At 38.2% G+C, this 112,529-nt stretch overlaps 1 protein-coding gene and 1 long non-coding RNA gene across 2 annotated transcripts; both read right to left on the bottom strand.

Annotated features, from left to right (window-relative positions):
• Positions 1-2,805: 2,805 nt before the first annotated feature.
• LOC143371064 (uncharacterized) lies at positions 2,806-9,932 on the bottom strand. The gene is made up of 2 exons (XR_013085963.1): positions 8,049-9,932; positions 2,806-7,514 (listed from the first exon to the last, which is right to left on the bottom strand). It is a non-coding gene; the product is annotated as an uncharacterized LOC143371064 (long non-coding RNA).
• Positions 9,933-10,003: 71 nt separating this feature from the next.
• Zfh1 (Zn finger homeodomain 1) lies at positions 10,004-102,746 on the bottom strand. The gene is made up of 9 exons (XM_076817020.1): positions 100,449-102,746; positions 26,272-26,621; positions 22,730-22,870; positions 21,654-21,954; positions 17,577-17,932; positions 17,114-17,467; positions 16,688-17,023; positions 16,411-16,570; positions 10,004-10,328 (listed from the first exon to the last, which is right to left on the bottom strand). The coding sequence occupies exons 1-9, from the start codon at positions 100,480-100,482 to the stop codon at positions 10,135-10,137; spliced, it is 2,226 nt and encodes a 741-aa protein (XP_076673135.1). The 5' UTR covers positions 100,483-102,746; the 3' UTR covers positions 10,004-10,134.
• Between the last annotated feature and the right edge of the window lie 9,783 nt (positions 102,747-112,529).

Raw genomic sequence — 112,529 nt, 5'->3', positions numbered from 1 at the left:
TTGGAATGTGAACTAAAATACCCTGAAAGTTTGGAAAAGATCCGCTTAACAGTTTCTCAGAAAAAAATTCCCAAGAATCACCTTATTCCTAGCGTCCTAAATAGGGCTCCCCCCTTAAGTCGTACGACAGTCGTGTCGTTTATGCCAGGGCCTACATAACATATAGAGACGCGCACACTGAGACGACAGGACAACAAGCTTTTTAAGTCGGCCGATTGTCGGTTGTCAATGCATTGTATATGGGTGTGGACACACAAACGACAAAAGTGTCATTCTGTCGTTCTGAAAATCAGTAGGTCTGTGACGTTGAAGAGAAGTAGACGTGGATTACGTTTCTCTAGCCGCATTTTTGTGCGCTTGCTATTCGACTTAAAATCATAAGGAAGAAGAAACAAAACGGAGATACTGGATTCATCCATTATACAGTGAAAGACTTCAAAAAGGAAAACTTTATACTATGTTCGAAACATTAAAAAAAATATTCAGGCAAATTCTTTACTTACTTTAGAATCAGCGTACAAAGTTAGGACAAACGTTTTAGTTTGTTAAGACCCTATATATCTTGTCAAAACACAGATATCAAACTCGCAATCCCTCCAGAAGAAAGATTAGCAACGATAGAATGTCGTCTGTCTGCGCGCACCCAGCTACAAAACAGTTGAGTCGTAATGTCGAGCCGACTGTTACAGGATTTGCGCACGACTGTCGTACGACTTACAGTCGTATGTGTAGCCTAGTCCTAAAGGTCGATTTACACTATACAGCACGGACCGACACGTACCGGCAACGGCGCGGTCCGTCACCGGCACGACAAAACATTGTAACATGCGTTTTAAATGGGACTGTTTACATTTTCCGGCACCGACCTGCAACGTTCCGTCTACGGCACGAACCGATGCCGGTTCACATGGTCGCGGAGAATGTTTTGCCGGTTCGTGACGGTCCGTGTCGAGACGTGTCGTCGCTGGCCTGCCAGTATGAATCAGTAAACGGTAGTTAAGTTATGTGTGCCGTTGTATGCAATGGACCATCCTAAATACTGCGATAGGGGGTTCAATCTGTTCTAGCAATTCAAAAAATTTGCATTGCTGCATTCTAAAGTATTGGTAAAACTTATCGTCGTATTTTAGTAACTCTTTGAATAAAGTCCAATACTCCCCTCCGACTTTTCTCTTTTTTAATATTGGGTGTACCCAAATTCTATCTCGCTTTTTTGCTCTTTTTGCTGCGGCATCCTCTTCGTCTAAAAGTAAGGCTAGAAGAATCAATTCCTCGTCACTGTCTGATCCGCTCATTTCGACTACTAAACGTGAACTGTCGGACTGTTGCCGGAGCATAACATTACGTGCCGGTGATGGACTGCGCCGTTGCCGTTATAGTGTCTATCCGAGATATAGTGACTTAGGTGTGAAGTCTCTCAGCGGGGTCTTACCCGACACCCTGCTGGGTACTGGCCGCTAAACATGCCCCCCTACTACCTCTTGCAGGACTGTATTTAGAGAAGACCAGGACAAAACCGGGGCCCTAACAGAAAATAAAACAGAAATTGAAGATACGGTTTATCATTATTAAAAGACATCAATTAAGCTTTGCTACTGGCTATTAAAAATTGTCTCATATTAAATACAAATACATTTTAGTAAGGTATATGTACTGCATTAGAACAGTAGTGGAGAATTTATGAATCAACATAATAATTAATCAAAGCTTAATTGATGTCTTTTAATAATGATAAACCGTATCTTGAATTTCTGTTTTATTTTCTGTTAGGGCCCCGGTTTTGTCCTGATCTTCTCTAAATACAGTCCTGCAAGAGGTAGTAGGGGGGCACGTTTAGCGGCCAGTACTGAGCAGGGTGTTGGGTAAGACCCCGCTGAGGGACTTCACACCTAAGGGCGGCATTCTCAGTCGCTACTTATTCTTAAGCAAATGCTTAAGCATTCGGCATCCTTTACTAGCTACTAGGTTAGTAGAGGATGCCGCATGCTCAAGCATTTGCTTAAGAATAAGTAGCGACTGAGAATACCGCCCTAAGTCACTATATCTCGGGTAGGCACTATACGCGTCGGTCCGTGCTGTATAGTGTAAATCGACCTTAATATCGACGAAGGACGCGTACTTGCTGGTTACGGACTACAGAATTTCTGACAACCACGAGAACATATGTTCGATACTTCGATGCAACGATCGTATTTGAACATTCGGAGTATCGTAGCTCCACTTATGTATAGGATGAAACTACCATCCGAGATTTTGGCAATTCGTTGGCTGTGTATTCGTGTGAACTCGATGCGTAAATGATCGGTGACAATGAGGTCGTTATCTTACCTTACATGCGAGGGAGGGGGTGGAGGGGGGGGGGGTGTCGCAGGTTATTTGAATATTATAAAAGGGGGTCGCGATCCAAAAAAAGGTTGGAAAACACTGCAATAGGTGCTCGAAGTGATGCCCGTTGACTTTCATACATCTGTGCAATCTGTTAATTAATGATAACACTACAGATTTAATTGTCTCTGTAGTAAATGCTGCACGGGTTTCAACAATTCGGTTTCTCGTGTCGAATTTTTAATTGCTTCTATCTCGAATACAAAGCCTCAGATTGCGAAACGATTAAAGACTTGTCGATGTGTATATGATTGAGTTTAACATAGGTGGTTCCTATAACTTTTTTTATGAACACAAAATTGGACAAAAATAGATCGCGGTAATTGTTAATATAGGGGGCAAAGTCTAGTACCTACAGTTACATAGTCACGAAATAAATGGGAAACTCCAATTTCTGTACATCTTCCATAACAACCAAAATACCAGATTAAACAAAATTTATATTTCTACGTAAATACAATATAATATCGATCGTACAAAGTTAAATCAAAATTAAATCCGTGCCAAAGGTTAACATATCGGTGACCGCAGTCGTGCCATCTTGTTATTGCACAGAAACATAAAAGACAATACAGACTCGCAGTTTTCTTCTCATCTCGAGTTTCCGAGGAGTCAACGTGCAGAGCAAGTAATTCAACATCGATGTCAAAGTAAAATAGCCTTTATTACATCGTGAAACGAGGACAATTTAATGAACGTTCAACAATTGCTAGAATTTTCTCTTTCTCTCTTCCTTCCATTCACGCTTTCGCTCATGCACACATCCGTGTATCTTTTTATCCCTCTCTCTCCCTTTCACGCGCACATATTTTCCTTTCCTCTCATTCTCCCCTTCATTCGCGTCACTCAGCTGATGTCTTTACAGTTCACCGCGCACATCTTTTATTCCTGCTGTTTCATTGCCTCTGCTACTTGTTACTTTCATTATCTAAAAGAATCGGGGTGCTCGCGATATTCCTTAAGAATATGCATTACACGACGGACTCTTGGTTATTTTTTCATCAAATTTAACCTTCTCGATCTATCCAGGTTAATTAATTATCATCCTTTCCTTCTGCCTGTTCATTTCCCGTTACTACTTATTGAAGTTACTCAACTTCGTTCTATCTTCTTTCTGTCTTTCCTTCGGTTCTCCACCCTATTAATAGACGGGTACATCATAGCATGCATTCAGATCGATTCCAAAATTGCTCTCTCTCTCTCCCCCCTCTCTTTCTCCTCGCTCTCTCACTTTCGCTCTCTCTCTCTCTCTCTCTCCCTCCCTGCTGAAAAAGGCACGAACTGGCGGAAAAGTCGGCCTAACTGTATAATATTTTCATTTATTTATTATGGATGGAACTTCGTCACAATACATTGTTTTAATTTCTTTCCCTTTCTTCTGCTTCTTTCCGCAGTGTAACAGGCTCGGCTCGATACCATTTAAACCAAATCCAAATGATTCGTGCCGCGAAATTTAGCCGCGCCGTGCATGCAGTGTTCACTCATCCTTTACACTATACTTTTAATTTCTCTCCTTTCCCTTGTTTCTACATCGAATGCCCATTATCAACGATCGAACCTTCAAAAGGGTCGTTATTTACTAGAATAATACGTTTTTATAACATTAATCGGTTGTCCCATTACAAAAAGACGCTCCTCCCCCCAAAAGCGATTGGTAGCTTGAAATATGTTATATATTAACGAAACCACGTTCACAAACATTGCAGGTACTAAAATAATGAATGTACGAATTCTCGCGCGTTATTAATAAAGAAACAAGTAGTGGAAGTTGTATTCGCTGGGGGTTAAACAATCGTCCAGTTGTAAACAGGGTTATAAAGAAATCAACGTGTACCCGTATTTAAGTCGCGAATTATAAAAAGCCTGCGATCGTAATGTGATCTAGTAATTTATTTCCCGCAATGTTTGCAACCGCTCGCATCAGCCATGGGGTCTCACTTCACTCGGAGGAGACACACTGCATCCACCACGCGGCTGGTAACCAACTTCCGCTTTTCATTTTTGTTCCTCAGTTCTTCCAAACATCTACCGCATATTACGCTTCGCCGTTACAATAACATCCGCATCGCTATTCCTGGTGACTAAATGTAACCTTACAAGAGTATTTTTTTTTTTTATCTATTTACATACATGCTGCGCCGTGTATACACACGCGCATACGTGTGCACCGTGCAGGCTGCGCATTTAGCAAATTTATTCCTTCACACTTATGACGTATATATACTGTATAATGCTTACGATCCTATAACTTCTAAATGAAACGGTATTATTTATTGTCCTGCCGTATTTCTCCGAGTATTTCCCTTGTGCACATACACGCATACGTTTCTTTTTTTACACGCACACACGCACGACTCTGGTGATCATGCAACGTATAGTCATGGAAAGCTCAATGGCATAACCACCAGTGTTCGTCGAGTACAGTTTAACGCGAACATAATTACTTCCGCGTGCTTCTCTCTGGATAAAATCACAATTCTGTCGTCCTTGTGGAATTGGTGCTTTCGCAACACTACATGCGGTATATTAAATTCTGTACCATTTCAGAGACTCTCTATTAGTTTATGGGGCAGCGTTTGACTCGTGCTATTATGTGTATACTCCGTGGTAGAGGAAGCAAATGTCCATTATACATATGAGAGAAGCAGCGCGGGGTAAGAATTTACTTTCGACGAGGCTTCACATCGAGATCGAGTCGTCAAACTTGTATTTTTTTTATCTCGGTAACTAGGCAAGCTCGGTCGTTCACGGAAGGCATCGTACGGTGCTCATTTTTAAATCGTTGCATTAACAATCATTAACAATTTTTTTCTTCCCTTTTCTTCTTTCGTATTTCTCTCCTCGCTTTCTCGTGCTTTACGAGTATTTATCTATTTATTTATGTATTTATTTATTCCCTTTAGCTTTCGTGTAATAGTTTAGGAAGTAACGGAGGCATAACCGATGCCGATGCGCGAAAGCTGGCAAAATTACGCTGTAATTTGGGTTATTTAATAATACGTACATACATACATCGAGGCGAGCAGGTTGCAAATACTCCCGAATCAGAGCAAATATTTCTTTCTATCATTATATATATCTATATTTATATTTATTTATTTATATATATATTCTTTTATTCTTTATTTAGTCACTTATACGTATGTAATATTGTCTTCGTAAGTTTCCTGCTTTTCCTTCCTGATGTCCTAAACCCGTTGGTCGTCAAAGTATTCGAGAGTACAGAATCGAGGCTTTTTCGAGAACGAAAATAAGGATCGTGAAATTATTGAAAGCTAACACGAGACGGTTCTTATTGTAACAGTGTTGAGAAAAACGGAGAAAAAAAAATCGAAACTACCCACGAATTAAACGATTTGGAAAGCATGTATGTAAACAAAGCAATAACGTTAAAAAGAATGGAGAAACGACGAGAACACAGTGTGGAGAAATAACGGAGGAAAATAACGAAACGATTGCACAGGAACGTTGTTGCGATAGAGTTTCGAAACTAGAAAACAAAAATAGAAGATTCTCGCACGTCTGTACCAGCCGAGGAACAGATTCATCGCGGGTTCGCGGATCCGCGGCAATCGATTAGTACTATATCGTCTTGTAATATTATAATAATATAAAAATATATTTCTTAACTATTAACACTATAATAAATGAGTATTATAAGCATCATATCTGGATTTCCCTTTTTCGTAGTACGAACACGATGCCTGTCGCGGATAACCGGAGCTTTAAGACGTGGAGGAAATGCAACGGTGTCGCCCCGCTCGGTCGAATACGACACTACTTTTGGCGCGACTTTTTAAACGTACACTTTTTTTCCGTGTATCCCCGTATAAGTTGTCGTTTCTTTTCCTCGATCTTTATCAATAACAATATATATAATATAATATAATATAATATATATGTATATCACTTGTCACTCGTGGTACGTGTAAATAAAAAGAGGCATAAACCGTTATAAAATACATTCTCGAGTATTATCGATTTGTAGATTATATATATATATATATATATATAATATTATATATATACCGCTTATCTACGCGTCCGAACAAATAAAATCATAAAAATGTCGTAATAATAATTTTTAATAGTACATTATTGGAAGCATTTAATATTATACTTAGAGTTTACGAGCGGAGCCTGGATCTCGGTGAAGGGATTTCTTTTCTTTTTTTTGTTTTGTTATTGCGAGGTTCTCGATGCCATTTTCTTTCGCGCGTCGGAAAATTGACGAGCTCGCCGTTTCCGTCGTCTTTCAGCGATACGAAGGATCCGACGAGCTTGACGGAAAGTACGAGAGGCCGTGGTGACTCTTTGCGAGTTACGAATAAATAAAAAAAAAAGGGGGCACGGATACCGTCGATGCGAATCGATTCTCACGGAATGTCTAAGGCATACTTTCTTTTTCTAAGACGAGTCACTTTCTCTCCCAATCTCTCTCTCTCTTTCTCACTTTCTCTCTCTCTCTCTCTCACTCTCTCTCTCCCTCTCTCTCTCTCTCTCTCTCTCTCTCTCTCTCTCGTTGAAACGATGATCCGTGGAGATTCAATTGCAACATAAAACTCATATACGACTTCTGTTATATTAAAAATAATTATTAATGTAAGAAATTCATTTTAAAATTGATAATAAATTATATAGCACATTTACCTTATTATTATCTTAAATCTTTTGGTATGAATATTGCAGAAAAAAGATACGGGGAGAGATTTTATTCTCAACATATACCAGATCTTTCTTATCAGATCTATTTTCGAAATAGTGAAACCTTAAATATTATCATGTCATGTGTCGACGAATTCATTACGTTCATAAAACATTGAGAAACGGTAGCCGTTCGTTGAAACAAGTGGAGAATATATTGTAAATGTTCAGACTGATTTAAGCACATAAAATAAGTATTTATAAAAAATAGAGAACCTTTTCCCATTTCAACTTCTTCCTGATATCATTTGCTTGCTAGAAACGTGGTCAGTTGTTAACACGAACATTTTACACACTGCTCAAAACGAGTGGAGAGATCGTCTTCTCAATAATTTAAAAGAATCAACTGTTCTGGGAGATAAAGAATTGTCTTATCAGATATTGCGAGATCGGAAAACCTAATTTTTTCGTTTGCAAGATGGTTGCTCTTCTAATTGAGTTATTTATATAGACCGCCAATAGATTGATGACTTGGATTGGTTGTTTTTGATAGAGACGAAGATAGCTCTATAAGAATCAACCGATCCAAGTCATTTTCTGGAACCAGCGCAGATACTGAATTCGCTATTAACCCTTCGTGGTCACACAGGGTGTATTGCACCCCAAAAATTATTTTCGAGTTAAAATGGCGTGTCTTTACGACTTCCAAAGGGGATTTATCGCAAGGAAATTTTTTTTAAAAAATGAAAAAATCGCTTTTTTCCCACAACCGTGGAAAATCGCTCATTTTCAACTACAAATTTTATCATATCAAAATTTACATTTCTAGAAAAAGACTATTAGACCATGATTGTACAAGTATTGCGAACGTACAATTATCACTGAAAAGTTAAAAGATTCAAAAATACGAAAATGGTAACTCAAAAAATGACGCTGGGGTGCAGCGAACCCCGTGTGACCAACTTGTGATTATAAGAAGGTGTGACCACGAATGGTTAATCTTGGTATTTGATAATGACTACTGCTCACAGTGCGTCCAGAGTCCAGCCTCACAAATGCGATCTGGTCAATCATGTATAAACCCCAACATTGGAAATAATAAGCGACTTCAATGTAACGTCAGGAATGAAATTTACAGCGACTCTCTTTGTCATATTCCCAAAACTTGCAGAGGAAAGTGGGATATATTATTTCAGTTGTGTTATCGACCGATTCTTTTTTCCCCAAGCTTAATACAGAAGAACTCACAAGTGTTATTTATATTTTCCATTTATATAACAATATTTTTACTGTATATCAAAATCGTATACCACGTTGGAATAAGTCACTTTGTCAAGTGATAAGGATTTAATACTCCACTTATTTTGAGTAGTGCAAACGGTTGTATGCAAAGGACCTTTTGAACTCTAATTGTGCAAGTATGCTGAGGTTTTCAGTGCCAAGAAAAATTCTAACTCAAATTTGAATCTCTCACGTACAACGTGTCACACAGTGCGGGCATGCCGGCGTTGGCGTCGGCACGGAATTCAAAGTAAGTACACAATGATCGAAAGATAGTTGTATGGCATCGATCACCGACACGTAAGGCCCAGAACATACATTGGCGCTATGTATAATCGTAACTCGGCCGGTTCCCGTTGCGAGTTAAAAGCGACTCAACCACGAGATCACCCGGCAACTAGAGACTCTAGTTCCCGTTCTCAGCGGTTCATCGGAATTTGCATTTAAGCTCTCAAGCGATTTAAATTCAGACACATTCCCCTGAATCTCTCGGTCTTGATCTTGTCCAATCTTCATCGTGGTATTTGTTTTTACTTAATTGCACACGCGCTCTATCCATTCTTTTTTTTCCTTTTTCTCTCTTTTTTTTTTTGATTTTTCTTCGATTACAATTAGTAGCGTGTCACGATTCTGTATTCATAAGTAACGAAATTCAGAACACTAACACGTAATTAATCGAAAATTTCAATTCAAAGATCTTAGACGAACGGAAGGTTACTTTTAATCGCCATTTAAAAGTTGTTTTCCTTCCTCTTGTAAACTGGTTATTTCATTGAGACCAAAGTTGTTAAAAATATTTCAGAAGTTTCGTTATCTCGTAACACGAGTTTCCCTGTGCAGTATATATATATATATATATGTATGTATATATATATATATTCGTAATTTTGCTTCGTTTTTTTTAATCGAATATCCGATTGCACGCCTCGCCTCTTCAAATGAACTCCATTATCGCGTTACATCTCCGTCGCCTGCTGCGCGTTGCGACTGAATTATCGCGTGCCCCGTGCGAACGAGGCTAACAAATTTGTACGTTAATTAGTTTCCTTATTATTGTCATGGTATATATAATTCTTGTTAATAAAAATACTAAAATATTATGTATATTATATATAATATATAATAGATTATTGCATTATGCATTTTTGGTACCGTTGCGTATTGTTTGGTTTATACTCGTCGACCCGACCGTCGCCGCTGATTCCTTCCTTCGTTCTTTTCCTTTTCTCTTCAGCGCGAGAACGAACTTGGGTCGAAACTTGCGAGACGCTTGGATGACGCTTCTCGTTCGACAGCTTCGTGTCGTCGAGCCTTTCTGTTTGCGATCTTTTAATCGATCCTGAACGTCTTTCCTGCCCATCACTTTCTGCGCGTTCAAGTAGTACCGTCTACCTGCTCGCGTTTCCGTTTCCGCGGCTTTGACCATCCAGCTAAACGCTACGTTAGATATTAAACTCTTCGCTAAGTTTCACGCAGTGCCATCTATGATCCGAACATGCGATAGGATTTGCCCTTCTGCGTGTTCGTGATCATTGCCAGATTTATGCTTTCCTCCCTAGTGTTCCCGCGCGAGACCGCAAGCATACATTTATATATATATATAAATATATATATATAAATATATATATATAAATATATATATATAAATATATATAAATATATATAAGTATATATAAATATATATAAATATAAATATATATATATATATATATATATATATATATATCTTCGAATTTAAATGCTGGGTCCTGTATGGAAGTGAAAAGGACCGTGCGTACTTAACTAAGCCCACGACGAGTCTTCGTTTCAACTAGCGGAATACTTCTATTCTCTATATGGCTTGCAGTAAGAGGAACGGTGATTCATGTGCTGGCTGTAGGAGCCGGAGTGAGAGAAGCGCTTGAGGCACTTGGAGCACTGGAAGGGCTTTTCGCCGCTGTGTAGTCGCTTGTGTTCGGTCAGATGATGCTTGTGCTTGAACGCCCTTGGACACTCCCCGCATTTGTACGGCCTTTGCCCTGCGAAAATTCAAACAATTTCTGTAATTTGTGCACAGGGTACTTACTACCAGGGCCGGCGGAACCCATTATGCAAGTTATGCGCCGCATAAGGCCGCCAGCCGAAGGGGGCGTTAAAAAACTATTACGCACACTTAATAATAAAGGAATTTCAACTCCCACGTAAACAAAATGTAAACGTATTTTTTTTTATTGTACCTCGTAAAGACAGAATATATTAAATTAAAAACAGGTGCAAAAATTTGGGGGCGCCAAGAATCTTCTTGCATAAGGGCGCCAACCATCCTCGCGCCGGCCCTGCTTACAAATTGGCCCTTCAACTACCGCGCTTACAAAAGAAATGAACATTCCCAAAGTCAACTTCGAGATGTTCTCACAATGGAAGTTTGGAGACTCGAGAAATAAATAAAATCTGATACTCTTCAGAAGGACCTCCTGACACATCAATTTTTGTTTTAGCATTAAAACGAGTCTAGATGTAGAGACGCAAGAAAAAATGGTCAGCTTTCGTATTGTAAACAAATATTAGATACATAGGCTTCTGCTTCTGAATAACCTACAACGGGGTTGACTGGTGGGTGGCTCGCGAGCCACCGGCGGCATCTCCGCCTTGCTGCCACGCTGAACGGCCCCCCTCCATACCGACCAAACTCTGAAGATCGCAGTCGATTCCTCCTTCTTTCCTTCTCTTTTTGACTGCGATCAGTGCGATCGTCAGAGTCTGGGAGGTATGGAGGGGGCCGTTCAGCGTGGCAGCAAGGCGGAAGGGTCCCCGGTGGCTCGCGAGCCACCAGTTAGTCAACCCTGACCTACGACATGGTGGTATAGAATTTGTGAAAAACAAATGAATTTTTTCAGAATTAACACCATCATAAATCTCTTCGCAAAGCTTTTACCACCGTACTGTAGGTATACCCCCCCCCCCCCATAAACATGACTCATGTATAAAACAAGCTAATTCCCCTTAATTCTCGAAAAAATTTAAAAGGTTGAGATGCAAAGATTGTGAAATCAACTTTACTAATTCCAATTGTATTCAAATAAATTCAGTGCTCAGATTTTCAGCTTCGGTTTTAAGTAATTAACGGGCCGTTGTATAAGAAAAAAATCCGCATCTCTCTTAATCCACTACTGACTTTGATTCGTTGAAATTAGTCTCTACCAAGTTTTTATTATCTTCGATCGTAAAATGATCTTTATACGGCCCGCTAATTACCTAAAACCGAAGCTGAAAATCTGAGCACTGTATTGATTTGTATACAATTGGAATTAGTAAAGTTGATTTCACAATCTTTGCATCTGAACTTTTTTATTTTTTTCGAGAATGAAAGGGAATTAGCTTCTTTCATACATGAGTCATGTTTATGGGGGGTGGAGGGAATTTCATCACTTTTTTCTTACTGACAGCTAAATCTAACGTAAAAGTACAAATAATACTCCTTTTTGTCCTTGACTTTTTCATGCATTTGAGGGGGGTAGAGCAGAGGAGCGACATTATAAGATTTCTGGAAAAAGGTTTACGTCTGTTCATTCTGCTTTCGAAAAGCGACATCTACTGGTGTCAAGTGGAGAAGTAAAACGAGAATGGCGACATCTACTGGCGTCAAGTACTAGCGCTACGTGACGTCGACTGTCTCGTAAAAAAAGTATCATTTTGATAACTATTAATTCAGAATAATTCTTTTATCTTTTAGAAAAACAGCTTGAAACATTAAGTAAAACGACAAATGGGTTAAAAAAAATTATTATTTGCTGGATCATATTAAAACACCGGAACTATGTCTAAGATAAGATAATGAGGCCAAAATAGCTGCGGGGTCGTACCCATTTCGCTAGCATTCGTGTATAGAGATATGCTCGCTCAGTGTGACTATGGTAGAGGGGGAAGGGGAATTAGCTTCCAGACGCGACCGGGTCTGTTGATTATTGAGAATCGTAAAACTTTGTTCCTAACTTTACTACAATTTCTTCTGCAGTTTAGCAGATATGCATGATAATATGAAAATGCACAATTTCGACTGGTTTTATTGCCGAAACAAAAAATAAGTTATGTCACAGGGATCACCTGAACCGTTTTTCTGTGAAGTATCAGATCATTTTTAAGTTTCGCGTTATCAAACTGCCTTATCGATAATTACATGCATATATACAGTTCTATTTACAATAATTGAAAATAAATTATAAGCAATGATAATGAAGACAATTGGTTTTCTTGAGGTTCGAGATGTGGAGAATAAATGTCTGGATCGTGTTCAGAACCCCTTAGAAGAGATGTGTGTATTCCTCTGCAACTTCTGAACTTTTGTCTATTCTGTAGGCAGTGCATGAACAAGAAATCTGGTGGGACAGTTATTCTGTCCCGTAATAGTTTCCAATGAAGAAAAAGAACTACAAAAATTTACTCGAAGTAGTAACGTTCTTTTTACTTCCAAACCTGCTTTAAAACTGATCCATCCCTAATAGATTAAAATATGAGATATACCGTTCAATCGTATCTGATGTATGTTTAAACTAACAATTGAAAAAGCTCAAGAAACATAGCTTTTTCGGAACGAATATTGTCGTTAAATAGAACTATCCATTTTTTAATTTTCCCATGAAAATCAGCAGTAAGTTCAAGTATTTGACACTTAAAATATGATCGATAATGCACTAAAATGTGATGTATGTTATGTTCAAACTATTTGTATTTTTTGTTTTCCTGTGTGTTTCTAACACACAGGATGGCGTTTCAAGCATTTCGCTTATATTGCCCAACGAACGATAGTCATTTTTCCTTCTTCGCTCCTCTCTCCTTCGGGTACCAGCAGCAGCGACGCACCGGGAGACAGGTGATGGTCACCCATCTTTCCCCAGTACGCCGCCCCGTGATGTTTAACTTCGGTGATCTTACGGGAACCGGTGTTTCCATCACGGCCATGGCCGCTGGTCATGTTCAAACTAAATTACACCACTTAGGATTATCCTTTAGTTCTGAGAAGCCTGAGCTTTTCATCTCACGAAAATGAAGAAAAATACATAAAAAGTATTGCCCACTGAGTCCAACGTTATTTACAATATATGTAGCACATCTGGACGAAACCATAAGGAAAAACCAAGCGGGAGAGGTTAGAATAGGAAAAGAAAAAATCTGGACTCTAGCATATGCGGACGATATAGCGTTACTAGCAAATGAGCCAAAGGATCTTAAGGACCTGATAAGAAGATTCAGAAAATACCTTGAAAGGAAAGGGTTGCAACTGAACGCAGAGAAATCAAAGGTGCTGATTTTCCATAAAGGAAGAGGAAAGAAAAGAGAGAGAAGAATGGGGCTGGCAGGGGAACAGTCTGGAAGAAGTAAAGGAGTTCAAATACTTGGGGTATAATTTCCAGAAAAGTGAGCAAGAATAGCAATGGCGCAGATATGGGGAATAGGACAAAGAATGTTCAAGAACAATGTTGAGAGAAGAACAAGAATATTCAGAAGCATAGTGAAAAGTATCTTGCTGTACGCGTCCGAAATTTAGGGATGGATGGATGCAGAAAAAGTAGAGAAAATACAGGAGAAGTACATAAGGTGGACTTTTAGGTTTGGACTTCAGTACACCAGCATATTTAATTTTGGAGGAAACAAAAATGGACAAAGTAAGGAAAGAAGCGGGGAAAAGAGCAATAACATATGAGGAGAAAACGAAACGTCTGAATAAGAATAGAATAGTACAAGAATGCTGGAGGGAAGTAGACGCGAAGCAAGAAGAGAAAAAGTCGAAATGGGAGGAAATGAGAGACGCATACTATAGGCAAAAAATGATGGATATCTAAGAAATGGAAATAGAAAGAAGGAGAGGAAGAGGGTTTGCTGAGGAACTAGTGCAAAGAGACAGGGCAGGTTCAATGGCAATACGACAGAATACTAGGAGGCAGATACAACACACATTATACAGAATTTAGGGATATCCAGAGAGCAAATTACCTAGGTGGAAACTACAGAGGCAGAGATCAAAGCATGATCGTAAGGTTCAGATGTGGGAACGAAGAGCTGGGAAGCAAGTACTGGAAGGAAGAAAACGAGACAGTATGCAGATTATGTAAAGAGGCTAGAGAGACGCTGGGTGACATGCTAAAAGACTGTACGGAATTGAAAAGAGAAAATTCGACGATAAGAGGGATAGTAAAGGGAGAAGGAGAAGGAACGGAGTGGATGCGTATGGTTCTGAAAAAAAAGGAGAAGAAAGGAAGCCCAAGATGAAGGAAGAGGTCAAAACGAAAGCACAATCTTGAGTTAACAGTCACAGAAACACTTACACACACAATACATATAACCAGTGGCGGATTTAAGAAAAAAGGCCCAGGTGGCAAACGTGGAGGGGACCCCATTTTTTCCGGAAAATGAAGAGGTAGTTTACTAAAAGGAGCTAAATGTACAGAAAAGTATATAAAAAAAATGCTTGGATAAAAATTAATTTATTTTTTAAGACAGGGCGCTATGGGGGGCCCTCTGAGCAGGGGCCCATTTTTCGGTAAACTACAGCGGTAGTTTACTGAAAGCGGGCTCAGTGTAATAATACAGAAAAAAATATGGTTTGGATAAAATCATATTTTTTTTTAAGGATGGGGCCTTGGTGGGGCCTTTCGAGCAGGGGCCCAGGTGGCAACTGCTCATAGGCCGCCCTGTTAAATCCGCCACTGCAGATAACCCCATTTTGAGGCCGAAAGGCAAAGAATAAACCTGTTTACTACTACATAAAAAGTATTTATAAAATACAATTCACAAAGAGTCTCCAAAAGTCCAAAAGCATGCGTGGAAATAGAAAACTGAATATAGGTATATAGGTCCTTTGTACTCCAAATATGCTTCCCAGACACACATAGGTTTAAATTAATGTTATACGCTGATTTCGTTAAACTTTTCCACAATAGAAGAATTCATGATTTGTAGCATTCAAGGGAGCCTCCGGTCAAAACACTTAAAAAATAGGTGATCTTTATGAATTTTTTACAAGAAGAAGTTATAACGTATCCTAAAAAATATTTTTGGCATTTATTCATACACTCGTTAGGGTACCAAAAAATTTTTGTTTCGTGTTTTCGGTCTTGATGCATTTTCTAGGTGGTGCTTAGTGCAGGCGCTGCCAAAACGAGATGCCAAAACGGTAACCATGAAATTTACTCACAGGATCGTCCAAAATAAAAAATTCAAACAATTTCTTAAAATTTATTTCAACGGCTGTCGCAGCATCCCTTGTTGGTGTCAAAAATGACCAAAACTACGATGTTGCTGTATATTTGAACGAAGTAGTGGGGAAACGCGGGTAAATTGCCGCACAAATATGGAGATAATAAAAAACGGTGTTTCGAAAAATAAAATTGTTATAGAGTGCTGCGAAATCGAGTCCCAATACGAACCAAATTCCCCAAGTTTTTTTTTTTAATCGGTTCATTAGGTCTTCTGAAATCGTGGTTACCGTTCCGAAATATCGTGTTTCGAGAAAACGTGATAAAGTTTTTTCCATTGGTTGAAAAATAACAAAATAGCTACACCATGAAGCAAAAAGCTCATTTTCGTGCGTAACAAAATGGACTTTATTTACGAATAAGCCAGGTAAAAATTAAAATATCGAAAAAATTGACGCTCGGATATTTATTTAATATTCTATTGTTAAAATTTTGTTTCCGAAACCTGTTCATGAGAAATAGCGTGCACAGTTTAACCATACACGCCATGCTATACTCTAGACCGCCATATTTTTAAAAAAATCTTGAAAAAAATTGTATATATTATTCAGAGATCTCTACCTTTATTGAAAAATTTTTAACGAAAAGAGTGTTTTTGTCACTTAGAAATAAATTTCCAAAGATGCGGTATTTCTTGAACTGGCCAAGGTGGACTAATCCCTTAAATGACGCACTGGTCTTGTATTTACTCCGTTATATTATTTTTCGTTTCAGATTTCAAAGTGCAACATTAAACGAGAATATGTATCTCTGGTCGATCAACGAACATTTGGAGCGAAAAAAGGATGAAGAAGAAGACGAAGATTTAATTATCGACTGCTACCAATATGCACCAGTCAAATGAATAATCATGTAGACGTGTACATACCGGAATGTTCGTATTTGTGTCTTGCTAGGGAGCTGTGCTTGGAGAATGTCTTATCACACCGATCACAGAAGTAAACACCCTGCTCGATTTCTCCTGCTGACGGAGCCTCTGATTGATTCGCGTTTTCGTTTTCGTTCTTCACATTAGCCGGAGGTTGATTCTGCAGAAACCCAACAGAATACATCGTATTTGTCATTAAAACGCGATAGACAAAGACGAAAGGAGCATAAAAGTTCTCCGCAAAATTTCTGCATTTTCCTGCCTTCCTGCATCGTACCTTTGGAAGAGTTTCTCCCGGTGTAGGAGGTGTGCGTTTCGTTTCCACGGAATCGGTGGTTTCTTCGTCTATAACGAGGGGCGAATCCTCCAGGTCATCCGTGTCAGGATTATGTACCGACGAGGTGTCAGTGCTCTTCTGGTCAGCGGGTGGCGACGAGACGATTTTCACCAAACTGGTGTCGCTGTCCTTGCAGACCGATTGCGTGAGCGCTTCCTTCTTCGACAAGTCGAGCGGTTGCTCGATCGCGGTTTGGCTGATCGGATTGTTCAACGGTAGTAAAGCCGGTATCTTCGACTCCCGTCGATCTCTCGCCCGCGAATTTTGGAACCAGACCTAACGTGGATCGATTTCTCTTAGTACAATCACCTGCTCAAAACTTCCTACGAGCTACGTGACGATCAACAACAACCGGCAATGACGTACCTGTACAACACGAGTGGGAAAGTTGATGTAATTGGCGATCATGATGATCTCCTCTTTCTTGGGCCGGGGATTTATGGCGTAGTACCCTTTTAGAACAGCCAATTGTTCGTCGTCTATCAGTGACCTGGCCCTCACTCTTCTCCCGTTATCACTGTGAGTCTGGGTGCCATCCTCCTCGTCCTCGGAGTCCGCTTCAGAGCTGTCTTCGGCTTTTCTCTTGCAGCCTGATTTCACGGTGGGTTGATTTACGTCCTCGAGCTTTGCCGCTAAACCTTCGCTCTGGGAATCGTACTGGTCTGTCGCCGACCAGTCAGGATAGTGTGTCATCTCGCTAGACATTTCGCTGTCTTGATCCTGCACGATTTTAATACACTTATGTTAAATAGAACGCCTACCACACTGTTCTCCTTTCTCGAACGAAACGGATCGGATCGACTGCGCGATAAACTCAATGGTATCTTACTTGGCAATCCTCTTCGAGCTCTTGTTTCATCGTGGCTGGTGACGTGGATAGTTTCCGTACGTTCGCCTCCAGTAGCTGTTTTGTGACCGAGGTATTGACAGTTTCTAAAATTCGTCGAACCGCGTCCAGACCCTGAGATTCGGTTGGGGCAGGTGACTCCTTGCCCTCTGTGCCCTCCGTGCCCTCAGAATCCGCCGTCGATGGACTCATTAGCTCCCGATGGGACTCGAATTGCTCGGCTACTTCGTCCAATCTCTTGGAATGTAGCTGGTTTAGGATTTTGCCCAGGGACGTTTGGAGGAAGTAACTACCAAAACCCATCATTTGAGGCAAAAGAGTCGGCATGTCGTAAATACCTGGAACAGGATGATTGTCTTTTATGTCGCGGGCTTGTCTGATTCGCGCAACAACTGGTTAAGAATGAGACTACGGCGTTAGCCTGCAGATCTTTAATCTCGGGCTCTGTGTTAGCTTACCACACACGAAAGGACGTTCTTTTTAATCAAACTTCAAAAGTATATAATCGTCTTATAAAAGTTGTACATACAGTGGCGTGCAAAAGTATTCGGCCACCCTTTAAAATCGCATTACTTTTTTAAAATTAATCCAAACGACTTGAGTTTTTTTTTAGAAGCTAGAAGGATTAGTTTGCTAAGTGACGTGATTCGTCATTTTGAAAAAATGCACTTGGTCGGAATAGGAAAAAAAATTTTAGGCACGTATATAACTTACTTAAGGGGACCTTCCGGTCCAGAGCCCCCAAAAATAGGTGATATTTAGGAATTAATTAAAGGAAAACTACTATATACAATTTAATGGGACTTCTTGTATTGTATTAAGGATGTCTTAAGCTACAGAAATATATTTTTCGTTTTATAATTAATCATTGCAGACGGCACTGGGGAGTCGTTAAAGTCAAGGCGTCAACAAATTGATCCAAATCGGTGGGACCTGCATCTCCAAAAGTTATTATCCGATTCGACTGAAACTTTTTTTATTTTAAAGAATATACTTCTGGCTAGGGGGGAAACCAGAATAAAAATACAAAAATGACATTTCTTAGAAAATAACGATACTTGAAGTTTGAAATCACTTTCCCCCTATATTTTTCGTCCTTTCAACGCCTTTGAAAATTATAAATTTTCAATTTTTTGTATTTTTATCTGGTATCCTCCTAGCCAGAAGTATATTGTTCAAAATAAAAAAAGTTTCATTCGAATCGGATAATAACTTTTGGAGATACAGGTCCCACCGATTTTGAGAACACTGTTTCGAGAAAAACGCGTTTAAAGTTTTACGTGAGTGCCGAGTGACCGGTTGTTTCCCATGCATTTGCCGCTACTCAAATGCCTATAGCTTCGGGAATTTTACGAATTTCAATAAATCCTTTTAAACATGTATTCCTAACAGGTTGAACATTCGAAAAATTAAATAAAAAAACAAATCGACTTTTGGACCGGAACCTCCCCTTAAATCTACAAACGGGTTTTTTGAATTTTCGCTAGAAGGATTAGTTAATCTTTCTACATTCTAAACAAAACTCAAGTTGTTTCAATTAATTTTAAAAAAAGTTATGCGATTTTAAAGGGTGGCCGAATACTTTTGCACGCCACTGTAAATGATATTATACGCGTTTACTCGACGTTCAGTTAACTTCGTTATTCCAGTTTGATGGAAATCAGCAGTTACAGAAGTAAACACTGTTCACAGGATGTCTTTACAGATTCTTTATCTCAGAGTAACTTGTTTCTAAAAAAAGTGATGCGAATACTCGTATATATGAAAATCCACGATGACATGTTGAGAAACCAGAAAAGGGGTGACAAGATTTCACATTCTAACGCGTTATTTTAACAGTTTATCGCTTTGTATGCAAGAATATCCTACCTATTGCAGAAATGTATTTACCGATGCAACCCCTATTTTCATAGAAGAATGCGGAAACTAAACGTCCTCGCATCAACACAATTTTTTACAAGTGCTTAATTGTGATTCTTTAATCAGTAAAGGAAATGCTGTTGAAGATCCCTCAATTTTTCATAACATGAAATACGTATTGTTGAGCAACAAACTGATACTGCTTTGTGCATACAAAGGCATATGCACAAAATGAATGGGTAGGGTGGGTAGACCGGGGGCGGTAGTAACACTTTGACTTTGGAATACGCTTACGCAAAAACTATTATAGATACAACAACAGTTTTTTTACGAAAATGTTACTCACTTAAAATGTCCTAATACCTGGACACGTCCCAGTACCTGGACACTAGTGTAAATAATACTGATTATTACATTTAATATTCGCTTTATCCATAAAAGAACTATTTCATTCAATTATTCAGATATTTAATAAAATATATTCATGTGCATATTTTTTTTAGCAAACTCGTAACACTCGTAATAAAAATAAATTTTCTTGAACTCTCCAGTTTACACCATTTTAGTATTGCTCTTATCTGATTTGCTAAACAGCCTCTACTTTTTCTTAAGCGAATATTATTAATAATGTTTAGTATATTGGTGCAACTAATACATTTTTAGAAAAATGGTACCTCGTAGTATTATTTTTTGATTGGAAGATTAAAATTAAAGTTCTTATTAGTTTTTTATTCTCGTGTCTATCTACTGGTACAGTGAAATCTCGGAACGGCCCTAAACCTGACCATGTGTGCAAACTGTGAAATAAGCACGAGTTATTCTTGACACAATATTAAAATCATTATTTAACACCTTAGCAATTATTACTCTGTATTTTTGTTATCTTGTTTTAATGATAATATACAATTCAATATTCATGTGTAAAATTCGCGTGTCACACACGAATACAAATAGCCTTTTTACTCAAGTTTGTTTACTGATTGGAATAAATTATTTATACAGAAAAAATATGCGAGTAGGAAAAACAATTGTGTTGTTCTTTTTTATTTAATTTCTCGATAAAATATCCAAATTGCTGTTTCATTATGTGTCCAGGTAATGGGACAGTAAAATCGAGACACCGGGGCATACTAGTCAAGCTGTCCAGGTATTGGGCCATTGTAATGACTATGAATTTTCAGTATTTTACAAAATTATTCAATTCAATAACATGTTGGTTTTTTTTAATCATAAAGTACACACAGTGCTGCATGTAATTGCAAAATCGTTTGTATAGAAATCGACTTGTATAACTGCAAAATTCTCAATCGCGTTTCCGCTGTACCTTAAATGTCCAGGTATTGGGACATTTACCTTATCTGACATTATTTGAGCCACAACAGTTTTGATGTATGTCAAGTAATACTCCGGTTATTAATAAAAAATGAGAAGCGGGTAAAATGTTACAACCGTCCCTGACCCCGGGTCGGTTGTAACACTGCATGGAGTCGATAGTACCACAAATTTAACTTTACAAAATCAAAATATTTATTGATTTTAATTATAATGATAAATGAAAAAAGTAAAACTTATAACCAATTATGCGGTGTTGCCATTGTCGCAGAAATAGAAAACATTTTGGCTGGTGCATTCTTCATGCGATCAATCCTTACATTCAGTACGTTGCACCCATTTTTTATTTGGTTTGCTTGTGCCGTGCTAAGACAATATTATTAATCTTCTTTGTCACTATTCAGTTCTGTCTCGGTACAACCGACCCCGACTGCCAATGTTACAATCGCCCCCGATCAGGTTTTTGAACTTAAATTATAAATTTTTATTAACAAGACACTTAAAAGTGATAAATAACGATCAGTATTATTTTAAAAATAGCCAGATTAAATATTAAAAAATAGAGAACAGACGTACTTGCAAAGGGAGTATTTATATTACAATTTTAAATCAGTAAGGAAAAGCTACTTTAGGGTATCGAAAATTTATTTTTTAGTATCTATACTGCTAGCATATGAATGTGTGTATTCGACATGTCATTCTTCATCATATATCCAAAATTTGTGTTAATATCTATCATATGTTTTGAGATATTTAACGTGTTACAATCATCCCCTGTTGCTACCGCCCCCGGTCTACCCTACACAATTGTTTTTTAACTGATTTCCCAAGGAACTGGCGAAAGGAATGCCTTGTCGACTCTCTCACCTGCTCCTTCTCGTTGTATCTCCTGATAATCCGAGGGCGAAAGCTTCGGCAGAATAGGGAGGAAAGTGTTATTATTCGCCGTGAGCAGGTCGACCTCGCGTCGCCCCGGCGGCAGGGCTTGTTGCGCCTTCTTCGGCCCGCGATCGACGTTGTTGACGCTCGTGTGTCTGGATTTCTTTAAGTTCACTATCAAGCACTTCTTGGACGTCATGTGACTCGAGTACGAGCCCGAGTGGGAGAAACGTTTGCCGCAGTTGTTGCATTGGAATGGCTTTTCACCGCTGTGTATGCGGAGGTGCTCCTGCACAAACGGGGAAAAATTGGCTACGATTAAGAGATGGACGAAATATAACTGTCTGGTGCGTGATGGTGTCTACGAATTAAAACAGAACAGATATCAGTTTCCAGGAATAATCCATTCGATGCAAGTAGGTACGTACATGTAATTTAGGATTTAGGTATATCGATCGATGCATTCTATGTTCGTTTCTCAACTGAACAGTAGAGAGGAAAAATATAAAAGGAAAACACTAATTTTATTCGAGACAAGTCGAACGGTCAAGGGACAAACTACATACCCGTGAACTGGGGTGACTTTGCCCGCGCCGGGGTGATATTGCCCAAGTGGAAAAACTTTATTTTACTTTATTGCGAAGTAATTGGAACATATGGTGTTTTGTAATTGACAGCGATAAAAAAGCAATAGCCAATTCAATCACATGGTAATTTTTCAGTCAGAGTAAAGAAAGTGGGCGAAGTCACCCCGGCGGGCAAAGTCAGCCCAGTTTACGGTACAGTACTGGGAATATTTATTGCATCACTCTTCAAAACGTTAATAAAACCATTCGTATCCACCGTAGTTTGGCCGAGACAGGTAGTGGGTTTTTTTTTTGCAATTTTTGTAATAATGCTTTTCTACCTGCTAAGTAATAATAATAGCGATGCAATGGATTTTCCCAGTACCTACTCTGTATCGAGTCAGGCGGTGCTGTGCGGGAGACCGTAAAACGGAAAAGAGAAAACCGAAATAACGATGTAGAAATGAGAAATGAAAAATAAGGGTGCACTCGTAGTACCTTGAGGTGATGCTTAAACTTGAAGGCTTTCTCGCAATGGGGACACTTAAACTTACGAAGCACGGCACTCTCATCATGGCTGATCATGTGCCTCTGGAGTCGGTAGACGTTAGCAAAAGTCTTGCTGCACACCTTGCAGGACTGCAAAAATCGATTGTTAATTAGTGTGGAGTTTGTCGAGTGTTATTGGCTGATCTTAACCCTTTAACCGTGTAGCTATTTCTAGGGGCAAACGTGCTGTGCTCGGTGCTCTGTTAATACACGCAAAGTCAGGAGGGATTGTCACTTTAATATTCGACTGAAAAACAAAGAGATTGGAATACTTTTATCAAAAATGAAAATTTTCTGCTGTAAGTAGTTACTAATTCTTTACTTCTACTCGATTAAAGGATTAAATTTTGTCAAGAAGTGAACTATGGGGACTTTTTATTCAATTCATGGACTTGTATGTATAAGGCTTACATCTACATTAGGACGGAGCGATACTATATAGGCGAAAATTTAAATTTTCAGTTGGCCTGGGTGGGGGATAGTTGTCTTTTGATTAGCCAAACACAACTGTAAAAAAAGGATAAATATTCATGTCTGCAGGTTGCTTTTTCTCCTAAAAATGATGAAATAACAAGACCACGTTTACCATTCTCGATCCAATTCTTCTTAATCACATTAATATTCTTAATTTTCGGTATTGAAATTATCCTAATTATTCCAATTCTTCCGCTAATTAAATACAAAATTATAATATCTACAAAGTCACACTATATAGGCGAAAATTTAAAATTGAATTTTCAGTTGGCTTGGGTGCGGGATAGTTGTCTTTTGATTAACCAAACACAACTGTAAAAAAGTTTTGGAAAAATATTCCTGTCTGCAGGTTCCTTTTTTCTCCTAAAAATGATTATATGATTACATGATTATATGATCGTTATATGATTATATGATTATGTGATCATTTTTAGGAGAAAAAGGTACCTGCAGACATGAATATTTTTCCAAATTTTTTTACAGTTGTATTTGGTTAATCAAAAGACAACTATCCCGCACCCAGGAAAACTGAAAATTCAAAGAGTGACCCAAAAATAGCCTCTTTTTGGTCCCACGATTTTGCAACTGAATTTTGTGCCAAATGATACCTTATGAGTACCTTACGACCCAACTTCTATGTCAGTCCGATAATTTAAACAATTATTTCTAGGGGTTTTGCTGCCTGATAACAACGAGTTTGAACTTAGATTTTCAAAATTCACGAAAAAAAATTAAAAATCATGAAATATTAATGACTGTGTAGTGGGTGTTTTTTTTAATATCGTCCACCATATTGAATCGGCCAGTGTGAGTTTTGCTGACTGCTAACAATGAATTTGAACTTAGATTTTGAACTTGATATATTAAAAAAAGCACCTACTACACAGACATTTATATTTCTTGATTTTATTTATTTTTTCGTGAATTTTGAAAATCTAAGTTCAAATTCGTTGTTAGCAGTCAGTAAAACTCACAATGGGCGATTCAATATGCTGGACGATATATTTAAAAAAAAACACCCACTATAAACACATTTATATTTCTTTATTTTTATTTTTTTTTTCGTGAATTTTGAAAATCTAAGTTCAAATTCGTTGTTAGCAATCAGTAAAACTCACAACGGCCGATTCAATATGGTGGACGATATTAAAAAAAACACTCACTATACACACATTTATATTTTTTTTTTTTTTTTTTTTCGTGAATTTTGAAAATCTAAGTTCAATTTCGTTGTTAGCAGTCAGTAAAACTCACAACGGCCGATTCAATATGGTGGACGATATTAAAAAAAAACACCCACTACACACACATATATATTTCTTGATTTTATTTTTTTTCATGAATTTTGAAAATATAAATTCAAATTCGTTGTTAGCAGTCAGCAAAACCCCTGGAAATAATTGTTTAAATTATCTTACTGACACAGAAGTTCGTACATCGTATGGGTTGACGCGTTAACGAATTTTCACTTCTTTCACCTCCCATATCTCAGAAACTAATTGTCACCTCAACTCGAAAATCTGTGGTGATTAATGTTTCATCATAAGCTAGCATTTGGCACAAAATTCAGTTGCAAAATCATGGGACCAAACAGAGGCTAAAAAAGGCCTCATTTTTGGGTCGCTCTTTAAATTTTCGCCTATACAGTACGATTATATAATCATTTTCAGGAGAAAAAGGAACCTGCAGACATGAATATTTTTCCAAATTTTTTACAGTTGTATTTGGTTAATCAAAAGACAACTATCGCGCACCCAGGCCAACTGAAAATTCAAATTTAAATTTTCCGCTCCGCCCTATCTACATTTGACAATCAGAATAACAAGAATACTTAATAGGTATTTCTTTTATGCACATGCACATAATGGGTAAATATGGAATTATAATCATGAATAATTATACGATGATTTTTCAACTGCGATTAAAATAATGCGCAAAGTGTCTTTGTTCTCGAGGCGTGCTGTCCAAAAAGGCACACTTTACATTAGAGAACAGCAGCAAGTAGAGCCTATTTTGTTCAAGGTGTACCTACACAGCCACGTCCTTTTGCTTCAATGTAGCCGTGAACTACATAAAGTGACAAAGGGAGCTGGTATTTCAAAGTAAAACTGAAGAACGAACGTGTACTTTGAAACGAGAACGGAATGTTCCATAACTTGCAACTGTGCACGCGCAACGATTAATATTTCGCCGTGTAAATATATTACGTAAATAAATCAGTTTTATAACGCACACGGTATTTCCTAAAATTAGTAGCAATTTATAAAAATCCATATCAACAGTTCCGTGCAACCAACGTTGAGCATAAATAGCAATGTAATTCTCCAAATACATAATTTATCTTTCTTCTATTACAATAATTCCATTACTTCCATTCCGAATAATGCACTCGCAAGAATCTAAAAATGCATCCAATAACGCTACATCGCAAAACTTAATATTGGACCAATCTGAAAATCCAAGTAACCAAACTCCTGTTCTCATCAGCCACATTTATTCCATAATCGCGTTTGGAAAGTTAGAAGCACAATGTCGTTCCTGATTTCGGTAGGCATCCCCGATGGAGACCATGTGTCTGGAATCGATCTCAACAGAACGAGGAACGAGATGGCAACTGTATTCCTCGGCTAAATAACCCTGCAAGCGTTGCATTTGTAAAGGAAACTGAGCACGAGGATTGCATAATTTAAGAAGGCTTTCCTAGAAGCAGAAACCCGGAGCAATTCCGAAATGAGACATTAAAGTATCCAAACCCTGTCTTCACCGATCTGAAGACCTACGCGCGTACATTACCGTCGATCACGTTCCAAAAAGCCTGAGTACAGTTTGAAGTTCAAGTGTTGGAGATGCGCGGACCCCGATCGAGGGCACAATAGCCAAAATCAATTTGAAAACAGTCGAGGGGTATGAAGGGGGTAGGTGAGGAGGAAGAGGGAGTCCGCAGGTGGACCGCGCATGATCAATAATACAGAAGGAACAATGGAGTCCCTCTCGTCCTTGACGTTAGTTTCACTCACCACTTGGGGGAATTGAGCGTTGAGATCGTTCTTGTCGATGGGGTACGTGGTCTTGTGCGTGTCCTCGAGATGGAGCTGAAGGACGTGAACGTCCCGATAGAGGATACCACACTGGGGACACCTCTCGCCACCCTGTTTTGTCGATCCGCCCTCACCGCCGCCAGCGTGGCCACCACTACCTCCTGTTCCTGCTCCTCCGCCGCCACCCTCGCCCCCACCACCGCCGCTGATTTCGCTACCTGGCCCGCTACCACCACCTCCAGCAGGACTTCCTGTGGTTGGCGCCCCGGCCGCGCAACCTCCGCCCACCTCAGCGTTCACGACACCTGCTGCCTCGTCCTCGCTGCAACCTGAAACACGAACACACCACACGGTGCACCGTTATTTCACGCTTCTGTCTCCTTTCTTCCCGCGCCCCTCTCTGTCCAGTTGTTCGCCAAGCGATAACAGCCCACGGCCCGTGTCCACGCGTACCTACGTATGTATCGTCGCGGGGGACAGTTGCGTTTTAGCGCCTCAGCGTGCAACGGACGAAGAGGGAGGACCGACGGGGGTGGGGCTAGGTCTGGCAAGGGGCTGCCGCTGCCGTCGCCGCCGCGACCTAGACGAACGAAGCCATGGACGCCACCCAGGTCGAGATATACGTAGACGATAATGGGTGTAAAAAGATCCGCGGATTTTAGGGGTTTCTAATCGATTCAATAGAAAATAACTTCATGTTCACCGCTCTCAGGTATGCACAAGGCGTTTACGATTTCGGAATATTGTCGCGGGTCTATTTAGACGTTGCCGGGAAGCCGCCGGGATGCTAAGCTATGCTATGCGATCAAATCTACGTTTTAAAAAAATTAGCTTGAATATATTCTTATGGAACCGTTTCCACCAAAAGCTACGTTAAAAGATAGCATCGCATAGCATAGCTCGCAAGGGAACATCCTGAACCCGGAAATTCAAAAAATTCTGAAATTTCGTGAATGTGTAGGGAATTTCACCCTGATTACAACGCAAATTTTGTTTACTGCACAAATTCACTCTAAGGGGGTGTAATTGACCCCTGAAAATCGGGTTATCTTCCGATTTTTTGTTATAACTCGTGAATTGAATAATATTTTTTTTACCAAATGATAGATCTAATTAAAAGAAGTAACTTTCGTCTCGAAACTTTTTTTCTATCTCTTATATTTCGCGAGTTATAACACAAAATCGGAAAATAGCCGAATTTTCGGGGGTTGATTTCACCCCCTCCGAGTGAATTTGGGCAGCTAACAAAAATTGCGCTGTAATCAGGAGGAAGTCCCCTGCATATGTACAAAGTTTCAGAATTTTTTGAATTTTCGGGTTCGGGATCTTCCCTTGTTAGAAGTTTCAAAGAAATCGATGGCAACTGCAAGGAGTGCTCCAATACGCGTGGGCGATAGCGTTGTCATTTTTCCATTAAATTGTAGGTGTTAGCAGAGGAAAGGGGTGAAATACTTCCACGCATCGTCGATCTAATTGTAAGATAATTAATTTCTATCTCTATTGGCATTTTCTTATTTCCGCTGCGCCATCTGGTGGCGAAAATTAAAGCAGCCTAATCGGGTTATCTGTCACATGTAATTGACAGTATTGGAAATTTCGACTGTTTGATGATCGATTTTGTAAAATTTAACAGATTATTTAATGACAAAAACATTATTCGACTGTTTCAACACTTGTGTGACATCAGTCCTGTAACGCGATTCACCCGATTACAGAGCTTACTTTAGTAGATGGCGCTCTCATAGTATTTCCCAATAGTCTTACCAAAATTAAAATATTTTTCGACAATAACAGGCACTGAAGATGGATGCTTGTCCATCCTTTTTTTTTTTAATTTCATGTCACACCGTGTTTTACACTAAAGCAGATTTCATGTCTACCAATAAAACATTTCGATATACAAAAGGAATTGATAGAGTATAACTTGCATAAAGCTACTTAACCGTTTAGCTACACTCGCCATACATACACAATCTGGAATATCAACCGGCGATTAACGCGAATTGTCGCCAGGGCCGTACCTGGCGGGGGTGCAGAAGGTGCCCCCGCACCTGGGCGGCCAAACTTAAGGGCGGCCGCAGGCCGTTTATTATATTAAAGTTTTAATTAATAACAATAATAACCGAAACTCTTTTGCACGATACTGTTTAAAATTATGTATATATAGATATAAAAGTCAACACTGCATATCAAATTCTTAAATAAAAAATATTAAGTTAATAAGAGCGGCAATATTGTTTTTCCATTTGGGCATGGCGGCCAAACCCAGGAACGGCCTTGATTGTCGCCATGTTTTATTTGGAGCGCTAAAGGGTTGAAATATATTTATGTTCATTTAGGGCACGTACTCATTGCGATAGATAAAATGAGGCATCACAGCGGGTGCAAAAATCACGCGAAATATATCAGGAATTCAAGTTTAAATATCCGCCATTTTGTTTTATATTAATATTTAGGAAAATTTTCTCCGTCGATCGGAAGATACAATAATATACTAACGAAATCAGTTTTGTTTTTTTGATTTTAGATAATCTCACCGCAAAACCAAATTTTTTAAAAAGGCTTCTTGGATGTGGGTTGTTACTTTATTATAAACGTAAATATTTTTCTACGAAAAAATTGCCAAATGTTTTTTAAATGTTGCTCTTTTAAGTGCAAAATGTTCTGTAGGAATATATACTTCCACTTTTTCAAAAAAAAATCACAAACATTTGCCTCTATCCGGCCGTCTGACTAGGTATAATAACCCCTTAAATCGTATATGATATATATATATATATCATATAACTGAATCGATTTAAACGATTAAAGAAAAAAAGGGCACATAAGCCTATATATATAACGAAAAATGGGGAAGAAAAAGGGCACATAAGCCTATATATATGCCGAATGCACAGGTGAATTACGCGGCTTAACAAAAAAGCATTCAGCTAATCTAAACGCGAGAGAAGTAATGTCCTTAGTATATTATATATATAATATATATATTATATTATATATTATATGTATATATATATATGTGTGTGTGTGTATGTATATGTTTTATATATATATATACACACACACACATATAATATATAATATAATATATATATTATATATATAATATACTAAGGACATTATACATTCGGGGCGAATGCACAGGTGAATACGCGGCTTTACGTAGCGTGATCGACACGCAGCGACATAGTCGCCGAGCGGTCGCGCTGCCGCACTGTCGTGCAATAAGTACTTTTTTTTTTCAACACCTGCATGAAAATGGGTGTTTTTTTACGCCTGCTGAGCGGGAGCAAAATGACCAATTTCAGACGTATTCGCGTCTTCTACTTTTCTCCCGAGGGAAACAGACTTCACGCGCATGCGTATGCGCAATTTTTTACTCTGCTCCCAAGGAAACTGGAGTTTGGCGATACCCTCCCTGTGGTTTGAAGATGCATTTGTTCGACTAATCGTTATCGATCATGCGCATTTTTTTGCGAATCGCTCAGCAGGCTATCAAAAACACCTTTCGCGCAGGTGTTGAAAAAAAGTATTGTGCGCGACAAGGGAAAGAAGAAAGCGATTTCGACGAGCGTCATGTTTGCGGCCCGAGCGCAGCGAATGCACCTTTGTTTCATAGAGGATTAATTCTGTGTAAGCGAGGAAATACGGAAAGTGAGGCGAGTATCGGATCCTCAAGGAAAGAAGCTAATTTACGAAAGAAAAAAATAGATTTGTAAGACAGTTTGCTGTAAAGAATCGAAGAAACTAATATTTACTAAAGACATTACATTTTTTGTTTATTTTTATGCTTCATTTTGTATTTTTTTTGATGCATGAAAAATGTGTAACTAAGTATGTAAACAAAATTATATTTAAATAATTACCGTAAACTGGGGTGACATTGCCCACTTTTCGGAAAAATTGTATTTTATTTTATTGTGAAGTAATTAGAGCATATGGTGTTTTGTAATCGATAGTAATAATTTCTCCAAGGTCAAACGAAAAAAAAACAATAGCGAATTTAATCATATGGTAATTTTTCAGTCAGAGTAAAAACTTACACAAACAAATTTTTTTTCCCAAAAAAAATAAACCTTGAAAGAAAATAAACCTTAAAATCTCATACAAAATTCTTATATAATGCTAAATATTTTATATGATCCACATATTTTATCTTTTTTTTGTAGGAGATGCCGAGAGTTTACAAAACCTAAGTTTGGAAGTCGGTCATACCGAAATGATTCCGACGAAAAATTAGAGCTGGCGTTAAAGGCAATGGCGGGAGAAAAGCCGCCGAACTTTATAAGGTTCCCCAGAAAACCCTCGACAATAAGTTCAGGGGTTTATTCGTCAAAAAAACGGGGGCACAGACATGTCTTTCGGCGTCGGAGGAAGCCGAAATTTTTCATACATTCAGCGACGACATTTCGGGTTTTTTTAAAAATAATTTTTTTTTTAAACATGTTTTGATAATACTAGTCTTATGTATCCATTAGAATAAGAACGATTGCTCAATCATAATTAAATAATGAGTTTTAGGCATGTTTTCACTGAAAAATTTCGCGTGGGCAAACACACCCCAACTGAGAGGGTAACTTTGCCCACCATGTTTTTGGCATTTTAAAAGCGTACATTTAAGTAAAGAATTTTTTTTTAAAAAAAGCTTATTTAAATCTACATGCCATCTACCGTATAATAGTATTTTTCAAAAAAAAAATTAATGCACTAGGAGTGCCAAAAAAGTCATTTGAAGTTCAAAAGTGGGCAAAGTCAGCCCAGTTTACGGTAAACAAAGAAGCAATTTTGTTACGAATTTACCACATTTACAGAAAGAGGGCACGTAAACCACTTGCTTTAAACTTATAAATAAAGACACATATCATTTTCAAATCGTGATTTCTGCTTTCAAAACGTTTGAAGGACACGGTAACTACATCATCCTTAAGGGGTCATGCTCAGTCAGGAGGCCGGAAAAAGGGTGGTCTTTGGAAATTTTTTACTCAAAAGCTATAACACATTTCTCAAAAAATCTTTTTTCCTTTCAAGGATTGCATCTAGTACCGTGCATCGTAATTTTTTTTATTTAAAAATATTTATCAATAACTAAGTTATTGTCCATCACTCGAAGGTTCTCTAAAAAAGAAGGCTTCTGCGGTGACCACGGTTGCTCGAAAGTCGATCATCTGAAATAAAAAATTCAAAAGAATTTACTTATTATATTATATTATCTAGTATTTGAACGAAGGATTTTTTTATCCAATGCTTAGTTTTCTTTTAATTCACGAAAATCAGGCACAATTTATGATAAAAATTGAAACTTTTACTTTAAACATTAGCCATTTTTTCCCAAATCAATATTTCGAAAAATCCTTCGTTTAAATACTAGATAATATAATATAATAAGTAAATTCTTTTGAATTTTTTATTTTAGATGATCGACCTTCGAGCAGCAGTGGTCACCGCAGAAGCCTTTTTTTTAGAGAACCTTCGAGTGATGGACAATAACTTAGTTATTGATAAATATTTTTAAATAAAAAAATTACGATGCACGGTACTAGATGCAATCCTTAAAAGGAAAAAAGATTTTTTCAGAAATGTGTTATAGCTTTTGAGTAAAAAATTTCCAAAGACCACCGTTTTTCGGCCTCCAGACTGAGCACGACCCCTTAAATAATTATTGATGATGAATGTTAAAAATAAATTATCGAAACCGGATTTTCCCATTATCTCAATGCAATTTCGGGCAATAGTAATCGAGAATAGCCAATAAAAATCCCTTCGTTTGCTTTTGGAAATTGTTTATAATTGTTATCTGACACAAAACATAAGACTAGAACATATTTTTCAAGGACGTTGAAGGATCGTTGCCTCCTTATTGTTATTATATATAAGAAGGGAGTAATCCAAGACAAATTATTTCAGTTGTGTTTTTGAAAATATAACATTTTATAAAGCTGCATCCTAATTAGCTGAATTAGAAAGGAAATCAAGATCGTTTCTTAACACACGTGTCTTCGCCGATTTCTGAAACAAATTATTTTTATAAAAAAAGTGCGCTTTAGAAGAAAAGTTTCGAAAATTCGTGAATAAGATGGACAGTTTTTCAAGCGTATTTCCAAAAATTTGTTTTCGATCAAAGAATCCGTACGTACAACAGAAGCTACACTCATATAGTTTATAAAAAAAAAATTAAATTTGATTTCGGACCTGCTGTTCCATAGTTACACCTTCGATCAGCGCGGGTGGGGGGGTCTAGGAGATTAATTATTATAAAAAAATTTATGCATGTTTTTCTATTATTTTTTTTTGTATAGTCTCTTAAGATATTGTACTAAAGGTAAGTAATAAAAATTTTCTATGAAAACTGTAAATTAATCCAGAAAAAAATCTTAAAAATCGACATTTTTCAAAATTGTCAAAAATCCTTCGAGATATGTTTATATGTCCCTGAAGACTACAACGTATTCAAATTTCTGCCACATCCGAAATGTTAGTCCAAAAAGTGTCCGATTTCGCGTGGAATGACCCAGGTACATAATTGCAAACAATAGAAAGTGACTATAATTATACTGTACGATTCGTGTAAAGCCATCTACGGGATTAGTTCCGCAACTTGCCGTCATATGCAAAAATTATTCCGCCGAAGAATGTTCGGTTACAAAAAAAAAACGCGTAGGTGCAATCTTAACCAACCCTCGAGCGGGCACGCTTTGTGAACTCCGTTCACCGATCTGCGTATTTCCTTCACTAGGTCTCGGTAATACAAACATTCTCTCCGCTCGATCGCGGTGTGTTTCAAGAACCCTATGATGCTTGTGCCAGTTGATTTTCATTTTTGATGTTAAAAATGTTTTACATATATTATTTTAGCGTTTTTAAATACATTTACTGAATTTTTGGATAGATTGCTCATATCTTCTTGTGCCAGTTGGTTTTTCATTTTTGATGTTAAAAATATTTTACATATACTATTTTTGAGTTTTTAAATACATTTACTGAATTTTTGGATACATTGCTAATATCTTCTTGTGCCAGTTGATTTTCATTTTTGATGTTAAAAATATTTTACATATACTATTTTTGTGTTTTTAAATACATTTACTGAATTTTTGGATACATTGCTAATATCTTCTTGTGCCAGTTGATTTTCATTTTTGATGTTATAAATATTTTACATATACCATTTTTATGTTTTTAAATACATTTACTGAATTTTTGGATACATTGCTAATATCTTCCCATCACAATTAATTTAAGTTACCACTGTCAACAGAGAAACCGTTTCTGAAGTGTAATATATAAGGGGGCTAAAATGATTATTCTCAACCGATGAACGTTGAAGCCTCAGAATAAATTCACCTATTTCTTTTTACACCCCATACTGTTTCAACCCAACCAGAAGGGTGTGTGCTATTGAATTTTATTATACCCCTCGTATGTATTCCTCTAGAACCCTGGATATTTTGAACACCTTCAGGTACATTTTCCCAGAAAATTTTCCCAGTCACACATGTGCTGGCCAGAAGGAAGCGAGGTTAAGCGACGAGGCCTTGGGGCTTACCCGTCGTAAAATCATTTCGTTTCACCCTCTGGAAGGTCAGCACACCACTGCAAAATTTCACTTTTATACCACTCTCCGGTCATTCGAAAAGGAGAGAGCAAGATTCCAGATACGACCAAGGACTCCTTAACAGCACACGGGGGAAAGAACACTTGTTCTTCTCACAGGACGACGCCGGAGTAGCAGTAAGACAACGAGGGGAGGCTACGATCGGGACGAGCGATTTTTCAACGAAACCAGACTAAAAAGTTTGGCAACGATGTGCATAAGCAAATCCTACAATCTAAATTAGCCACCAACTGCGTTTACAAGTTTACAACATCGTATATGGAGTAAGTTTATACAGCTTCGAGTTTTTATTCTTTCCGGGTGGAGTGCGTAGAATTTCGTTCACGTTACAGAATTTCAGATTTTCGCACAGGGAAAGTGTCAATTTTGATGTAGGCATATGTACAACAAATATTGAATTATTCTCTTAAAAAAGTCCATTATTTAATTTCAGTTTTATTGTCACACACGGGCAAGTGCTCTTTCTTAAGGGGAGGTTCTGGTCTAAATGTCGATTTTTTTTTTATTTCGTTTTTCGATTGTTCAAGCTTTCAGGAATACGTGTTTAAAAGGATTTGTTGAAATTCGTAAAATTCCCGAAGTTATAGGCATTTGAGTAGCGGCAAATGCATGGGAAACACCCGGCCACTAGGCGCGGCGCCCACGTAAAACTTTAAACGCGTTTTTCTCGAAACAGTGTTCTCAAAACGGTGGACCTGTATTTCCAGAAGTTATTATCCGATTCGACTGAAACTTTTTTTATTTTGAAGAATATACTTCTGGCTAGGAGGGGGGGGGGATACCAGAAAGAAATACAAAAAATTGAAAAATTATAATTTTCAAAGGCGTTGAAAGGGTGAGAAATACAGGAAAAAGTGATTTCGAACTTCAAGTGTCGTTATTTTCTAAAAAATGTCATTTTTTAATTTTTTTCTGGTTTCCCCCCTAGCCAGAAGTATATTCTTCAAAATAAAAAAAAGTCTAACTTAAACTTAAACAAAGTATAACTTTTGGGGATACAGGTCCCACCGATTTGGATCAATTTTCAAAACGCCTTGACTTTAACGACTCCCTAGTGCCGACTGCAATGATTAATTATAAAACAAAAAATATATTTCTATAATTTAAGACATCCTTAATACAATGCAAAAACTCCCATTATATTATATATAGTAGTTTTCCTTTAATTAATTCCTAAATATCACCTATTTTTTTGGGCTCTAGACCGGAACCTACCCTTAAGGGGACTAGACAGTCGAAAAATCGATTTTTTTTATCGCATTTTCCGAAAATACTATCTTTTCTCAATAAAATGCCGCTTGCTTTATAGTAAAATTTACAAAATTGTAGATTTGACAGCTAAAAACGTTAAGCGGCAACATATAACGCCACCTTTGCCCAGAAACTTTAAACACGTTTTTCTCGAATATTTTGTTCTCTTCATTTTTTCCTGATTGCGAGCGAATTGAGGTTCAAATCGACTTGGAAAAAATTACAGGATGCGTAGAACATGTGTCATTTCGACGCAAACCTCTGATATGATCTGTAAAAATTCAAGATTTTCATAAAAAAATCCGGTGACTTCTTAATTTTTTTTATGAAAATCTCGAATTTTTACAGACCATATCAGAGGTTTTCGTCGAAATGACACATGTTCTACGCATCCTGTAATTTTTTCCAAGTCGATTTGAACCTCAATTCGCTCGCAATCAGGAAAAAATGAAGAGAAAATATCTTTTTAAACATATATTCCTAAAAGGTTGAACATTCGAAAAATGAAATAAAAAAAAATCGATTTTTAGACCGGAACCTCCCCTTAAGGCTGCCCATGAGCCGCCTCGTATAAAAAACTGCCGAACCGCGGCAGATCCGCTGCCGCCGCGAATATTCGCGTTGGTCTGTGGGAGCTTATAACGAATTCGTCGCGGAACAGGCTACAACATCCATCTGAATAAAAACACATAGTTCGGTACAAAAAAACCAAGGTTACCTTGAAATCTCAGACACATCCACCTAGATAAGATTTGTCACGATCACAAGATGTCCCCTTCGGAGTAAAATACCTAAGTTTTACTTGAAACAATTTTGTCAGCAACGAATTGTTTAAGAGACAATTGCATGCGAAACTTCAAATGGGACACCCCGTATATTACATTATCACAACTATATGTACGCGAGAGGCACTATTGTTATTCCCTGCGAGGTCGATACCCCGGGCTTCTACACAGATCGTAAAAAAACAATTTTACTCCATCAATTCCCTGCCTGCAAAATCCAGCAAGTTCAGCAAAACCTATTTCAAAATTGATGTTAAAATTTGCACAGATTTACCCTCAGAAAACACAAAATTCGAGCCTTCTAATTGTATATATTTTAATTTCAAGTGTTGCAAGACGAAATAACGTTTTGCGTTAAAAAAAAGAATGCATAAATAAGTTTTATTCAAGGAAGCTTAGGGGGGTGCTCTGCAACTCGGGTCGAAAATTAGGCATTTGTGTCGAATTTTTTCCAGGTAAAGAAGTTAATAAAACTCTGCGGTTTTTCCCCCTTTTGATTAATACATACTTACACTACAAGAAAAAAAATTAGTCTCGTGTGTGTGTTGTATATTTACTGCAATACACGCAGGCAAAGTGGACCGTGTAAAAATTTCGTACAACTGGGGCGGGGTGGTAAAGTTTCTAGTAAGTAGGCACTGAAACATGCTAGATCGGAGAACAAAGGCTTATTTTACTCTACCATGTGGCCTTAATAGCATGGCGTAACGAGAAATTGAAAAAATTTCATAATTACAACAGTGGCAGCGTTCTAAAGAAAAGAAAGTTTCCTAAGAAAAATTCAATTTCTCTCAAGCACCAGAGGAAAAGTAATATCATCACCATTGTAATTCACGCTGCGGACAAACAATATACATATACACCTTCCCAGCGGATTAGATTAGTTTATGATTTTTTAACATGGCGGTGTTGAAAAATAGATTTACTAATGTGGTTCTGAGAAAAACCCCTTTGAAGTTAGACCTGCAGAGTCGTGGACTGTTACGTCGCACTCTTCAAAAGTGTATGGATTTTTTAATTTTTGGAATTTCCGAAAAACATTTCACTGATTTATTCTAGACACTCTGCTATTGATTACTGAGAAACAATCGATTTTTTTAACCCGAGATACCGAGCGGCCCTCTTAAGGGGTTAGGCCACCTTGGACGGAGCATAATTGCAGTCATTTTCGGGATTTTTTTTTAGGAAGGTAATGAAATAAACAGAGAATTTAATATAAAGCCTGTTATTGTACAACTCTCGCCGGAAAAAATCGTATTTTTTTTTCCTACAAAATCGCGACGGTAGAGCCGTGATACGCAAGATCTTGAGGGGCGACGTTTTCCACGGTGTTCAATCTCACGGCTGTACCGTTCGACATGACTAAATCTAGAGAAGTGCGTAGCGGTTTTGCGATGTCTTGAATATATTCTTTGCAATTGACAGTTTTATAAAAAAAAATCTGCAATTTTTCACCCCATGGTCACCATTTCGAGACAAATTAATATTTCTGGATTTCCCTACGTACTTCGCTAGATTTAGGCATGTAGAAAATAGAACTTTTTGGTTTTTTGTTCTAGTAATTTAATTTCATCGTATTCAATTACATTGTACTTCGTAATTCAGATCTCGCATTCAATTAAAATACATCGCGATTCGTAATTGCAATGTACTTGCAATTGTAATTACATAGTGCAATAATTGAATTATAATTACGAATTAAGAGGTAAGCAAATTGAGAGGTAATAAGAGGTGGGAAAGAAATATGTAGGTAAAGGTTTGGAATAGAAAAAAAAATATTATGAGTGCTGAGTATGGTATTATTCATAAATTTATAATGTATAAAGAGAAATATACTCCTTTGGTACATTTGTGCCACTTTTTTTCTCACTTCTTCAGTGTTTTGAGCTGTAATTTAATTACATTGTATTTCAATTACATTGTATTTCAATTACATTGCATTTCAATTACGTTGTATTTCAATTACGTTGTATTTCAATTACGTTGTATTTCAATTACGTTGTATTTCAATTACATTGTATCTCAATTACACGCACAATTACAGTAATTAGGAATTGAATTAATTGAAAAGTTTGAATTATGTAATTGAGTTACAACATAATTGAATTACTACTATGTAATTGAAATACAATGTAATTAAATTACGTAATTAAATTACAGTGTAATTCAATTAGCACAGCTGTGATAACAACATAGTTGGGCATGCTAAGCAAGTTTTTAATGTTTACAGGTGCACGCATGTGACCTACATGACCTATCCGACCTATCGATGACGAATTATTCTCGAATAAAGTACATATATCTAATATAAATCTAACGACAAACCAAATGAATTGATTAGAAATAAAGTAAGAAAATTCCTAAACGAGTAGGTACGTACGTGCGTTTCTCTGAGCCGCATATAAGAGACAGAGATGACAAGTTTCGTCAAATTCAGAGGATATCGAACGACGTTGCTTGCATCGGATTTTAAGATACAGGAGAATCGCCAGACAGACAGTCTACGTCGTTCAGCCAACGTTCATAAATATACAATTGTGAGAAGCACGGGAATCTCGTTGGAACAGCAAACAACGAGGCAAAAGTTCATCAAAAATAGAAAAAAGCAGAAATAAAATTGCCCCCCCCCCCCTTCGCCGTTAAGAAATCAAATAATGTAAAAGAGGTGACTCTACTCCGAAATAAATATTATATATTATATTCCATTTCGGATATACTTCCGAATGGCCCCAGTGGCCGATCGACACGAGGCTTGAGGGGATGAGTGGGGAGGGGGTGTGGACCCTAAATGTAAAATTGTAGCTTCGGGTATTTATTAGTTTCTAAAATATTAATAAAAAATCATTGTTAATTTTTTTTCTTTTTTTTAAATTTTTTTTTAAACATAGGTGCAGGCATCCCTACCCGGCGACCCTCCCGTCCCCCCAAACTGTTTTACGAACTGCTGGAAGCGTTCCCCTTACCTCCGCGTGCTCCTCAGAGTAGATGATTTCTTCAATGGGGTCTTATCTTAGGAAGTGAATTTGGATATACTTCCGAATGACCCCAGTGGCCGATCGACACGAGGCTTGAGGGGATGGGGGGGGAGGGGGTGTGGACCCTAAATCTAAAATTGTAGTTTCGGGAATTTATTAGTTTCCGAAATATAAATAAAAAATTATTGTTAATTTTTTTTACAAATTATTTTTTTGAACTGCATATACGTAGCCCTAACGGGGTTTCATCCTGCCCTCCCACCAATTTGTCTTACGGACAGCTGGACGACGCGTTCCCCTTACCTCCGCGTGCCCCTGCGGCACTTAAATGGCATGCATATTGAGTTGAAATTCAAAGCCAATTTTCTCGAAAACGAAGCGCAATATTAAAAAATTGTATTCTATATTTTCGTCTTATTTTGGCCTGTAGAATCACCCCCTAGAGTATTGCCTATCAATAAAGTAATAGGTATCCACCCAGTACAATAGGATGAATCGCATCTCCAAGTTTCTGGTTCAAATCTCCAAACTTACATCGCCCCCCCCCTCCCGCACTAATCTAGCCCCAACCAATACTAATATCCAGAACAAGTTGGGAAGTGGAATGCATAATGTCGAAATATGTCAACAGAAATACTAAAAGTTTTTTATTAATATCTCGTAAACTAATAAATTCTCGAAGCAACAATTTTAGATTTAGGGTCCAAACACCCGCCCCACCCCTCCCCGCAAATCTCGTGTCGATCGGCCACTGGGGCCATTCGGAAGTACAGCTTCCATTTCAACTGAATAGCAATTGTGCGAGGTTGCCAGATGACTTTCCCTTACCAAAATTAGCAACAATGATATGGTCAACTACAGAGAGAAACGTCCGTGGGACCACCAAGAAATACATAATGCGACATATACTGAATTCGTTGGAAATTCAATTTTACCTCTATGCGAGTTGTGACTAACAATAAAACATTATGGCCACGGTAAAGCCACTGACGCTAGTGAGCAATCGATACAAATCTATGGCACGTAGCTTCTTAAGATACGTGTCTGATGGTTAGTCGTTAGGGCGGAGCGGAAAATTTAAATTTGAATTTTCAGTTGGCCTGGGTGCGGGATAGTTGTCTTTCGATTAACCAAACGCAACTGTAAAAAATTTTTTGGAAAATATTCGTATCTGCAGGTTTATAATCATATAATCATTTTTAGGAGACAAAGAAACCTGCAGACATGAATATTTTTCCAAAATTTTTTTACAGTTGTGTTTGGTTAATCAAAAGACAACTACCCCACACCCAGGCCAACTGAAAATTCAAATTTAAATTTTCGCCTATATAGTATCGCTCCGCCCTATCAGTCGTAGCTAAACGAATTTTCCGTGCAAATGGCGCCGTCCAATCAAGTAGAGCCACAATCATGGTAAATTGAACGACGGAAGCAACATTCGACATGGGAGAGAACAGCTATGAAAACGGTGATTGGGCGCTTGGCAAATCGCCTGCCTGCCAAGATAACATGAGTCACACTTGCCTAAGGCCGCGTCCAGATCTGAACCGAACGCCACTTGAGACTCCCTAATGCCGCGCTCCTACGTGCGGAACCTATACTTCCAGCGATTTTCGCCAGTTTAGACAGAGTCTCGTGGCTCGCGACAGCTAAAGATTGCAGGACAGAGAGTGTTTAGAGTAGCGCAGACCAAAAGGTTTGCCTGCCATATGAAACCGAGGAAGGAACCTCGGGACTCTCGACCAAAGGAAAGTCAGGCTCGCGGAGATGTTAGGGCTGTTCCCAGCCGATGTCGGTAAAGCCCCGAACCATCAAAGGAATGGCTCACCCACATGGGGTAAACAACTGTAGCGGTGCATCCCTGACCCTCACACCAACATGACTTGGTGTCGTCCTTGCCATTGAGGGTGTCAAGTGGTCTGAAGAAGCAAGACACGTTGGTGATAAACGAAGAGTGTCCCACAGATCATCCCAAGCGTACCTACGCCTACGGTTCTAAATGTCTACGGGACTCTCAGAATCAAGCAGCCGCTGCGTATATCTGCGTGTATTACATTTATAAAAAAAAGCAGACAGCAACAGACCTTTCGTCTGCACTACCCTAAACACTCACTGTCCTTCAATCTTAGCTGTCGTGAGCCACGAGACTCTGTCTAACCTGACGAAGTCGCTAGAAGTATACGTTCCACACGTAGGAACGCGGCATTAGGGGGGCCTCAAGTGGCGTTCGGTTCAGACCTGGACGGGGCCTTATTAAGATTTTTGCCACGCTGTGCACGGAGATCCACCGGTGGTCAGCAAACGATCTGAATGTTTGTTTCTACTGTCCCCTGACAATTAATACATACGGTGTTTTTCAACACATATAGGAAAACGTTGACAGATTTATTGGGAGGTTCTATGCATTAGATACCCTATTCCTAAGACTTACGTAGTTACAACAGTTAACTGATGTCATAGTAAAACCACAAGCTTGATACGAAGAGACTTTTAAGAATTTGAAACAAAAGAATACGAAATATCAGTTGTTTACAGTTCTGTTTGATTATAGTAAATCCTCCAAATTTGCGCCTTCAGCTAGAATACCAACGAAAGCAAAACTTTCGTTTTGCTTTATACAACGTCATCTGCCAGGAATAAACTACTTTCTGAATTACAGTGGTGTTCGATTAAATTTGACTAAAATCTATTCGGTTAAATTGGAACGAACTATCTCCACCGCCATTTTTGTGCGGCAGCCTTCACCCTCATCCTTATCACCTCGAGCTGAGCATATCATGGCAAATGGATAAGGAACGTAAAGAGATATGTAAAAATCTCACTCTCCATTCTTTTCAGCCTATCTTTACGAACATAGTACGAATTGGATGGTGTGGTTCTCTCAATGAAAATGAGTGCAAACGCGACATAAATCAGACCATGTTTATGATTATTGATAGTTAAAGAGGAACGTACTCTACGATCAGTCGTACGCACTATTGGCATTTTCTTATTTCCGCTACGCCATCTGGTGGCGAAAATTAAAGCAGCCTAATCGGGTTAGCTGTCACATGTGATTGGCAGTATTGGAAATTTCGGCTGTTTGATGATCGATTTTGTAAAATTTAACAGACTATTTAATGACAAAAACATTATTGCACTGTTCCAATACTTGTGTGACACCAGTTCTGTAACGCGATTGACCCGATTGCAGAGCTTACTTTAGTAGATGGCGCTCTCACAGTATTTCCCAATTGGGAGTAGAACATTAGTATGCGACACTAGCGGTCGATACGCGAACTAGTAGTAATGGCCGACGCAAATATACAACTTACTGCGGTCTACATTGGTAATTTTCACAGTATCGACCAGTATCGACGAACTGTATGCAGAAATAAATGTTGTGTAACAAATTGTAACGCTACAATGAACAATGATCTCAATTTCAGTTTTCATTAAAGTGCCAAAAAGTGGAGCAACTAAAATTGTTCACATTACACACTTTTACATATTCCAAAATTGTGCCTGAATGTATTGTCAACATTTTTACTGTAAGAAATAACTTTGAAATAAACTTTTATACTACTGGATCCATATAAACATATAGGGCAGTATTCTCAGTCGCTACTTATTCTTAAGCAAATGCTTAAGCATGCGGAATCTTCTACTAACCTAGTAGCTAGTAAAGGATACCGAATGCTTAAGCATTTGCTTAAGAATAAGTAGCGACTGAGAATACCGCCCATAGTAAAAGGTATACTTGCGTCGTCCATATTTGTTACGCTACACTAGCGCCACCGTTCCCGCGGTGGTAGATTCCTTTGCCAATTAAAAAATAGTCCGATTTATGTCGTGTTTGGATTTATTTTCATCGGCAGAACCTCACCAATTAATTTGTGCTGTTTTCATAAAGATGGGGCGAAAGTTATAGGAAGTAAAATTTTTGCCACTGCATGTTGCATATACATAGTATTGTAATCAGAGAACCGAACCCTAACCCGTACCCGGTTCGGTACGCCGTATCGTCGACAAACCCGCCTAACCGGGTAACAGAATTTATCTATAAACCGGTTAACCGGGTTAATGCGGTTACAGTAATACGGTGAAAAACATAGTTGTAACCATGTTTCCAAATAGTAATGAATTTTGTTTCAATATCGGAGACTCTTTGTTAGGGTGATGTATGCACGTGAGAGTAATAAATATACGAGGTCAAAGATTGTAAGTTCGCTTACTGTCACTATATATATTCACTGTCCTTGTCAATCTGTTATGTGGATCATTTCTTCGAATGAAAATGGTATCCTGCTCGCGAGAATTTTCATATGTAGACGCGACTGATTCAAGTTTAACCCAACACTACCTAATTTTTTTTTATTAGGAATAGGGTTAAATGTATTAGGAATGATACGCAGTACAGTGGTTCACGGTTAAGTTGATAATCTCAGGGTCCCAAAAATATTTTTTATTCAAGGCGTTAGGCGAATTTCGCACCTGCGATTCCACGCTTCACCGAGTTTCGTGGCTTTCGGATAAGCTCGAGAGTAGGGGACGGACCATTAAGAAGTGAAACTGTCAAGTTCCGCATTTTTCATCGGATCTTCACAAACGCAACACCAATCGATTCCTTGCGTTCTCCTGATTAAGAGACACCAAATACCATGCAAATCTAACAATAATTAACGAAATTACATTGTTGAAAATACTCCAGTTTGCACTGTATTTTGTCTTCTAATCGGGAGAATGCCAGGAATCCATTGACGTCACTTTTATATCGATACGATGAAAAATAAATAATTTTATGTTGAGAAATAAATGCCTGAGCGACTTCAGGCGTGACGCAGCGTCGAGTCGCACGTGTGTCTAGCGTCGCTCGGGCAGTGTGCCATCAATTTTACAAAAAGTCAAGTTCTTTATTTTTCGTCATATCGATACGGAAGTTACACCAACGGGTTCCTGGCAGTTTCCGGATTAAAAGACACCAAAATTCTATGTAAATCAGATTATTTTTAACACAGATAGCTTCAAATTGTGTACATTAATTGTATATGTACTATTGTTAATTATGGTCCGATTTACATAGTATTTTGGGTCTTTTAATCGGGAAAACACAGAGATCAATTGGTATCACTTTCGTGAAGATCCGATGAGAAATGCAAAATTTGACATTTTCGCTTGGTAATGGCTAGCCTTATCTTTGTTTTTTCCCATCTATTCTTGAGTGCTGAGCGCTTGGTTGGGAACGTTCCCAGGCAAAAAATGATAGTGAGGATGATTTTGTATGAACCTAACCGAAGGGAACAGCTGTGTGTGTGTGTGTATTCGATTAGGTATACAAAACAGTATGTATTAATCTTACTACAATGACAGTCAAATGTGTGACTGACTGCATTTGGCACGCACTTATTAGTTCATTCGCTCTTGCTTTATTTGTAGATGATTTCTTCAATGGGATATTATCTTAGGAAGTAAATTTTCTGAAATATATATATATATATATATATATATATATATATATATATATATATATTTATATATATAGAAAAGTATGTATAATTACATATAAAAGAGGGCGCACCTCACCGATTTTGATGACCTTGAAATATGTTGTAAAGGTCATCATTCCGATCAATTTTTTCGTATACACACGCGTTACCGCCGCTAGGCTTTAGTCTTCGAGATATTCATAAAAATATTTTGGTATTTATTAAATGTATTAAATGACACTTTTTAAACCTCATTGAAAAATTCTCGGATCGCATCAACTCCAATAGTCATCGAGTACCCGAGAATGACAGTAATACACGCAAACTGTACCTAATGCCGGAAAAGACTTCATACTTCAAATCAAAATATTAAACGTAAAGCAAACACACACATGGAATAACACAAGATCACAATTCTCCAACATATGTATATCGATGGCTTAGTGCAGAAATATTGTACGTCCAGTTTTTGTGAAATTTGAGTTTTTATATGCAACAAATAGTCCATGACTGTTTCTTCACACGCTGTACAAAAATCACATTTATATCTACTTCATAAATTTGTAAAAAAAATATTTTTCTTCATTGTGTGCCCCTGAATCTTATGTACCATTGCATGTTTCAATCTGTTTTCCTCGAAAATGCTAAAAGTGGACATACAATATCTGGGTATTAACAATAAGCCATCGATATGTACCACGTATCTTTTTCACTTGCATCGCACATTTTCAGATTTTTTCCGCACTTGTTCACCATTCGCTTCATTTTTCCTCATTTACTCCATGTAATCATCGGTCTCATACTCGCGGAGAACTCACGGAGGTGTGAAGCGTGCTCAGTAGAGCGGAGCGGAAAATTTAAATTCTAATTTTTAGTTGGCCTGGGTGCGGAATAGTTGTCTTTTTATTAACCAAACATAACTGTAAAAAATTTTTGGAAAAAGATTCATGTCTGCAGGTTTCTTTTTCTCCTAAAAATGCTCATGTAATCATATATTCATATAATCATTTTCAGGAGAAAAAGGAACATGCAAACCTGAATATTTTTCCAATTTTTTTTTACAGTTGTATTTGGTTAATCAAAAGACAACTATCCCGCACCCAGGCCAACTGAAAACTAAAATTTAAATTTTCGCCTATATAGTATGATTATATAATCATTTTCAGGAGAAAAAGGAACCTGCAGATATGAATATTTTTCCAAATTTTTTTTACAGTTGTATTTGGTTAATCAAAAGACCACTATCCCGCACCCAGGAAAACTGAAAATTCAAATTTAAATATTCGCCTATATAGTATCGCTCCGCCTTAGTGCTCAGACATCCAACGTTGGACCAATAAGCAAAAGTATCAAAGCTAATTAGTTAAACAATCAGACAGATACCTACTACCAGTTTATAGATTTGAAAATTGTCACTGATTCCCCAAATATCGAAGACACATGAAAGGTGAATGTCCCAATTTCTGCTGATTTAAGAGGTTACTCGTCAGAGAAGGTGTAAGAAATTTGTTTGTGATAAAAATTTGCAGAGTAATTGATTAATTCTTTAATAATAAATCAACCAGTCGAAAACTATTTAAGAAAGATATTTCAAGATGTTGAACTGCTAGTAATTTGTAATTAAATAATAAATGTCCGTATTTCTACTCACCATTTCTACCAATTTCTGCTCACATAATATGTTGTCTTTTCAGGTTACAATAAATTTCATCTTTTATGGAGATGTTTTATAACACACCAGTAAAGCATAAAATAATGATAAACAAAAAATAAAGTGTCTTCGAATAGAAATAGAGGTTAGAGCATATATTTAATTGTGAGCTTATGTTGCTAAAATTTTGGTGAGTAGAAATGCGGACATGCCAGTGATTCACTTGATCCTAAACCTAATCACCTGTTTTCTACTTAAAAAAAATTAAAAATAGTAAAAAAATCCAGAGCACAATACGGTATCTGTTTTTGTTATTAAATAAGAACTTTTACTGCAAAAACTATTTTCCGCCCAATTATCGAATACCAATAGCGACGCTATTCCTTAGCACAACCAGCTAAAACACGGTCGAAAAATCATGAGCCTCTCATTTTAAAAGTTGTTCGTTGCTTATGCTGCACTTTGATTAGCCCCAAGCTCGTGCAACACTCGCGTAAATGTTCAAATAATTTAGAATTATTTTGTTGCAACTATAGTGCGAACCTAACGCTTATAATAATAAGAAAAATACGAAATAAGCAGAAATGGGGATACGAGCAGAAATTGGGACATTCACCTTAAGCATACACGAGGCATATAGCTTTAACCCTGCCACATTGCTACACAATTGTATACATACTTACATTACTTACTAATATCAATCGACACCATCTCGATGGGATTTCAATACCAACATTAACTTTCCTTCCATCTAAAAATTGTTGAACAATTTTTGCTGTGTGCTTTGGATCGTCATCACCGTGATACATAAATCCAATTTGCGCGTCATTCTTCTTCAGCAAACGACAAAAGAACGTTTTTAATACATAAATAATATTGTGTGTTCGCCACTGTAGGTATGCAGCTCCATCGCAGTTGGCATAAAAATCTTGTGATCGATAGGAAAAGAGACCGAAAAAGAACGGAAGTTACTAGCTAGGATCGCTCGTGTATGTAGGTACAGCTAGGCGAACTTTGTCCGCGTGGTAGGCCGATAAAACGTCGAAATGGGTCAAAGCCGTGACCTTTCTTGCCTTCCTCTGCGTACTCTGCGAGGATGTACATAGCAGCTATGCCGCGGACTTATGTTGCTTATGTTGCTTTCGCGTTTAAACGGTTTAAACAGGCGCCTATCGAATCCTGTGAACTGTTGCGACGATAATAACACGTACGATCTCGCCACGTGAATTATTACGAAACCCCAGATCGATTTTTATCGGGTGGCTCGCTCGCCGAGCAGAAAATACGCTTTATCCGCGTGGTTAACATACTTTTAATCATTCACCATGGCTATTAGAGCCTCGTTCTGCCTTTACGTCGATATTTGTCCGGAATTGCGTCGTACGAGTACGAAGCCTTTAATGACCAACGTCGTTCTCGTCTAACTGGAGAAAATTCTGATCCGTAATTAATGCCCCCTTCGCTTTAGACTGTTTCCTGGAAGTTCTAGAATCTAGATCACACGCCACAATCAGAAGAAGGAAGGTATTAGCAATCGAAAACTATCCCCACGGTTACCTTCCTCTTAGTAGTTCTTTAGTTCTTTAATCCTTTAGTATCGATAGCGGTGAGGAGATAATAACGGCACGTGCCGCGGGTTTCTTCTTAAGGGGGTATACCCGTTTGAACCCTCGGAAAATGTATACATTTTGTGGATTTTTTTACAAGTCAACGGTTTGATGCAGATTTTCCGTTTTTTAACTATGTTTACATAGTATTATGAACTACTTATAAAAAAAGTTTCAGTTAAAAAACTATTGTTTTTCGGAAGTTACGGTTACATGTCCGAAAGTCTCTCGATTTTAGACGGCTAAACGGTGGCCCTAAAAACTCGCGCTACGTTCAACCAATTTACTTCAAATTTTGCATGCAGAATCTTAATAAGATTCCACATCGTCCAACGAAGGCGATTTTGAAAATTTTGAAAAATAAAGAAATGGTGAGAGATCAAAGGTAAAGTTAAATTTTTCTAAGAGAAAAATCCACCTTTTTCCTTTATAAATAATAAACGGGGAATCGAAATAAAAAAAGCCTTCGTTGGACGATGCGGAATCTTATTATGATTCTGCATGCAAAATTTGAAGTAAATTGGTTGAACGTAGCGCGAGTTTTTAGGGCCACCGTTTAGCCGTCTAAAATCGAGAGACTTTCGGACATGTATCCGTAACTTCCGAAAAACAATAGTTTTTTAACTGAAACTTTTTTTATAAGTAGTTCATAATACTATGTAAACATAGTTAAAAAACGGGAAATCTGCATCAAACCGTTGACTTGTAAAAAAATCCACAAAATGTATACATTTTCCGAGGGTTCAAACGGGTATACCCCCTTAAGGTGAAATCTGACGGCACGTGGATCGGCGAGCCGCGCCGGCTCGCCAGGCTCGCGAGGCGGCGAGCCATGAGCATTCTGACGGCGCGTGGGTTCGGCGAGTCTCGTGTCAAGCTCGCCCAGGCTCGCGAATCCGCGATCCATGAACCTGGACGAGCCTGGCCTGGGCGAGCCTGGACGAGCCTGAGCGAGCCTGGCCTGGGCGAGCCTGGACGAGCCTGAGCGAGCCTGGACGAGCCTGGCCTGGGCGAGCCTGGACGAGCCTGAGCGAGCCTGGACGAGCCTGGCCTGGGCGAGCCTGGACGAGCCTGAGCGAGCCTGGACGAGCCTGGAGGAGCCTGGACGAGCCTGCACGAGCCTGGGCGAGCCTGGACGAGTCTGGGCGAGCCTGGACGAGTCTGGGCGAGCCTGGACGAGCCTGAGCGAGCCTGGACGAGCCTGGACGAGCCTGGAGGAGCCTGGACGAGCCTGGACGAGCCTGGAGGAGCCTGGACGAGCCTGGAGGAGCCTGGACGAGCCTGGAGGAGCCTGGACGAGCCTGAGCGAGCCTGGACGAGCCTGAGCGAGCCTGGACGAGCCTGGACGAGCCTGAGCGAGCCTGGACGAGCCTGGACGAGCCTGGAGGAGCCTGGACGAGCCTGGACGAGCCTGGAGGAGCCTGGACGAGCCTGGAGGAGCCTGGACGAGCCTGGAGGAGCCTGGACGAGCCTGAGCGAGCCTGGACGAGCCTGGAGGAGCCTGGACGAGCCTGAGCGAGCCTGGACGAGCCTGAGCGAGCCTGGACGAGCCTGGACGAGCCTGGACGAGCCTGGACGAGCCTGGAGGAGCCTGGACGAGCCTGGAGGAGCCTGGACGAGCCTGAGCGAGCCTGGACGAGCCTGGAGGAGCCTGGACGAGCCTGAGCGAGCCTGGACGAGCCTGAGCGAGCCTGGACGAGCCTGAGCGAGCCTGGACGAGCCTGGGTGATCCGAGCCATCTCGCCGAGTCCCACGCCGTGAGAATGCTCATGGCTCGCCAACTTGCGAGCCCAGGCTCGCCCAAGCTCGCGAGTCGACGAGCGATGAGCATTCTGACGGCGCGTGGGATCAACGAGCCTCGTGTCAAGCTCGTCCAGGCTCGCGAATACGGTGATCCATGAGCCTGGACGAGCCTGTTACAAAGTTATACTCGAAAAACGAAAAATCGCTGAAAATTTGGGGGCTGATTTCACCCACTCAGAGTGTTTTTCCGCAGAAAAAAAATCGTTTCTTACATACTCCGACATGCTCTACAATCGTACGGAGTTTCATTACAATCAGAATTTTCGGGTTCGATATGTTTCCTTGTTAGATATAAGAGTTGGGTTTTAGCCCCGGTCTCCCCTAGTAATATTTATGACCGTGACATCAGTGAATGCGTTAACTGTAATTTCATTTGCCATCGCATTGCCAGGAAAACACGTGGATATTTTTGAATGCACGCAAGTAAAATTTTACAGTCGTTTTCTAACAAGGGGACATCCCGAACCCGGAAATTCAAAAAATTCTGAAACTTCGTGAATATGTAGGGAATTTCCCCCTGATTACAACGCAATTTTTGTTTGCCGCCCAAATTCACTCAAAGGGGGTGAAATTAACCCCTGAAAATCGGCTATTTTCCGATTTTCTGTCATAACTCGTGAACTGTAAAATAATTTTTTTTACCAAATGATAGATCTAATTAAAAGAAGTAACTTTTGTCTTGAAACTTTTTTTCTATCTCTTATATTTCGCGAGTTATAACACAAAATCGAAAAACAGCCGAATTTTCGGGGGTTAATTTCACCCCCTTCGAGTGAATTTCGACAGCAAACAAAAATTGCGTTGTAATCAGGAGGAAATCCCCTACATATTCACAAAGTTTCAGAATTTTTTGAATTTTCGGGTTCGGTCGTAGGTCATAAAGGATTTTCGTAATTTATAACACCTTCAGGTAAACTAAATATAGTTCCGTAAAAACAGATGTTTCAGTCTGCCCTACAGTAACAGCATTTATGGTATCTATATATATAAAAGAAGAAGTTCTGTCTGACTGACTCATCAACGTCCAGCTCAAACCACCGTTTGAGCTAGTTCCTAACCAACTATGTTAGTTAAATTAGAGTTGGGTAATAAACGATAAGTATAAAGTAGCGTGATACTATAGAAATAATAATAATAATAATAATTTTTAACCCCATGTATATATTTTTTAAAAAGTTCAACGTTAATAAAAATATTTGTAATACGAAAATAAAATATTAAATTGGTTAGCATAGTGAATTGGAGCAGCAGATCTGGCAACGTCGCATTCATTCGGAGCGTCTTTTATAACCAAAATGTCGGGAAAAATGTTCATATGAATTTGAATCGTCGTTCGCTATTTAAATGTCTAAGCATATCGATTGTGCGACGTTGCCACGTTGACTGCTCCACGTAGATTCTAAAAAATTTGCACGTTAACCTACATTTTATGGGCATTTACGAAGAAACCATGTGGACAGTTTTGCAGAAATTAATAAATTCATTTCCTGACATATCGATGTACTTTTGTGCCAATTTTGGTACACTTCTTGAGCATAGTTTTCCTGATTCAGAAGAAAAGCTGAAACTATAACCCTCTTTTTTCGACTCTGCCATATGCCACTGTGTTAAAATGCGCCAACCTTAATTAACAATTTCTCGATAACTATGTGGTAAATCGATTTCAAACTTTGTACAAGGGATTCTTGTATTCCAAACTAGTTTTGAACGAGATTTGAAAGAATTCTTGAATTTAGTGGATTATCCAGGCACCACCTTAACACGGATATAGGCCTCTAATCTGCATTCTACTTAAGGAGGTTCGATACCGGAGCAAAAATAATGAGAAATCTTTGAAAAGTGTTTTGATCTAATGTCCAAAGTGTAGTGCGCATTGCGTTAAAATTTCAAGTCGATTGACAGCACGGTTTATGAAAAAATTGAAATCAAAGTTGCGCTCTTATACACAGGCTGTTATGGGAGAAGCGTTAAAATTTCTATAAAATGTTACACAGAGTCCTTAAAAATAGTGAGAAAGTCCTAAAAAATGTTGCAATTAAAAGCTTAAGTATTCCTATGAAATTCTAAAGAAAAAATTGGACATTTACCTTACGGTTTATTAGATAATTGAATAAATAGACAGCAATGTGCTCGTACTTTTGGAACTGCCTAAAGGAACTGCTTGAAACGTGGCAACGCTGTACGCCAGGTAGTCATCTATACAGCGTATACTTGTACAAAGGATACAGTAAAAATTTGTAAAAACACTACCAAGCTGTAAACATGTACTTAGTAATTTATATAGAAATAAACATGTACTTAGTAATTATAATAGAAAAAAAGATGGACGCAAAGCGACGTTGCCGCATTTCGCTCGCATATTTTACGCTACTTTTAATGAAAATATTATATTTCTAACTGCATTAAACATACTCTTTGTTTAATTGAATTGCAAAACAAAATATGTAGTAATAATTTTATTAGGAATAGACATGTAAATAACATTTTTGTCTACATAATTTTTTTTATCTAAGATTGGCATCACTGCAGAGCTCCCATGTATAAGCATAGGCTTACCCCTCTCGCTGCCTGCCCCGCAAGTGAGGTATCGAACCTCCAAGAGTAGACTGTCGATTGGTAAGAAACCGGCAGGGAAAGCGCTACGATTAATCGCGCGTATCAGATTCGTGGGAGCTGCGCAGATTGGTCGCAGATCGGTAGGGGCGTAGGTCTACTCTTAGGTGGAATGCTGCAGGTATACAAACAAATACCTGTCGCATATTTTCACATGCTTAAGGGGTTATGCCTAGTCAGGCGGTCGAAAAGAGGCGAATATTTGTGAATTTTTTTTGAAGAAGCGGAAGCGTATAATTTTACAAAACTTTTTGCGTTTGAAAGAGCAACATTTAAAGAACATTTGATAATTTTTTCGTGGAAAAATATTCACGTTTATAATAAAATAACAAGCGACATCCAAGAAGCATTTTTAAAAAATTGGTTTTGCGGTGAGCATTGTCATTCGGAACCAGATTATCTAAAATCAAAAAGCAAAAAATATTTCGTTAGTATATTAATGTATCCTCAGGTTGACGGAGAGAATTTTCCGAAATATTAAGTTAAAACAAAATGGCGGCTATTTAAAGTGATTTTGTACGAAAAATCAGGATTTCAAATTTAAATAGCCGCCATTTTGTTTTAAATTAATATTTCGGAAAATTCTCTCCGTCAATCGGAAGATACATTAATATACTAAACTTAAATATTTTTCTACGAAAAAATTACCAAATGTTCTTTAAATGTTGCTCTTTTAAGCGCAAAAAGTTTTGTAAAATTATACGCTTCCGCTTCTTTAAAAAAAATCACAAATATTCGCCTCTTTTCGGCTGCCTGACTAGGTATAACCCCTTAACACGTATGCTTCACTACTATGCAGTAGATCCAATTAACAGAGCTGTTGGAGATAGAGCAACATACATTGCGGACGCACCAGGCAGTCGTGAAAACGCTGCCTTGATGCCCTGGGACTCCCTCCAGACGGCGACCTCTGGATCCCCTCTCCGTACTCGTCCCTACCTAGCGACACGCGCGGGTTGTACGCCGTAACGTTTTCCAAAATTGTACTTTCTAACAGTTAATTATATCTTTCAAAACTAACCGCGCATTATCTTCCTTTCCGACCTGCAAACTCTAATAAGAGCGATGATCGTAGCCAACGAAATCTTTAGCGGCGTTGACCCTTTTTTGGGGTCCCTAAATTCTTTAAGGACCTCGTTACATATGCACATGGAGTAACAAAACTGGGTATCAACAGCAGCTGTGTTGCCTGTGATGCCTAGGTGTTCCTCAAATGCTTACTGACTAATCCTATTCACACTCAATACTGTATAAATATTAGTGTTCGGACTCTGTAATTTCACTGTATAAAAATTTGTAAGCTATGGGTTTTCCCGTATATTAATAATAATAATAATAATAATAACATGCTTTACCTTTATGCCAAGGTGAATGAAAATCCGCGTGTCGCAATTGGGTGATGATTCTTACAAAATTACTAGACCCGTCTTCGTGTATTTAGCCCCTACATCTAAATTATGCGCAACACGTTCGTCGTAGGTAATATCTTTATCACGAACACCCTGACAACAGGGAAATAGCGAAATAGAGGCGGTACGAACAAATCTTTTAATCCGCCTCGACATAACAGGCCCACCTAAAGCGTGGAGCGTTCGTTGCCTAGGATGAATGTTCTCTCGAGTAAACGTCAGCGTTGAAGTAATCGAGGCTGCGTGCAGATTCGTATCTTCTGAGAGGCTATTCTCGAGGGAAGGGGATGCGCCGCCAGTGATGTCAGTGGAATGCAGAAACGGCCGTAGCAAAGTGTAATTAATATCTCGGAACCTCGGATTCATTTGTGACTCTACCGATAAGTTTTGATCGCCCATCCTGTTGCTCATGATCGAAATAAAAGGTGTTTTTACTATCGATACGATTGTGCCAATTTCTACTTGCTGCGGAACGTGTTATAGATCATTCTATACAGAATTCCTTCTTCCCTTACATATTTATAATTAACGAAGTGTTTGTTAATAACTCATTAGATATAATTAATTATTTTTACTTAATAACTCATTAGGTATAATTTGTCTTCTCTGAGCGTTATTTATCTCCTTTACAAAGTTGTTTCAGTATTTTCGTCAAACACTTCTGTAATATCATCCCCTTTCCATTTCAATACTTTTTTCAGACTTCAGAAATCTGATAAAGCAATGCCATTCTAAATATCGTCGATCAGTCATAAGGTAAATACCTGGACACTAGTGTAAATAATACTGATTATTACATTTAATATTCGCTTTATCCATAAAAGAACTATTTTATTTAATTATTCAAATATTTAATAAAATGTATTCATGTACATATTTTTTGTAGTAAACATGTAACCCTTGTGATAAAAATAAATTTTCTTGAACTCTCCAGTTTGCACCATTTTAGTATTGCTCTTATCTGATTTGCTAAACAGTCCCTACTTTTTCTTAAGCGAATATTATTAATAATGTTTAGTATATTGGTGCAACTAATAGATTTTTAGAAAAATGGTACCTGGTAGTATTATTTTTTGATTGGAAGATTAAAATTAAAGGTCTTATTAGTTTTTTATTCGCGTGTCTATCTACTGGTACAGTGAAATCCCGGAACGGCCCTAAACCTGACCATGTGTGCAAACTGTGAAATAAGTACGAGTTATTCTTGACACAATATTAAAATCATTATTTAAAACCTTGGCAATTATTACTTTGTATTTTTGTTATCTTGTTTTAATGATAATATACAATTCAATATTCATGTGTAAAATTCGCGTGTCACACACGAATACAAATAGCCTTTTTACTCAAGTTTGTTTACTGATTGGAATAAATTATTTATACAGAAAAAAATATGCGAGTAGGAAAAACTATTGTGTTGTTTTTTTTTTATTTAATTTCTCGAGAAAACATTCAAATTGCTGTTGTTTCATCATGTGTCCAGGTAATGGGACAGTAAAATCGGGACACCGGGACATACTAGTTAAGCTTTTCAGGTATTGGGCCACTGTAAGGACTATGAATTTTCAATATTTTACAAAATGATTCAATCCAATAAGATGTTGTTTTTTTTGTTTAATGATAAAGTACACGCAGTGTCCCATGTAATTGCAAAATCGTTTTTAAATAAATCGACTTCTATAACTGCAAATTCTCAATCGCGTTTCCGCCGTACCTTAAATGTCCAGGTATTGGGACATTTACCATAATTTCCTAATTCAAGCCGATTTAGGTTTTTTGCAACATTTTCTGCGCTGCCTAACGAAATCACCAGTTCTTTTTAATGCGAACTTTTGAAATGTTTTAATTGCTCGTGGTAGAACTTTTTAGTTATTATTTATTTGTGACGCTAGTATTTGTAATAGATTAACTTCTCTTCTAAACTCATTTTCTTCAGAGAAATGCTAGTGTAGATATTTTTCAGCTCACGATGAAGAGTTGAGCTCCAAAATTTTCTCAGAAGGTTTACAATCTCCAATGTCCATATTTGTAAGTCTTTCGAGAGATCGTCGTTAACTCTTGCTTTTGAATCAGTTCCTGAACAGTTACTAGGTATGTATACTCCGTGTCATTTAAGAAGGAACCCGTTTCGCGCATGCAGAATGAGCTCATTGGCTCCGAAATAGCGTTGGTGGGGGTACAGCCAATAGTGGCTTCTCCCGGCACCAATGAGCGGCAACCTGCGCAGAACCGGTCCTAAACTCGTCGGTCGGCAGGTTCCTTCTTAAATGACAGGGAGTATAGTAGGTACACGATAATACTGGAGTTGGCAAATTGTTGCATTTTGCTTGATCTTGTAGATCCCCCTTCGAGATGATATTTCGAAGCAACTTAACCAGTTTACGAAACAGAATTTTTTGTTTCACACTCTAGTACTAACAAGTAGTTGCTGGATACCGATGAAGTACAAAATACATGCGTATGTCAAATTCCATTTGACGACATGTAAGGTAAACGGCCCAGTGGTGGAACAGTTAAGGAAGCAGTTGAGATAACTGCAATTTCTTTTATATTTAAACAGTAAAAAAATAATAACTGAATATAATTATTTGAAAGCGTACAATGTCTACTTTCAGATAAAGTAACAAGAATCTACATTTGTTAGAGAAAATTTTTTAAATTAATTAAAACATGAAACTGTTCACATGGCCCAGTAATTAAATGAAATTCATAGCTTGTCCCAGTCATTAATTATCAGTGTCCCAATTATTGAATATATATTTAATTTAACTATTTCTATCAGTTAATGAAAAGAAATCAATATGGTAATATTTAGGGGTAATGAAAACATTTGTTTATAATAAATTTGTGTTAAAATTTTTTATTATTTACCTGAATTAATTAACTTGGGTTTCTTTAGTTGTTTATAAAATTGTAGGGTATGCCAATATTATGACGAGTTTAAGATTAATTATCCTAATAATTTTTAAACAGTATTATATTTTTGTATAGTTATTATTAACGTAAATTATTATTATTATTATTATTATTATTATTATTATTATTATTATTATTATTATTATTATTATTCGTCTTTATTACTTGACACATCCAGAGAAGAAAATAATACATAAAGACAAGCGAAGTAAATGGCGAGGCTGCAGTACAATACTGTTAGAAGCCTAACCATAACTAAATAACTAACTAAATAACTAAAAACTAACTAACATTAAGAAACTAGAAAGTTATTGTGACGCATAATGTAACCTTATATATCGCCGAGCTTTACATTTAAAATCAGGAAACGAATTTAAACCTCGAAAACCATAAATATATATAGGATACAAAAAATACTTACTTTAGTACAATAAATGTTAATAATCTCAAAACTTCACTGAGTACTGGCGTCTCTACCAGTGTTTAAACACCATTAAACACGCGTTTAATAACTGGTCAGTGTCCCGTTTTCGTGCACTAGTGGATAAACGCATCAATTTCAATATTAAAAGCAAAAAGTTAATAAGAGGTCCAATTAATTTTCAATTCTTCAATATTTAATAATTCCAAAACAACTGTACTATTTCAAAAATTATAAAATAATAAGTAATTACAACCATAACAAAAATATTCTCCCGCTTACTTGAACCCATTAGGTAAGAAGCGAGATTGAAACTGTTGAAGCTTTACTGTACAATAATATTTTTGCATGACAAAACTATTCAGTTATGTAAGCTTATAATTGCATCTATACAATGCTAATAATTTTTTCAATTATATTTCGATCAATTTAAACGTTGCAAATCAGTAAAACTGTTATTATTAACAATACTCCTTTGCAATTTTTAATTATTGGGCCTTGCTTAAGCACTGGGCCAGTAAAGTGTTCAGCGAAGAACAATTCAAATTCGTTCAAACAATGGAATATAACTAAAGAAACCCAAATTAACTAATTCGGGTAAATAATAAAGAATTGTAACACAAATTTATTAAAAATAAAATGTTTTTATTACCCCAAAATATTACCATTCCACCTGGATCAATAAAACACTATCTACTCCACTGAAATGCATAAATACTTTAAGTCTTCTATACCTACTCCCAATTCACATACACAATTATTACACCAAAATGCATATTATCCTAGAAAATACCTAAAAAAAATATTTCCCAAACCATATTTTCCAATTTATTTCGTGCATCTGTTCCCTAAAGTGTATCCACTTCCATTTATTCACCATTGCTTGGTACGAAAGGAGGAAATGTCTGTTTAACGGCGCCGTACCTGCGTGGAAAATTTTAATGGGAATTGATCATGCGCAGGTGAACAGCTTTAACGACGCGACGGTGGATATTATACCGAGAGGCAACGAAACCGAATAATTTTTCCCCGATGTAGCTTTTTCACAACGCAGCGTGCGGATCTGCGATTCCGACGTGGCGACCCGCGGAGTATTTTATTTTTATTCGCGTGCTCCTCTGGTCATTGTGAAAAGCGGAGAGCGCGTCGATGAAAGGTGGAAAACGTTCGCTGTTAAATGGCAAGAACGAACGGCAGCGCAGAGAATCCACAGCTTATTCTTTTTTTTATTTGGCATTCAGAGGTGCGTCGTGATCTTTGTGTTTCTTGCCGCGTGGAATTATTTTCGTTCGGTCAGTCAATTTTCAATGGGGATAACGGGTACGGTACCGAAACCTCGACGAGTTTTGGTCGAATAAAAACTCTTATATGCCCGAAATATTCCGACCACTCTCTCCTTTCGTTCATCGCTGCACAAATGAAATCTGCTTTCCCTGAGCATTTATACTTGCTCCCTCTTTGACTTTATCTTCGCTTAAGGGACATTCTAACCCGCGAGTTTCATGACCGTTTTTCAGAATTTTTTATGGGCAATGAAAGTAAGTGTGCTACACAAAGTTTTTTCTAAAATCTTAATTGTCCTTTCAACTATATTTACAAATTTTTTCACGGCAAAAAAATGGTTATGAAACTCGCGCGCTTAAATAGAATATCCCCTTAAGGGGATCTTAGGGGGTCTAGAACTCAGAAAAACAGGTGATCTTTAGGAATTAATTAACGGAAAACTACTATATATAATTTAATGGGACGTTTTTCATTGTATTAAGGATGTCTTAAGTTATAGAAATATATTTTTTGTTTTATAATTAATTATTGCAGACGGCACTGGGGAGTCGTTAAAGTCAAGGCGTTAAAAAATTGATTCAAGTCGGTGGGACCTGTATCTCCAAAAGTTATTATCCGATTCGACTGAAACTTTTTTTTATATTGAAGAATATACTCCTGGCTAGAGAGGATACCAGAAAAAAATACAAAAAATTGAAAATTTATATTTTTCAAAGGCGTTGAAAGAATGAAAATATAGGGGAAAAGTGATTTCAAAGTTATTTTCTTAAAAAAAGTTATTTTGTAGTTTGTTCTGGTTTCCCCCTTGCCAGAAGTGTATTCTTCAAAATAAAAGAAATTTCAGTCGAATCGGATAATAACTTTTGGAGATATAGGTCCCACCGTCTTGAATCAATTATTTGACGCCTTGACTTTAACGACTCCCCAGTGCCGTCTACAATGATTAATTATAAAACAAAAAATATATTTCTAAAATTTAAGACATCCTTAATACAATGCAAAAAGTCCCATTAAATTATATACAGTAGTTTTCCTTTAATTAATTCCTAAACATCACCTGTTTTCTGGGGCTCTAGACCGGTCCCCTTAATGGGTGCATAAACCTGTTACTGTAACCCTTTTCCCGCCTAAATTCCAAATCTCTAATCCTATTCCCTTTGCAAACGCGCCAATAGACCTTTCATCCTATCCCACTTTCATTTGTTTCTAAATCTTGTTTCAATAACCCCATTGTTATTATTGTTACAAAGGCTTAATAGGAATTGACAGATACCCGAAACCGAGTTACTCTGCACTATGCACCTACTTATACGGAGTGTTCGGTAACTGCTGGAGGTTGGGGTTACACAACCGGAGTGCGGGTGATTCTGTATGAAAAAAGAAGGCAAACACATAGAATAATAGTTCTTTATACGAGGTCTGATTTTCAAAGAAATCGACTTTAAATATTCGCTGAGTGCGCGTGCACTTGACTATGTCTTGACTTAATGTGGGTACCTACTAGGGGGGAGCGGAAAATTTAAATTGGGGTTTTCAGTTGGCCTGGGTGCGGGACAGTTGTCTTTTGATTAACCCAAGACAACTGTAAAAAAAATTTGGAAAAATATTCAAGTCTGCAGGTTTCTTTTTTCCTAAAAATGATCACATAATCGTATAATTCTTTTTAGGAGAAAAAGGAACCTGGAGACATGAATATTTTTCCAAAGTTTTTTACAGTTGTGTTTGGTTAATCAAAAGACAATTATACCGCACCCAAGCCAACTGAAAATTCAAATTTAAATTTTCCGCTCCGCCCTAAAACCTAGTCAGGCGACCGAAAAGAGGCGAATGTTTGGGAATTTTTTCTGAAAAAGCGGAAGCATATATTGTTACAAAACTTTCTGCGCTTAAAAGAGCATCATTTAAAGAACATTTGGTAATTTTTTCGTAGAAAAATATTTCAGTTTATAATAAAGTAACAAGCGACATCCAAGAAGCATTTTTAAAAATTTGCTTTCGCGGTAAGCACTGCCATTCGTAACCAGATTATCTAAAATCAAAAAGACAAAAAAGATTTCGTTAGTATATTAATGTATCTTCCGATTGACGGAGAGAATTTTCCGAAATATTAATTTAAAACAAAATGGCGGCTATTTAAATTTGAAATCCTGATTTTTTCGTGCAAAATCACTTTAAATAGCCGCCATTTTGTTTTAAATTAATATTTCGGAAAATCTCTCTGTCAACCTGAGGATACATTAATACACTAACGAAATATTTTTTGTTTTTTGATTTTAGATAATCTGGATCCGAATGGCAGTGCTCACCGCAAAACCAAATTTTTAAAAATGCTTCTTAGATATCGGTTGTTATTTTATTATAAACGTAAATATTTTTCTACGAAAAAATTACCAAATGTTCTTCAAATGTTGCTCTTTTAAGCGCAAAAAGTTTTGTATAAATATGCGCTTCCACTTCTTCAAAAAAAATTCACAAATATTCGCCTCTTTTCAGCCGCCTGACTATTTAGGTACAACCCCTTAAAGTACAACGCTCTTTTCATTTTGAAGATAGAACCGTCGCGTCGGAACTTTTAGCTTCGGTCTCCCTTACCTATCTGTATGAAATAGGCACTCTACCGCGCACCTACACTTCAGCTCATTCTTAACGTTCTAACTCTGAAAGGAAAAATCTCCCCAAGGTTAGGTGTATGACACTTGAGGGTGCATAAAATAAATTCCCGATACGGCGTTTTCAGTCAAAATCAACCTATGCTTTTGGGGGGGAATTGCAATTTTCACAATTTCGTGGGTTTAAGAAAACCAGAAAATTGCGTGAAAATTACATTCTTCAAAAATACATTACTCTCAAATTAGATCTTTTGGTTCAAGTCGGGTTTCGGTATTTTATTTAATCAAAAGTTGTAGCCTTATATAGATTTCGCAATATAAGAACATTGCCAATCTTCCTCTTTTGCCTCTGGCGACCGCGAACGTAAAACCTCGAATCGATCACTGGTTTATGGGACTAGGGTAACTCGGGGTAATATGCCACAGTTAACTTTGAAACGCGATATCTTACAAGCATAAGTAGATACAGGGAAATAGATAAAACCATATGAAAGAGTAACTAATTCTGTATATTGACTAATAAGTAGAGATATGTAACTTTTATAGTTCAAAGAGAAACGTACAAATACAAAAATCCTCGAAAGTGACATATTACCCAGGCGGTGGGTAAATATGCCAAAAGGTCACTGAGGTAATTTGCCACAAGCTAGAAAGTGTCAACTAATCACTGCAATTTTTGAGAATCAACAATATTTTAAACTATTCAACCTATTAGAAACTAGTAACAAATATTTCAACTCAATGAAACGTAAAATATATTTGGAAAAAGCTATTTCTAACAAACTAAACAGTCCCCAATTTTTACGCAGTCTTCATGGACCCACTTTTTGCAACAAGTAGTTTTTACCCAGTCACATTTAGGTCCTTTTTTATCGCAATAATATAGTTCACAAATTGCACAGTGGTTGCACATTTTCTGCATCAGTCGAATTGTCATAAAAAATATATACATTCTGAAAATTGTTGTATATTGTAGCACGAGCCTCCTTCACCATTCGAATGGCTTCCTTTAAACTTTCGTCTGACCAAGCAGCACGGTTTGAAGTTCGTACATACTTCTTAGGCATGGTTCTAATACGAAAAAACAACTCGATGGCATTAAATAGAAAGAGTTGTAAAAATATTAGTTTGTGGCATATTATACCGACAAACATGTCGCATATTACTCCACACGGTCATAAAAGGAAGGATGAAAATCTCTCCACAAAGTACATAGTGTTAACGGATGTGCGAGAGGTGGTAAAATTCGTTTGTTAGTCTACTTTGTCATAATCTATTGATTTGTTGTATAACTATTCACACAAATGTATAATCTGCATTCTAGTTAGTGTGAAATTATATCAAGTCGATAATTTTATAATTTGCCAGAATTTACTGAAAATGAAAGAAGGTAAAAGGCAAAATCTATTGTCGTCTCAGCAGTTAAACTAAATTGAAGGGAATTAGTGCAAATGGTAACGGCATCTGTGCATTATTTAAAAAAATATTGAGAAGTGGTATATTACCTGCGGTGGCAAATTACCTCGAGTGACCCTACAGTAATGTACAAAGGTTGAAATGAATCCGTTTCAAATAATTTCATAAAGATTTTTAATCGAGTTCATTGAACCGTAATCATCCCTACCACCTGCTTACTTTATTTTGTTCACGACTGTATGTGAGGATCCGTAGTTGAGTAAGAACTTACAAGAGCAGGGTGAGTCAAAGAGGTTCCCTGTAACACATATGGGACATTCCACGCGAAATCGGACACTTTTTGGAGTAACATTTCGGATGTGGCTGAAATTTGAATATGTTGTAGTCTTTAGGGATATATAAATGTTGGAGCGGGAATCAAGTAGAATACACAACACTTTACTATTTAAATTGAGATGTAATGTAATGTAATGATATTAATCGGAAAATATAAATTGCTGAACTTTCGGCGCACGTGTCTCTACCTCTCATTCTCTATTAACCAAGGACCACACGCAGTCCCCGTACATACACTCTCTCACCCACTTTCATTTCCCATTTTCACCCATGGATGTCTCATACTTCATTCCGCAGGCCCATTCACAATAAAGCAACCATGCTTACATTCACAATAAACATATCTCGAAGGATTTTTGAGAATTTTGAAAAATGTCGATTTTACAGCTGTTTCAAGGTAAGTGCTAACTTTTTTTCAATAAATTATAACTATGGAAGTAGTAAACGGATGAAGATGAGGTTTACGGCGATTTGTAGAAAAGAGATTGAAGTTTTAAGACAAAATTATTTCAATTTCGGAAACAAATTTTTTTAACCATTTTTGTTCAATTATTTTAAACAAATGCAGTTTTTTAACAACGGGCGCGATTTTAAAAATTTGGGAAAAAAACAGAATATAGTTCTATCCTTCCTCTTCGTGGTCTAATTGTCAAAAATATGGGCATTTTAAAATTGGCCTTCTAAAAATTGTCGAAAGTTGACGCTGCGTCGCCCAGCACTGCGGCCAAGCGGCTATACCCGATATTCTTATACAGTATTCTCGAAATTGGTAAGTATTTGAAAAAAACTGAAGGAGGAAAACTCTTACTGTTTTTTATATCCAACACAATACGGTATATCAATTTTTGGTGTTCGCAATATCAAATTTCAGCCACATCCGAAATGTTACTCCAAAAAGTGTCTGATTTCGCGTGGAATGTCCCACGTGTGTTTAGTGCTGGTGCATATTTTGTGAAAACAGTTAGTTTAACAATGTATAGGACTGCGAAGCAGTAATATGTATTAGCTACCGCAGGCAACAGATAGATTCGTAATGCAGATGTTACGACAACAACTACGCCCTTTGCTGTACATGATCTAAAATATCGGGTTTAATTTCAAGACGTCAGCGTCTATCAGAACCAGTTCAGCAAGAGACATTTCCTGAGATTATCATATGAAATAGTGTAGCGTGTCGATTGCCTGCGGAAAGTGGGCAGCTTCTGTCCACGAGACGTGGTCAATTGTCACGAAAGCTTCTAAGAAATCCAAGAAATCTCAGTCGTCCTCTATGTCACGATTTGTCACGTACCTACTGACTTCTGTGAAATTCATTTCCTTTGAGAATTTTTAGTCCACTTTAAGTAACATACCTAAAAAAAATTAATCATTTTAAGGGGATATGTACCCTGGTAATCCGGCCGGAAAATTAAAGAATCTTTATGAAGTTTTTACTCAGTGAATAACAAATATAATGGTGCAAAGCTTTTTACACGTAATATTCATCTACTTGAAGAGTGTGCGAAATATGTCAATTTTTTTATATTTTTTTAATTGCTTTTTTAATGAAAAAAAATTGCTCCAATTTGATGTCTGCCAAAAGTGACACCTTGGTGGCGGGTCAGGTTTCGGCTCATAGACTTATCGAAAACTATAACGCGACTATAATGTGGGAAGAAAGTATGAAATTTTCATTAAAAAAACTCAATCCTGCTCCCTGCGATAGCCAATGGTTTGTAGAGTAACCTCGAAAAGTTGCAGACCGATTGGTCGGGGTAGTTTTTTTTATTTCTAGCCCGCCAGTCGAAAAATAGTTATCCTGAGAAAAACTCGTTTAAAGTTTTCGAACTCATTTCACAGGTCTATAAATGTCGAAATACTGCGAACATTGCTCCCAAACTTTAACAGTATATTCTAACAACTAAATACTTTCTAAAAATGTAAAAAAATTGAGTGGTTTCGAACCCGGATTAGGTACCAGAGTATCCTCTTAAGGGGAGGTTCCGGTCTAGAGCCCCCCAAAATAGGTGATCTTTAGGAATTAATTAAAGGAAAACTACTACATATAATTTAATGGGACGGTTTGCATTGTATTAAGGATATCTTAAATTATAGAAATATATTTTTTGTTTTATAATTAATCATTGCAGACGGCACTGGGGAGTCGTTAAAGTCAAAGTGTCAAAAAATTGATCACAATCGGTGAGACCTGTATCCCCAAAACTTATACTTTGTTTAAGTTTGTTAGACTTTTTTTATTTTGAAGAATATATTTCTGGCTAGGGGGGAAACCAGAAAAAAATTTAAAAATGACATTTTTTAGAAAATAACAACACTTGAATTTTGAAATCAATTTTCCCCTATATTTTTCGTCCCTTCAACGCCATTGAAAATTATAAATTTTCACTATTCTGTGATTTTGTCTGGTTTACCCCCTAGCCAGAAGTATATTCTTCAAAATAAAAAAGGTTTCAGTCGAATCGGATAATAACTTTTTGAGATACAGGTCCCACCGATTTTGAGAACACTGTTTTGAGAAAATCGCGTTTAAAGTTTTACGCCAGCGCCAAGTGGTCGGTTGTTTTCCCATGCATTTGCCGCTATTCAAATGCCTAATAACTTCGGGAATTTTACGAATTTAAATAAATCCTTCTAAACACATATTCCTAAAAGGTTGAACATTCGAAAAATTAAATAAAAAAACAAATCGACTTTTAGACCGGAACCTCCCCTTAAGGGGTAACACCACTGTGACAGTCGGAAAAGTTCCCAAATCAATATTTCGAAAAATCCTTCGTTCCAATACTAGATAATATAATATAATAAGTAAATTCTTTTGAATTTTTTATTTTAGATGATCGACTTTCGAGCAACAGTGGTCACCGCAGAAGCCTTTGTTTTTAGAGAACCTTCGAGTGATGGACAATAACTTAGTTATTGATAAATATTTTTAAATAAAAAAATTACGGTGCACGGTACTAGATGCAACCCTTAACAGGAAAAAAGATTTTTTGAGAAACGTGTTATAGCTTTTGAGTAAAAAATTTCCAAAGACCACCCTTTTTTCGGCCTCCTGACTGAGCATGACCCCTTAAGAATGTACATTTTCAATATTTTATCTCGAATATTACTGGTCCAAGTTACGAGTTCTTTAGCACTGTGAATCACTCATACATATGTACCCTACAGGGATTCCCACGCAAGTATCGCCATGTACTTTCAAAATCTTCCTGGAACTTCACAAAAAATTATTTTAGACAAAAGTTGAATTACACTGAAGTGTGCATTAACCTCCGTAAACTAAAGCTTGTTAACCTGCATTTTTTCTGCTTTTTAAGTGTAACTTTAAATATTTTTTATTAGAACCGCATTGCAACAAGTCGTTGCGTAAGGTCGCGGTACCTTCCTTTGATGCGATGCGAATTCGTTCCTTTAAATCTTCTACGCTTTAAATTGGAGTGATTATGAATCTGAACGCTAATCTTTTTTTTCCTAGTGACGTATCAAAAGAAAATTTACATTGTTTCTGAAGCGAACACCTTGACATATCTGCCCAACTTCAGTTAACTTTTTATATTATTTGCATTCTTTTTTCTTTGTAATTTATGCAGAGTCGTTGGATTTGTCATTCCTTCTGACAAAAAATATTAAAAATACTAAATTTTAATTTAAGAAATAAAAAACCCTGGTTTACGGAAATTATGCACGCTTAAATATAGTTCAACTTTTGTCAAAAACAATTTGCTGTAAAATTTAAGCAAAAACGTGATTTCTAATAGAAAAAAAATAAGAAAAATATTGCGTACTAAATAAGAAATGATTAACCCTTTGATTTAACCCTCTGTCCAGAATGTCTCGATACACATTGCGTTTGTATTATAAAATATTCCTTTCACTCTGTTTATTTTTAAATATTTTTACTACATGAAAATCAATACACTTTTATTCATAAATTGCTTTCATTTTAATTTCGACCCACTGTACTACAATAATTCTAAAAACCACTAACTTCTGCAACGGGTTAATATTTATTTTACACTTCTAAAACGCTTTTCCCAAATCGTTACTGTATGAATACGAAGAACAACGGGCATGGCCAACAGTCGAAAATGATGCCTGGAACGTACGAAGGGTTAACAAGAAACAATCAAAGCAAGGAGAAAACAACAGTGGCCCATCACTCTCGATTGATCCGGCCGAATCACCGAGCTGGATTTCAAGGGGCCAATTCAACCGAGCCAGAAAACAGTCCGGCGACTCAAGAAAGAAAGCCTCTTGTGGGCGGTTCAACGACTATGCGTGAAGGCAACGGCGAAAGCGAAAGAGTTATGTGACTGATAGTGGCGTCAAGTATTGGCAATATCTATTCACGAGTATACTCATCAATTCAGTACCAACGTATCATTTTGTTAGGATCGAATAGTAGGGGAGTAGCTTGACTAATCTATACCGTTACACAAAGAGAGAGCCGATTTTTAAGTTCGCGCAAAAGTCAACCCCTATTGAACCGATCTCCCTGAAATTTTAACACGTTATTCCTGGATACTCTAGGTCGGACATAGGCTATGCAGCATGTCTAAAAGAAACGCGTTATTCGCCTTTAGAGGGCCGGGATTTTTTCATCGAAATTGTAAATTTTATTTACTTAAAATTTATGAATATATATCACCAAAATGGCCGGCAAAGTAACCAAATTTTTAGGTGGCCACTATGGTGGCCAGCCAGGCTCTGTGAAGATTAACATGGAACGAAGAAGCACCTGGTATGTGTTGCGCTGGAGGGAAAATAAATCTCCGAAAATTTCCGAAATAGTTTGAAGAAATTAAGGGGTTACGCCACACAGTGGTTCAGAGGCGGAAAAAAAGTCAAAAAATCATGTCAATTTCGTATTGCTTTTTTAGGTATGTTTTTTCATCGGTTATGTATATTGATCATTTCCTCTCACTTCGCCTCTAAAACCGATTACAAATGCGAAAAAACTCGCACTAAAGAAGTGTGGCCAAAATTTCTACGTATCACTAAGTGGACCTGCTTTTTTCCGGAGTAGTTTTATTACTCGTTTTTACATAGTGTAGAGCAGAAAGAAGTAGAATTCAAACTGTTGTCAGAATATAACAATATCTCAAAGAATACCGAGGTGTTTTAGAAATCACCATTTTTTTTTCAGGTACCTCCGTCTACCTCCGCAACGAAACTGGAAAGGTTTGAAAGTACATACTTTGAGGTACAATTCCCATTAAAAAATTTCACCGTCCATCGCCGTCTGTACTGTATGCAAACGTTTTTGTAAGTTTTTTTTTTGGGAAAAAAAGGTTAATACCTAATTGCTACTGTTGACCGTCGATCCCTCTTGTGGGTGTCGCCTTTCAATAGAAAATTTTGCGCTGATTCCGAATATATACCATGTTCCTATACCTGAAATAAACGATTCATGCGTTTTTTGGCCAAAGACCATGAAAAATCACGTTTTTTCACATATTTTGCGATATCGAGCAGTTTTCTTCTGCCTCCATGTAATTTTGTCCAATAGAAAAGTTGTATAGAATTAAAATATTCGTTTTTTTTAATTTTTTAAATTTATTTTTAACTGTCTAAACATTGTACGAGTACAAAATCCGTTCAAAAACGAATATTGACAGTTAAAAAAAATTTTAAAAAAATTAAAAAACGCATATTTTAATTCTATACAACTTTTCTATTGGACAAAATTACATGGAGGCAGAAGAAAACTGCTCGATATCGCAAAATATGTGAAAAAACGCGATTTTTCATGGTTTTTGGCCAAAAAACACACGAATCGTTTATTTTAGGTATAGGAATATGGTATATATTCGGAATCAGCGCAAAATTTTCTATAAGAATACGTAGAGAACCCAAGTTTTTTCCAAAATTTCCCATTTTGGAACCACTGTGCGCCACCCTGACAAGGAACACTATTCAATCGATGATGGAATCACGCAGATTTTTTTATAGATGAAAAGTGTATGTCACTAAGGTCAGAAAAATGTAAATTAAAGATGCTCCCAACAGCTGGTCTGACCTTGAAAAATCGACAAAGGTCGAACAGGGGAAAAAAAGAAAAATAAGGTAAAGGGAGTGACAAATCTGTCTGTACAAATTTAAATATCTCTATTATATGAAAATACATTATAGTAAATGAATGATAATTCATTAATGATAGATAATAATTGGAAAAAATTAATGATAATAAATGATAATACTAGTGATGTCAGTGACATGCTTAGACTGTCTCGTTGATCAAGGTATGAAAGAAACAGTGTTCGCTCGTTGCAGTCATTGTGAAATTTATTATTGCTTCAATCATTTTTTTAAACCTTCTTGTCGACAAGATTATCATAAATGTAATGGCTAATATTACCCCCTGTTGTGATTTCATTAGTATTTTCATTTATTATCATTATTTTTTTCTAATTACTATCTATTATCATTCATTTACTATAATGTATTTTCATATAATAGAGATAATTAAATTTGAACACACGGATTTGTCATTCTCTTTTTCCCTCATTTTTCTTCTTTCCCCGGTTCCACCTTTGTCGATTTTTCGAGGTCGGACCAGCTTTTGGGAGCACCTTTAGTTTACATTTTTCTGACCTTTGTGACATATACTTTCGATCTATATAAAAAAATCTGCGAAATTCCATCATCAATTGAATAATGTTCCTTGTGAGGCGCTCGAAACGGCACTAAACTAGACGATTTTTTTTTACCAATACTATGAGGGTGAAAATTATTTATTTTCTTCTTATGGGTAGAGCATGTATTAGTGCATATATTGTATAAATACTGTACAAAAATATTAAAAAATGATCGAGTTATTTGTTCTCCCGCGAAGCTCGTCCGCCGTTACACGCGTGACTGACCTAACAAATTATAACGAACATGTTCGTCTGAAATCAAAAACCCGATGATTTTCGTGTTCCTTAATAAAATACCTACGATGTAGCACAGTGATTTGAGAAAAAAAAATTTATTGCACAAATGAGAGCAAAGTGAAAAAAATTATACGTTTTTCACATGAAAAAACGAATTTAAACCATTAATTATACACGAATGGGGTATAGGATGGAAAAAACTGATATGCTACATCGTAGATAATACCATTAAGAATATGCGTGCCAAGTTTGAACTCAATCGGACAAATAGTTTTGGAGATATTTCATAGGTCATCTTTGAAAATGTAGTTTCGAGAAAAACGCAAAAGAAGAAAAGTAGAGTGGTCGCTACCTGCTGCGGAATTACAACATCCGCGCCTCGTTGAAAGCCTATAACTCGGCTATTTTGGGGAATTTTTGCGTCTACAATGACTGAAATTATTCTTAAAACTTCACGTAATAAGAAAATGCAAAGAAAAAAAAATCGTGTTTTCACAACTTTCAGGGTGGCGTAACCCCTTAAGCTTTCTTTTGAAAATACTTAATTTCCTTAAAAGATATTAATTATAATAAACATGAATCCGCCATGCTAATATCTCGGGTGAAGCCGAGACGGGGGACGCTAGTTGTTAATAACTTTGCACCGATATATGCTCTACTGCGGAGAGATTGACTGTAGAAAGAAGTCACTTCTTTCCCGCGATCGCACGTTTCTTAACAGTTATCAGCGTTTGTCGAAAGATTGACTACGTAAGTAAATACTTGATTTTTTCTCGTTCTATATAGTTACGATAGAATAAATGTTAAGAGACTATTTTACAGTTTGTTTATTAGACAATCTATTGACATCGTATTTTTGTTTATACATAAATAATTGAGGATTATATACGTCGGAATAGGGGAATCGATGAAGCCTCAGAGGGCGAGTGGGTGTTTCCGTTGGCTCTTCTTCTCGCAAAGCGTCTCATTTTTTTTATTTGAATTTAACAAGAATTGAACAATGTAATTATAAATACTTTCAAGGAATTACTTTAAACCAAACTATAAATTATAATTCTATTTAAATCGAAAACTAATGAATTCTCGGGAAGGGAAAGCCGAATTGTCTTCGATGACGATTTCTTTCGGAATTCATCCCCTTTTTTTTCTTTCTAAAATTCCGCATTCAAATTATCAACCTTTTGCTAAACAACCACTTCGGTTTCCCTTCCGAGACTACATTCAAGCGCCCACTAACAGTCTGACGCTTGCGTTTTCGATTGGCGCCAAAATAATTTCGCAATTCAATCATACATGACTTCGTGCCGTCATTAGTAATAGTATTAGTAATAGATTGTAAAGATCGACTATCTATTTGCTCAACCCTGTGTAAGCATTGTAACGAAATAAACGATACATCTCAATTAATTTTATTCATTATTTATTTTTTTTTATTCTCCGACATATAGATAATTGAAGTCAAAATGATCGGTCGGTGGTGGTTGACTAATAACGTCAATAAGGGTTAAATTGTTATTTCGTTATTATTAATATTATTATTATTTTTATTTTTATTATTAACGGGAAACCCTATACTGTACAGAGATACAAAATTATTACCATTACTACATGGAAAGATAAAAATAAGAGAAAGAAATAATATATAATAATATATATATATATATAATAATAATATATATATATTATTTCTTTCTCTTATTATATATAAAATAATAACATAAAATAAAATAACAAAGATAAATTAAGATGAGGTAATAATAGATAACAAAAACATAACATAACATAAACTTTTTAAATACTACTAATAATACATACAACAGTCCGCCTGTTTATGCCTAATCACGGAGCAATAGAAAATTTACGATAGAAGATGCCTAAATAAATGCATACGGACGCGTTATTAAGAAAGCCATATTTATTTTTTGTTTAAATGGCATTATGTTATAACGGAAACCTGCCAGTACCAACTCTGGCAAATCCACCGCAGAAAACCATGTAGACCCGGTGAGGGCGTCGGGCGTATCCTCGATAAGCCCCGTTACGCACTTGCGACAAGTTGCCGGCAACTTGGTCGACAAGAGACCAGAAACCTTTGTTGCTCGCCGCGACCAAGTGCGTACGAACTCATATATCCCCGTGTACCTCGTGGTCGTCGGTGACCTGGTTGCCGGCAACTTGTCGCAAGTGCGTAACGTGGCTAAGGGGAAGAGGATGCGAACCCATCTTCGTGATCTCGTTCAGGAGTTGATAGTCTATGCAGAACCTTAGCCCCTTTACGCACTTGCGACAGGTTGCCGGCAACTTGGTCGACAAGAGACCAGAAACCGTTGTTGTTCGTCGCGACCAAGTACTCATATATCCCCGTGTAGTAACGGAGCTTATGGAGCCGTCCTTCTTCCTCACGAGAACTATCGGGGATGACCAGGGGACTCTGCGATTCCTCGATCACCAGTGGCGGATTTAAGCCCCGTTACCCACTTGCGACCATTCCCTGGCAACTGGGTCGCCGAGAGACCAACATTCCGGCAACCAAACGAAGCAACTAGACAGAGCAACTAGATACCTATTAGTTGCGTAGAGAGCACCAAACAGAATGGACGTCGAGGAGATTATTGTAATTATGAAGTACATTGGGAAAAAAAAGAAGAAAAGGAAGAGGCGATATTGGGTGCATCCTATGTTGGAAGAACGCCGCCAAAAAGGAATGTTCACTGGTTTTCTCATTCTCAAATAAATGCACCATGTCTTCTTATTGTTCTTTTAAGTGTCACGATTGGGGTATTCATTGTATGACAGATAGTGTCGGTTTATTCAAGGTCCAACTGACGCGCTGCGCCTCAGAGTTTCCTCTATAGCAGCATCGGAACCAAGCAAGATGAAGTGAGCATTTAATCTCTTTCTAGGAGACCACTGTGCAGGCCACAGGGTGGGCGGAAAGCAGAGTGAGGTCTGAAAGACCACGTCTTAACTCGATGGGATCACCGTAAGGAATTTTTGCTATTGCGCAGGCCATCACAGTCACGAATTATAAATGTTCGCAACCGGGGAAACCTACCCGTAACATTATACGACATCTAGTGTAGCTGTCTTGGCCCAAAGTGGGCCGCGCTCTTCCTCAGGCTTTCGCCTATACGAGCATTTGGCTGGCATGGTGGTGTTCGCAAAATTTAACTATCGTCGCGGGCCGCTGCCATGGGAAATTCGGCGTAGATGTTCCGTCGAAATGGGGCTTGGAGGTTGACGCTCATTGGTGCCGGGAGACGCCACTATTGGCTGTACCCCCACCAACGCTTTCTCGGAGCCAATGAGCTCATTCTACATGCGCGAAACGGGTTCTTTCTTAACTGACAGGGAGTATAGGTAAATATTAACCCCTTGCGCTGAAATGACATGTTTAGCACGGCAGCTTCTGGCTTTTTTGCACCGTGGTGGTCAAAACCTGAGGCATATTTTTAATTTTTTTGAGGTTAGTTTCTGTTCCACCACGCCGCGTGGTTTTCTAGCCAGCTGATAGGTTAGGATACTGCGCACATCACTTGCGCATCGGTTCTGAGCAGCCATTTGCAGCTCAATTTACCCCGAATGTGTACTCAGTGGAAAATTAATTATTTAATAATGTTAGGATTAATATTTTCGCAAACGCGCGTACGTGTATGTTTATAAGCTTGTTTTAAACACGCAGAAAAAAATTGAAGTTAAAATAACACATTTATGACTCGTTTATCCGAGAAGCTAAATGGAAAATAAAACCACTCGGAAGTCTCTAAAAATTAATTTCTAATTTTTTAAACGAATTTAAAAAATTTCTCGATATCTGAATGCGCATAATTATCATGCTTATATTACATACATTTATTACGCCACCAAAATTTCTAAATATATATAAAGTAAACAACCACACTCATACAGCAGTGTGTCGTTTTCTTAGTGACATATTTTGAATTTACCGCGTTATCGACGGAATTCAATAGGTGTCATGACTGTCTTTATGAGACGGGAGAGAAGAAGGGGTAGTTAAAACGCTCAAGGCAGAGAACTGTAAAATAACTGCCTGTAAAGAATTTACAGCCCCTAAATTAGAGGCTTCAAATATTGTTCTTTTGTCTTTGCAGGTGAGAAACTCGTTTCTTCACAGATACTTAACCCTTAACTGGTATACTGTTTTTGGCAAACGTGACTGGTATACTGGGGTCGTGGCAGACCCCAAATAAAAAAGGGCACAGAAATTTGTAAAGTCGACACTAGAGCAACCACTACGAATATTTTCTTCTTAGGTAATGTAGAAAATAATAGAAGCGCAGATAGTTAAACTATTATTATAAAAATAATTAGAAATTCAGTTTACCAACTTAGACAACCGAAAATTGTACATCGAACTTTGGGTGCTTGGGGTCACGAGCGACCCCAGGATACCAGTTAAGGGTTAATCTTGTAAACTAGTGTACAAAATTGTGTTAGGAATTATGAATGTTGCACATACACGTGGTTTGTAAATAAAATTTTTGTCTTTGCAGAAAAACGCAATTTGGTCTTTACTTCAACCATAGCAGTCTGTTGTCATTATATATATATTCTATTGTTAAAGAACAAATTAAGGAAGCTCATTTTACCCCGAGGTTCGCTTCACCCGGGTCTCCCCTACTCGAGGAAGAAGTGGACACATGGCGGTAAATCCTCGATAACGCACGTGATTGAACACAAATGGCACCGCTATTCCACTGCATTATGTCTTATGTGTACGCAACAGCCAGCCAATGGAGCGCGCTCGCCAATTGGTCACAGGCTAAATGTCGTCCAATCGGTCATATCAACTTCGTCGATTAATTCGAGAGAAACGTTCGAAAACTACGTCGTCGCCTTACACCAGCAGAAATATATCAAAACAAGATCGGTGCGAGTTGCTTATTGTTAGCGATCTCCATTGAAATCGTCGCGATTCTCGGGCACTGTTCAGCAGCAGTGATCAATTGGGCCGATAAAGCGCTGGAAGAGGGATGGCTTGTTTTGGTCACGTTTGATCGTTAATTGCCATGATTTTCACGCGAAAACAAGACGTAGCCATTACTGCGCAGCTAACAACCCCAGGGGGAGTGAATAAGAATCTACTTCGTCTCATTATCGGCCAGCATGTGATTAATCGAAGGTATCGAGATTAATTGCGTAAGGCATGTTGGATCAACTTGACCAAGATTTCTGGGACGTGTACCTACATGTACCTTTCAATATGAATTTTTAATGCTCACTTGCATAATCGTTGGAAGCATTGAAAGTAATGATAATGGGACCACTTAGTAGGGCGGAGGGGAAAATTTAAATTTGAATTTTCAGTTGGCCTGGGTGCGGGGATAGTTGTATTTTGATTAAGGGGAGGTTCCAGTCTGAAAGTGGATTTTTTTTTATTTCGTTTTTCGGTTGTTCAAGCTTTCAGGAATACGTGTTTAAAAGGATTTGTTGAAATTCGTAAAATTCCCGAAGTTATAGGCATTTGAGTAGCGGCAAATGCATGAGCAACAACCGGCCACTCGGCGCACAGTGGTACGTAATGACATTTTTCGTTCAAATCACCCTACAGGTCGTAATTTTGCAGAAAACTTGACGATTTTTTTTTTAAATTCTTCGCAATTATATTCTCCATCGATTAGTCTGGCCGAAATTTTGAATTTCGTTGCTGATTTTTTTATATTTAGCGAATTATACAGCACTTTTCGAAGATCAGTATCTGTGGGCTTTTTCGGCCGCCTGTTCCGAATTTAGAGTCAGATTTTCGAAATTGAGGGTGGTTAGACCGTCCATCCACTACGGGTGAGACCGACCTTGAAAAATAACAAAAAGTGTAGCTTATAAAAAGTATAACACGCGAGTAAATTAATTGATATTTTATTTCTTCTTTAGTTTTCCACGCAAATCGCAAAAATTTTCGTACTTGGAGCATCTATCATGAAACCAACGGCTGCAGCGCATACATTTAACCCAATCGTCGCTTTTTCGAGGTTTCAAAATAATTCTCTCCGCATCGCACACATTCGTTTTCGTCTCACTGTGCTAACGACGTATCACTCTCTCGAAGAATGGGACTGTCGCTCCTTGAATCTCAAGATTCTTTTAACTGTTTTTTCCGTTTCTTCTCAGGAATTGAAGAGTTCGTGTGTTTCTTTACATTTCATTTCCATTTCTGTGCCCTAATGTGTTCTGAACTACTCACAAGGAGAGTATTTTAGGTGTCCGCCTCTGATCATTTTGATTTTTGGATATGTTATAGAGGACCGAAAAATAAGAAATACGTGTTTTTTTATTTTCCCCCGTTTTCATATTTGGGGGGTGAAAACTGCGTTCAAAGTTAGGGTTGAAAATCATTTTTGTGGATTTTTGAAAATCTGGCGAGTCAGTCATATTTCGCATTCAAAGACACAAAATTCGTCCATTGACACTATTCCCCTATCTCTAATAGTTCTCGAGATATTCCACATAATTATATAATTATACATAATATATATAATTATATATATATATAATTATATATATTATATATATATATAATTTTAACAAATAAATATTTTTTTATTAAAGTTTAAAGTTTTTATTAAAGTTTTTCATAATATATATATAAAGTTTTAAAGTTTTTCATATGTATATATAAAGTTTCATAATATATATATATTGTTGGCCTCCTGTAATTTTCATTATATATATATATATATATAATGAAAATTACAGGAGGCCAACAACTGTCATATGAATAATGTTGAATACCAATAATTGGCCGGGCTGCCGGCAACTATTTTATAACCATAATAACGGTAAAACAATTATTGGCCCCCTATTCATTAGCAGTATTGAAACGGTAATTTTTAAAAAAGATTCAACATTTACATAATTATAGTACAATTAAATAAAAAGAGGAAGTTCCATTATGTATGTTACATTGTACAGTTATATTTTAAGTTTCTTGTGATTTGAATTTTAATCGGTGTATTCAAATTCAATTTGATTATTAAATTTATTTAATTAAATTGGAATTAAAAATGAAAGTTGATTGAATTAATTGGATAAAGTAGCAAGAGAAAAACATTAAAAAAGAGAAAATCAGTAACAAGGAGAATACTATTTAAAATAAAAGAGCGGAACCAATAATTATAAACAATGAAAGATGCCCAAAGAAAGTATACCTTGTCAGAGATAATAACTTATAAAGTATAAGATGTATAAGAATAAATATATTTATTTATATTTAATAAACACATACATACATAAGATATATCCATTTTTATTGAATAATTTTAATCCCACTTCTATCATCAAATCATATAACATTTTCTTTTAGGATATATTGTGTGTCAAATAGCGGCCAATCACTGTCGAACCGATTGGACAACTACTGTCATGACCATGCCAATAACTATATTTCTTCGTAGTCAACACATTTTTTGTATATTTTTATACACACTTGATTTTTTTTTATAAACTCTATTTGTAGATTATTAGTGGTTTTTCGTACTTATTTATATTGATTTCCATTTCAAATTTACTAAATTCACATTTATAATTCGATATTTATGTGACACTCTTACTTAAGTGGCCAACCATTGTACTCTTCACCCTATCACTTTGCTAGAAAAGTCAGTGATCGTTATTTAGTTCCAATTTTTGCTTGTGGAACTAATTTTTGATCACCCGAATAAAAAATAGGTTAGGACATTATAAAAATATAAAAAAATTAAAGGTAATTATGCAGAATAGGTGTTTCCCCACCGATTTCAATGATTTTCAGATGTGTTGTAAAACAGAGCATTCTGAACAACTTTTTCCTATACATGTTACCGTCGCACGGCCTTCGTTTCCGAGATATTTGCGAAAAACTTCTGTGGACTGATTCCGACGCAACGCATTCCACTTTCCAACTTGTCCCGGGTATTACTATTGGTTAGGGACAGATGAATGCCGGAGGGGGGGGGCGCCACCTGCGGGCGCGTAAAGCATGGTAGCGAACCGATATGAATTTGGAGATTTGAACCAGGAACTTACGGATGCCCGTCAACACCCGGACTCTGTTCGGCAGAATGCCGCCAGATATTAGGATGACTCTGGTTCTAAAACATACTTTTTTTGCTAGGAAGAGAGTGCCTTCGAGAGCACCTGTTGGGTGCGTGGGGATTCCCGTCAATACCCCGACTCACATCGGTTCGCTAGCATGCTTTACGCGCCCGCGAGATGGCGCGCGCTCCCCGCGCTAATCTAGCCCCAACCAATACTAATACCCGGGACAAGTTGGAAAGTGGAATGCGTTGCGTCGGAATAAGTTAAAAGAAATTTTTCGCAAATAGATATCTCGGAAACGAAGGCCAGCTTCATCATTTGTTTTGTCCCATACTGGCGCATACTCTGCCACGGACGCCTACTGTAGGTACGTATACGGTAGAATACATTTTGTAGTAACAGTAGTTTTTCGCGAATATCTCGAAAATGAAGGTCGAGCGGCGGTAACATGTATAGGAAAAAGTTGTTCAGAATCATGTCCCCGACAACATACTTCAAGGTCGCAAAAATCGATGAGGAAACACCTGTTCCGCATAATTACCCTTTCTTTTTAATTAGAATGGCTTTCTGATGAAACATTAGTACCTTACCTGATAAGAAATTAGTCCCCATGTATTTTAGATGATCAAAAACTAGTTCCTGACCTGATCAAAATATTGTTCCCATGTATTTTAGATGATCAAAAACTAGTTCCTAGTCACCTTTATTATTCCATACCTTATAAATAATTAAATTATATTTATTTTTACCTTTTTAAAATTTTCCCTTAAAGTTTAAACATCAATTCATCTGTTAGTATAAAAAAGTCTATGGTTTAAAGTTTTATTAGGTTAAAAATAAATATTAAAGCGGGCAGCCCTCTAAACTGATCAAAAACTAAGAGTTCCTTAATGGTAACTTGGTCTTAAAACTTTCAGCCTCGCATGAAGTCTTAACTGTATCTTATAATTGAAATATGGATTTGTGACAATGGTGAATGTGAGATGAACAACAAGCGCATTAATTTGTTTCGTGTCAGTGACGCACAGCGCCCCCTATCTTGCATCAGTCAAACTATCAACACTGGCCGGACTCTCCCGGTGGTCGATCTATACCGGACTTAGCCTATTATAAACAGACTTGCAAAGGAACGTTACGAATGAGATACGCGATTCAAATGTAGATCAAATGATAATGTAATAATTATGTAGCGTTGTATTACTATCTAACTCGATTCTGGCCGCTCCAAGCTCCAACACATGCGCGCATCCTGGGTAGTAGTGCACTTCACATAGTACGCAGTTGGAATTTGTTTGGTGAACATTTCTAGAATATTTCTAGAATATGATTTATAGCGAAGTCACGTCATAGACTCCCACCTAGACCACATTTACGTACTACATACACAGAGGCGGATTTAACGGTGGGCGCGCGCCCGGGGCCCCACAAAAACCAACTTTCCATTTTTTTTTAATGACACCTAAGGGTCTAGCAGGGTAAGCATGGGCAAACGGCCCTCATGCCGATTCTTGGAGTTGTTATTTTTTAAACAATGCTCCTTGCCTGAAACACCATTATGTAAAGTTTTAGATCGCTACCCCCCTGTTTAAGGATAATACGGGGGTAAACGCCCTTAACGTTATTATTTTTTTTCTCGGTTACTACTTAAGATATTTAAATGGAAAAAAAACGAAAAATAGCTACATACTAACTGCACTTCATATATTTTTCTAAAAGTTATAAATCAATTATTAAGGGTAGAAAAAAATAATTAATTTTTGGGGGGTGGTTTATGGAAACAACCCTTTGAGTTACCACCTCCAAAAAAATTAAGAATAATACTCTATTATCGAGTTATTATATGTAAAAACCTGAAGATAGTCGAGATGGTGGAACATAGTTAAATAATTTAATGAAGATCAATATATTATAAATAGGTGGGGTTTTTGTGACGGGAAAGAGTATTTGTCGCGAGCCTGAGTACGTTTCATTTAAATGCGAATGGAAGAAACGATTGCGGTGCGTTTGGGAGATCGAAGTGTAAAGAAGGATGAAGGTCCGCTCGCGACATATCAATCGCAAAACGTACAAATGTTATATCGAATATATACCTTAATAATTGATTTATAATTTTTAGAAAAATATATGAAGTGCAGTTAGTATGTAGCTATTTTTCGTTTTTTTTTCATTTAAATAGCTTACGTAGTAACCGAGAAAAAAAATAATAACTTTAAGGGCGTTTACCCCCGTATTATCCTTAAACAGGAGGGTAGCGATCTAAAACTTTACATAATGGTGTTTCAGGCAAGGAGCATTGTTTAAAAAATAATTCTTAATTTCATATTGTAAGCAATCAATTAATAATATATATAAAAAAAGCATTAGATCTGAAAGGAACTTTTCCAAATGTGGAAAGTATTTTGAAAATTTTGTTAACCACGCCAATTTCAAACGCATCGGGGGAACGCTCTTTTTCTTGTCTAAAAAGAATAAAAAATTATCTAAGAAACTCAACGTCGGAGGAAAGATTAAATAATATGGCTATTTTATATATAGAGATCGAGTTACTTAAAATCATTGATTGTGACGAGATAGTTAATAAGTTTGCAAAACAAGAAGCAAGAAAAAAATTTATTTGAATTTTTCACTTTCGTAATTTTAATTTTAAGTAAAGTTCTATAATTTTCGTTGTTTAAATATCTAATTATTAGTTTATTATACGCATAGTATCTTTAATTATAACCATACTTTTTCGTATGTTCAACTATTAGTTCAAAACTTTGTAATTATAATTGTATTATTAATTATATTATACATATACTTTACTGAAATTTTACTGAAATTAAAACATTATGAGTACATAATCTGTTTATGTGTTTAAAAATATGGTTAACGTGATTTTATTTTTCCTGTCTCTCCCTTTTTTTGTAAGGGGCCCAATATTTTCTTTTGCGCCCGGGGCCTCAACCGACCTTAATCCGCCTCTGTACATACATACATATTGTAGAGGAGTTCCCGAAACGAATGCCAACCATGTGAAGCGAGCCGCCGGTCGCCGTGCACATGTGTTGGAGCGGCCAAAGTCGAATGAGCCGACTATACGTACATTGCAACTGCATGAATGAATTCGATGCGCGTCACATGCCTCTAATCAACGGTTTCCGCGACTGTAATCATGTTTAGTCGAGTTTCAGGATAAATATTGGTGATTTTTAACACCTTGATGTTCCATGCATTTCTCCTGCTTCATACAACTAACCTACGCTGAAATGTATAATTATCTATATTCCTATTATGTATTATAAGTTTATAAAATTATTATAATTATAATAACGCTGGGGTGAGGCCATACGCTTTTGCCAAAAAATATTCTAGAAGTGTTCGCGAAAGTAGATGCCACCCATGCGAAGTTGGGCCATTGTCCGTCGCGCATTTGTTCGTGGGACTTATAAGGGAAGATCCCGAACCCGAAATTTCAAAAAATTCTGAAACTTCGTGAATATGTAGGGAATTTCCTCCCGATTATAACGCAATTTTTTTTGCTCCCCAAATTCACTCTCAGGGGGTGTAATTGACCCCTGAGAATCCGGTTATCTTCCGACTTTGTGTTTAAACTCGTGAACTGTAAAATAATTTTTTCCCCAATTGATAGATCTAATTAAAAGAAGTAACTTTTGTCTTGAAACTTTTTTTCTATCTCTTACAGTTCGCGAGTTATACCACAAAATCGGAAAATAGCCGAATTTTCGGGGGTTAATTTCACCCGCTTCGAGTGAATTTGGGCAGCAAACAAAAATTGCGTTGCAATCAGGAGGAAATCCCCTACATATTCACAAAGTTTCAGAATTTTTTGAATTTTCGGCTTCGGGATCATCCCTTGTTAGTTGGAGCGTTAATTTTTAGCCGAGTATACAGTGTTATTTGCACGGTTCTCAAACACGACACACGACAATTAACTGTATTCGCTGGCACGAGGTCGACCCGTAGTAGTATTTACTCGGTTGTTTCATTCTACATGGTTTCCTTGACGCAGTTGCATCCTCTGCTTATTTCACTCAACCATTCTTACACTCATGTTTATCAAACCAGGGCATGTATCCATGATAGTACATAGGTACATAAATACACTGTAAAATGGTACAATTGTACGACCAAATGATTCTCCAAGTGTTGCAAAAGGAGTGCGCGAGATTCACGCGATACATAAAAATTTTCGAGAAAAACAAGTTCAATTTTTTGCCCCTTCTAGGGCTTCAAGATGTACTCGTACGTAAAAACGAGACCTTGAATAATCGTAAATTGCTGGTAATCCATTTACCTAGTGATTCTAAGCATTTTCTATTAATTTCTCCAAATTTTTAATTATTTCCACGATCAGTTATTTAAGGGGTCATTCTGGTTAGCGCGTCGATAAATTCGGCGATTTTCAGGAATTTATTGCGAAGACAGGAATTATAGTTATGGAACCAGACTTTTTTGTACTGATTAAACTACATTTCTACAATAAATAAAAAATATAAAAGTAATAAAATTATTGCTTTTAAAATGGTTTTGTAGGCGATTTTGGTGGCATGTTTAAAAATTCATGCCTCGCTTGTGCAGGTGATTTCAGCAGTTGGACTTATCTGAATCCAAAAATACAAACAGATTCTTGATCAGTATGACTGTCGCTATGGCCCGAACTAGAATAAATGATTTATCCTTAAAATTAACAAAATGGCGGGCAAAATACAAAAATCAATGTATTTCAGCTGTGTTTTCTGTGCTATTTTCGATTTTAAAAGTAGGTTCGACTCGTTAGAAATACTTGGCTGTAGTACCGGCCAGAGGCATAGGTGTGTAGAATAGGCAGTTCAATTTATAAAGCAATCGGTTCGATAGATCTTGAGATTTTACCTGCACCATGTGAAAAATTCACGTTTCGAGAAAAACGCGTTCAAAGTTTTCATCTATAGAGTGCCAGCCTCTGCGCTCTCAACAAAATGCCTATGAAGAAGCTAAAATAATTGGAATTTTTCAATGAAAATTTAACAGTACATTCTAGAGGATATGTACTTTCGAAAAATGTTTTAAAAAAAAATGATTTTTCAAACCGTCTAACCAGAATGACTGCATAATAAATTGACCTTGCTCTCACCTATAGGATCTGGAAAAGACGAAGTTCTGAACTTGATTTTTTTCAAAACTTTCTACACATTTCGATAAATGTTACAGACTGACTATAATGAGTATCCAACACCTTAAAGAAGCCGATTACGCGATCATTGTGCACTTTCTTTACTCAAGTTTTAGCAATTCTAGCAACGTACTTACAAGGGGAGGACACCATGTGGTAGACGCCGATTTTGATGAGCCTTTCTGCCAATGGGCCTTAATAATAGAGATATTTACATGTAAATTATTAAAAATTTAGGGTTTTAGTGGGTAAAAATCCCACACTACCCTGGCGCCCGCGGGCGATTCCCTTCTGGAGGCGTTGGGGTGCCTTTTGAAGATGTCTCTACGTTAAAAAAAAACTTTATAAATTTTTTTTTATAAATTACTTTTTTTATAAATTTTTATTTTAACTTGGGGAAATCTTCAAAAGGCACCCCGACTCCTTCAGAGGGGAACCCCCCAGGGCCGCCAGGGTAGTGTGGGATTTTTACCCACTAAAACCCCACGGCCACTATGAAATTTTTAATAATTTCCATGTAAATATCTCTATTATTATTTCGGACACCTATTTACTTATTTTCCACATACATCCATCCTGCCAAGGCTCATCAAAATCGATGGGTGCCTCATGGCGTCCTCCCCTTTTTAGTTTCGTTTTGCAGAGCGGCCTTGGAAACGAGAGCACCGGAGAAATCCTGACGGCTGATTTCGTGACGACGCGGACGCGTCTTGCGTTTTCCACTGCCCCCTGACAATCCGCTGTGCGATTCGCGCGTACAACTCGATTGTGCACCCTCGTTTCGCTGGAAAACATAGAAGCTAACGGTACAACGATAACACGTATCGAGATAAGGACGGGGGTAGGGAAAAAGGAACCGAGGAATAAGCGAACGGATAAACAGTAAACTACATGCGATGCGCTGTTGCTGATATAGCAGTGTTATTCATCGCTCCCGCGGAACAGAGAGAACCTTATCTGTTGACAAGAACAATGTGTATACACCCGGCTCGTTCGATTCTGGCCACTCCAACAGAAATACCCGACGGAGAACGGCCCACTTCAAACGCTTAGTACATAGTAGAGGTGTGCGGGTACCCGACTTTTCGGGCTCGGGTCGGGTCGGTTAAAGTCGGGCGGGCCCGGACGGGGGCCCGGGACAGACGGGCCTACGGGTAGTCCGACTGTGTCGGGTAGCCCGATTACTTCGGGTAGCACGATTATTTCGGGTAATGCGGTGCTTGATAAGTTGATATACGTATTCAGCTTTTTTTAAACAACCGAGTACTCGTAGCCCGTAGGCCCGTCTGTCTCGGGCCCCTGTCCGAGCCCGCCCGACTTTACCCGACCCGACTCGACCGCTCGGGTACTCCACACATTCGATTACCCGCACATCCCTAGTACATATTAGAGATCCCTATTTCACGTGTATTTAAATACACGTGTACACGTGTATTAAACGTATCTGTACCTCAATCCGTGTATCTTTTAGTACACGGGTACCCGTGCACTATTTCACGTGTATTTAAATACACGTGAATTTAGATACTCGTGTATTTATAAATACACGTATATTAACGTATCCGTATTTTGATTCGTCTGATTTTTAATATCTATAGATATCCCAGAACTCTGGGGGATTGCGAAATTCATAAAAGAATTAATGTATTTAAATATATTTACTAGAATAATATGTGGAAAGTATGATTTTACAAATTTTCAGATTGTAACTAATAACACAATTATAAAATTAACAAGATTTATTTAATCAATTACCTATTTTGATACAAAAAATTAAGGCATTACTGGTAATAAGCGAGCTTCTTTTTAGACGCAACGATAATCCTTAAAATTGAAAAACATCACTCGGTTTTATTACACTTATTGCTTAAGTGACCGCCAATTGCCCATTCTCCCGTAGTTAATGCCCAATTCTGATCAAAATACACAAATACGTTGATACACGTGAAATAGTGCACGGGTACCCGTGTACTAAAAGCTACACGGATCGAGGTACGGATATATGTAATGCACGTGTACCCGTGTACACGTGTCTTTTTACTACACGTACCATACCATGGTCTCTAGTACATATACGTTTCGCGGACCCATCTACCTACATATTAGGGCGGAGCGATACACTATATAGGCGAAAATTTAAATTTGAGTTTTCTGTTACCCTGGGTGCGGGATAGTTGTCTTTTAATTAAGCAAATACAACTGTAAAAATTTTTTGGAAAATTCATGTCTGCAGGTTCCTTTTTCTCCTAAAAATGATTATATTATAAACCTGCAGATATGAATATTTTTCAATTTTTTTTACAGTTTTGTTTGGTTAATCTAAAGACAACTATCCCGCACCCAGGCCAACTGAAAATTCAAATTTAAACTACAAATGAAAATATTCTCCAACTATTGAAAATAAATTTTCGCGTATGTATGATTTAACAATATTTCTTCTTACGTTTTCCTTTATTTTTCTTTCTTTTTTTCATTCATTATCAAACTTTAATGAAAATATTAACTGAATATGGAAATAGTAGGTACTTAAGGCAGGGAATTAACAATAGTAACTATTTTTCTACGGAAGAGTGTGGAGATTAATTTTTTTTTAAATTTCGTTAATTTCATCCTCGAAGTGTCTTCGAGGTCGTCGAATTCTGCAGCGTCTTCAGTAGTGGGCAATGACCAACAAAAACCGTGACACATCATGAATTGCCACCTCGCTTTGTTTCTCAACTACACGCCGTACAGATGTCATATTTTGCAAACATTCAGATTTCATCTAGACACACATGGAAAAACCTATAACCTTAATTTTGACTCTTTGAATTCTTCATTTATTTATACTTGTAGCATGCAGAAAAGGAAGATAGAGAAACACTGACTATCGAGAAGTTTCGCGACCACGCTTATAGGCCGCCCGTGAGCAGAGGCGTGCTTGACGACGCGTCTGCGGATTTCTGCGGCCGCGGATAGCAACGATTGGGTACAAATTAGAGTCCGCAAAGGCATTTCCTTCTTCTTCGCTGTTCCGAGCGAAAGGACGAGAATTTATCCTTACCCTGGAAGGCTACAAAATGGCGCCCAAAGAGCAGACCTCGAACCACGACGAATTCCCAACACCACCACCTCTGCTGAGCCCCATCAAACGTCCGCGTATGGCTACCAAAGAGAACAACCGAATTCAGATGGTCCGGAATCGACGCCCTCTTCGAGCAACGTCTCAGGATCTACGAGACTCCTATGGACATCGATGTGGAGGAGCTAGAGGGGAATGAAGCTGTCCTCGCTACAGTACCACCCTATCAGCTACCACCTAGGAAGAGAGAGGTGCTGCTGAAGCATGGCATCATCCTGACCCCAGTCAAAGAGAAGGTATACCAAGAGGCGACACTCCGAGCGGTATCTTTGAAGTTCTTCGTTTGCTTGTCCCTTTAAATTGGTTGTATAAGGCAGCTGTATATCTTCGTCTTACTATCGCCTCTTGCTAATCCCGTCGCATTCCGACTACCGCATGGACATTTAAATTGGTTGTGGATTTCGTCTCTCTCTAAAACTGGTGAAGGATCGGAGGTTTCGCATGTTTTGTCGACTACCGACGCCTGAAGCGAGCCGACAGTTAGCGGTGCGCACCAAATCGTGGCAGCACCGCGGAACCACTAACCCGGCTGACGCAAGAAACCACCTGAGAAGGGCCCTCGCAGCAACAACTAGCGTCCGACCACCTAAAGCCCTCACAGACGCACCCAGTCGGCACAGCCTGCCGACGAAACGACATCCAATTCTGTTGATTTGACGTTAGCAGCTACGTCAACGGAGCAGCTCTTCTCCAGGGGGAGAAGGAGAGACCGAGCCCCCGGAGCACACCAGCAGCGGACTATCACCAGCAGACAGACCAAACCCACTACAGTATTGTCTCGTTAGCGACTCGCTGGTCGGGACCGGCGTTGAGTCGGTATCGTGAACAGAACCCTAATTCCGAGTGTTCGTTTCTCGCTTCTTTCTGGCCGGAGGGGGGAGCGAGATGGAACATCAACGCGTCGTCGGTCTCGTACCGTCCTCGCTCACTCTCGTTCCATCTCGCTCTAGCTTTCGCCGGGCAAGAGTGAGACAAAAGTGGTGGGGATAGCGAAGAGTCGGTACGTGTACACAAAATCGAGTCGCTAACGAGACAATACTGTACGAAGCGAGAGGTTCTCGCCGTGGTATTGGCCCCATCGCATCGCAGCTCTCAGCAGCCTGTACTCTGGGACCTCAGAACCAGACACCTGCACCAGTGGTGCCAATCCGGCCCCAGTCCCAGAGACGACTTCGCCTCCTAGGATCCTGGACTACTCCTCACCGGGATGATTTCGTGTCCAGAGGGGAGACTGTAGCGTGCAGAAAAGGAAGAGTGAGAAACGCTGAGCATCGAGAAGTTTCGCGACCACGCTTCTGGGCCGCCCGTGAGCCGAGACGTGCGGGCGCGGAGCCGCGGCTCCTAAGGCCCGCGCTTGACGATGCGTCTGCTGATTTCTGCGGCCGCGGATGGCAACGATTGGGTAGAAATTAGAGCCCGCAAAGGCATTTTCCTTCTTCTTCGCTGCTCCGAGAGAGAGGACGAGAATTTATCCTTATCCTTATCCTGGAGGCTACGTACTTATCCATTTTTTTTAACGGGTGGCAGCCTTTGTTAACAGTGACTCGACAGAAATATAAGCCATACGGAGAAGGGAAAAAGGAAAGAAAAATACAGCGCAAGAAGCAACATTATTAAATCATACATACGTGAAAAATTATTTTCAATAGTTAGAGAATATTTTCATTTGCAGTTCACATTTTAATTACTCGCATTATTACGAACCATTATCCAGTAGATAAACATATGTATTCTAAAATATTCGAAACATTCAAGCTTCAAACTACTCGACATTCTCGGCCCGCTCGGTTCTCTTCGAGCCGCTCGCTTTTTCCGAGTACTCGAACAGCTCTAACCCGAACGCAGCGGATTTTTGTCGTTTTCGTAAAGAACGCGAATGGCTGATTTCAAGTCGTTTGGATTTGTGGTTATGGGTTATATTTATTGATGACTGGGTAATTTTGCACCCCCTCGGGTTAATTGTTTTTTTTTTTAATATTGCATTGTCATCCAAACTACGCACACCTGCAAGGTTGCAAGATAATTGGATACTTGGAAGTGGGTTAAATTTGAGTTGCCCGATTTGAACCATACAAACAGAGGATCAAATCTGAATAAAATCGTTTAAAAACAAAAGTCTCGGCAGTAGCGGCTCGTAAACTTTCAGAATCTGCAAGCGAGATTTTCTTTGACATTAGATTTTGTAGCATAAAGCGCAAAAGCTCCGATTCTGATCTATTCATCGTTACCTGTGTTGAAAATAAAAAATTTCCCCCCGAAATTAACTATTTTTAAATTAAAAAGTTAGGATTCTCCAAAAAAAAAGTTGCTCATCGGTGGCCTGCTAGGTGGCGCGCGAATCAACGGAAGAATATCGTGAGAACTTCTCAAACAAATTCGCAGGACCGATCAAAGCGTTCGGCGAGCTACAAGATTTATGTATTTATTCCGAGGTTTTTGAATTTGGCAAACTGGTCGATGCACATACCATTCGCGCTTTCAAGTGCGATGACCTTCTTGGTATGGTGGAAATACGGGAGTATGACGTTACCTACGTTTAAGGCGAAGATGTTTAAATTGTAAGCTCTAGAACTGACAATTAGTCACCTTCCCCCATTCTGCCTACGCTGCTATACGCAATACGTACACATGGACGCTAATTGATGCTGCGCACTGTGCGCGCGTTCCACGCCGACAAATACGGTGTGTAGAGGGGGACAAAGGCCCATAGGGGGCCCAGTCATCGCAGGTCTAAGAAGGGGAAGCCACGACTGTAGTCCGGGTTTTTTACCCTTCTTTCAAAACCTTGCACCGCGTCGCCCAAAGTTTTAAGAAAATCCGCACTTTTGAGGAATTTAATTGTGCTACTCGATGCGTAGTATAGAATAGGACGTTCTGAAAATAATTGACGTGGTCGGTCCAACTCCGTCGCGGCTCACTCTCAACTTTAAAGATAGCTTCGAATGGTAGGTAAATGGGGATACGAGTACCTTAACATTGAGGTTAACAGATTATGAGCTGCGCGTTTCACGTGGGTAGTATCGTACCTACGTCAGTAATCATTCAATTAAACACGTGTTATATATTACAATGTCTTTGAAATCACAATCTCGTATTTCCATAGATGCTGTGAGGTGAACAACTCTGTCGAGTTCTGCATCTACAGAGGTACGGTAGATGTCCCAATTATCTTTGACGCCGACTTGCTCACGTAGGAATTAATTACTGACTTCTCTTACTTTAAGTTTGCTTGGTGAACATTTTTATTGGTGTTTTGAACTTTTCTCTTTATTAAGGCATTTTTTTCTCAATTGTTGTAACAAATACTGAATATTATTCAATGAATAGGACTGCAACAATAATAAATAATTATTACAGTTAAATTAATATTCTGAATGTGTTATTTATTTGTAATATTTACCTACGTAGATAATTTCGGCGTAGATATTTTAGAATTTGTATGTATTTTGGTTCATGTAAGTTATAAAAAAAATGTTATTTAGGTATTATTCTTGACAAGTTCTCTTTTCTGTTCAATACTTCTTATGAAACTATCAATTACTTACGTTATGATTTTCATAATTTTTATTCAATAAACATAACGCTGGAACCTTTTTTAATAAACGTTTTAATATAACTGTTTCCATGGAACTTTTATTCCATCCATCGAAATCTTCACATACATTTTTCCAATTTTTTTTACTATGCTTAAATTGTTTAAAAATGCAACCTCCTCGTTTGTAACACGTACATTAACAGTTTAACTTAATTAAAAAAAAATTTCGTTCCTTATTTATTTATGCGAGTTTTTTGTACGGCTTCTTTAAGTATAAAGGCACGGTGTAATCGGGACATCTACCCTACTGCCCGGTTAACAGCTCGCGTTCGGTCCCGACCATGCGAGCTTCTAACCGGGGTAAGGTAGCGAATCTATCAATGGTTGACAGGATTTGATGGGGGAACTGTTCGACGAGGAAATCATGCACTGCTGATACCTATATTCAAGTTTTCTATTTTAAGACGACGTTATTCGGACTATCTTTAACCCTCGTCAGACGGCATAGGTACAATTGTAACTTTTGCGTTTTTAAATTGCAATAACATTTTTTCAAGAAGCCGGGGAGGGCTGAAGTTTTATGACATCCCTAAATTTATGGTCTAGATTATATAGACCAAATTTCAGAGAAATTTCTCAACCCCTTTCCGAGGTAGGGGGTCGAGTCGAGGGTTGCATCCATAACAGCGGCATAGGCACAATGGTGCCCCCATATATATTGTATGAAGAAAATGCAAGAAAAAAAGAATGCGATTTTTTTAATGATAATGTTATTTTATTATAAAAAAAGTAAAAAATAGATAATTTACATTATAAAAGAAAATTTGGGATTTTTTTTATATTGATTTTCATTGAGTCTAAATGTTATCAATTTATCGTATAATTTATAACGACAGTGAGAATATTCATATAAAATATGCGACGGTGCAGTTGTGCCTCTGCCGCCTGTTAACGTTGTAAAATTGTGCCGTCTGACGAGGGTTAAAGCTACGGGATGCAGAAATGATTTACAGAATGTGGAGAAGTTATTCTGATCAGGAAAGTCGCAGGAATCCATTGTTACCACTTGCATGGAGATGCAGTGATAAATAGATAACTTGAAAGAATCAGTAGTTCATGACACACTACGAGCGCCGAGCACACAGTGGTTCCAAATCGCTAAAAAGCGGCAAACCCCTCAAAACGTACTTCAATTTAGTCAGAAATCGGTGCTCGAGGGTTTTTGGGGTTGGTGACTACGAATCTGAAATTCAAAAACTTCGAATGGCGAAAACAAAAACAAAATGGCGAATCCAATATGGCGGACGCGTATATCAGAAACATCTCAAATTTGGTCTAAACTTGGTATTCCACAGTTTTCGAGGTCGCTGATTACGAATCTGAAGTTAAAATTGCAAAAAATTAAATGGCGGATCTAATATCACTGGTGTAAACGTTTTCAAGTTAATTTTTGTGAAAATTGATTACTTTCCGATTTTTGACTAAAACGATATAATTGGAACGTCGATTTTAATGCGACGACGATAATTTAAAAACTTTTTTAAAATTTATTTTGAAAATTTTAATTTTTCTGATTCTAGTGAAATAACTCAACATTTCTCCGTTTAGTAGGTCACATAGTTGAAGTATGTTGTCGAAAATAATAAAAGAAAACTATGAATTATAAGCGTTGTTTGAAATAACTAATGCTGTTTTATTCATACACTAAATACACTTGGCACTTTAAATTTAAATATCTTTAAAAAACGCAAATTTCCGCAAATATTCTCAATTGGATATCATACTTGACATGCTACTTTATATCAAGAAATTTGTTACAGCATGACACTCGGTGACACTCATCTTTATTTTCTCTCCGTTTTATTAAAACTTGACTTAGATTTGTGACACGTTGAGAAGGGAATTACAAGGATAAATTCAAAGATATTTTACTTTGTTTCTGTGGAAAGTTTATGTTTATAACACCTACTTTAATGGTAAAGTGTTTCACATATTGATCTTTTCAGATAAACTTTCTCTGACACATTAAACATGCTTCCATTTTCAAGACATTATTAAGGGGTTATACCTAGTCAGGTGGCCGAAAAGAGGTGAATGTTTGTGAACTTTTTTTAAAAAAGCGGAAGCATATATTGTTACAGAACATTTAGCACTTGAAAGAGCAATTATATAAAAAAAAAATTAAACAAAATTTGTTCCTGATTTCTCCATATTTTTTGCTTCTCGAGGAATCAGAAATGAGATCATATTTCTGGAGAATTTTTGAGAATTCTCGAGAAATTGAAAAAAATATTGCAAAAAATATATTTTTGGAATAATGTTGATAATATTTATCAAAAACACAAGAAAACTTTAACTAAATGATTGTTCCGGTCTAATTTATACAAAACTTGTGTAAATGAAAAATAGATATTAAATATAATTGGTAAATTTATTTATTTAATACAAAATTTGTACAAAGCGAAACATTACTTATTGGTTTTAAAATTTATTTTTAAATAGCACAATGCGTCTAATGTAGCGTCGGCGAATCTATTTCTTTTTTGTGGCAAAATCTGTTACTGTTATATTTTGACGTTTTATATTTATATCTATCTGGGCTGTTAAATGAAAAATGCGTCTTTTGACCCTTTTGGATGTGTTTATACGTTCGCGATTAACTAGTAATACATTCATTTACGAAAATAAATGAGATTTATAATAATTTTCCTAGATTTAAGTTTCTCGAGAAATTATAGTATTTCTCGAGAAATAAGAAATAAGCAACTACAAAATTTCTCGAGAAGGAACACTACTCATGGTGTCCTCCCCTTTTAAGCTAAGCTAAACTAACAAGGGAAGATCCCGAAGTCGAAAATTCAAAAAATTCTGAAACTTTGTGAATATGCAGGGGATTTCCTCCTGATTACAACGCAATTTTTGTTTGCTCCCCAAATTCACTCGAAAGGGGTGGAATTAAAGCACGTAAAAAATATTTCGGGTTTGATGCGTAATATACAAAGCAAATTGCAAAACCGGGTCATTTATGTATACCTAATAGTCTAAAAATAATGTACGTAATGGCAGAATTATTTAACTACCTAGAAAATAAAAAATCAGCTGTGAAAAATAACTTTTGTCGTACGGAAAACCAGCGTAAACGTTGAACGTCTTAAAACTCTGGTAATACTGAAGAAAAAAAAACGTCACCGGAATTCATTGCTCGGGACTATAGTATTTATTTCTCCATCGATAGTGCAGTTAACTAACATTAGAAGCGAGATCTAGCTTTGGCCGGTACTATGCTATCCGGTACTGTAGGACTTTCCCCTAGAGTAAAGGACCCAATTACTGACACCTAACCAAATGCTGTCACTTTAAGCTATTTTACTTAAAATAACGAATAAATAAACTATAGTATATAATCTATACTTAAGGTGACAGTAATTGGTTAGGTGTCAGTAATTGGGTCCTTTACCCTAGGGGAAAGTCCTACGTTTATAGTATAGATTATAGGTTGAATTATATAATTTTTTTGTGTATGGCTTTACAACGTTTATTTATTCGTTATTTTAAGTAAAATAGCTTAAGGTGACAGTAATTGGTTTGGTGTCAGTAATTGGTTAGGTGTCAGTAATTGGGTCCTTTACCCTAGGGGAAAGTCGTACACCTATAGTATAGATTATAGGTTGAATTACATAATTCTTTTTGTGTATGACTTTACAACGTTTATTTATTCGTTATTTTAAGTAAAATAGCTTAAGGTGACAGTAATTGGTTAGCTCTCAGTAATTGGGTCCTTCACCCTACCTATATATACTGCCATTTTTAATACTCCAATACTGAACAACGCAATGAAATCACATTAAAAGATTATTCTACTGAGACGCAGATACTGAAATCTCTGACAACCAGACATATGTTTTATTTATTAAATATATTTTACTTGTATAATTAAATATTCTCAAAAGTCCACCGCAGAGTATTTACATTGCCTTTGGGATCACCATGTACATATAACTCGATTACGACACTAAATCTATGACTGTCCACTTGCTATGGGGAGAAATTGTCCTATCCCGTATAACTCTAGGCATTCCAGCTGATATAGTATTATTTTATACACTTTTAATTATAACATATTTAGAAGTATGTATGTACATACCACTATTTTGCACCAGTAGCATTATATTGCACCTGAAAATATTACAAATTCACCTACATTAAACCTAATGAAATTTATATTGCAGCTAACCGTAGTCTCAAGTACCTACGTATCTGGAAAACCCTAGATCTCACATGTAGGGGGAGAGACTTGACCATACGGGAGAGTTGAGTCACTTCAAATATCTGTTTTAAATTTCGCGGTAGGCGGGCGGTTGTCAAGCCATAGCGTGCGAATTCTTTACCGTTACCATGTCATGTAACAAAATGGCGATCGGTAGTCCGCTTTAGCTGTGAGTCAGGGAAACGTGTTTCCTCGTGTTCAGAGTGAAATGCAAAGTAAAAGCTCAATTAAAATATATAAGATAATTATTGTAATGTCTAAAGTTTGTGGCTACTTATTATAAACTAAAGCAAATTGTTGTTTTTTTCATTTGTTCCCGAGTTACTAGAGTATGGCCAAATCTCCCCAAATGGTATATCCCTCAAATTATAGTCTGATAACACGACTTTACTGTGACATAAATATAAAATCGATGCATCTCATACCCTAGATTTCATAGACCGAAAAGTAAAAGGTGGTTCAACTCTCCCGGACTCCCCCTACATGTAGTACCTATGTATGTATGCATCCAAACTGTCTCAGCCGCCTAGGTGTGAAAACACGTGAATCTCAAACAAAGAGAAACAAACTTCTCAAGAAAGAAACGAAAAATGATTTATCAATCTAATTAATAATACTTGTGAAGTGCTGTTAACATTAAGAGAAATTATTCCAACAATTTTTTTTAGAAACGTAGTATTGAAGATAGGACGATTTTTTATAATTTGCATTCAATTATTTTTCAATTAATGCCTATGTCAAATGCGATATGTCACGATCGAGACCTGAGTCATGATTTATACTAAATGGATCAAAAGTGTTTGTTGGAAAACCGATAAACGAGGTACATACTCACATAAGTATAAATACTAATAGCCGAGTTACAGCTTCCATTCATCGGAAGCTCCAAATCGATTGAATGGCTGTTGGTGACACGACGCGACGATTCTTTCGTCGACTTGGTGACGCGATTGTCGGGAACACGCGTCAACGGTCTCCCGCCTGCTCTCAAAAATAGACTCGCAATTTCCGCCTCTCCATACTTTGTATCAGTAAATATTTTCGAGCGGAGCACGACTCCGTCGCGAGCTTATTCAGTAATCACCGTCGCTTCAAGCCCATACACTACTTAGGTATATCGGATATACCTACGGTACATACTAATTCACGAAGGAACGCTTCGCGCTGATCTTGGCTTCCTGGGTGTCGAGTTACGTTTCTGCTGAACGCAATCAGACTGATATCTGATTACCGATAGCGTTTCTAAATTTGTGTAAATTGACCTGACAAAAAGATCTTTCCATGCCCAGTGGCGGATTTAACAGGACGGCTGTTGAGCAGTTGCCACCTATGCCCCTGCACAGAAGGCCCCCGCAGGGCCCCATTACCCCCAAAAAAGTATGATTAGGTATAGGTATCTACACACTATATTTTTTTTTCTGTACTACTACAATTGGCCCGATTTTAGTAAACTACCTCTTCATTTTCACGAAAAATGGGCCCCTGCCCAGAAGGCCCCCTAGGACCTTATCTTAAACACAAATTATGATTTTAACCAAGCACTATATTTTTTTCTGAACTACTACACTTAGCCCGTGTTTAGTAAACTACCTCTTCATTTTCCCGAAAAATGGGTCCCTGCCCAGAAGGTCCCCTAGGGCCTATCTTAAACAAAAATTATGATTTTAACCAAACACTATATTTTCTTCTATACTACTACACTTAGCCCGTTTTTAGTAAACCACCTCTTCATTTTCCCGAAAAATGGGCCCCTGCCCAGAAGGCCCCCTAGGACCCTATCTTAAAAAAGAAATTATGATTTTAACCAAACACTATATTTTGTTCTGTACTATTACACTTGGCCCGTTTTTAGTAAACCACCTCTTCATTTTCCCGAAAAATGGGCCCCTGCCCAGAAGGCCCCCTAGGACCCTATCTTAAAAAAGAAATTATGATTTTAACCAAACACTATATTTTGTTCTGTACTACTACACTTGGCCCGTTTTTAGTAAACTACCTCTTCATTTTCCCGAAGAATGGGCCCCTGCCCAGAAGGCCCCCTAGGGCCCTATCTTAAACAAAAATTATGATTTTAACCAAACACTATATTTTGTTCTGTACTACTACACTTAGCCCCTTTTTAGTAAACTACCTTTTCATTTTCCCCCAAAAATGGGCCCCTCAGAACGTTTGCCATCTGGGCCTTTTTTCTTAAATCCGCCACTGTCCATTCCCCTCGTAATTAATTGTCAAAATGTTATACAGAGAATTGAAACTAATGTTCCTGCATTATTGCATTGAACGTAAATTTGTCTCGATGAATAACTTTAACGAGTAACAATTGAACGAACCTTGAATACCTCCTTTATTGTAAAGAAAATTATTTAAGTTTATGCCCATGCTCATAGGTTTTGCTAAAAAATGTAAATTGAAATTTTTAGCAAGTTTCAAAAATGGTACGATGAAAATTTAGATTATTGGATACAAGTTATTTGCATATGTACATGTGCAGGAAGACTGAAAACCCCATTGAAATTAGAATTTATAAATATTTAATTACTGTTTCTTCGCGCACTGTAAATTATATACGCTAGACTGCTATATTACCCACACTGTTACCTTCCATTACATTGTTGCAATCAAACGTGTCGTAAGACTGTGGTCGCGCATTAAATGTGACGCATAACAAGGAAAGAGTTAAATATTTTATTTTACGCCTACGCGTACTCAAATTCTAAAGAGTGACACTTAAAAATGAAGCAATATTTGAATGAAACGCGTTTTGTGTTGTAGAGGTAATTAATTACAATAAACACTCGACGAACGGAGCTGGCGGCGGGTGTACGACGCGTTGCGGACACTATTCCGTGCGGCTAATGCCGCGAGTGAGAAAACCCAACAGTGAGCGAGAAGGAACGAAACAGTTGACACGAAGTAGCCGTCGACTCTTTTGTTCCCTCGCGCTCGATCACGGGTTCTCTCCCTCTCGATCAAAGGATTCCAAGAAATGGTGGGGATAGCCACCGGGCGGACTACACATGGTAAAAACGGGGCTATAACGAGGATTTAGTGTAGTCCTAAATTTGTAAGATAGTCAGACCGTAAACTGTACAGTGTCGTTTATGTCTTAAAAATGTATTTCATAATTTCAATGCGTATAAAGATTTGAACAATCTCTAGTTTATACTTTCAACACTTTTCCATAAATTGCAATTATCCCAGGCAGAAAAGTTGAGAAAATATTTTTCTATACTGTTACATGGCTGCACTACGGTATGACCAATCACCGTAATGAACCGAAATTTTGAGGGGTCGGGCGGGAGGGAGAGAGGATTTTATTTAATTTTAAGCATTGCAACAAATTAGAGTATATATTGAGCTATATCAATTAACTGAAATTAAATTATTAAAATTTTACCACCCCCACTTTAGGAAATAAATTAAATTTGTGAAAATCCAGGAACCCCTTTGCCCTTCAGAAACCAGATTCTTAGATTTTCAAATTTTTAATTTTATTGTTTACTTTTAAGCATTGCAACAAATTAGAGTATATATTGAACTATATCAAACACCCACAAAAATTATAAATTTGTATCTAATCTTATTCATAATCTTTGTAAAATTATAGTAGAAGGGTTTCTTTATTGTAATAATAATAATAATAATAATAATATACAATTTTAGCTTCGGGTATTTGTTAGTTTCGGAAATATTAATAAAAACTTTCAGCATAATACATTGAATTCTACCTATACAGACGTTACTAACGCAATTATCTTCTTGTTGGGGGCAGGGGGGGGGGCGCTAGCGGGCGCGTAAAGCATGGTAGCGAAACACTGTGAGTTTGAGGATACTAAAAATGAGACAACAGTTACAAGCATTGCGCGATGAGGTCAATATCGCTATTGTATAATCGGCTGCGAAATAGTTGACGGTGACGAGAAGATGATTGTATTAGTAATGTCTGTATAGGCAGATTTCAATGTATTATGCCGAAAGTTTTTTATTAACATCTCAAAAACTAACAAATACCCGAAGCTAAAATTTTATAATAGGGGTCCTCTTCCCCTCCCTCCAGGGTTGCCACCTCCCCGGTTTTGGCCCGGAAACTCAGGGTTTTGATGCAAATCTCCGGGCTCCGATTTTACTGGAAAAATCTCCGGGTTGCAGACATAAATGAGATAACAAGAAATTGTGGTATTACAGAATGGTATCAATTTTATATATAATAAAAATTATTAATTAAAAAAACATTTGTAAATTAATACTTGTAAATTACAATACTTGTAAATTCTGAATGGTTTGAGCTTAAAATAATTGCACATCTGTTTTCCGGATATTCGGGAACAAAACTTTTTTGCTTTTTCCATCTTCGGGTTTATATTCGAATTTCCTGGTTAGAATGTGTGGCACTCCGGGATTAATATAGTGATAAGGTGGCAACCTTACCTCCCTCCCAACTCCTCAAAATTTCAGTTCATTATGATGGTTGGGTCATACCATAGTATATCCAACATTTACAGCAAAGTAATTGATAGTGTATAAACCGTACAACTCTGCTACATACCAGATATGTAGATATTAACAGGTTTAGGTTTTCTAAAAATTATGATGTTTTGCATACATAAATGAGACATTTTTATGAGTTCTTGAAATTCCAGTGGAGAAGCACATCTGTATGTACATATAAGAAAACCCGTATACCATTATGTATACACATCTGAGAGAATTATTTTTCTATTTTCTATAGCAAATATTTAAATTGTATACAATTACAAAAGAGGATGCTCAGACAAAAATGTCCCGTCTGTGCAGTACAGCGGATAATTGTTAAAGGTTAGATATATATTTAAGAAAAGGTATAATACAGTTAATAATGCACATGGTTAAATGTTAAGCAAAGTATCAAATAAAAATCACACATGTTATTCGTCTCGTGTCGTGAACTATAGGTACTACTATACCACAAAGTACGGTCACCTTATACCTCAAACCGTGAACCACACGCATTCATACAGTTCGATGGCAGTGCCACTAGATGGCAGTGCCCATTGCTGTGTTTTTCGTTCTCCAACAATAATTAATAATACTCCAATAAAACTTGAAGCTTTGTGTTGTAGAAATAAAGTTCCATTCAAATGAAACATGGCTTTATTTGTTGCAGACATAATTCTGTCACTTTAATTCTATATTAAGTTTTAATGAAAGTAGTTTAAGTTAAACTTTGAATAAAACTTAGAGTTACGTTCAGAGAACGTTAAAATAACGTTTAATTGAGACTTGAAATTTGGATAGAACTAAGCCTTTGCATATTGAGTAGTAATTAAACGAAACTTTATATTTCATTCCACAATTTAGGAAAATAGCAGAGCTACACGGAGGAAAATCACGCGGCAGTTTAAGAGTCAAGCGATTTTCTGCCTCAAAATGCGTAAAACGGCGCTTGAGCAAAACGGCCGTCGCGGAGCTAGCGCTACAGCTAAATTCATTTCGCGCATCCACAGCACGAAAGTAAGCAGTAGGTATGTACATGTCGGGTCTGAAGTTCAGCCGAACGAACTCTACGCCCATGAATCACGAAAAACCGTCGATGATCGGTAGGTGACGCGACGACGCCAGTATATTCCTGCGATAAAAAATTTGCACGAATCAACGCGATGTTGCGAAACCCAATAAATCTCTGTAGAAAAAAAAAAAACACTTTCCGAAGAACGCGGCAGCTGCGTTAAGATGCACGTGCGCGGGGCTTGCCCGTTCAACGCGCTCCTTTGACGATGCGTTCCACGAACTGTTTACGATATTTCGGCTTCGCAAGTTATACGTTGCGGTTTACGCAAAGCTGATCGACGCCATAATATTTGTTGCAGTATCGTCGATAAAAAATGTCGATAACCCATGTCCGCGGACAAAGCGCAGTAACAGCGTCATCGCGGTAACCTGTCTTAAAGCGAACCTCATGTCGGTTGTGTCATTGAACGACTTACGGAGAAAGCTTATTAGAAAAAAACAAAAGGAATGATAAAATATTAAACACGAATTTATATGAACAATTGCGTCACCATTAAATTCACGTTACTTCGCCGAAAAATAGAAAATATTTTCACGCATCGTTTGCGCACGCGTTGAATACATGCGCGTGTTAAATACAACGCGGCACACACACGGGTACACTCGCGCAGGCGGGCGGGCGCGCGCGCGCTGGCAAACAGGCGTGCGATTTACGAAGAGAGCCACAAGCAGAAATCATTTGTACCAACATTCGACCTTACTAATTCGTAATTTACTAATTCTATAATTAACGTAACTTCAAATGATTGCGATACAACGTCCACATCGTTTCCAATGATTACTTATCGTTTATGTTTTTAAACGCAACAAAACGATCGAAGTGGAGCGCTTAAAAGGAAGTGAGTTCTACGTAGAGATTTTTAACACTATTCCCACCGTCTTTAGCACAACTTATATTTTTTAACATAGAATGAAGATAATAGCCAATTTGACAGTATAAAAATATAGTTTCTTTTATTCAGAAGTATATCATGTACATACGTATATTTAAGGAAAAGTCGTGAAGTTTAAAGGTGATTACGTTTTATACAGGAAATTCTAATCGAAATTTTAAAAATTTGACCGGTCATGGTAGGAATAGTGTTAAGAAGAACATGCGTCCAGTGTTGTTAAACCCTACTGTAAAAAATGTCTGCCCGGTTTTCCTAAACGATGATGAGCAGAATACTCGCGTAAAGGTGCGGTTAAGCATGTGCAACAGCGCGCACCGCGCGCCGAACGCTAAGAATTTCCTACGGTACGAGGTCCTACGTTGCGGGCCGACCATAAAAATCCACCCTTGTAATGGTGTTCCGTAGCGCGCATCGCACATGTTTAACCGCACCTTTACGACAGCGTCTAAGAATCTTGAAAACGCCCTCCAAAAAATAACGATTCCGTAGGGGTGCGTGCGCAGTCGCGAGTAGCGCGAACCGCCAGAACCAAAGAAACGTTACAGTGCCGCCTATAGGTTACGAAAGTGGGCTTACCTTTGAACGTATTTCGGACGAGAGTCATGCTCATATTCGCGTGAGCGCGAGCCAGTGCTCCCCGAGGTACGTCTTGCGTATGTTCGACGATTCCGCCAGGTTGAGTGCCTCGGCAGCCGCAGCGCGTTCAGTGATACCGTTCAAGAGTTCGTCCAACGTGATCTGTGACGTTTTAAGGTACAGCGTCGCATGGTTGCACTCGTCCTCCCCGTTTCTCTTCCCAATCGTTTGATAAATACGTGGCCGGGTACGGTACGAAGGTAACGATAACCAACCGCCCGTTCCAGGGTCGGAGAGGCGTAGACACGAATTACGTGCCGCTGGACGTTCGATCGCGACCACGATGACGATTCAATTGGACGACGAAGGGAGAAAGTGGTCGGCCGCGACACGTTGCCAGTTCCGAACGGCAGGACGAAATTCTTCAGGTCGGAATTCCTCGGGACGTTCCAGTGCCTGGCTGCTGATTGCGCGGGGAGATCGAGCGAGTGTGCCACTGTTGCGTCTTCTTGCTCACCGATGATCGTCCCTCGGCTCCGGATGTCCACGCACCCGGGAACGTGCAACCGAAAGGCCGGACAGCCAGCAGTAACGCGAACCAACACTGGCCGCGGCGAACATTAAAAACAGCCGTGTCACTCGCGCACACGACGAGTTCAACGAAACACGGGAACGTTGGTCACGTTTCTTCTTCGATATAAAATAGATGAACGAGCCAAGTCTTTCACGAAGGAGAGGAAGAGAGAGAGAGAGAGAGAGAAAGAGAAGAGGTGGAATGATAACAGGGAGAGGGAGGTGAGAGGTGGAGAACAGAGGGTCAACCAAGAAACGAGGGAATGAGAGCGGTTATGTGCAGACGACGACAGGAGAAATTCCAGCGGGTGGCAGCGCTGAGGTCCACAGATAGTTCGGTCCGTTCCTTCGTTCCTCTCGTCCGATAAGTGACGATTCCACGAGCACGACGACGATTCGAGAGGACCGACTGGGTGGGACACCGTCTGAGATCCGTTTGAGTTTTCACGTCCGTTGCTGGTATTCCAGGATGACCAGTACGAGAGAGAATATCGAGAGATTCGGAGGATTGTTCAGAGAAACTGGGTAACGAATCGGCCTTGTTTGTCGGGCAGCGAAATACGCCCCGCTTGCACATACATTCGTTGGATTCTGAGTGATTCGTCTGAAAGGCGGCTTAAATTCCCGTCTGCCACAAAGGGTCTTGCTGACAGTCTCCCTCGTGTCGGTCCGCTTCTTCTCTAGCTTGGTCTTTAAACGACCGTCCGACGTCTCGTCTCGCCTCGTATCCGTCGAAGCGTGCGTAAGTATATATCGGGGAACGAATTATACGATGCGGTGCACTGGCGACTTCCCAACTAATCACACTATACACTCTCGCGTGAACCGGGATAAAAGAAAGGAACGCCGAAAAAGAGAGGAAGACAACGCGCACCGGTTATATCCTTGGAAACGGGCCGTATAGAAAGCGATACGCTGCTCTTCTTCTGCCGCCTCCTCCACCTCCTCCGCCGCCTTCTCCTTCTTCTCTGCCGATTCTTTTCATTCGCGGTACACGTTCTCGCACGCACAGAAGCAAACACACTTAAGGAGGCAAGCCGGAGGGAAAGAATAGCGGGGAAAATAGACGGAGAGAAGAAAGGAACGAGGGAAGTGCGACGGTATCGGGAGCCGATGCTAGGGCATCGCAGAGAGCGGACAAGGCAGAAATGTCGGTGTTACTACCAGCTTGAAGTAGCAAGCACCGGTAAAACACGGTCCTAACTAACACACATGGAGACAGATTGGGGACTGCTGCTTCGGAGTTTACTATAGGATGGGACGGATGGTGATGGCGGCCGTAGCGGAGCAGCCACCGCCCCCATGCTCCTTCTCTCTCCCTTCATCTCCCTTGCCTTCTTCGACCACCCCCACCACAGCTCCCCACCGCTTCTTCCCACCATTCTCTGTCTCCCCCCGTAACCGTTCCAACCGTTCTCCTGCTCTCCCCCTCTATGCGTTATGACGGACACGCTGGAACCCCCCTCCACACCTCCAACTTATCCCCTTTCTCACCCACTCTCGCCCCCTCTCCGCATCCCCACCCTCTTGCTATAGCCTTCGCAGGCTGCTAGCCTTCCCTGGGCTACGAGATGTTATCCTCGAGCGATTCGTGCGAACTATATATTCGTCTATACCCGTGTCGTCGCCACATCCCCTACCTGCGTCGCATCTCGGCGTGTGCGTCGGCCGCAATCAAGGTCAGGAGCGTAGCTAACGGTGCGGGCGCCCTGTACGCTATCGATCTCCTGCTACGGAATATCCACGAAACACGAACGGGGTGCTGCCGGTAGCCGGAGACGCCGCGCCACGCCGCGCCCCGCCGGAGACGACGCACGGCCGCACTTGGCGTTGTTGTTTCCAGTAATAGCGGTTTATGGATCGCGGCAGAGCTCCTTATCGTGGCGCATTCGTTTACCGGAAACTCGGTATCTTTTAGGCCCATTGGCTCACTCGCGTGATTGCCTTGCTATTTATCTGTCCAAAGGAAGGATGCGTGCTGCGTCGATACTGTATTTACTTCTATGGTTTCCTCTTCACGTGTGGCGTGCAGCATTCTCCAAGTCCTGCTCCAATAAATTTCCTTCCCGCTTGTTCTACCTCTATTAACATTTCTGCTTCAGATCCTGCAAGCATGTTTCAGTACCGCACGTTTCAATGGTAATAATAATTCAATGCAGATGATTGCAAAGTGGTGAAAATATAATTAACGGGTAGCAAGTTTAGAATTTTTTTTTCATCGATATAAACCCCTGATTTACCGAACTCATTGCTCTATATAATTTCATGGGTATAAAAGATCTTGCATGGTACTTTGCAATAACAACGCACGATTCGAATACCTTGAACTCGGGGGGTGAGATAACGTTCCGTAGCGCGTGCGGTTATCTTCATTCATTCCCTTGACTTTTCACCGCCATGAGGTATGTAATGCATTCGGAGTAGAGAAAAAGCTTTTATTTGCGTTGCAACCTACGTTGCCGGCGGCGCGCGCATCGGTATCAACAAAATTTTCCATTCGGTCGTCTCCTGCCTGGCGGAAATAGTAATAACGATAAATAAACCGAGGGTTGCGAGAACGTTAACGCGACTTTATTGCCAAATAGGTAAACCGTTCGGAACATTTCATTCCATCCGGTTTGGTAAATAAATCAATTATCTCTGCACTCCAAGTTATTGACTAAACATTGCTATTTTCTTAACTATTCGTTACAACGGCAAAAGTCATTCTTCTCGTATTATTTCATCAACACTCTACGGCTCGTCGATAGGCTGCGTCTCGTTTACGAGTTACCGTCTCCTACAGGCAACGCGAATAAATGCCAGCCACATATGTATATACATAGCCACAAGAACGAGATGACAGAGGAATGCGGGTGTATGTATGGAGCGCAGAGAGAGGCAAGGTAGCTTATCGTCGGAAACGACGATATTGACGGCTAATGTACTTACAGCCGGGACGAAAGCAGAGAAGGCAAGCAGTGGCGGCAGTATCCGATACTATTATTAGTGTGCAGCTGCCTGCGAATTACTGAATGAAAGGGAAGGACCGCTTCGAAACAATGTCCGAAAGAGATGGGAACGCGCTGCTTCGCTCAGCGAGAGACATCGAACGATTATTTAGGGGCAGGCGTATGAACGTAGGTATGTATGCACATTGGATGAATGTCTGATGGGGCATCGTGTCAGCACGAGTGTTGTTGATTCGTAAATTAACACGAACTTGTTCTTACTATTCTCGCCGAATAGATTCAATGGAACCTGAAAGTTGCAACAATTGAGGGCGTTACAGAGGATATACGTTATCAGGTCTATGGAAGTTGGTCATTTTAACACGGTAATACTAGGGCTGGGACTATTTGTCGAATTTTTCGGTATTCGAATATTCGAATACTTCAGTTGCTCAATTATTTGGCGAATATAATTCGAATATCCAAGTATTCGATACTATTCGAGTATCCAAGTATTCGAATACTATTCGAGTATCCAAGTATTCGAATACTATTCGAGCATCCAAGTATTCGAATACTATTCGAGTATCCAAGTATTCGAATACTATTCGAGTATCCAAGTATTCGAATACTATTCGAGTATCCAAGTATTCGAATACTATTCGAGCATCCAAGTATTCGAATACTATTCGAGCATCCAAGTATTCGAATACTATTCGAGCATCCAAGTATTCGAATACTATTCGAGTATCCAAGTATTCGAATACTATTCGAGTATCTAAGTATTCGAATACTATTCGAGAATCCAAGTATTCGAATACTGATGTATTCGAATAGTATGGTGTATTATAAATCAAGTTCTTTAGGTTCATTTGTTAGAGGGAAATCTTGTAAGCTAATTTTGACCCACTTCACACCATACTATTCGAATACATCAGTATTTGAATAGTATTCAAATAATAACATTCGAATGCTCAAATATTCGAAGTTTATTCGTAGCATTCGAATACTTGTGAAATATTCGAATATTAAATTATTCGAATAGTCCCAGCCCTAGATAATACCAAGTTTTATACGATTTATTGCGATCCCATAGTAGAATATATGTAACGAAATCATTTCTCGTACGAGATGATATTGTTTTGGAAACTTGTGTATCATGCCCTCGAACTTACATATCGAGTTACAGAAGCCCGAGTTATTTAGCGTCACCCACCTCACTCCCAATGCGAGCAAAAAGCCTAACTGAATCTTCTTTGACGAGTATAAACGTTGATTCACGCATGAGCAGAGAATTGGCAGGAAAATTAATTTGTGAGGTAGTAATATAGTCCGTTTAGTATCGAAACAGGTGAAAGAATTACCGTATACGTTTCGCGTATTCTTTATGCGCGATGCAATGCTTAGAATACTTTCAGGAAAGAATCTGCTTTTATTATCGGATCTTTAAGGTGAATTATTAATTCAGTTACAGTAGAATTTCGATAATCCGGCATGCTCGGGACATAGGCAGTGCCGGATTATTGGATTAGATCTGTAATACGGTAAACACGAAGAAAATAATTGGTGAAAAGACCATAAATAATATATTAATGTAATCCATTAACAAAAATAATATATACATATCAATTACACAATTATATTTTAATCGTAATTTGTAATTAGATGATATTTTGTCTAACTCTGCCAACACTGTTTAAAAGATTATTAATATATATATAAAGTTACACACATACACACATAGTTTTAAATTATATATACATATCTATCTCTACATATTGTATATATAGAGTATATATAGAGAGAGCTATATATAATTTTAAACTATTATATATTAGAATTTAAATTAATAATTTAAATCAGAGACAGTAAATATTTCATCAACTCGTTCATACAAGCCTTCAATAAAAAGACAAATTATTATGCTACCTTTGTACAGTCAAAATATTGCAGCCACTTAAATAATTCATTGGGCAGAGCAGACCTTAAATTATAAAACAAAAAGACATGTTTTTGATAAACAGGTGAATATTTTAAATTTGCCAAATTCCTTTAACTTATTATTCCATCTAAAATAAATTTACTAAAATAATTACTAATTACACCATTATCTCTTTATATAGATTATTTATATATACTTGATCTTTGAAAAGTTATATAAAAAATTTTATTTATATATATATATATTTTATATATATATATATATATATATTTTATATATATATATATATATATATTTTATATATATATATATATATATATATATAGAGAGAGAGAGAGAGAGAGAGAGAGAGAGAGAGAATGCGTAAAGTTTAAAATTAATAATCTTTTAATCAGTGTTGGCCGAGTTGAGCAAAATGTAATCTAATTACAAATTACGATTAAAATGTAATAATTGTGTAATTGATTACACATCATTTTCTGTAATCGTTAATTTAGGTAGTTGACCACAATTTTGTCAGCTGCCTAAATTAACGATTGCAGAAAATAACGTGTAATCAATTACACATTTACATTTTAATCGTAATTTGTAATTTGTAATTGGATTACATTTTGCCCAACTCTGAGTGTTGGTATGTTCGCCCGCTTCATACACCGAGTTTGTTTTATTAATAAAATCATTCCGGACAGTGCCGAGATTATCGGGATTCTAATGCCGTGGCATCGTTTCTCTTCTAAATGCTGATCGAAATTCTCCGCTTCTAATCTGACCACTGTTAAGAGCAACAGCTTTGATATTAGAATAGCGTGTGAACAAGTGTGAGAGGATCCTCGATGTACACAGTTTTCTTATGTGCAAGTGCTAAACGAGAAGCGTCGGGCTACGATCGTTTAAAGTCGGACTTATACGCCAGCGAAAGCATAGCCGAACCTACTCCATTCAACGAGCACTGGCCAATTAGAGCCAATAGTTGCCGACCCTCTCTTTCTCAAAGGTCTCGTCTCGAGGTGTTGAGTTTCTTGGTATCTCGCGAGTTGAACCTCGTTCCGTACACTACCATCGTCGCACGATTCCGCTGATCTTAAGCCTAGGAATTTCCACAGTTATTAAACTGCCTCGCCAATACTTCTCCACTTCCGCAACATGATTACAGAATCGCAGGAAGAAACCAAGAGGATGATGCGGCGTAAATCACTAAACATTCACTATAGAGCAGCGTACACCGTGTACTAATCTAGATATAAACATTTCTACCGACCAGTAAAACCACCATGTGTAAGTAAAGAAGAGGAAAACCAGCAATACAGACCACCGTATTCCCCAAGCATCATTTTACTTTCCCGTGACATTAAATTCTCTTAAGAAACATAATTTCCTTGTTCGCCTTTAACAGAGATAGAAATGTTCACGTTTCACCCGTGACGTGTCAAGTGTTTCGATTAAGGATGCGAGATCGTTGCTCTCCCGACGACGAAGGAAAGTCTCAGACAAGAGGGGAGACTCGCCTCGTGGTTACGGCACTGCGCGATCTCCGGCGCGGCATGGCGCGGCGAGTCCAGCAACGATGCGGGGATCACCGAGCGTGTTCGAGCTCGGCCGACGATAATCGAGTGGGAATCTAGCGGACGGCGTGGTGGGGGCGTGTATCCCCCTTCGGAGGGGAAATTCCCTGATACCGGTGCGGTGTGGTGACCACACCGTGTCCCTTTTTGTTGCCGCCCATTAGGCGCCACCGCGGCGTGATTCGCAACCGTGTTCCTTTATCTTCGGCGTAGCCGAGTCTCGACTGAACTACGAACGTCAGACTGCACGCGTTCTTGCCTATCTTTCCACCCTGTTTTTTTCCGTCCCTCTCTCTCTCTCCCTCTCTCTCTCTTCCCTCCGCTTTCTCTCTCTCTCTCTCGCTTCTCTTTCCTCGCGGATCGGACAATAGAAGAGTGAATCACCGGGTGTAGGTACAGAGGCTACGGATTTCCGACGTACTCGCGCAGATACGCAAGTCGCCGCGTGCCACGTTTGCGGTTCCGTCGACTTTGGACGCATTCGATCGCGTTTTACTGTTCACTTACTGCGAAGGTGCACGTACAGACTACCTAAATGTATAGGTGCCCACATCTGTACGTGGTTTTTAGAGAAATCTGGGCGGGGGAAAAGGGAATCCCCCCTTCTGGGATTTACTTAGGGAGCTTCTCTGTTTCATACTGTCCGCTAATGTTTACATACCTTTCCCGTATTGATCTCTGGCTTTTCAACGTAGCGGGATAATTTGAGGAAGGACCGTACCACGAAGCATGCCCCTTTCGCAAAGGTCGTGCAAGTTGATTGGGATTCCGTTAAGGTGCATACCCGCTAGTACGATCATCGGACTACTGTCTCTGTCAGCTTCTCCCATTTGGAGGGCCCTTTCGAATACGGCACTTAAAAAACGAGGTGTTTGGTTTATCTGACTTGACAGGAAATTTATCTACCTAACTTATCGCGCTGTAAGGTTGGTACTTTAACTTAGAATATAACGTGGCCCCGTCCGAACGCGTTTATCTACGTTGTACAGCTATGCCTACGTGTATTAATCAGCAGAGATATGTATAATAGACGTCTGGCTTCGGCCTGACTTCTCCCATTCACCGGGATCTAATTCGATTCTTTTTTTTTTTTTTTATCTCTTCACGCAACCGTTAAGTCACTTTTCTTCGAAGAAAAAACCGGCTGAATTTTTATCTCGTCGCTCGGGGGACGGAGAACGAAACGGGACGTTGTAATGCGCGAAATAACTCGCTGGCATGGCAGCCGAGTCGTTCCTTTGTCGATTATTGTTCTAGAGACCGACGGTCAATCGTGTTTTACCAAAGATTACGCCGCGCTCTTCTTGTTCAGATAACGCGCTCCTTTGTGTTACCGTTCTTCACGAATGGCTGACGCGTTGGCCTGTTTCTTTGCTCTGTTCGATGAGTTCATTGGAGTTGCCTGAATTCTGTATGAATCATAGCCTCTCCAACTAATTGTAAGTTGTGAGGCAGTTGCGTATAGGTATACCTAAGTACATACTTACTTCAAAATTCTGGAAAAATTCTACTTTGTTCATTCACGTGCCCTGAAATGAATTGTAACCCTCCATGATACGTATCAGTTGCCTATATTACACTTAATTTACTTAATCCAGTTATTCGTGCCTGTGCTAAATAAGATTGCCTAGATTGGCTGTGTGAAAGTGTAAATGACGATAACATGGAATTGATTAAAAAAGCTGGCTCTAAATACTCCAAATTTAAAATACTCTTCACTTTATAGGTATAGAACTGTGTCTGCATACTGGATTCATGTTTGCCCGAACGATTTCTTTCTTGTTTGTAATTTTAAAATCTACGAATGACCTGGGTTTCTTCAAGTACTTAGTAGGAATTTTTTTTAGGATTTTATTAACGAAAAATTGCACAGGTAGAGGAAGTGCAGCATATTTGGAATACCGAAGTGTCTAATAAACTACTAACGCTATTTAATTTGTAACGCCGTAGATAATAGGGGCTAATTACCTGTTAACTAATGACATTTGTGGATGAACCGCTATTTTCACATTTTTTACTTGATCTGCAGAATAACAAAGCGCCAATCTGCAAAACTTTTTCAGCAAGTATTCAATCGTTCCAATCATGGTGTTAAAAGATGTCCAAACTTTAAACACTTAATCTACTCAATTGCATGGTCCTTCTATGGTGAAGTGTCAGTTTAGCGATAATTTCGAGAATACAAAGTGTGACATGAAATTTTAGGTTTCAATGCCGTGTTGCTAATTCGGAATACCGAAGGTGAAGGTAATTTGGTATATTCCAAAGCTTGGCGATGCTTTTGTTTCACGCGCAACAGCTACCGCAGCGTCGGTTTAGGCCAGCGCTGTCCATTTATAGGTATTTACCTAAAATTGTTCCTACATTGTGATTTTTGAGCCTGATTGACTCATAAAAGCAAGTAATTTTATTATCTACATGGTTTTTTAAGTTTATAAAGCGAAGGTAAATCGTAGTACCGGTGTTCCAAATTACCTGCACCTTAAGGAAATCGATACTTACTGTCATTTTTCATTTAGGCCAAAGTTTCAGTTACTTTTTCTTTTTTATTATTACTGAGAGTTTGAAATATTAAAGTTTATTAGTTTCCCTGTGATATTATGCAGTTCCATAAGTTTCAGTTGTTTTTTCTTTTTTATTATTACTGAGAGTTTGAAATATTAAAGTTTATTAGTTTCCCTGTGATATTATGCAGTTGCACCCGCTCCCGTAATTTTTTATTCGTCTTAAACGAACTGGTATCCCAAATATACTGTACTTCCCTCTACTTAATGCCCCTGGCATACACGTATCAGTTGTACGAATTCACAGTCCAATCCTATTCCTGCTGTATAATTCCCATCACAGATCTGTATCACTTTGAAAGTTTGTGCGCCCATTAACTCGTAACACAAATAACGTTAGTGATTCATGGCCGAACGAGAGGAACGAGAGGGTGCCTTATAGTCGATGCTCTTTATCGTTTCTCCTAGAAAGTCCACGTTTTTTTCCCCCGGACTCGAATTTCACCGTATCTCACAACCTTTAGCCTGGGTACCTATACAAAACGAACGTAAACGCTAAGGCTCGACAATTTGTCAGGGCGAATGGGGGCCGACGCGACCGTTGCATATAGATAGGTATGTAGTACGTATACCTACCCGTGATGCTTGTGTACAGGGTGATTCATAGGGCTGTTTACAGAACTTGTATTTTCAATCTTGGAGCCTTGGAAAATGCGCTGGGCTGCAAGGCGCGTAACTCTGGAGACTGGGTAATAGGGCGGAGCGATACTGTATAGGCGAAAATTTCAATTCGAATTTTCAGTTGGCCTGGGTCCGGGATAGTTGTCTTTTGATTAACCAAACACAACTGTAAAAAAATTTTGGAAAAATATTCATGTCTGCAGGTTCCTTTTTCTTGTGAAAATGATTATGTAATCATACTATACCGTAAACTGGGTGAACATTGGCAGGTTTTTGAAACATTTTGTTATAGAATTTAAAAATTAAGATGTTTACATTTGCTTTAAGTATCCTATCATAAAATTGCATCTTTTATGATTGTACTAAAAGTGTCAAAATGCATACAATTTTTGTCCTTCTCCTTCTTTAATACATGTTAAAAACGTTAGTGTACCGGGCTAACGTTGGCACATCATATAGATAGCATTAACGAGTTAAGTTTTACTAATCTGAAGCCAGTAAGATACATTGATACTTAAATTTGTTTATATTATTTTTTACTTCTTAATAGCATCAATAGCATTACATATAAATAGCATTAACAGGTTAAGTTTTACTAACCTGACGTAAAACAATGTAACCCCGGCGTATGCCAATGTTACCCCGTGCTGCCAATGTCCCCCCAGTTTACGGTATAGGCGAAAATTTAAATTTGAATTTTCAGTTTTCCTGGGTGCGGGATAGTTGTCTTTTGATTAACCAAACACAACTGTAAAAAAATTTGGAAAAATATTCATGTCTTCAGGTTCCTTTTTCTCCTGAAAATGATTATATAATCCTACTATAGGTATAGGCGAAAAATTAAATTTGAATTTTCAGTTGGCCTGGGTTAGGCCTGGGTTAGGAGTTAGCTAACCCGCACCCCGCCAACTGAAAAATCCAATTTAAATTCTCGCTTTCATGTTGATTCATCAATGAGAATTCAGTTACACTCTAGAAAAACTTATTTCAAACTCTAAAATTACGTTTACAATTCCTGCAATTCCAATGTTCAATAGCTGTGTAATTAATAAATTCTGCCTAGTACGAAAGCGAGAAATGTTTTTCAGGCACCAATCCACATTTTTTACAGACAAAGTAGGTCCTACTAGAGAGTCCAGTAACCGAGATCAGTAAAGAATTTTTGTATTCATACACAGTAGTCAAAAACTTACACCGCAAAGTCAATTTGAATGAACAGTACCTAGGTGAGTACATAGGTACTACTTACGTATGAATTTCTCCCATGTACTTAGGTACCTACACCTCTCTGTTTTCAAAAGCATCGTCAAGTTTACGGAATAGAACCGTATCATTTCCTCCTCGCCAATGAATAAACGAAAATCTATCACGTTCCGCGATCTTATTCCTGAAGAGCAAAGTTTGTTAGCGCATTGTTACATCCACCCTTGGGCCGCAATTCGAATGGCAGCCGCGGGGAGGACGATCGAAGATCGTGAAATGTCCCAACGGTCGATCGTACGATTCGTCGAACCAGCCCCCCCCCTCCCCCCCCACCACACCCCCTCCCTCCCAGTGTAATCACAGGAGATGGAAATCTCGCGTTACGTGGATCACCCTGTATATAGGTATAGAGCCACAGAAACTCGGCCGGATCTGTAAAACTGAAGGCTCGTGAACAAAAACCTGACCTCTCGAACAACTGTGCGCCATGTGTGCGCCACTTGTGCGCTCTCTTCTCCCATTCTCTTTCTTTCCAACGCCCTGCTCTCTCCTCGCCTGTTCGTCTCTCCGCCTCCCCGGTCTCTTCGTTGCCTCGATGCCATCCCGCTTCTACGAGCTTCCCGGTCGCAATTAATCAGGTAAAAGCGAAACCAGCCGGAGTGGGGTCCGCGCGAACTGAGTCCGCC

The sequence above is a fragment of the Andrena cerasifolii genome, chromosome 7 (genome assembly GCF_050908995.1).
Source record: "Andrena cerasifolii isolate SP2316 chromosome 7, iyAndCera1_principal, whole genome shotgun sequence".
Lineage (NCBI taxonomy): Eukaryota > Metazoa > Arthropoda > Insecta > Hymenoptera > Andrenidae > Andrena > Andrena cerasifolii.
This window is presented reverse-complemented; position numbering and strand designations above follow the sequence as displayed.

Coding starts and splice junctions, on each gene's coding strand:
- Zfh1 (XM_076817020.1), bottom strand. CDS start 100,482: ATGAGCATGACTCTCGTCCGAAATACGTTCAAAG. Junction 21,955..22,729: donor AGTTTAAGCATCACCTCAAG/GTACTACGAGTG, acceptor CCGTTTGTGCAG/GAGCACCTCCGCATACACAG. Junction 17,024..17,113: donor TTCCCACTCGTGTTGTACAG/GTACGTCATTGC, acceptor GATCCACGTTAG/GTCTGGTTCCAAAATTCGCG.